Source organism: Canis lupus, chromosome 1 (genome assembly GCF_048164855.1).
Source record: "Canis lupus baileyi chromosome 1, mCanLup2.hap1, whole genome shotgun sequence".
Taxonomy (NCBI): domain Eukaryota; kingdom Metazoa; phylum Chordata; class Mammalia; order Carnivora; family Canidae; genus Canis; species Canis lupus.
The window spans coordinates 122,957,383-123,101,561 of NC_132838.1; the positions used below are offsets into that span (position 1 = coordinate 122,957,383).

The following is a 144,179-nucleotide window of genomic DNA, read 5'->3' on the forward strand; positions in this document are numbered from 1 at the left end:
TATTCCTCAGCCATTAGAAACGACAAATACCCACCATTTGCTTGGAGGTGGATGGACCTGGAGGGTATGATGCTGAGTGAAGTAAGTCAATCAGAGAAGGACAAACGTTATATGGTCTCATTCATTTGGGGAATATAAATAATAGTGAAAGGGAATATAAGGGAAGGGAGAAGAAATGTGTGGGAAATATCAGAAAGGGAGACAGAACATGAAGACTCCTAACTCTGGGAAACAAACTAGGGGTGGTGGAAGGGGAGATGGGCAGGGGGTGGGGGTGACTGGGTGATGGGCAGTGAGGGGGCACTTGACAGGATGAGCACTGGGTGTTATTCTGTATGTTGGCAAATTGAACACCAATAAAAAATAAATTTATAAAAAAAATTTGCAAAGGGACTCCTGGGTGGTTAGAGAACCCATGCCCTAATCCTTCCCAGGCGGTCTTAGTCTTTGTTCTCTCGCATCTCCTCCACGACACCACCTACCATTTGAGGTTGGGGTTCTTAGGATCCTGTGTTACTCTGCCATAATTACGGTCGACCTCATTATCATGTCGTGAGCATCCGCGTGGAAGAACAGGGGGAGTGGTTATCCGTGGTTATTGATCCTTTGCTCCTCTTGGTTGAACTTTAGCTGTGTCCTCGAGACGGCGAGAACGTAGACTTCCTGCAGATGCCCCCTCTGCACCCTGCACCTCAGTGAAGACGTTCGCCATCAATGGGCTTTTTCCAAACATTCTTGGAAACTTGGAAGATTCAATTTCTGGTATCTACGCATGAGCCATTCCCAAGCCCACGTCACCTCCTGGTGAAATAAACCCTCACCCTCACGAGCGCTCTGATGAGTACTTTCATATTTTAATTCCAGAACGCAGGTCAATTCAGCATGTTTCCCTTCTGGTCGACCCTACCCATCAGCTGTTAGCAAATTCCCACTTACTCTGACCTGCAATGGGAGCCTCATAACTGCCGGAAGACGTCTGATCCATTAATCAGAAGTCGTCCCTTTAGGCCAGGAGTTCTTCTCTGGGTGAGACACATGACCCCTCCCTGGCCACGGGGATCTTTTCTTGTCATCATTGTTGTCAAGAAATGCTGCCTTCGATTCTGTTCTTTGTAAGCAAATCGAACTTCTTCCATCGATCATTCCTAAGATGGCAGGGTTGGGGGTTAGGTTCCTTTCCCACCCTGGCCCCCCCTATGTGTATCTGAACTTCCTCCGAAAGGCACCGCCCAGCGTGACAGGGCTTTCTCCTTAGGAAGGTTTGCAGTTTAAAGGAGGGTCTCTGGAAAGGGTAGTTTCCGGGAAGAAGGGGATCCTCGTAACTCCGAATGCTCAGGTCAGGTCCCCCGGGGGAACAGGAGTGTCTCCTTGAAGTCCCTGACCTTATTTCAGGGGGAAGGCATCCTGTCTACCCACAGGTAAGCGGATAGAGGGATCACTGTGCAAGTCGTCTCTGAACGCCGCAATGGCCTCCCCTCCAGGAGTCTATGGACTTGAAATAGGATTGTTCGTCTTTTAACAGGGGAGAGCGACCTGTCTCCTTTTTGATGTTTGCACTCCTTGAAGATTTGGTACATACTTTATAAGTGACAGCGGGCTGGGGTCTGTGAAGGGACCAGGAGGAGACCCTCGGATGCTTTGGGTGATCTTGGGCAGGATTCATTGTCTGAGAACCCCACCCACCCCAAGACCAGTGCTGGCAGTCTCACCGTTAAGGACTGTGTCTTCCGGGATCCCTGGGTGGCGCAGCGGTTTAGCACCTGCCTTTGGCCCAGGGCACAATCCTGGAGACCCGGGATCGAATCCCACGTCGGGCTCCTGGTGCATGGAGCCTGCTTCTCCCTCTGCCTGTGTCTCTGCCTCTCTCTCTCTCTCTTTCTCTCTCTGTGACTATCATAAATAAATAAAAATTAAAAAAAATTTTAAAAAGAAGGACTGTATCTTCCACCGACGATGGGCGACTTTGAACTTGCCCAGTCTCCTTTACTTGTCTGCAAAATGAGGAAGTCTGACTAGATAGGCTCTGTGATACGTCTCTGTTCTGACATTCCTCACTGGTTAGCCATTAATCTAAAGATTCCTATAAAAATCAAAAAAATAAAAAAATAAAAATAAATAAATTAGCCATTCCTTAGTGGAAGGCTTTTAATCTTTCTTTTTTATTAATTTTATTTTTTTATAAATTTTTTATAAATTGGTGTTCCATTTGCCAACATACAGAATAACACCCAGGCTCATCCCATCAAGTGCCCCCCTCAGTGCCCGTCACCCAGTCACCCCCACCCCCGCCCTCCTCCCCTTCCACCACCCCTAGTTCGTTTCCCAGAGTTAGGAGTCTCTCAGGTTCTGTCTCCCTTTCTGATATTTCCCACTCATTTTTTCTCCTTTCCCCTTTATTCCCTTTCACTATTTTTTATATTCCCCCAATGAATGAGACCCTATAACGTTTGTTCTTCTCCGATTGCTGACTTTTAAGCTTTCACCTATTTCTATATACAATTATTTTCAGCTTTCCTCTGTGTGTATTCATATGTCGGTGTGTGGGTATATGTATGTGTGCAATGGTGTGTCGGTGGGTGTGCCTCTGCGTGGTGTGTGGGTGGGTGTGTACATGTGTTTCTATGTGCGGACGCGTGTGTTGTGTGCATATGTATGTTTGTGTCTCTGTGTGCATCTATCCTTCCTGAGCTGGCTTCCCTTTCACTCTGGCCTGTCGGTTACCTCCGTGTTTGGGGAAGAGGCGAGGACCCTGGTAAAGCTACGTTGCTACAGCTCAGTGGGGCCCTGCCGACTGGGATAAGGCATCCAGTCCGCAGAATCCTTGCATCCCAGCACAACTTTTGCCCCTCTGCATGTGCATTGGGTCCCCTGCACTCCCCTGCCTTCGCCTCCTGTCCCCTCTCCTGTCCCCTCCTTCCCCCAGCTTTGACCACTTCCCTCTGCAGCAGCATACCATGAAGGGTGAGCTTGGAAAACCGCGTCTGAAAAAAAGCCTCTTTCTGCTTGCAGAGGAGCTGGGTGCAGGACTGCAAGCACTGGGGAAGCACAAACTAGCTCTAGGATTTCCCTTACCAAGTACAGAAGGTCAGCGATGCCCTGACCCTCCAGAGGCTGGGTGACGCAGCCTACCGCAAGCACCACTGTGCATGAGAGCTGTGCACGCCCCAGCCCGGGGCAGGGCCACATCATGACTTCTGTGGGCCTACAACACTTTTGACTTCATGGACCCTCTCCTCCATAAGAAATTATATAATTATGAATTAAACTTTATGACCGACTCCAGATGAATATAATCCAGGCTACATTCATTATTATATATTTGTTGGTATTACATTCTTTTTTCTTCTGATTTTAAAAGAAAATTAAGATATTCTTGTAGACCTCAACAAGTCTCATGGGCCCTGAGCGTTGTGCCTGCTTACCTAGTGGGGAAGTCAGTCCAACAGGGAGGGTGTTTTCCTCTCTTGCTTCCAATGGTCGTCTGCGCCTGAGGTCTGTTGTGTTTGTGCGTCTTACCCTTTTTCCTGCCTCTTCTCCCTGTCTCCAGGGTGCTTCACATCCAACTCTCATTCCCACTACATGCCTGGCCAGCTCACCTTCATCAACACCCTGAGAGCCGCTCCAGGTGCTTCAGGGCCTGCAGGGATGGAAGTCAAAGCCAAGACAGATGGTTCTTGCTTTTTTTTTTTTTTTTTTTTTTGGTTCTTGCTTTTTATCTAGTTTTTAAATTACCACCATTTATCCCATGGCCCTGGCTTAAGTCCCCTTCCCGTACTCCTGGTTAGGGTTGCAGCACTGTGAAGCCTGGCCTCACTACTCAGGACTGCAAGGTTCTGGGCAAATTCTTCACTCCGTGCCAAGTTTTCTCTTGATAAAATGAGAACAGGTGCAATTCTTTCACGGGGCTTTGTGCAGATTAAATGAGATGATACAGTGCCCAGCGTGCAATAACTGCCAGACTTAGGAAATAAAAATATAGGAGACCAAGTTAAATTTGAAAAATAGCTCTCAAAAAAAAAAAAAGAAAAGAAAAGAAAAATAGCTCTCGCTGATGACTTTTTTGTAATTTATTACAAAAAAGGAAACTGACTATAGATTTTCAGAGCATCTTGACAAAGTCAGGACAGCATGCAGGACAAAAATCATTAACTCCGGCGCCGGGCCTGTAGGTACAGAGTGCCCAGAAACCGTGCAGGCCCTATAATAATGTCGGAAGGAGGAAGGGACGGACCCAGGGATCCAGCTCCAGGAGCCTGACAGCAAGGACATCTGCCCTCATCATCCAGTGACCTGTATTTTTGGGCTAAGGCAGCCATCCTTGTAGGAAAAAGGAGCACTGCAGAAGGAGTCTAGAGAATTGAATTTTAGCTGTGTCCCAGCATAATTTATAATTTCATCACACCCCTCTTGTCCTCCAACTGTTTTCCACTATACACTTGTGTCTAAGTGGCCATGTTTAGTTAACCATCTTAGGTTGTTTTCTGTGTAAAATGTTGTTGCAAATGAGAATCCCCTAAAGGTACTCCGTTCCCCCTACTTTGTGAGGAAGCCAAGGCTCAGACCAGGCGGCTTTGTCCCCACCACCTCCTTGTCCCCACCACCTGTGCCCCACACCACTCCATCCTTGGTGGATTCATTGCATCATCCCAGTTCATATTCCCTCAGGTGCACTGTTTATTTCTATTGGGAACCCTGTGGGGTTTTGTTTCCTGTCAAATGACTTAGCTGCCCTCACCCTTCGTCCCGTAGATAAGACACATGAACTAGGAGGACCTTGGGAGCAGGATCTCCAGGGCTGAGTCTCTTTTTCATTAGGGAGGCCCAGTAATTTTGGAAAGAAGAGCCAAATGATTTTAAAATAAATTACCCCAAAGATACAGATGCAATGAAACGCCGGGACACCTGCACCCCGATGATCACAGCAGCAATGTCCACAATAGCCACACTGTGGAAGGAGCCTCCATGTCCATCGATAGATGATGGATAGAGAAGCTGTGGTCTACGTAGACAGTGGGATATTCCTCAGCCATTAGGAACGACAAATACCCACCATTTGCTTCAACGTGGATGGACCTGGAGGGTATGAAGCTGAGTGAAGTAAGTCAGTCGGAGAAGGACAAACATTATATGTTCTCATTCATGTGGGGAATATAAATAATAGTGAAAGGGAATAAAGGGGAAAGGAGAGAAAATGAGTGGGAAATATCAGAAAGGGAGACGGAACATGAGAGACCCCTAACTCTGGGAAACAAACTAGGGGTAGTGGAAGGGGAGGAGGGCGGGGGGTGGGGGTGACTGGGTGACAGGCACTGAGGGGGGCACTTGACGGGATTAGCACTGGGTGTTATTCTATATGTTGGCAAATTGAACACCAATAAAAAATAAATTTATGAATAGGGGATCCCTGGGTGGCGCAGCGGTTTGGCACCTGCCTTTGGCCCAGGGCGCGATCCTGGAGACCCGGGATCGAATCCCACGTCAGGCTCCCGGTGCATGGAGCCTGCTTCTCCCTCTGCCTGTGTCTCTGCCTCATTCTCTCTCTCTCTCTGTGACTGTCACAAATAAATAAAAATTTAAAAAAAAATAAAAATAAATAAATAAATTTATGAATAAAAAAATAACACACAAAAAATAAAATAATAAAATAAATTGTTTTTGTTTGTGTTGAATAAAAGTGTCAGAGATAAGGAGAAGCAAGATAGAGGACTTCCAATTCTACTTAATATTCCTGTTGGAAAATTGAGAGGACGCCAATTCTTCCCACGGGCGCCGATCTCTTAAATATATCTTGCATTGTGGCTAAACCTGTGGTGGAAATATATGCTCAAGGGCCCTTTTTTTTTTTAAATATAAAAGGTATTTTTCAGACGCAGCCTCAATAATATAGGGTTTGTTTGGAAACTTGAATCATTCAAGGACTATTTATTGTAGATGCAAGTTTTATTTCTGTCTTTTCTCTGGATTCCCTTTTCCCTTTTGCTTTTGTCCCTCCTTCTTGTTTTTAAGAACATCCTCGCAGAGCACCCTGGCCCCGTGTCTTGCCCTGGGAGGACTCGCCTGGGGCACTCAGGTGTGTCCCCTGACTTGGGAGCCAGCCCTGGGCTGGTCTTCACATGGCTCAGCTTTAGGATGCTGAGCTACAGGTCTGGGAGCTTGGGGCACAGCTGCCGCAGCCCGTGGAACAGAAGCCAGCGGGATGAGAAAGACGAGGGGCCAATGAGACCCTCCTACTCTGGAAGAAGAGCCAGTCATTTGCATCTTGCTCGATTCAGACGGAACTGGGGGTTCCCAGGACGTGAGCTGTGGTTCCTCAGCTGTTTCCGGGAGGGAAAGCGGGGCAGGGCGTTAGTCTCTCTGGGCCCTTGAGCTGGGGGACCAGGAAAGACTGGGTGTCGTCCTGAGGGAACCCCTCGTTTCTTCATGAGCCTTTTCCTGAGCCACTTGGGGTTGAGGGGCCGCGGGCAGGAAGGACTGGTGCAGAGGCCTCTGCTGCAGTGTCTCCTCCCGGGAGACGCGGACAAGCCCAAACCCTCGTCACACCAGCCCCGCCTGAACGAAGCGAGGCCTGCGCTGTCCTATCGCATCACGTCAGTGACGTTGGGGCAGTTACGTTGTCTCCCCTGGGATTGGGAGATGGTTTTAGCAGTTCTCTCTGAAGCAACTTCCCTTTCCACACTGTCCAGACTCTCGGTGGTTTTGATCGTCACATGTCTGAGGCTGAGAGTTTAGAAGGTGGAGGGGTGTGTGCACACAAGCCTGCCGGGATGTGTCGGGTTTGTGCTAACAGAGGTCCAGTGATGCAAAGGGAGTCATTGGGTCATAAACTGGCGAGTCCAGAGAGAGCATCTGCTTCAGGTGGGACTAGAAATGGGGCTCCAAGACGTCATAAAAAAATCTGTCTTTTCCCATCTTAACTCTGCTTTTGTCTATTTTGCTTTCGTTCTCAGGCAAACTTCCCCAAGGGGCAGCAAACAAGGCCAGGCTGTATTTTCCAGATTAAAAAAAAAAAAAAAAAGGCTTCTATTTTCCTAACTGTTCTAGCAGAAGTCTTAGGCCCTCACTGGCTCTGATCCAGTCATTTGCCCATAATTGAACCAATTACTGGCCAGGGATATAGAATCCCCTCCTAGACTGGCCAAGCTTTGGTCACAGCCTGGGAGCTGAGAAGGTGCACAAAGCCCCACTCAGCCTGCAAGGACAGAGGCTGAAGGAGAGGTGGATCCCTAGGAGAGTCAGGTGCTGAACAAGAAGGAGGGAAAAATGATGCTCAGTAAGGAAAAATAAGAGCTGCACACTTTAGGTGGACGCTTCCCAAGAAGGGGTGGCACCTGTGTCGTGTCTTGGAGGATGTGTAGCATCATCTAGAATGGAGAGGGCATTCCAGCAGGGGTTCTGATATGAGCAGAGGCATGACAAGGCGAATGTGGGGGCATGTTTGCACCACAGAAGGGACAATGGTTTGCTCAGGGTGGTATGTTTGCAAGACATCGTTCATTGGCAGTTGGATTGATTGGTTGGATCTCGGCCGTGTGAACCCAAGGGGCTTGCTAAAGAGTCTTGAGGAGGAAAGTGACGTGCTGGGGGCTAGTCATTAAGATCAACTTCGCAGGTGTGCTGGGTGTGAGAATGGGAGGTGGGAGTCAAGCCGACTGAGGTGGAGCAGGTGGTGATGACGTGGGAAGAAGAGAGGAAGCCGTATCGGTCAGCTATTGCCACCCTAGGGCCGCGAGACGAGCACCACGGACCCAGGGACTTTAAACGACAATCATTGCTTTTCTTGAACAACAATCATTTATGCTCCACTTGTCTGCAGGTTGACAAGGAATTGGTCATCAATTCCAGGCAACTCTGCGGGTCACTCCCGTTCCTTGAACCAGCGAGCCAGCTGGAGAATGTTCTCAAGGTGAAAGCACAGGCCCAACCGTGAGCCACCTCGGCTGACGTCCCGTGACAGTCAACAGCCTCGCTCGAAGTCCAAAGGAAAGGAAGTGCGTTTGGCACCGAGTGGGAAGAACTGCAGAGTCCTCATGCTGCTTGGATACGGGGAAAACGGCCTGTCGCTGGAGGGGTGACTAATGCCCCGGACCCTGGCAAGGCAGCACTGTCACGACTCTATTGACAATCCTGAGAGGACAGCACGACCTCCGGGAAACAGCGCTGGGTGGACAGGGACAGCCCTGCTCCTTCCCTTTCTCTCCAGCTTCCGCGGAGCCGCCTCACGGCCTCTGTGTCTGTTTGGCCCTCGACGTGTGGCCGGGGGTGACCGTGTGTCCGGCTGTCCAGGGCGTCAGTCTTGTCTTGCGTCATTCTCGGGTCCTGTCCCCCCTTCCCTGCATCTACTTTCCCAGCTGCCTCCTATCCCCACCACAGTCTCTGCTTGGCCTCACGACCTCCGTCATCTCTGCCTTTGGGTTTATTGTGTCGGGGCCTGGATTCGTCCCCAGGGGTGCCGGCCCGAGGTGCCCCGCCAGGGCCCACAGACGCCGGGTGAGGACGGCCCACAGGCCTCTCCAGGCAGTGAGGGACACCTGGGGACAGGGAACCGCGCCCCCCTGCTCTCACCAAGTCCGCACCCAGTAGGTCTCCACACAGAACAAACATTTGTGACCACCTATCTGGAGGCTCCACTGGTTTTGCGGGAAGGCTGAAGAGCCTGGCGGGAAAGCCTCCTTGAGCTGTCCTGAAGGCCCGTGTGATTTAGTGAGCACTGCGGCGGGTGTGCGCGGGCGTTAGACAGAGACGGAGAGAGACGGAGAGACAGAGACAGGGAGGGACGGAGAGAGATGGAGAGAGACGGAGACGGAGAGAGAGAAGGAGAAACAGAGAGAGAGAGAGGGAGAGAGAGATGGAGAGAGAGACAGAGACAGGGAGACAGAGATGGAGACGGAGACAGAGACAGAGACACAGAGAAACAGAGACAGAGAGACAGAGACAGAGAGAGGAAAAGAGAGAGATAGAGACGGAGACAGAGAGAGACAGAGAGATGGATAGAGACAGAGAGAGATAGAGACAGAGACAGAGAGAGATGGAGAGAGACAGAGACAGAGACAGAAAGACAGAGAGACAGAGACAGAGAGAGGGAGAGAGAGATGGAGAGACAGAGAGAGGGAGACAGAGAGAGACACAGAGAGAGACAGAGACAGAGAGACAGAGACAGAGAGATACAGAGAGAGATAGAGAGAGACAGAGACAGAGAGAGATGGAGAGAGACAGAGAGACAGAGAGAAACAGAGATAGAGACAAAGAGAGACAGAGACATAGAGACACAGAGAGAGACAGAGACAGAGACAGAGAGACAGAGAGAGGGAGCACGGTGTCTCCCGCCTCGGAAGGCAGACCATGATTGTGTACAGGGGCGTGTGTGCTAGTACAGGCCTCCCCGGGGGCGTGTGCTGCGCGTGTGTGACTGTGCCCATGTGCGTCTGTTTGAGGGCGTGTGACTCCCTGTCGGGGGAGCGAAAGGCAGCGCGGCAGAGTCCGGTGACTGTCTCGGTGCCAGCGGCGCGGCCACACGGGTGGCGAGTGTGAGCGTCGGGCGGGTGCTTGTTCTGGGTCGAGGCCCGTAACCACTGGCCCGGGCACCTTGGCTCCTGCTGCTAGGCTTCCTCCAGCAGCCCGGGCTGTGGGACGCGGGTGACAAGGGAAGGAGTGACAAGCCACACTGAGTGACCTCTGACCTCCCGCGGGGTTGGGGATGTAATTGTAAACTGCCTTCACCTGAGAGGATCCAATATTTCAGCTCTTCTGTAGCAGCCTTAAGGCCGAGAGTCTGCAAACTGGTGGAGAACTGGGGGCCCCCAGAAGGACGGGCCTGAGGTCCTCTTGCCTGGTCTCCCCCCACACCCACCACCGGAATGTCCGGCTCTGCCACCTCTGCCGCCCGGGACTGCAATCCCTCCGGGGCTGGGTGGTTGCCCTCCAGCAACCTGGGCACGCGGCGTGGGGCTCCGGGGCACTGGGGAGCCCAGGTCTGGTCCAGAGCCGAATGCAGCTTTCATTCCCGTCCCGTCGAGGCTCCGCCAACTGTCCAGGGTGCCCTGGCTCCCCACAACAGCATGTATGACCGGTTGGAGCGGCTTCCCGGCCGCAAGGCCCATCCAGTCGGCAGCAGGGGGGCTGATACCAGGCCCACCACAGAGGCCTCTTGTAGGAGGTGCCGGGACCCGCGTGACCTCACCCCACTCCCGTGCACCATTGCTCACGTCCCCTGCGACCCGTCCGGGGTGGTGGCTGGCCGCGTGTCCGTGTGGAGGCGGCTCCTGGAGGTGGACGCCAGAGTTGTCACAGGTGGAAAGAGAATCCCACTGTAATACTTTGCTGGGCCTTCGTAACAAAGTACCACGAACCGGAGGCTTCAAACATTCCAGAAACCTATTGCCTCACAGTGCGCGGGGGAGAGTCTGTTAGCAGGGCCGCGCGCCCTCGGGGATCTGCGGGGGAACCGCTCCGCTCCTCCCCACCTCCTAGCTTCCAGCGCTTTGCTGAAATCTTTGTGGTCCTCGGGGAGGGCTCACGTTGCATAACTAATCCCTGCCTCCTCCCTCGTCACCTGGCACCCTCCGTCCTCTGACTTCAGGTGGCTGTCTTCTCGCAGGGTCCAATCCCCCAGGCTGGGGGCCAACCCTATTCCAGCGTGACCTCATCCCAGCTAACGGCATCTGCAATGGCCTTACTTCCAAAACAGGCAGCACTGTGAGGTACTGGGAGTTAGGACCTCAAGGTAACCTTTTTTGGGGGCGGGGGGAGGTACAGCTCAATGCATGACGGTAATCATCTCACTCATTATCCCATCATTTGTCAAGGATCCGTGTTTTCAGATAAATCCACAAACCCATTTTGGAGCAGCAGCGGAGCCCTCCTCGGCCCTCATCCCACTTCTCTCTGGTCCACGCTCAGTCTCCAGCAGCAGAACCTCGATGTCCCTAGAGCCTCTGCACAAGGAAGAAAATGAAGTGTTGGGGGACAGAGGAGGACGGGGATCTGTGTCTCAATGGCAGCGTCTGCCCTGCCGCCTGTGCCCCAGAAGCACCGCAAGAGCCCGCGCCAAGCGGGGAGCAGCAGCCACGGCACAAACAAGGAGGTCACCTGAGACCAAAACCAAAAACAGAACAAACCCCACCGTTTCCCGCTCCTTCACGACAAGGCCTGCTCCAATCTCACGCTCCCTGTTTCCTTCCGGGACGTCAGGTGTCTAATCCACAGGTGCTGTTCATCCGTCCTTGTACACTTCCCTTCCTGTCTTTGCCCCAGATTATGGCTCCTCCGGACCCTGGAAGCTGCTGGCACTACTTCAAATTCTTAGTTTTATAATAAAGTGTGTTTCTTTCTCTTTTTTTTATTTTTTTATTTTTTTATTTTATTTTTTTTTCTTCTTCTTTTTTTCTTTCTCTTTTTTTAGGAAGCTTGTATTTGTAAGTAAAACATGGAATTTCAGCTTCCCAGAATTGGAGCCATGGGGGGAGGGGTGTGCGCACGTGTGCACGTAGCTATGCACGTATCTGGGTACATGCATGTGTGTGTACATCTGTGCGTGGTGTGTGCATGAATATTACCCCAGCGCTCCTACCCCCCTCACCCCTCTCTCCGGATCTGAAAGCTGAGAGCTAACGTACCAAAGTCCATCAAGAGCCTGGGCCACCCACGCTTGGGCTGGCAGATGGTAAGTCCTGGAATTCCAGGCAGCCACCAGCTTCCCAGGATGAGGTGGAGGGATTCTTGGCAGCTGGCAGACATAGATTCCAGTCTCAGCATCGTCATTTTGCTCTTCGCTTCAGAAGAAGGAAGAAAGAACATCTCCTGCCCCCGTTTCCCGCTGCACAGTCCCTGAGGCTCACCGACTGGATTGTCGATTCCCACGTCTTGCCCTGAGCCGGTCCCAAGGGCTGGGGGGGGGGGGGGGTTCAGGGTGCAGAAGGTCAGGCTCCTCTTTGGAACTTGGGTGGAGCCCTTTTGATCTGAATGGGTGGGCCGTGGTGGAAGGGCAGCGACTCCTGGGAGATGGGAGACTTCGTCCTCCAGGAGGAAGGCAGAGGTGCCCCGGGGCGTATGGTGGGATCCTCTTTGCCCTGAGATGAAGCTCCAGTGAACCAAGAAGGCAGCTTCTACCATCCTACTCCCCCTACCGCCTCCAGCTTGTTTAGGGACCTGGCGCCTGGTTTGATGGAGGAAAGTTGTTAGGGTTCAAAGCCAACAGCCAAGAAACAATTCTTGAGATGCTGTAGTGCAAAGAAGTGGTTTTATTAAAGCACAGGGACAGGCCTTATGGGCAGAAAGAGCTGCACTAGGGGTCAGGAAGAGGTGCCCGTTATATGCTTTCAAGTTGGGGGGGGGCGGTGTTTAGGGAGAGTGTAAGTCTCTAAGGAATTTTGGAAGCAAGGTTCCCAGGACCTCGAGGGGCTGCCTATTGATGGCAAAGGGTCACTTATTACCATCTAATAAGACCTGAGCCATGAGCCCTTTCAGATGTGGATGGGTGGGCCGTGTGCTTGGAGGGTGATCGCCAACACGCATGTTGGGGGGATAGAGGTGAAGTTTCCAAAGGAGTTTTTATCATTTAAAGTAGACTTACAGAAAAAAAATAAAAAATAATAAAAAATAAATAAATAAATAAATAAATAAATAAATAAATAAGTAGACTTATAGGATCCTGGAGGCTGTAGTAAGACTGCCTCTTGCCCTTAGCACAGTATTAATACCAAAGCAGCTGAGTTTCCTTTTTTTAATTTTTTTATAAATTTATTTTTTATTGGAGTTCAATTTGCCAACATATAGAATAACACCCAGTGCTCATCCCGTCAAGTGCCCCTCTAGTCCAGGGATGGCAAGTGCTGGCTGCCAGCTGAATTTCATCTGCTGAAATGTCCTGAAAGTAGAATTCAGATGTAAATCAGGGGTCCTGCTCTATTTAACGAGCTACAAAGGTCAGCTTGGCCATTACATCACTTGCCTGGCCGTCCGGGCGGTTATTTGTGCAGAGGCTCCCGGCTACCCTTTTCCTTACTTACAGATGAAGAAACGAAGGTCCAAAGGGCAGCATAGGCCATGCAATCGGTTGGTGAGAGAGCCGGGAACACAACCCGGGGCTCGGGTCCCCTGCCGACCCTCTTTTCTTTGTGTCCGGGCTGTAAAGATTTGCTCATGATGTTTCCAAGTTGCAGCCCTTCCACTGGTGGCTGAACCGCAGTGGGGAAGGTCTACAGATGCCAGACACAAAGCACATAATGCAAGAGGAGACCTTCAGGCATCCTGGTTCAGAGGGAAAAACCCTGGCTGGTATCAAGAAACGTAATTCCCTCCCCGTGAGCTGCTTGCCCAAGCCTGGCCTGGCTGTAGCTGTGGGATCCGACCTCACCAACACCTCTTGTTTCTTGTGTTGTTGATTTTAGCCATTCTGACAGATGTCAGGTGACATCTCATTGTGGTTGTGATTTGCACTTCCCTGATGGTGGGTGAGGATGACATCTTCGCATGTGTCTGTTATCTTCTTTGGAGAAATGTCTGTTCATGTCTTTTGCCCATTTTTCATTGGATTATTTGTTTTTTGGGTGTTGAGTTGTATTGGTTCTTTTTTTTAAAAAAAATTGATTTATTTATTCATGAGAGACACAGGCAGAGGGAGAAGCAGGCTCCCTGCAGGGAGCCCGACGTGAACTCGATCCTGGGACCCCAGAGTCACGCCCTGGGCCGAAGGCGATGCTAAACCACTGAGCCACCCTGGGCTGCCCTGTATCAGTTCTTTTTTTTTTTTTTAATTTTTATTTTTTTATTTATGATAGTCACAGAGAGAGAGAGAGGCGCAGAGACACAGGCAGAGGGAGAAGCAGGCTCCATGCACCGGGAGCCCGATGTGGGATTCGATCCCAGGTTTCCAGGATCGCGCCCTGGGCCAAAGGCAGGCGCCAAACCGCTGCGCCACCCAGGGATCCCTGTATCAGTTCTTTATATATTTTGGATACTAACTCCTTATCTGATGTGTCATTTACAAATATCTTCTCCCATTCCGTAGGTTGCCTTTTAGTTTTGTTGATTGTTCCCTTCTCTGTACAGAAGCTTTTTATTTTGATGCAGCCCTAATAGGTTAGTGTTGCTTTTGTTTTCCTTGCCTCAGGAGACATATCTTGAAAGAAGTTGCCATGACTGATGTCAAAGAAGTTACTACTTGTATTCTCTTCTAGGATTTTGATGGTTTTTAGTCTCACATTTAGATCTTTCATCTATTTTGAACTGATTTGTGTATATGGTGTAAGAAAGTGATAAAGTTTCATTCTTCTTCATGTTGCTGTCTGGTTTTCCCAACACCATTTGTTGAGGAGACTGTCTTTTTTTTCCATTAGATGTTCCTTCCTGCTTTATCAAAGACCATATAATTAGGAGTTTATTTTCTATTCTGTCCTATTGATCTAGGTCTCTGTTTTCATGCCAATATCATACTGTTTTGATTACTAGAGCTTTGGAATATGACTTTAAGTCCAGAATTGTGATGACTCCAGCTTTTCTTTCCTTTCCTTTCCTTTCCTTTCCTTTCCTTTCCTTTCCTTTCCTTTCCTTTCCTTTCCTTTCCTTTCCTTTCCTTTTTTCTTTTCTTTTCTTTTCTTTTCTTTTCTTTTCTTTTCTTTTGTTTTTATTTATTTATTCATGAGAGACACATAGAGGCAGAGACACAGGCAGAGGGAGAAGCAGGCTCCCTGGGATTTTGACCTGAACCAAAGGCAGATGCTCAACCACTGAGCCACCCAGGTGCCCTGCTTTTCTTTTTCAAGATCATTTTTGCTATTCAGAGTCTTTTGTGATTCCATACACATTCTAAGGTTGTTTTTTCTATAGCTCTATGAAAAATTCTGTATGTATTTTGATAGGGATTGCATTAAATGTATAGATTGCTTTGGGTAGTATAGACATTTTAACAATATTTGTTCTTCTAGTCCATGAGAATAGAATGTCTTTCCATTTCTTTATGTCATCTACAATTTCTTTCATCAGTGTTTTACAGTTTACAGAGTACGTGCCTTCCACCTCTTTGGTTAGGTTTATTCCTAGGTATCTTATTATTTGGGGTGTATTTTAAATGGGATTGTTTTCTTAACTTTTCTTTCTGTTGATTCATTATTGGTGTATTGATATGCAACAGATTTATGTACATTGATTTTTATATCTTGTGACTTTAATGAATTCATTGATCTGTTCTAGCAGTTTTTTTGGTGGAGTCTTTCGGGTTTTATGTATATGTATCATGTTATTCCTTATCTCTGTGTTAAGGGTCCCAGTCATGTCTTCCAATCTTTCCTTGTGTCCAGTGAGTATATTTATGATCATTGCTTTAAATTCTCTATCAGGCATGTTGTTTCTATCTCTTTCACTTAGACCTCTGGCTGTCGTCTTGTGCTGTTCTTTTATTTGGGATAAATTTCTCTGCTTCCTCATTTGTCTCCTTCTCTGTGTCTGTTTCTCTGTGTTAAGAAAGTCAGTTGTGGAAAAAAAAAAAAGGAGAGTCAGCTGTGATGTTGGTAAGGATGTAGAGAAAGGTGAACACTCCTGCACTGTTGGTGAGACTGCAAACTGGTGCAGTCGCTCTGGGAAACATTATGGGTTTTTGTTTTTTGTTTTTTGTTTTTGTTTTTTTGTTTGTTTTTTCTGGGAAACATCATGAAGATTCCTCGAAAAGCTAAAGATGGAGCTACCCTAGGATCCAGCAATTGCACTACTGGGTATTTACCTAAAGACACAAAAATAGTAATTCAAAGTGATATAGATGCACCACGATGCTTATAGCAGCATTATCTATAATACCCAAATTATGGAGATGGCCCAGTGTGCATCAATTGATGAATGGGTAAACAAGAATATATATATAAGGATAATATAGACATAGATATAATGGAATATTACTCAGCCATAAGAAAGAATTAAATCTTACAATTTGTGATGAGGTAGATGGAGCTAGACAGTATTGTACTAAGTGAAATAAGGCAGTAAAAGACAAATACCATACTGGAATTTGTCTTTGGACAAATTTGGAATTTAAAAAACAAAACAAGTGATCACAGGGAAACCAAAGAGAGAGAGAGGCCAATAAGAAAGAGACTCTTGGGGATCCCTGGGTGGCTCAGCGGTTTGGCGCCTGCCTTTGGCCCAGGGCACAGTCCTGGAGTCCCGGGATCGAGTCCTGCGTTGGGCTCCCTGCATGGAGCCTGCTTCTCCCACTCTACCTGTGTCTCTGCCTCTCTCTCTCTCTCTCTCTCTCTATGTCTATCATGAATAAATAAATTAAATAAATAAAAATAAATAAATATAAAAATAAAAATAATTTTTAAAAAAAGAAAGAGACTCTCAACTATAGAGAAGAAACATGGTTACCAGAGGGCAGGCAGGTGAGGTATGGGTTAAATAGATGATGGTAATTAAGGTACTTGCTTTTTTATGATGATGAACATTGGGTATTGTATGTAAATGTTGAATCACTAAATTGTATACCTGAAATTAATAATAGTTTAACATGTTAATTAACTGGAATTTAGATAAAAACTTAAAACAAAAGGTCAGCTCTGTCTTCTGCTCTTCAATGTAGTGATTTTATGAAGAAGAGGTCTTGGAGTGCCTCGCAGCACAGTGTCTTCTGTTTACCAGGATCTGGCCCTTCAGGACATATCCTAGGTTCCTAGGTTGTTGCTTACATCCTGCTATTTTGTCTGAGTCAATTTTCCTTTCGATTAAGTCAACAGTATGCCTGTCGTAGGCTGTGCTTTCTCTCTATGGTGTTAGTGGGACCCAGCCAGGCCAGCTTTGGGTAGGGCTTCCCCACTGGGGAACTGGGCAGCAGAGCGGCTATGTTAGCAGAATATGTGCTGGGCCACTAGTCCTATGCTAGATCCCTGAAGCCCTGTGGAAGCTGGGCCTGTGCACCTGGATGGCTAGGGGCACAATGCTGGGCACGGAGTGTGACAGTGGCTGATGGCATGGGTGTGGAGTGGCCGTTGGGCTCCAGCTGTGGTAGCTGTTTACCTAGTGGTAGACACAGAGTGCAACACGGCCTGGGGCACCCACCTGAGTGCAGCAGGGTGGATGTGTGCAGGATGGGGTGGCAGCTATGCACAGGTGCTTGGGCAGGGTACCCTCAGGACTTGAATAAAATTTGACCTGAGCTTAAGTCCGAGGCCAGCAGGGTTGGAGTGAGTGAGTCCTCAGGAGAACCTGTGAGCAAGGTGCACTGCTAGCAGGTTAGGTAGCAAGTGTCTGTACAGCCCCACCTCCTGCAGGTGTCCTGTGTTTATCCTGGGAGTGGGAAGGAAAATGGCACATGCTGGTTCTCCAAGAAGTCCCCTAACAGGCTCAGAAGTCAGTGGGAACAGATCTGTCTCCTGTTGGCCGCCGGCATCCTATAAACTGCCGGTTTTATGCTTCCTTTCCTCCAGGCTGCTCTCTCTTTAAGGGAGGCAACCCAGCCCTCACAGGCCTTTTGGCTTCCCAGGGCTGAGTCAGCGACTGTTAAAGCTCCGCTTCCAAGTTCCACTGGTTATAGAAGCTCACAGACTCCAGCCCCTCTGGGGTTTTTTAATATGTAAATTTATTTTTTATTGGTGTTCAATTTGCCAACATATAGAATAACACCCAGTGCTCATCTCGTCAAGTGCTCCCCCCAGTGCCTGTCACCCAGTCACCCCCACTCCCCTCCCATCTCCCCTTCCACCACCCCTAGTTCATTTCCCAGAGTTAGGAATCGCTCATGTTCTGTCTCCCTTTCTGATATTTTTTTTAAAGCCGAATGTGATGGAGATTAGTCTCCCCCGCGGGAGCTTCCTGCTGGGGGTGCCTGATGCTGGGGCTCTCCATGCGCCTCGCACCTTGCTCCTCCCGCAGCCTCCCTCGGCCTCCCTCAGCCTCCCTCGGCCTCTGACCTTCCTAACCTCTCAGATGCGGCTTCTTCTCCTCTGTAGTTGGTTGCAGAGTTAGTTCTGCTAGTCTTTGGCCAGCTGTCTGATTTATTGACTTGGATGTGGCTGAAACCCAGATGAAAATGCAGGATGAAGTGAACTCAGCTTCCTCCTACTCCACCGTCTTCCCAGCTCTTCTCCCCTGTTCCTGTTAATCGATCAAATAAATGCTGCTATTTGTCCCCGTGACATCTGGTCGTTCTCTCTATGCCTGTCCTACCCGCGCTGGTTGTTCCCATGGCCCAGCCCATGTCTGGGCTCCCTTCTGCTGCCTGGGCCTTCCCCCTCCTTATGGAACAGGCCCTGCACACTCCCGTGGGAATGAACACATCAGCTGCTGCCTTCCCCACCTCCCTCGCAGCTGGGGCACAGCCAGCCTGCCAGCAGACGCTCCTACACCCACGAGGGGACCTGGGGCACCCTCTCTGTGGACACTTAGGCAGTTTCAGCAAGAATGGTTCTTAGGGAAGCAACAGTAGCAGTGATGGTGGTGGTGTCCAGTGTCTGTCCAGGGTCAGTGGGTGGGGCAAGCCATTCTGCGGTGTGATTTGGGCAATGTTTAATTTGCCTCCAATCTTAATTCTCCAAATCCTGAACAGTTCAGTGAATTTCCCAACACTCTCCTATATAATTGTTTTTCCGTTTAAATTAGCCCGATGGGTTTCTGTTGCTTGCAACAATGGCACAGCCAACAACATACGGCCGATATACCTACTTGTGATATTTACTCTTTCACGGTATTGGAATTAATGTAGTTATAAATTCTGCACTTTTTTGGTATGTCTTTTATTAGAGTTAGATTTGCCAACACATAGCATAACACCCAGTGCTCATCCCGTCAAGTGCCCCCCTCAGTGCCCATCACCCAGTCACCCCCACCCCCTGCCCACCTCCCTTCCTACCACCCCTTGTTCGTTTCCCAGAGTTAGGAGTCTCTCATGATCTGTCTCCCTCTCTGATATTTATTTAATATTATACCATGTGTATTTTTCAGTTTAGCATAATATTTTATCTTTCTATGATGATGCTATTAGTATACATAATAATATTATAATACATGTTAATTATGTATAACATTATATATAGCTACTACTAGTGCTGCTGCTACTACTAATAATAATTTTAATTCTTCTCCTTCCCTCTGATCGGCAGTGTTACCAGCCTAGTAGGAGTGCTGATTTGCATCTCATCCATTTATGGGGGATCAGGCTTTCCTTTATGACAGATGACTTGCAACAAACACAATGTTGAGTGTAGGGGACAGAGAGAAGGTCATGATGCTAGAGCTAAAAGAGCTTTAGAGAAACTCTAGTCCAAGTTCTTCACTGCTGGTTGAGGAATTTAAGGCTAGCAGAGGGAATTCATTTGATGGGGTAACTCAGAGAACCAGTGTTGGAGGTAGGACCAAACCCAAACCTGCCCGCTCCATGCCAGAGCAGAGCTTTTTTTTCATTAGGGCTGTGTGTTTCCTACAGAACAATGTTAAACTTAGTGCTCTTATCAGGAGCACTCAGGACACTGGGGTCGGGATTGGATGGTATGAGGTAGGCAATATTGGCGCTCAGATTATTATCCAAGACTCTAAGAATAAGGTTTAATCCTTCTTTCTATAAATATTATCCAGGGACCATCACAGCACCGACCACATACCAGGCAACTGATTAATCCATGTTGAGTGAATGAAAGAAGGACAATACTAGGCTACTCAAACCTTGTGGTAATTCTATTTTTTTAAGTATTTATTTATTTATTTATATTTATTTGAGAGACAGAGTGTGTGCATTCATGGGCAGAGGGACAGAAGGGGAGGGAGAAGCAGATTCCTCACTGAGTGGAGAGCCTGATGTGGGCTGGATCCCAGGATCCCGAGATCATGACCTGAACTGAAGGCAGACGCTTAACCGACTGAGCCACCCAGGTGCCCCTACACCTTGTGTTAATTTAAAGATGACTGATATCACATATTGCAATGCATAGTAGTGAGATGTATTAGTAGTAAATAACATGATTAACTTAAAAGCATTAATTTGATTCTCCCGCTAGTATAGTCTTCAGTCAATAGGGTGAGTTCTCTTTGAAGCTCTGTCCATGTTGCAGAGTACCTGGAATGAAAGGTGTTAGCTTAGCCACTCTCTAGTTTTTCAATTCTCTTTTTAAATATAGAGAATCCGTCTATTATGTATATAATGGCTGTGGCATGGGGCTCCAGAAAATACTCCCTTTCAGAAAGCAGGTAGTTGCCATTTCTGTATTTATGTAGCACTGTTTATGTGGTAGGGTTTATGTTAAGGAATTCAGTAGGCAAAATAGACATAGTCTCTGCCTTCATGGAATTTATAGTCTCATGGGGGAGAAAGGAATTAAACAAATCAGATCCTTACCACAAATTATAACTATACATGTTTTGAGAGCTAAAAAAGAAAAAGAAGGGATGCAATGAGAAAGTAGCAAAAGATGCCTATTTTGAGGGGGGGATCAGGGAAGAATTCTTTGAGGATGTTGCTTTCAGAAAGTTGTCTCTGAAATTCAAACCAGAATAAATGAAAGTTTTTGATCATTTTAATTGCACAATTGAGAAATCATCTCAAGGACGTCTTGCATGCAGTCAACACTCAGTACGTATCAGTGATCACTATTGTAAGTACTTCCACATCCATTACCTCACGGTCTTGTCACAATGATACAGACCCATGAGTAGGCTTGTTGAGTATCGTTATTACCATTGTGCAACTGAAGATTCATCTGAGGCTCAAGTGGTTAAGTGAAATGGGTCATTTCACTAGTCAAAGACACGTCTGAGATTGAAACCTAATTTTCCTTACTGACTGCTACATCAGGGCTCTTTTCTCCAAAGCTATTTTGGAATGGAGTCTGCAGCGGTTGGGTTCTATGCATCATCTTTGTGAGCATGCAAATTGCTTTGGGGAGCCTCTCTCACAATTCTGAAAAGCCGTCAAGCCCTTGTACTGAGCTCTGGGGTGCTCCACGTGCACCATGTTAAATTCAAGGACGGTGTGAGCCTTTTGGGAAGCATATGGAGTTGGGCACAAAATGCCTCTTCCCTTTCCCTTCAGACGCTGTCATTTCTTAAAGATTATCATAAAACTAATGACAGGATAAGGCAAGAAATCACATTACACTTTATAATGGGCTAATTAGGTAAATATGTTAAAAACTGTTCCCCATAGTGCCATTTCATGGCTGCACTGTTGGTAATCAGCACTTGTCTTCAAAGTGTCAGAATTTTAAAAGCAAATCTGCCACTTTGCTGGGTTATGTCACATTAATGAAATGAGTTAAGTGGAGTACTGGGAGTGCTCTGCCTCTTTGATCACTCAAGTCCTTTGAAGGAATATTTTGAGGCTAGTACTTTGGTCCTGGCTTATTCTTTGAGCATTTGAGTAAACATAAAATCTTTTTAAGAGATCCCTCCAGGAATGCCTGGGTGGCTCAGTTGGTTAAGTGTCTGACTCTTGGTTTCGGCAAGAAACCAACCACATTAGATTGTGATCTCATGGGTTGTGGGATCGAACCCCTCCAGGCCTCCCCACCCATCAAGCCCCTTGTGGAACCACACGTGGAGCCCCGTGTGGAGCTCTGCACTCAGTGGGGAGTCTTCTTGAAGACTCTCTCCCTCTGCTCCCCTCATTTATGCACTCTCTCAAATAAATCAATCAATCTTTAAAATGAATGAGTATAAATATTTGGGGAAAAAAAAAGCTCCTTCCAGCCCCAGATATAGAGTTTCTGTGCCTAGAAGAGATGTTTATATGCCTGTGTTGGGGAGTTGTGGTTCAGGTGAGATTTTGGAGGTCAAGATGGGCTTTGCTGGCTCTGAATCATCCATATACACCAGGTACATCCATCCATGTACATCATGTTCCTAGACAGATAATGGGCATAATAAGATTAGAAACTAGCGGACCTATTTCCCAGAAAGGGAGCAAAATCTATGACACCGTTTGTCTTCAATATGCTTTAGGTTGCAAACATAAATAGCAAGGATAGTAGATTGTGGGTGACTGGACCATACAAAGGCAAGAGTGGCAATGAGGGAGCACTTAGAACACATCCTAGGCTCAGGATACTTGATGAGCACTCTCAGGCCCACTGTCAGCTCATCCTCATGATCTGCTAGAGTTCCTACTTTGCAAACAACAGAGGGTCACTAATTTGAGCAAAAAGGAACTTAATAGGAAGTATGATGAAGGTTTGGGAATAAGTAGGACTGGAGGAGTTAGAGATGCCCAAAGGGTGAAAGTTGTAGTCTTTGTCATTGGCCAGCAACAACTGAGCCACTGCTACCACTGCAATGGACAACTTGAGTCATTCTGGATTCTAAATATCCCAAATTCTGGGGCACCTGGGTCGCTCCGTGGTTGAGTGTCTGCCTTTGGCTCAGGGCATTATCCCGGGGTATCGAGTCCTGGGATCGAGTCCTGAGTTGGGCTCCCACTGCCTGTGTCTCTGCCTCCCTCTCATGAATGAATAAAAATACAATCTTAAAAAAAATTTAAATAAAATAAAATGATTAGCTCTTACATAACTTTTGCCTAAAGAAGAATTTATTATTTTGTCATAAATGAGATATTGAGCATTCATGGGTGACAGTAATTAATAATCACATATTTTGTAGGGTCAGAGTTTAAAAGATTCCCATGAGCTCTTTTGCTCCTCAAACACTCTTGCAGAATTCAAGGCAGGGAAGAGATTTGAATCTTTAGGCCTGTTCTGGAACTAAGAATACATTTCAAAAAACTTTTCAATTTATTTATTTATTTTTTAAACTTTTCAATTTAAATACAACTGTGGCTCAGGTGTTTAAGTAGCCTGCCCTCTAAACTCACACAACTAGTGCAAAGTAAGACTGGAATTTGAACCCCAGGCTTCTAGCTTCTCATTCAGTGCTCAACCCTAATGTCCTCTTGGTCACTGCAGGCGAATTGCTGCCTGGTTAGGTTCTCTTCGTCCCCATCCTAATGGCACTGGGAAGCCAAATATCACACGATGGGTCCAGGAGAGGGTCAGAGGAGGCTTAAGTATGGAAACAACAGGTCAGGGAGCAGGTGCTTGATAGTAGGAGGAGGCCTCGGGGACGCAGTCAGGGTCTGCTGGGCAGGGCCTTTCTTGACCTCAACCTGTTTACTGGGCCTGATAACTCCTGCTCTAAACGCTTACGAGGTAATTAGTATAAAGTTAAAACTGGATAATAGTAGGAAAGCCCTTTACCAAAGCTCATGCCTATACATAAGGCATGATTGTTACAAGGGGCACTGGGTGGGAGGAAAAATATTTCCATTCCTGGAAATATAATTCAAAATACTATCCTGGGAATGGTGGCTGAGAAAGGACGTCGTGTGGACAATATCTCCGTGTACTGCTTTGTCCAACACGTAGCTGGCGACCTCGGCCCGCGTCTTGACGGTATGTTTCGAGGAGGCAGGGGCTTTGCCATGTGCACATACCCAGCAGGCTCACGTTATCAGGCTAGGCCGCTGGAACACATCCTAAAGGGAATTTATTTAAAGTGGGATGAACATTGCACTCTAAATGCAACCAAAATATTTGTTTGAAACTTTATCTTACGAAATAAATATTGAAAGCAAATTTGTCTTATACAATCTTTGTTGGTTACAGTCACGCACAAAAGAACAAATCCATTTTTCTGAATATCTAACTAATAACTAACTACAGAAAACATCTTAAGGAGATCAAGCTCTGCCAAAAAAGTTTTAAGAGTTATCAATTTCCCTGAGAGCTTCTGAAGACGTCTTTCTCTTTGGTCAAATCATCATTTTGTGGTCTTTTCTTCCGCAGTATCTGCCCTAACTGTGCCTTATCCTCATTCGTCATTGATTTAAGTGGAATTCAAAGCAGTCTCCTTTGTTACTTTCATTGACTTTGTCAGTCTTGCAGAAGATGCAGGATTTCCCAATTGCATTTGGCAATTGATCGGCATTGCATTTGCATCGTATTGGCAGGCACCCGCCACACTGGATCATCCGGGATCTTCTGAAAGATACTCCTGGCTACTGTGACTGGTCTGGAGTATGAGCTTCTTAGTGGGTCAGGAGGTTCTTGTCAGACCAGTTTTTAAAAGTGATCAGGTTATTAAAGAATTCACCATTTGTTTCCGTTTGGAATCTTGTAACCAACTGCATAGACTCCGACAACAAACAGTCAGGAGAGCATATGCTCCTGCACTCTGTCCAGGCTGGGCCAGATGGGGAAGGTGGTGCCAGCATGTCATTAAGAGTGATATTAGGATCAATGCACTCCTGAGTGCTAATTAAAATAATCTATTTTCTCCTGTGACCTTGGGCAAACCATTTCCTCCTCTGGATTTATGTGTAATATATTCGAATTTCAGTACAGCTCTACCCATCTCTGGACAAACACTGGTTCTCAGCTCTCCGGCCTCCTCCCTGCGGGCTTCCAGCTCTGGCCTAGGCCACAGTGCAACCACAGTGCACGTGGTTTAGGAGACTGTGATTTTTGATATATCAGGGGACGTGGAAGAAAATATGAGAAGCTGTGGGACGAGCACCTGGATGTTTGTTTAGGCAAAGCGCCAAGGGGAGCTTCATACACATTTTGTCTGGTGTGGTCTGAACAGGTTACAGTCAGACCAGAGAACTAGATCCAGAGGGTCAATAGGATTCCACGGAGTAGATGTTGGACATTTTTTTTTTATCGTGGTAAAAAATTCATAACAAAATTTGCCATTTTAATTATTTTTCCACTTTTAAGTGTACAGTTCCATGGCATTAGGCACGCTGACACTGTGCAGCCATCGCCACCGCCCTTCTCTAGAACTTTCTCTTCACCCCAAACTGAAACTCTATATTGTTTAAACAACAAATCCTCATTTCCCCTCCCCGGCTCCTGGTAACCACTCTCCTGCTTTCCGTCTTTATGAACTTGATTACGCTACTTACGTTATAGAAGTGAGATCAGGCAGTATCTGTCCTTCAGTGTGACAGCATTTCACTGAGCATAATGTCTTCAGAGGTCATCCAGGTTGTGACATGTGTCAAAATGTCATTCCTTTTTAAGGCTGAAAACTATTCCATTGCATGCTCATATCACAATTTTGCTTATCCATCCATTCAGCAGACACTTGGTCTGTTTCTATCTTTTGGCTTTTGTGAATAATGCTGCTATAAACACGAACTAGGGGTGGTGGAAGGGGAGGAGGGCAGAGGGTGGGAGTGACTGGGTGACGGGCACTGAGGGGGGCACTTGACGGGATGAGCACTGGGTGTTATTCTGTATGTTGGCAAATTGAACACCAATAAAAAATAGATTTATTATTTTAAAAAAATGTGTGTGCAACTACAGGCTTCAGTCTGCTTTCAGTTCTTTTGAGTTAGCTTTGGTTTTGTCAAGCTTAAACCCTAAAATATGTTTGCTTTCTCTCATTTGAAAATATCTTTGAAAAACTGGGTATAGGGGAATCCCTGGGTGGCTCAGTGGTTTAGCGCCTGCCTTTGGCCCAGGGCGCGATCCTGGAGACCCAGGATCAAGTCCCACGTTGGGATCCTTGCATGGAGCCTGCTTCTCCTTCTGCCTGTGTCTCTGCCTCTCCCTCCCTCTCTCTCTCTCTCTCTCTCTCTCTCTCTCTCTATGTCTATCATAAATAAATAAATAAATAAATAAATAAATAAATAAACAAACAAACAAACAAATAAATCTTTAAAAAAAACTGGGTATAGAGTGATATTAATCTGTATGCTGGCAAATTGAACACCAATAAAAAATAAATTTATTATTAAAAAAAATCTTCCTTGAGAGTTAAAGCTCATGAAAGAAAAGACTCGAGGGTTCATGTGAACTTCCTCCATATGTCTTGGGGAAGAAGAAATTAACTTAGAAGTGTTCTCCAGAAGGAAGGGGAACGAGACCTTTCAGGAGCCAGTTTTCAGAGGAGCTTGCTAGGGGTTAGCGTTATCCTACAAGGGCCTGGACAGGCGAGGTAGTGAGTAAACTGTCAGAGCCTGCATGCGGCGTGTGGAAGCTCCATGGTGCTCCCATGACTAGGTGTCTCCAGATATTATCACCCTTCTCCCCAATCCTTTCTCCTTTTTCTGAAATACTTCCTACTCATGATTGTTCATCTTGTACTTGATTTCATATTCTGCTGTGTAGAGCCCTAATCACCTAATGTATGTAAATCTTTGACTTCCAATGTTGGCAAGACTTCCATGCATACGTTTCTTCAAACTCTGTGAGCCCAGTCAATTTATTGAAATGTCATGTGGATGAGAAATTGGAAATGTTATATGAGGGAGAGGGAGAGAGAGATTCTATCCTAATGCTCTTTGAATGGAACAGGAATAGTCTTGTTTCCCTATTTCCTTTCTTTCTTCTTCTTCCAGGTACTTCTGATCTTTTACTATCTTCCATTCTTCTTTCCTCAAGGAAGAAGAACAGATAATTATTCACCTGTGATATCAGGGAATCATTATTAGTCCAAGAAGCTGCCCTCCAATCCTTCAGGGAGTGCTTGTGTTAGGGGAGATTGTGCATATAAAGCTTTCTAAATGATGTGGCTAGAACTCCCCCATGTCTCCCGTTAGCAAGGAGAGGGCTTGTTTTTGGAGAGCTGCCAGTGAAGCATTTCAAAGATAATTGGCAAATGATGTCTTAGAGACAATGCAAAAAAATTCACTGAATTTTCCTAGCCTGCAATTGGAAGCAGTCCCCTCTCTGAGAGGCAGCCCAATGGCTTATAATAATCACCTATGGAAAATTGTATTTTCAAGCCCCAATTAATTTCCTACCCACTGGAGATTACGAAAGGACTGTCAGCCAGGAAATAAAAATAACTTGATGGAGTGTCTTTTTTTTTTTTCCAACAGAAAAATCATGTTGTTTCTTTTGCTGTTTTCAAAACAAAACAAAACCCTGGATATGGGCCCAGATTATGGGCAGGACTGGAGCAGTGGCATAATAATAAGGAGAGAGTGGTCTGCTCATTTATACATTTGATCTATTGACTGATCTGGAGCATAATTAAAGGCTCCCTTCAGGTTGTCTGCTGGAGCATCGCTGAGGCAGGAGATGCATGGCTCTGGTCAGCGGCTGCCAAAATGCTCACCTGCCTCAGGGCCAAGTCTGAGGAGTGGGCATCTCCTGGAGGCAGGTGTTGGCTGCTGGTCCCCATTCTCTGGCTTTTCTCATGAGTTTTATTCTGGTCTCTCTATGCACAGTCTTTGAGACGTCCTCATGGTCTCCTAATTTCAGCTCCTTCACAGGCCGACCCCGAGACAACCGTTTGAATGCAGGTAGCTTCCAAGGAAGAACAACGAGGGAATGAGAGAGCAAGACCAGCAAGAAAAGAAAGACGAAGAGCTACGTCGTGCTCGGGTTACCATTGTGGGCAGCTGGGGCTCACCTCGTTGGGAACTCTGATGACTTTTTGGAATATCCCGCAGAATGTTTCCCCGGGGGGCTGGGGAAGCCCGAGTACCTGTTTATCATTCCTCATGGGTCAACTGGCTGGCGCTTCTGGCTCCCCTTGCATCCAGGGACCAGAGAACATTCTCAGGCAGAGACCCAGAGAGCCACCAACATGAACCGGAACTGTCGGTGAACACCTCCCTGGATAGGTTGAGAGGATGCAAGTGTGGCAACGACAGTTACGGCGCCTTCTCCAGCTTCTCGTCTCCCAATTATCCCGCAAACACAGGCCCAAACAGAGCTCCCCGGTCCCTTCCTACATTGTCGTTTTCCTCTCTCTGGGACATGTCACTACCTTGTGTAGCTTCTGCAGTTGCTCATCTGTAAAATGGGGTGATGACAGCTTCCTGTTGGAGACACATCTTGATTTGTCTGTCCAGCTCTTTATCTTTTCTAGGAAATAACCCATCTCCCCTCCATAGATGGGGAGATGTTGCTCTATCTTCCTTCCAGCCACATGATTTCCCCGCGTGTCCCTACCCCCTGGCTGCAGGGGATTGGTTCATCACAAGCTGGGCCAACTGAATCATTTCCCTAAAAATTCATGCTTGGGGCTGAGAAAGTGCTGGCCCACATCAAGCTTGGGAGTTGTTAGCGGTCGTATTCCGTTAGATGAACTAGGCCCAGGGTGAGCTGCTCTACTGCTGTGAGGCACAGGAGAGGAGGACAGATAGGAGGTGGAGGAACAGCCTGGAGGGGGTGAAAGTGTGCTTCCAGTTCTTCCCAGAGGTCATGCAGCATCCTTGCCCATGGTGTCTACTAGAAAGCTCTCTTTCCTCATCAACATTCTACGTTACACTAACTGAAGTGAATGGGAGGAACAGGGATCCCACTTGAAATAAATATACTCAGTGTTTACGGAACCTTTATAATAGCCCTACGAAATGGAAGTGCTTAGCACAACGCTTGGCATACGACCAGCCCTCAACACACGGCAGGTATTCTTATTTTTAATAATGACTCCTGTATCTCCAGGCCTACCTGACCTCACCTTGACTTTTGGTAGTTTCCTGATAAATGTCTCCAATCCCCCAAACTCAATACAACTGCTTTTCCCATGTGCAATACCACACTCATTTTATATAAATGATCACCACATACCCAGCCTGAGAATGTCCTGCACTCTTTCTTATGCCCCACAGCCAATCAATTGACACATTTAGTGGATTTGCTTCCATAGATATTTCTCAAGTCCATTCATTTCTTTGCACTCATGTAACTACCACTCTGGTCCCTCCCTTATCATTTCTCATCTGAATTACAGCAACCATGTCTAATAAATCTCCCAACCACCAATTTTTCCCCTTTCAATATGATGTTTTTTTCAGGCTTTCTGTTAAGGCAGTGGAGTCCTGTGTTCACATCAAATCTTACAAGAAACTCCAATGTATAAAGCACACAAAATTGAAGCTACTCTGGTTAAAAAGAGGAGAATGGAGGATACTTGAGCCCTTTCTACCCAACCTGCCCCCCATACCTTGGCCCTTGTCCATCTCAGAAGATGACATGGGCAAAGAGAGAAGGAGGAAGAGCATTCAGTCCCAAAGATATCAGGGAGAAGAACATTCCAGACAGAAATAACACTCAGTGCATAGACCCTAAGGAGCTGAGCAAGTTTGAGGAGCAGCTGGGAGGTCAGTGCAGATGGAGCAGCAGTCGGGGAAGGACACGGCCCGGGCATGCAGGATCTTCTTGGACATTGGGAGAACTTCGGCTTTTACACTGAGTGAGATGGGAGCCACTGAAGGACTCTGAGGGCAGCTGTTAATTGTTCGCACTTGTACCCTAAAAGGATCAGGAGGACAAAATAAATAAACAAACCAACAAAAAGCAGAAACAGTCCCACAAATACAGAGAACAAACTTCTTGTTGCCGGGGGTGGGGGGGGGAAGAGGAGGATGGAGGAAGGGGACTGGGAAATACAGGCTTCCCATTACAAAATGAATATGTCATGGGAATAAAAAGCACAACATGGGGAATATAGTCAATGGTATTGTAATGACGTCTGGGGACAGATGGTAGCTACACTTGTGAGCAGAGCGTAACATATACATTTGTTGAGTCACTATGTTGTGCATGTAAAACTAATGTAACATGTGTCCGCTATACTTCAACTTAAAAAATGAAAAGAAAAAGTAAAAAGAGAGGATCACTTGGGTCATCAGGTGGAGAACAGACTGTAGGGAGGTGAGTATGGCAGCAGAGAGATGTGTGAGGAGGACCAACCCAGTGGCAGGGGAGATGGGGCTCCAGATTCTGTGTGTATTTTGGAAGTGGAACCAACAGTATTTGGTAAGGAATTGTTATGTGGAGTGTAAAGGAAAAAGAGGTATTAAGAAAAATGGCACTTTTTTTTTTTTTTTGCCTGAATGAGGCAAAAAAAAAAGGATGAGTTCCCTTTAGTGTGGACAGAGAAGGCTGCAGGTAGAGTGGGCATTAGGGGCCACAGTAGTGACTTTATCACAGGTGAATTTTGCATAATACTCTAGTGACAATACCTCAGACTTCTTTTGCATGAAAGTTTGATACCCAAATATCTGGTTTCAAATATCAAATCTATTAAGAGAAATATTCGCCTTTCAGAAAAATTTAGACTCAAGATTGATTTAAGTAGTGAAACAGTAAACCCTCATAGCATATCTAAAATGTGACTCAATTTGACATAGATTTTTAGAAACACAGTTATTACATAAAGGTCAGTCAAAGTAAGTAAAGATGAGGCTGAGCAGCGTTTGGCGAGAGTGGCGGCCTCACTGCTTCATTACACACTGACCTTGGCAGGTAGCCTCAGGATGTCCTCCTATTCCAGAATGTTCCGCTTTTATCCTCAATAAAATGATGAGCACACACCACAGGTAATGCCATGCAGCAGAGAAGAACCTTCTCAGGGGCTTAGGTAGAGGAGGCTCCTGGCTGTGGCAGCCAGAGTAGGACATTGTACCCTTTGTAGACATTGAATCTACAAATATTCATGTTTTTAATCAACTGTAGAATAGTTGTATTGTTGCATCGACAGCATCACACAGCCAATGTCTGACACATAAGCATAACCATTGTCCCCTGAGAATGAATTAATGAGTGATCATTGCCCTAAAGGCACTCGCAGAGGGGATCGTGATAGCCCACACTGGTCTCACCTGCTTTCCACGCTCAGCCGCCGCCTCATGGTGTTTTCGGATAGGACTGCTGACACTGGGCATCCTTCTCTGTTCACCTTCCCAGCTCTACCTACCGGGCGTGCTTTCAGCAGCAAGTCACGGGAAAACCTAACTAGAGAACCTTAATTGGGAGGTGAACAGCCAAGGGATTGGACAAAAAGGATCCAGGCCCTTCTCCAGCTCTGTTCTGCCATCCTTAGGTTGGATTTCATCCTTTCCATTATCACCTCATGTTTCAAGACAACAGATGCGCTTTCAGAAGTTGCATGCGTATCCCAAGCGGAAGGAAGCGAGAAAAGACAAAAGAAAACAATAACCATATCCATTTCCTTTTATTAGGAAAAAATAAACTTTTTTTTCCCCAGAAACTCTGAAGCAGACGTCCTTTTAGGTTTCTTTAGCCATAACTGCGTTATAAGACTGACTTTCACAAAAAGGAGTCTGGCCAAAAGATTGGTTTTTGGCAGATCATGTTGCTGCTTCAACAAAACCAGGGTTCTGTTAAAATGGGGGAAATAGATATTAGGTAGGCACCTAATAGATGTGTTATACCAAATGGACGTTAAAGTCCTTGGCTCCTGGGTCCATGTTTTCTACTTTGGTCTTTATTGAGAACCGCCAAATACCACAAGAGAGAACGAAGCACTTATTGGCCGGGTGGATTCCAGTGACAGCAAGCCAGGGAGTCTGTCCAAGGCTACAAATCCTGAAAAGTTTGTCCTTTTGATCTCTGGTACTTTCACTAACAACCAGACCTTCACCTTGAGATGAAACCACCGTGCTTCTGCCAAAGAGTGCTGCTTGGCTCGTTAAGGGCTCCCTTTAGCTGCCAAGACTCATCATCAAACTATCCTTGACAAATTTTAATTTTAGTTAGAGTAATTGGCCTAATACAAATCAGACTGACGGCCAGCTCTCAGAACAGCCTCTAATCATTCATAGTATCCATGCTACCCGAGGGATTCAAGATGACATCGCCAAAGATAATTATTAGAGGATGTAGGAGCTAATAATGAGGGCTAATTAAAGGTCTTGTTTCATGTATATTTCCTGCTTAAAGGAAGGAGATAGGGAGCTCTTGAGAGAAGCAATAGGCTTCTGGGGAAGGTAGCTTCCCTTAGAAATTTAAAATGACGTCAAGATTTTAACTACAGCAAGTTTCTGCACAGGGATAACCCTCATGAAGAAGAGAGTATAAATATTTAAACAACTTGGGAAAAACAGATTAATTAAAGGGAAAAGGCTCCCATGAGAAGCAGTGTATCATATTATTAAAAGCATAGGTGTGGCGTAAACGGACCTGGATTCGGATTCTAGCCCTAACACTAGTTTTTGACACCTTAGGCAATTTATTTTATTGTTATTATTTAATTATTATTATTATTTATTATAACCCCTTGTAGTTGGTTTTCTAATCTGGAAATTAATTTAATCTGGTAGGCGATGGCGGTATCTTCACCGAATTGAGGTAAGAGCTGACATGAGATAATAAATGAAAAGCACATAGCCCAGAGCTTGGCAAATGAATGTTCAGGGTAATTCCAAGGGACCAAAAGTGATTCATTTTGACTACAGCCTTGCTGGTCACAAGGGAGAGCATCAGGGGCCGTTGTGGTCATGGCAGGTTGAGATTCACTTACAGAAAGGCCTCCAATGCCGAACTCAGAGGGGCAGGAAAAGGAGCGGATCTGAAGGCAGATTTGTAAAGTGTGGGTGGCCCATTCTGGGGGGTTATGCCCTGCAGGGATCCCGGAGTTACAGAAGCAGAGGCCCCACAGGGAGCATGTCAATTTACCTTTGGAAACAGCTTAGACTAAAGCCTCTCTCTGCTGGTGGAAGTAGTGGTTGTACGTGCCCTGGCACATGGGACTGGTAGCTTTTCTCCTCTTTCAAAGAGCAAAGCTTATGCTTCTATTGTTTTGTTTTGTTGCTTCCTCTCAGTCATCTCCTAATTACCTCTGCACGTCGTGAAAATATCATTGAGTGGCGCATGGGAAGGTTAAGAAGTTCCATCAAATGTCAGAATGTGCCTGCCCTGTCTTCTCCTGCAGACTCCTGCCTCCTGTTTTATGAGGTACACCGGGCACAGACAGCAGTCAAAAATGTGCAGGGAGTTTGAAGCCCAGATTTGCTGCTCCCTGAGTAGTTGATAAATCACACGCTTGTCTCCTCCTCTCTACCAAGAAGATTTTCTTTCAAATGAAGTGCATGACCAGAGTCCAAAAGGGAGCCTCTCAACACAGAACAACTTAATGGAAGATGGTGGCTAATTGGTCAGCCAAGGACTGTCACCCCTAGAACCCCTGTGGCCAGAATAGCCCACCTACCTATTCAGAGCAATAACAGCTGCCCCATTAGCATTCCTTCCACTCCCTCTCCTTCACTTGGACCAAAGCTGGCATCATAAGGCGAGTTATGAACCAATGATTTGGTTCATGAATTTTTTATTTCCTCCTTGCTCTTAGTTTAGAACTATCAGCTACCCCTCCTCTTCCTCTAGGGCTCTATTTTTCTGTGACAGCTCTCCCAGACTAAGGCTTGGAGCCCTGGAAGTGAAGAGACCACCTTGAGAAATGGGACTGTCCTTCACTGCCCTGTGGTTGAGGGGTGACAAGGGAGAAAGCGTCTTTGGCACAATTCAGGGAGGGATGGAGATCAGGGAGGAATGGGAGAACTCACAAGTGGAGTTCATGACCCTCTCTGTGGAGGCTACCCAGTGCTGGGTGCACATCCTCACAAATGACCTCAGATGGTCTCTTTCATGGAGCATGCCCAGAGAGTCCCCTGGTGATTACTAGCTTCCTGCCATAGCTGCTAAAGCCCATTTACCCACTGTTAGTGAGGAATTGCTCACTTCAATTACCTCTTCCCGGCACCAATAAAGTGCATATTGGCAGCTCTGAGCTCAGCCACACACGCCTTTTCATGGAGTAGCTCCAATTTCCATCCACAGTGATTTTATTATGGCAAAATATTTTACTTCTGATTAACCTGAAATGGTTTTTAAGTCTCTTTTTGCATTGAGAGATCTGGGGAAGTCAGTGAATGGGTAGGTGGGCCATTTTGGGCAACAAATACAATCTTGAGATGGGGATTTGATCTAAAGCTCTTTAAATTCCTCTCCCAAGATTAAAATTCCTTCTCACTCAGTCCTTCCTGTTAGTTGAAATTTAACTGTTTCTTCACAAAATATCCCCTTAGGTCTTTATGTCGTAGTACAGCCTTCTAACTGCCTGAGGGTTTTCTCTGGAGGCTAGAATTTACTCTTTAGAAGGCCGAATGAGCAATTTAATGCTCTCCAGGAACAGTAACAATGAAGGATGGCTTGAGTAGCTGTAGAAATACCCTAGTCCCTTTTTCCCTCCAGTAGATAACCCTGAAGGGGGTGATCTACACTGGCTCTTAGGGTTCCCCAGAAAAATCAAGCTCTAGTTCCCTGAAGTAGTAATTAGCTCACTAACTCACCTTTTATTGGTTGCTTCCTACTCTATCTTACTTTTCTACTACCTTCCCTGTTTCCTGGAATTACCTTCTGAATAAAATTCTTGCTCTTGAATCTTTGTCCCAGCATTTGTTTCTGGAAGAGCCAGAGAGAAAAATGTCATCAAGAGGAATGAATATCTAGTCTAGGTCTCGCTACGGTAAGAAAGCTCAGATTGGGGATAAAATTTCTGAATTCTAGAGTAATGCTTTACACCAGACATATAACAGGACTTGATAGAAAATAATTCAAACGTTGGCCTCAAGGTTTAGCAAATTATATGTAAAGTCTTCCTAAAACTCATTATGAAATTACATTAAGATGCAGGGAGATCTTTGGCCTGAAGGTGCCTAACTATTTGACTTTAGACACAATGCTGAAAGGGATGTATCATTCCTTGCAATTCATCAGGTCTGATCATTAAAATAACCAGTGCAGACAGATCATAATGGGAAGTCATATGTCTTGGCAACTCAAGCCGATTGGGTGAGGATCAATTGTTTTTTTTAGTAACTTATTTTATTTAAATGCAATTAGTTAACATATAGTGTATCATTAGTTTCAGATGTACAGTCCAATAAGTCATCAGTTGCATATAACACCCAGTGCTCATCACATCACATGCCCTCCTTAGTGCCCATCACCCAGTTACCCCATCCCTTTACCATCCTCCCCTCCAGCAACCCTTAGTTTGTTTCCTATAGCTAAGAGTCTCTTATGGTTTGTCTCCATCTCTGATTCTGTCTTATTTTATTTTTCCCTCCCTTCCCCTATGATCCTCTGTTTTGTTTCTTCAATTCCACTTATGGGGGATCCCTGGGAGGCTCAGTGGTTTGGCGCCTGCCTTTGGCCCACAGCGCGAACCTGGAGTGCCGGGATTGAGTTCCGCGATTGAGTTCCGCGTCGGGCTCCCTGCATGGAGCCTGCTTCTCCCTCTGCCTGTGTCTCTGGCTCTCTCTCTATATATATGTCTGTCATGAATAAATAAATAAATAAATCTTTAAAAAAAATTCCACATATGTGTGAGTGAGATCATATGATAATTGTATTTCTTTGATTGACTTATTTCGCTCAACCTAATGCTTTCTAGGTCTGTCCATGTCATTGTAAATGGTAAGTATTTAGACTCTATATACACCACATCTTCTTTATCCATTCCTCTGTGGATAGACATCTGGGCTCTTTCTATAGTTTGGCTATTGTGGACATTGCTGCTATAAGCATTGGGGTGCAGGTGCCCCTTTGGATCATTACATTTGTATTTTTCAAAACGTTAAATGTTAATCACTGTAGTTGTGTCATAGACTACAAATATGAAAACATTTCCTTTATTACTTTTTTAGCTTCATCTCTGAATGACAGAATATATAAAATGTTGCTTAGAAATACTGGAAAACAAGAATTAAAGAATATCAGAGTTGGAAGAGCAATGGGAGATTATCTAGTTCTATATTTTTATTTTCCATAGAGAAAATTATGACCCAGAACAAAGAAGTAACATATCCAAAGTCACACAGAGATAGAGAAGGTACAAGACTTTGGGTTTTCGGACTCAGTTTAGTCTTTTCCTTCTCAGAAAATCATAAACCCTTTGGGAACAGTCCTCTATCTCTCCTTTCCCTCTCATCTTCCATAGTCCACACAGTGCATGGACATAGTAGAGCTATAATGCATAGATTAAAGAAGCAGGAACAAATGGTTAATTTTAAATAATTGACTGATTACAGCAACTTCTTGCTAGACACGTCTCCAAAGGCAAGAGAAATAAAAGCAAAAATCAACTATTGGGATTTCATCAAGATAAAAAGCTTCTGCACAGCCAAGGAAATAGTCAACAAAAGTAAAAGGCAACCTATGGAATGGGAGGAGATATTTGCTAATGTTTTACCAGATAAAGGGCTAGTATCCAAAAATCTATAAAGAACTTATCAAACTCAACACCCAAAAAACAAATAATCTAATCAAGAAATGGGCGAGAGACATGAACAGACTTTTCTACAAAGAAGACGTACACATGGCCAATAGACACATGAAAAAATGCTCCACAGCACTCAGCATCAGGGAAATACAAATCAAAACCACAATGAGATCCCCTCACTCCTGTCAGAAAATTAACAAGATAGGAAATAACAAATGTTGGCGAGGATGTGGAGAAGGGGAGCCCTCTTGCACTGCTGGTGGGAACATGAACTGTGCAGCCAGTCTGGAAAACAGTGCGGAAGTTTCTCGAGAAGTTAATAATAGAGCTACCCTATGACCCAGCAATTGCACTATTAGGTATTTAGCAAACACATCCTTGTCTACACTGACATAGATTTAAGGAAGATAAAACATAATTTGACATGTGAAATGACATTGCATTGTTTTAATTTTATGTCTCTATTTTTTTATTTTTTAAAAAATATTTTATTTATTTATTTATTTATGAGAGACACAGAGAGAGTCAGAGACACAGGCAGAGGGAGAAGCAGACTCCTCTCAGGAGCCCAATGCTGGACTCCATCCCGGGACCCCGGGGTCACGCCCTGAGCCGTAGGCAGGGGCCCAACTGCTGAGCCACCCTGGCTGCCCAATTTTATGTCTTTAAATATAAGTGATAGTCACCATGGTTGTTATTTGTTAATTGGTTATTTTATTTCTTGTTTCTTCTGTGAATTCCTTTCCTTTTTGATTAGTAAACACTTTTATGTATTAAGCCTTCTATGTATTCCATGTGTTGCAAATATTATCTTTTGTTTTCCATTCTGATTTTAGTTTTACTTTCTGTCACTCCAAAATTTAAAATTTTAATGTAATCAAGTCTGTCAGGATTTTCCTTCATCGCATTTAGTTTTCATGTCAAAACTGATGTTTTTTTCCTAAGGCAATAAATATACTTACTTGTGTTTTTTCCTATTGCTTTAAGAAAATTCAGCTTTATTGTTTATTTATCTTCTAAGATATTTAAAATGTACGTTATGTAAAATGCTAAGGTATTTAAAGTGTGCATCATGGTGATCTGATATGCCTATCCATCGTGAAGGGATTCCCTACATCTAGTTAATTAACACCCCCATCACCTCACATATTTACCTTTTTTTTTTTTTTTTTGGTAAGAACATTTAAGTTCTACTCTCTTAGAAAGTTTCAATTTATAATTGTTATCAACTATAGTCAACATATATTATATTAGATCCTTAGACCTCATTGATCTTAAAGCTGAAAGTTTGTACGTTCAATTTCTCTTCCCATTTTTTAATTGGATTTTTTTCTTTGGCTGTTGGATTGCAGGAGTCCTTTCTATATTTTGGATGTTAACCCTATAGCAGATATATTTTCTCACATTACTAAGGATGTCTTTTCATTTTGGGGGCACCAGATATGTGCACAAACTCCTTCCAGGGAGATACATACCAGTGACTGAATTGGGCCAGAGGGGGAGTGCAGAGAAAGTATCCACTGGCCTCCCTCATCTCCCTCATCTCTCAGGTGCAGTCAGCTCCTGGATGTGTGATAAACAAGAAGCTTGACTCTGCAGTAACTTCTGAAGTATGCAAATTGGGCTCTTTCAGGGAAAGATTGGGAGGTGGGTCTTGTGGTCTGCCCTTTTGGTCTGAGCCGGGGGTGGGGGGAGTATAGCCACAGTTGACCTTCATGAGCTTCTTAAGAATGGCTTCTTGCTTTGTTATAGTCTTAGGGGTCTCGTGGGCCAAGCCTCTTTGCCTTTCAGAGCTAGGTGTCCTGGGGCCTGTGGCTCCGGTGGAAGATTTCAAAGTTGGGGTTGCTAGATGTTGGATCCAAACCTTTGCTCCTCAAGGAGTAGTAAGGAGTCATGGGTTCCCTCCTCATTTTGTTTCTGTGTGGGGAGTCTTCCATTTAATGTGTAGCAGTTGCCCAGTTAGTTTCTGGATTCCTTTCACAGGGAGTTGCTCCATATGTATCTGTAGAGTTGCTGTGTCCATGAGAGGTGGGGGGTTCAGAAGCCTCCTGGGCTGTCAGGTTGGACCAGAACCTCTTCCTAGTTTTTTAAAATTTTTCTTTTCTTTTATTCTCTTTTCTTTTCTTTTCTTTTCTTTCTTTCTTTCTCTCTTTCTTTCTTTCTTTCTTCCTTTTGCATATAAATATTTCATCAATTAAGAATTTATTTTGGAAAAAATGAATGAGTCATGAATACTTTTAATTATTTCTTTTCTGAATCACTAATCTGATGGCCCAACTCTGTTAATTGAACAATCCAAGTTTCCTCAGTGAATTGAAATATTTAATTACCAGGGCCACTTAGGACTATTTATATACTCTATTTCTTGACAATTTGACTATAATGTGTACAGCTGTAGACTACTTTTTTTTTATTTTTTATTTTTAGCTGTAGACTTCTTTGAGTTTATCCTGTAAGAGTTTATTGAGTTTCACAGATATATAGGGAAAAGGTTTTCATAAAATTTTAGAGGTTTTTGGTCATTATTGTTTTAAATACTCTTGCTATCTTTCTCTCCTCCCCTGTGACTTCTCTTATGCTTACGTTGGTGTGTTTGATGTTGTACTACAGGTTTTTGAAGCTCTTCAATTTTCATCATTTCTTTCCTTTCCGTTCCTCCCTACATTGTTTAGAATCTTTAAGGGTGGCCAATATCCACCTCCTCACCTACCCCTGGAATGTGCTGTTGTTTTAGAGTTACTCTTTCTACTGATGGGGAGACAGTTTCAATGGCTTTCACTTGGTTTTCTTCTTTATAATCTCTCCTATATAAAACATGGAACTCCATTATGGGTGTTGGACTCGCATGGGAGTTAGGCACCCTCTGTATGTGAGCATTCTCTGGGTGGGCTGACCACTGGAAGATGACCTGGACAGCACTTCTGGCATCTGGGACAAAAGGTCCTCTCTTTGAGGGGGATCTATGTGGTGTATTCTTGAATTTGTGTTTGTCACATAATGTGATTTCATTCACTAAAAACTTTTATATACATACCTGAATATAATACACACACACACATATATTTCCAAATATGTAAGAAAGTACTATATTATAAAGCATATTAATTAAGGAATAATTAAAACTACCTGTTTTTGTCTTAGTTTAGGTTCCTACAGAAGCACACTCTAATTCAAAGACTTTAGTTGACATTTTATTTTGGAGATGAATTCAGGAGGCACAAAAGTGAATGACTAGAAAAGTGAGACAGAGGTATGTAAATGAATGAGTTATTAGGGATCCATCTGTCCAAGGGCCCTGTGAGAACCTGTATGGAATATACCTGGACTTGTCCATCAGAAGGCAGGGAAATCAAGGCATTTATTCCTTTCTATCACTATTGGTTGAGGATTATCCCTTGTGCTCTGATGCTTGCAGATCCAGTTTACACCCCCACTTGGTGGAGTTGCTCTGGTGTTGCTGGAGAAAGTCCTCAGGCAGAGAAGAAGAGAGGTGCAAATGCTTGAGACAGGAGGAAATCATCTGTCACACTTTCAGGTGACCTCAAGTGAACTGAGGGAATTGAGCCATCACTGGTATCTGCTATCATCTTGTAAATGATTCTGGAAAGACTAAAGTCTCCAAATATATTGAAATAGGAAAATAATTTATGTAAACTTCCACAAGCGAGCTCTGCATGGTGGCATGGATAATTTGGATTGAAGGTCAGTTTCAGGTCTTGTACTATTCAGATATATGACGTCACCATCCAGAAATATGTGGAAACTTGAGCAGTTGGCCCAGCTATACCATTTTTTCCTCTCAGTAGTCACAGGAATGCTTGGTTAGGTCCAATATGTGACCAGCAGGACCTTGGGTACATCTCTAGTGTTGGGGCTCTTGCCCCTTGGCTTTGGTTTAGAAACATGTCCAGCATCATGTCTTTAGTACCTATTAGTCAAGAATCACTGAATAACTGCCTTTTAAATCACGGATTCCCCCGTTCTATTTTCTATCATGATTGAATTATAATTAGAAAGCTTTCTTGATGAGAGCATCCTTTAGAAAAATTAAGAGAAAGTCTGTTTTTTTTTCAAAAAAAAATTTTATTTGAGAAAGCATGTGAGAGAGGGCATGAGGGGGTGGTTAGGGACACAGACTCCCTGCTGAGCAGAGAGCCAGACTTGGGGCTTGATCCCAGGATCCTAAGATAGGATCTGACCCAAGGCAGATGCTTAACCAACTGAGCCACCCAAGTGTCCCAAAAAAGCCTCGTTTGTGTATGATTTAGTATGAAAGGTAGACCCAATGGCTATGGTAGATAATTCAGGGGGGCTAGAGAGAGAACACAGGTTGCTTTCCTTGTGGTCTATTTTCAATATCTTGGATTTAGGCAGGCTTGCTTCAAACACTTTCCTTGATTTCTAAGTGTTCACATGAGTGCTTACACCTGTGAGTGTGCATCACAGTACCACACTGCCTGGGGGAAGAGCATCAAGCCTCCAGGATGGGTCATGACAGTGCAGGAGCCTTTGTGATGCAACAAAGATGCAGTTGGTAAAGAGTCTAATGAATCTGGCATTTTCAACAAGGAAACTGTGTATATCACATCTCCTATTTCCCACTTACTATATTTCTTTCAACTTCACAAATGGAAAACTTGAGTTGACCTCATTCTAGGGCTCCATCTGTGATCTCTGTCCACAAAAGGATGGGGTTGATTAGGAAGCAGAGAGGAAATGTGGTAAGGGTTAACTGAACGCTAGCTCTTTCCACAGAGTGATAAATTCCCTGAGTGGAGACTTTTTTGAGATTCTGGAACTCTGTGATGCCTTTTTTTTTTTTTTTTTTGTGACGACTTTTTTTTTTTTTAAGATTTTTATTTATTTGAGAGAGAGAGAGAGCGTGCGTGTGCACATGAGCCCGGGGGAGGGGCAGAAGAAGAGGGAGAAGCAGATTCCCAGCTGAGCAGGGAGCCTGACATGGGGCTTAATTTCAGGACCCTGAGATCATGATCTGAACCAAAGGCAGATGCTTGACTGACTGAGCCACCCAGGCGCCCCTCTGTGATGTCTTTTTAATCATGCCACCTTCTTTTCTGGGAAAGGCATGGTGATAATTTGTGTGTGGAGCTCATGACTTAGCCGCTCCCTCAGCAGATCAAGGACATTTGCTCCATATGTTTGCTTTCATTATTAATAGCATGTTCACATTTCAGATGAATATCATGCCAAATTAACCTAATTATGCATGGCAGCTAATTTTCTGAGTGATAGGCAAGTCTTTACGGACTTTTTTTTTTTTTGTTAATTGTGGAGAACATTCAAATTGCATCTGTGAGGTTTTGGTAGAGATAAGTGAGAGAGAGATAACAATCTGGTGGGCTTCCAGGAGGAATCCTCTAAAAGAGGGAAGAGCTGTTGTCCTTTCTTTTTTTTTTTTTTTTTTTTTTTTTTTTATTGGTGTTCAATTTACTAACATACAGAATAACACCCAGTGCCCGTCACCCATTCACTCCCACCCCCCGCCCTCCTCCCCTTCCACCACCCCCAGTTCGTTTCCCAGAGTTAGCAGTCTTTACGTTCTGTCTCCCTTTCTGATATTTCCCACACATTTCTTCCCCCTTCCCTTCTTTTCCCTTTCACTATTATTTATATTCCCCAAATGAATGAGAACATATAATGTTTGTCCTTTCTATTTAAGGAGCTCATCTGGGCATTTAAGGTAACATCCTTTTCCAGACTTACTCCCTATTTTCTTCCCTTTGTATCCTATTTGCTCTGTCTCTGAATCACAACCCAATCAGGTATTTTCCAAATAGGTTTGCCTCGGCTATTAACTGGAAACAATTGCTAATGGTTACCAGGAATCAAACTGAGAAACTCTCTGGGACTGTGTCTCATTTGAGAGGAAACAGCGTGGCCAGTTTATGATGTCTGCTCATATTTGCACACTTTTTCACTGTTCTTGATCTCCGAGGTCTCAGCCCTACTCTTGCCATCATCTTTTCCCATCTGGACAATGCCAATGCAATCCTCATTACGTCCCTGCTAACATGTTTGTCCTACCCCCACTTCCACACAGCTGCCAGATACCTGCTCAATCTTGCTAGGAATACAAGGACTTGGGGGTGCAATTCTTCATTAAGTAGACCTGTCCTGTGTATTGTGGGTGGTTTAGCTCCCTGGACTTCCCTAAATGCCAGTAGTATATACTCAAATCATTGTGGCAATCAAAAATGTCCCTACATGTTTCCAAATGTCTTCTTTCCAAATGTCTAAGGGGTGACCATATTATGACTGTTGAGAATTATTGCCAACATAATATTTTATAAGAAAAAAATCTATCTCATCCTTGGTTAAAATCATTTAATGATAAAAAAAAAAAAACTAACAGTGAATGTTTCTATGACGTTAGCATTTTTCTTAGGATGAATTCCAACTCTTCACCATGACATTTAGACCCTGTTTGTTGATTGTGTTTCAATCACCCTGACCATGTATTCCAGTACCATATCAAACCTGGAAGCCCTGGGGCCTTTTCTCCATATCTGTTTCTATGCTTGGAGCGTCTGTCCCATCCCTTCTCCATAATCCTAATTTTCCCATATGGGCTCCTTCCCTTCCTTCAGGTCTCAGCTTACCTATCATGTCCTCAGACACCTTACCTGATTCTGATCACTTTATATAAGTAGGCACCCCTTAACCTTCTTTTCTTCTGCCACTGCCTCATATTTGTTATTTTTATAGCACTTTCTCAATTTGCAATCCTGCATTCATTTATGTGTTGACTTTATTATTTGTCTTCTGTCACTAGCTCCATAGGGCAGAGATGAAGTCTATTGGATTCATGACTCCATGACCAGGATGATATCCGGAGTTGGCCGGTGACCGTGGAGACATCTAACGGGTTTGAAGGGATCTTCTACAGAAGGGAGTTAATTTCCCAGATGTGTCAGGGGGATACCCAAAGCATTCCTACCCTAATTTGGTGCAGCAAACTTGGCAGTAGGAACAAATGGATGGTACTCTGGTGCCTAGTTACCAAAAAGCCTGAGACAGCCCTCCCTAAGTGGCAAAGAAAAGCACTTTTATATCTAAATTTGGAAATAAAGAGGACTTTTGGGTCTGAAGGAGATGTGTGGATCAGAGTCACTGTGGATCCACTGCCTCCTCCTTACCAAGATTCAATAAGATTCAGTGCCCTATCTTTCACCTCCACTCTGGGATACTTGAGATCTCCTATCCAGAAAAATAAGGTAAGTAGGAGAAAACACTTTTAATCCTGAAATTTTTGCATTTACTTGGCAAAGAATGGGTATATGTGGAAGTAACTAGATTAAGTTTATGCACCAGGCAAAATGGGAACTTAACTAAAAAATTGAGTTCAGTTATAGAAAGTTACATTTTTGCACATTGAGTTTTATGACTGAAAGTTCAAAACACGTGTAATGATAATAAATGTTAATAACGGCAATCCTGATTTATACTTTATAGACCTTTATATAATCATATCTGTTTGGTTCTTACAATGACACATTGAGTTTGTGCTAGAACTGGGCTCTGGGTCCAGGTGTTCTCTTTCTGGCAGCCTCTCTCCTTGTTACCAGGCTCTGTGCTGCACCCTGGAGCTCTCAGGGAAGATTAGAAATTTAGATAAAATAACATGAAGCTTGTTTGTTTCGGAATCCAGAGTTGGGTGCCTGCCTAAATACCCATTGCGTGGATCTGCCTAGAAGAGGTGGGTGGAGATCTGGGATCTGCAATTGACATTTACTGGAGTCTTCTGGGCCACCAGAAGCTTAAGATAACTCAGCGCTTCTCCTTGACTTCACTTAACCAAGCTCCAGAAGCAGGGGTGGCTGGCTGGGTTACTAGCAACCTTTCTGGCAGAAGAGTTTGAGACTGAGAGAGTGCTGTTGGTAGCTATGGGCTGAGACTGTATAGCAAACAACCCCTTGTTGAACTCAGAGACTTGAAGGAGGCTCCTAAACCTCTCAGTACTTGTGTGCCCCACAGGGGCCCAGATGGAGCATTGCTCTGTGTGAGCCTCTCATCAGGCCATGGGCACCCATTAAGCTGCTGGTTCTAGCACCAAATATTACATGTTATTGCCAAGGCTCTCTCAAACTTGGGGTTGAATCTTGAAATTAATACTAATCTTATCACCAAAAAGAACATTTACTGAATACTATATGTCAGGCACCAAACTAAGCCCTTTCCTGTATTAGTTCATTTAATTCTTGTAATAATGCAATATAGGAGATAATCACTATTGCCTTTATTTCACTGATGATGAGACTTTTGGAAATAATATCCAAAGTCACACAGCTGCCCCTTGATCTGTCTGGCTATAGAGTGGTATTCTAAATCACTTGCAATCATAATCATGGCCATCACAGTTGCCACTATATGTCAGTACTGTGAGAAGTGTCTTATGACTAAGGGAAGCTCTACCATTACATTGTGGGTAGGCCGGCAGACTTTCACGGACAACACATTGCTGCTGACAAAGCCCTAGTGTCAATTATTGACACCTGAGCTGGATTCATCAGTATAAGAATCAGAGGTGTGAAGATATCACAAAGGCCTGAGCTGTCCTTCAATTTGTGGCTAGACTTGGGCTTTGGGAAGGGGCTGATAAACCTGTGTTGCTGCTCCTGTGAGCAGAGCAGAAGCTGCATATCCACTTGGCTCTCTGGTTGAGGCGCCTGCAGTCACTGAGAAGTCTATAGGCAGGGTAATCCAGAATTGACTGATTTATCTCTGAAAACTGATTATTTTGCCTACTGGGTATTGCTATCCCCATTTGACAGATGGAGAATGTGAGACCCAGAAAACTTAAGGGAGGTATCTGAAGATGTATAACTAGTAAGTAATAGTCCTGTTTTGATGCTGGTGTAATCTCCATTTCTCTGATCCTTAATTATTGCCAACCTCAAAAATTTCCTCCTTTAATTTTCTTCCCTTCAGTATAACAATAAGACAGACCTAAAGGGCTTGCGTAAAACCATTTGCCCTCCCAACATACACACATATGTCTTCTATGTGATATTCGAATGAGATTTATTTAAATAATATGTCCTTAGGGACTTTACCCTGCTTTCCAAATGTGTCCACAGAGGAATTTGGGTGGCTAAGGTTTCCTGGTACGCCAGTGGTAACAGTTTGCAGCAATGTTTTGCAGATCTGCTGATCATCAGAATTATCTGATGAGTTTTTGAAAAATAGTCATGCCTGAGCCAACCAACTCCAGAGTTTTGGCAGAAATCTGTGTTTTTATTGTTGCCACTCTCTTAAAAATTAAATTATTAAATTCCAACATAGTTAACACACAGTGTTATATTAGTTTCAGGTGTGCAATATAGTTATTCAACAATTCTATACATTACTCAGTGCTCATCATGATAAGTGTACTCTAATTCCCCATCACTTGTTTCACCCATCCCCCCATCCACTTCCCCTCTAGTAACCATTGTTTGTTCTCTATAGATAAGAGTTAAGAGAAATCTGTGCTTTTAACAATCCATACCCTCCATGGGTTTGATAGCTATTGATGAAGAGGACAGAGCCCTGGCCTATGAGCTTGGAGTTCTGGGCTCTTATCAGTGTCTCTCAGTGATTTGCTTCATAATTTTAATTAACTTAATGTTTTCTGTGTCAACCTTTGTTTGACTATCAAATAAGGGGAATTGGAATAAGGGGAATATCAACTATCAAATAAGGGGAATTGGAATAAATCAGGGGTCCCAAACTGGCTTTTGGTAGGATCCATTTCCAGGCCTATGTGTTTTGTTAACCCCTATGGAGAGGTGATCCTAAAAATACCTCACAAGTGTAATGCAAATGCTGATCAAGTCAACCAGACACTGGCCATGGTGCTGAAACAGGATCCTCCAGGTGACCTGTTGTTTATATGTTAACCCTTTAGTCGCTGGATGATGGAGCAGGCTGACATTCTGGGGCAGGCAAAGAGTGCCAGGGTAGTGGTGGGAGTCATTTGGAGGGCCTGCTGTAATGACTGCTTACCAATTTAAATGTAAAGGGACAAACATTATATGGTCTCATTCATTTGGGGAATATAAAAAATAGTGAAAGGGAATAAAGGGGAAAGGAGAAAAAATGAGTGGGAAATATCAGAAAGGGAGACAGAACACGAGCGACCCCTAACTCTGGGAAATGAACTAGGGGTGGTGGAAGGGGAGGAGGGCAGGGGGTGGGGGTGACTGGGTAGTGGGCACTGAGGTGGGCGCTTGATGGGATGAGCACTGGGTGTTATTCTGTATGTTGACAAATTGAACACCGATAAAAATAAATTTATTATTAAAAAATATATAAATATAAAAAAATTTTTTAAAAATGTAAAGGTGTCACTACTTTAACAACCCCTACAGCACAGCAGGTGAGTTCTAGATGACTACTAAATGTGCAGTAATTTTGTTCTTTTTTATTATTATCACTTGGTTTTATTATTGTTAAAATATTAAATTAATTATTAGTACTTAATTAAGTAGACGGGAAATTTTCATTTATAAACCTGGATATACAGCTTCTTTTGAAAAAAAAAAAAAATCTGGCCACACTGGATCTGAACTTCTGCCTGGCAACAATTACTTGTGATTGAAAAGCATTGCTGCCTTGAACCCAGCAGGCATTCTCCAGGTCCTGACAGAGCCTGACCAGCTACTTCATTCATTTATCCTCCCTGCTGGCTACTATAGACATTTGATTTTGTGGTTCCTTGTCTAATAAGGTCCTTTCTAGCCTTAAAGCTTGAGGGCTTTTTTATTCTTTTGCTCTCCAATACTATTCCTGAATGAAGTGAAATGGACAGGCAGATAGGAGATGTACTGAAAACTGGACCCTGTAAGAAGTCAGTGATTTTAAGGTGATATTTGAAGCCTATTAAAGTTGATGACATCTCTTTAAGCTATAAATTGCCCCCTGTCAGGAGCTGGGTGAGGCAGGCATTTGGTGCAGATTAATCCCAAGAATGTTTCATTAAAATCTCTGCATAGCCAGCAGTGGGAGGTGACATGCTGACTTGACTTGTACTTTTTCCTGAGGTGACATGCTTGTCCTTTATGCCACAAACTCTATCTACAGCTTCTCCCACTTTCAGCCTCAATTATAGGAATGGCTTGTCGATTTGACTTTAATTCTGAGTTACCTCCTTGAGACAGTGTGCTGGCTGAGGTCAATGCTTTCTGAAGTCTTGTTAAGTGTCTGTCACAGGGCTGACAACCTTGGAGGCTTTCACACTAGAGAGCGAGTCATCTCTGCCTTTGCAGTCCTGACTCAGACAGAAAAACAGGACAGACGTTACCTCTCATCTGGTAGCCTTTCCTCAAAACCTGATTCCCAAGTCTTTTCTCATTTTCCCTAAGTGAAATACAAAGGTCCCAGAACCTGATTTTGTCCAAGAATCAGATGTATTGCTGAATCTTCTCAGTGAAGGGTGGGCTGTGTATTTTACGTTGAATAACAACATTGACAACATCAACAATAATAACGCTTTCTCTCTTTTTCCCCTCAATTATTGACTGAACACCTATTACCAGACACAGTCATGAATAAGTCATCTATACTCATCATAGGCTTACTGCCCTAGGAAAGAGGCTGTCTTAGTTCAGGCTGCCCCAGAGGCAAATACTGAGACAAAGATCCCAATGTCTATTTGGTAGATGCAGGAAACAGAGGTGGGAAGGGAAGGCAGTCAGTAAAGGGCATCCTCTTAAGTCAGATGCCACAGTCAACAGCACAGTGAAGCTTAAACCTGTAGGAAATTGAGAAAATATGTAAAATACACACCTCAGTATTTTCCCTCCCAAGGGGTAAGACAGTTGGGGTATTTACACACCATCTTTAGAGGATCGTTGGTTGAGGACTTCTGCCAGAGGCTATTAATTTCTTGGCATTTCAGCAGGCTACACAGTAGCCTTTGGTTTCCAAGAAAACCTCTCAAGACCTGAGATACAGAAATTGGCTGAACTCCCTAAAATCACAGAATGCAAGGGATATGGGTGGGGCACTGACAATCTGCTATAGAAACAGACATTAATCAAATATTGTACTCTAAAAACTACAGAACACTTATGAAAGAAATTGAGGAAGACACAAAGAGATGTGAAAGCATTCCATGCTCATGGATTGGAAGACTAAATATTATTAGAATGTCTATGCTACCCAGAGCAATCTATACATTCAATGCAATCCCTATCAAAATACCATCAACATTTTTCAAAGAGCTGAAACAAATAATCTTAAAATTTGTATGGAACCAGAAAAGATCCCAAATAGCCAGAGGAATATTGAAAAAGAAAACCAAAACTGGAGGCATCACGATGCTGGACTTCAAGGTTTATTACAAAGCTGTCAGTCATCATGAAGACAGTGTGGTCCTGGCACAAAAACAGACACATAGATCATTGGAACAGAATAGAGAACCCAGAGATGGACCTTCAGTTCTGTGGTCAATTAATGTTCAACAAAGCAGGAAAGAATATCCAATGGAAAAAGGACAGTCTCTGCAAAAAAAATGGTGCTGGGAAAATTGGCCGGCCACGTTAGAAGAATGCAATTGGACCACTTTCTTACACCAGACACAAAGATAAACTCAAAATGGATAAAAGGCCTAAATGTGAGACATGAATCCATCAAAATCCTAGAGGAGAACATAAGCAGCAACCTCTTGGACCTTGGCCCCAGCGTCTTCTTGCTAGATAAGTCTCCGAAGGCAAGAGAAACAAAAGCAAAAATCAACTATTAGGACTTCACCAAGATAAAAAGCTTTTTGGGAAGCTTGGTTGGCTCATTGGTTGAGCATCTGCCTTTGGCTCAGGGAGTGATCCTGGGCTCCTGGGATCGAGTCCTGCATTGGGCTCCCCGCAGGGAGCCTGCTTCTCCCTCTGCCTCTGTCTCTGCCTCTCTCTGTGTCTCTCATGAATAAATAAATAAAATTGTTTTAAAAAAAGATAAAAAGCTTCTGCACAGCAAAAGAAACAGTCAATAAAACTAAAAGACAACCTACAGAATGGGAGATAATATTTGCAAATGTCTTATTAGATAAAGGACTAGTATCCAAGATGTATAAAGAACTCATCAAACTCAATACCCAAAAAAACAAATAATCTGTCAAAAAGGGGGCAGAAGACGTGAACAGGCCTTTCTGCAAAGAAGAAATACAAACGGCTAACAGACGCATGAAAAAAAAATGCTCCACACGTCTCAGCATCAGCGAAATACAAATCAAACCCACGATGAGATACCACCTCACACCAGCGACGATTAACAAGCCAAGAAACAAAAAATGTTGGTGAGGACATGGAGAAAGGGGAACCTCTTACACTGCTGGTGGGAATGTGACCTGGTGCAGCCACTCTGGAAAACTGTGTGAGGGTCCTCAAGAAGTTAGAAATAGATCTGCCCTACGACCCAGCCATTGCACTGCTGGGGATTTACCCCAAAGATACAGGTGTAGTGATCCAGAAGGGCACCTGCACCCCAATGTTTATAGCAGCGATGTCCACAATAGCCAAACTACAGAAAGAGCCCAGATGTCCACTGATATATGAGTGGATAAAGAATATGTTATATATATATATTGTGTGTGTGTGTGTGTGTGTGTGAGTAATGGAATATTACTCAGCCATCAGAAAGGATGAATACTTACCATTTACATCAGTGTAGTTGGAACTGGAAGGTATTATGCTGAGCAAAATTAGAGGAAAATCAGAGAAAGACACTTATAGGTTTCACTCACATGTGGAATTTAAGAAACAGAGGATCATAGGGGAAGGGAGAGAAAAATAAGATTAAATCAAAGAGAGAGTCAAAGCATAAGAGACTCTTAGCTATAGGAAAGAAACTGAGGGTTGTCGGAGGGGAGACGGTGAAGGGATGGGGTACCTGGTTGATGGGCACTAAGGCACTAAGGTGGGGGCATGTGATGTGATGAGCACTGGGGGTTATATGCAACTGATGAAGTATTGAACTCTACAGCTGAAACTAATGTACTATATGTTGGGTAATTGAATTTAAATTAAAAAAATTAACTCAGGAAAATGCACAAAATGGTTACTGTGATAAGGATTTTAAGGAGAGATGCATTTGTTAGAAACCCGTCCTGGTCAGGTTTATTTGAATAAAAGCTTTATAAAATAAATAAATTAATTAATTAATTAATTAATTAATTAAAAGCTTTATATATGTAACTTATTGGATCTTTTAAAGCTCCATGAGATTGAATAACTTGCCAGTCAGGGGCAGAACCAAGACTGGAACCTCGAAGAGGGAGGAAATCATCCTTTTTCCCTCTGCTTTTTCATGAACTCTTAGAGCAGGTCTCTAACCCTCAAATGCCTCGGGAGCTAATAGAAATATTTGGCCACAATTCCAAGGATTTTTATTTCATGAGCTGGACACAATTTTTCCATGACTAATTATGCACCAGGCTCCAATGTTGTTGTTATATAACCATCTGCAACAAAAATACTCAGTAACAACGCATCCAAAAAATTATAGTGCCAAAGAATTAGGACCAAATGGAATGTCATGTTTCATAGTGAAAACAAATCCCTCTCTGGACATGGACATCTCGGGAGAATAAATATTTGGTTTTGGATGTTACCCAAAACTGGGTAACTTAATGGACATAAAGGAGATACTTATAGATTTTTTTCCTGGATAAACAATGATCAGATAACAGTTCATTAGATGTCTCAGCCCTGGGGGAGGGCAGCTTGAAGAGAACCAAGGTCATTCGTGGCCACTTGTCTATAAACAGACACCAGCTTAGTTGTGTTCCTGTTGCACTGCTGGTTTTAAAATCAGTGGCTAAAAGAAAAATTAAAATAAAATAAAATAAAATAAAATAATAAAATAAAATAAAATCAGTGGCTAATTAGCAAGTGTGTAGAGTGTCTCAGTAGAGTGTCCAAGTTTTTCTTTAAAGTAACATCATTTTCACCCGGGGTGGTACTGAGAACTTTGAAATTAGCATCAAATGCTCTTAATTTGCAATGTTTTTGTTTGAAAATAGCAAGAAATTATGACTAATCTTTGACAAGTTGAATCCTTCATTCAGCTGTTTATATATTTTTAGCAGTGCATGGAATAGGCTTGTTAATGGCTCCCCCATTTGTAGCCTGTATGGATTTCTCACTTCCCCTAAAAGTCTAAAAAGGAGACTTTTTTTAGTCTTAAGTCTTTAGTCCTCTTTTTTTTTTTTTTTAGTCTCCCTAAAAGGGAGACTTCTCTTCTCTTTCTCCTTCTCTGCCTCCCCCATTTCCCTCCCTTCTCTTTTCCTCTACATCCACTGAGCATCTACTATGATCCAGGTACTGGGTCCCAGGAATACAATGACAAATCCTTCCTTTGTTAGAGTTTTCAGTCTGGTGGGGGGGAAGGGGGGAGATAAGTGCACAGATAATGATGTATGATGGGATGAATGCTATGAAAGCAGGACAAGATAGTGCAGGCCTAAGGCTAGGGTAGCATTTTAGGAGGCTCCCTTTGGCTGTGATAGAGAGTATGGACAGCAGAAGGAAAAGGTGAGGGACACCTGGGTGGCTCAGTGGGTTAAGTGTCTATCTTCAGCTCAGCTCATGATCCCAGGGTCCTGGGATTGAGTCTGACATCAGGCTCTCTGCTAAGCAGAGAAGCGAAGCTTCTTTCTCTGCTCTGCCTGCCTCTCCCCTGCATGTGCTCTCTCTCTGACAAATGAATAAATAAAATATTCTAAAAAAAGAAGGAGATGGGATCCCTGGGTGGCTCAGCAGTTTAGCACCTGCCTTTGGCCCAGGGCTTGATCCTGGAGTCTCAGGATCGAGTCCCACGTCAGGCTCCCGGCATGGAGCCTGCTTCTCCCTCTGCTTGTGTCTCTGCCTCTCTCTCTGTGTGTCTCTCATGAATAAATAAATAAAATCTTTAAAAATAAATAAATAAATAAATAAATAAATAAATAAATAAATAAATAAAAAATAATGAGGCTTAGAAAGCCTGATGTGGTGATGCTGGTGTGAATTGATGGCAATGGTAATGGAGATAAAAGAGAGATCAAAGAGAAGTTTAGAAAGCAGAATCAGCCTGTGTGTGTGTCTTAGGGTAAGGAGGGGGATGGGTGCTACGTTTCAACTGAGATCTGGGACCCAGGAGGAAAAGCCGGTATGATTAGAAGGAAAGGTGATGAGTTAGGTCCTGGGAATACATGAGTTCTGACTTTCTTACTAAGCTTCAGGAAAGCCCCTCGATCTCCAGGAACTTTATTTTCCAGATTATCTGTGAAGTAGAAATGGGAATAGAATAGTACCTACATTCTATGAGGATTAGATTTTCACTTTATGTGAGAATGCTACACAAACTGGCATCGTTCTCCAGGTATGGATTGTTCTCCAGGGGTATGGATTGTTCTCCACGTGTATGGATTGTTCTCCAGGGGTATGGATTGTTCTCCAGGGGTATGGACTGTTCTCCAGGGGTATGGACTGTTCTCCAGGGGTATGGATTGCTCTCCAGGGGTATGGACTGTTCTCCAGGGGTATGGATTGTTCTCCAGGGGTATGGACTATTCTCCAGGGGTATGGACTGTTGTCCAGGGGTATGGATTGTTCTCCAGGGGTATGGATTGTTCTCCAGGTGTGGAAGATTACTTTTATTACAGTGTCATCTCCAGCCTGTTCAATGCAGAGAATAAGTCAGGAGACAAGAATGTGAGTCTAGTCTTTGCCTCTTGCTAGTAGTTGTGTATCATTGCAGTAAGACATGGTCCATTGGGGAGATTAATTTATTCCCTTGCCACCACCTTGCCCCCATCTGCATAATGAATGTTCTGGCAATTTATGGCCTGAGTATGGCTTGAGAATATATTACGTTAGAATCACACAGTTTAAAAGAGCAATTTAGTTGGCAACAAAGACCAATTTCACATAAAATCTTTCATCTTGAACCACCATTCCCACGTGCAGTGGTCAGCTGACACTCAGTGGAGGCTGCTCACGGAGGCAGGGTCTCCAAGTGCAGCCTGGGACCCACTATTCCCCTCCATGTCGGGTCCCTGACATTGAATGCTATTGGTCATTTTTCTTTCTTTTTTTTTTTTATTGGTCATTTTTCATTGTACATCTGCTGCTACTCTTTTCACTCCTGACCCTTTTACTGTTCCCATCTTGGCTTTGCGTGTTTTGGGATTTGTGATCCCCTAAATACATGGTCTTGTCTTAAGTCACATCAATCTTTTAAATTCTGCAATTCTGTCTCTAAATATCCTACAGCTGGCTTCCTACAGACTTTGAATCTCTGACAATGGTTCCTATGCCATGTTTCTGGAGTGAATGACTGCTTTTTGATGATGCTCCCTCAAAAGCCACCTGTTCCACTTATCTAGGTGGCTAGATTAAATCATAGAATAAAGAGGAATACACCAGACAGGTGCATCACCTAGATTATCCTTTCTTTTTAAACCAACGAGCTCTAATTCAACCTGGCTTTGGTGGAAGAAGGAATTTATTGAGTTCCATGATGGCCAAAAAGACTAGTCAGTTGAACTCTTGATCCAGAGGCTCAAAAAATGTCACTGATCTCAGTTTCTCTCCATTTCCTGGCCATTCTTTTCCATTTCAGATGCATGATCAAATTCCATTAATGGCAAGATGGCTACGAGGGGCTCAAACCCCTCATTATTTAAGGTTCAAGTCTTGTGGAAAAGAGAGTGTGCTTTTCTTCCTAAAAGGCACACTAAATGCTTATTGTCTCTCTCTGGCCCTGACTGAGCCATGTGTCTGTCCTTCAGCCAGTTGCTGGGGCCAGGGGAATGTGATGCTCTGGCTGGTCAGTCCTATGTCCCATGCCTTCTCCGACAGCCACAAGTGTTGTCAATTCCCTCTGACATTCATGGACTGAGGAAGGGAAGGGGGTATTTCCTACAGAAAATTTTTGGCAGAATTATCCAAAGAAGGGAGAATGAGTGCTATATGGATGTTGTCTATCAAAAACAATATATGTCCTTTCACTGTATATGGGTCTTCTGTCTAGAAAAAAACTGGTCAGAAAGCTCTAAGAACTTAGAAACCACTGTCCTTAAGGGTGAGGGGATCATAGTACTTGAATCACTAACAGTGGAGTAAGTTATTCTTAATGGATAAAAAATTATTAAAAATTTAGTAAGCCATTTTCAAGCAGCACAGCACCACATGAACTGTTTGATATTAGAAAAACTGAGATATTTTTAACGTTTCATTTCTCAGCAGGTTGTTTATAGTAAACAATTTAGGTTTTACAGCCATATACTATCTTTATCACATAGTCTGCTTTTCTCTCAACTACTTAAAAATGTAAAGGCAATTCTTAGCCCTTAGGGCAATACAAAAATAGGCAATGGGCTGGATTTGGTATGCACTCATAGTTACTGGCCACACCTAGATTCTATATGATGTGGATTATTTATTGAACAAAACAGAAAAATGTCTGTTATGAGATCTCAACTCTAGTGTATATTTAATTCTCAGAAAAAAATCTTTACATAGATATCAAATTTACTACAATTTTAGAAATAAGGGGGGAAAAAAACAAGTAACTTGTGTCTGAAATCACAAAGCTAGTTAGAGGAACTGCAAAGCTCGGACTCCAAAGATCATGCTTCTAACCCAGTGTCTTACTCCTGTCGCTTGCTATGCCTTTCTCCAGGATGAACCTGGAACATATGGCTTCAAGTCAATTAATTGAGCAAAGATAATGAAGAAACTATTTGTGTGAGGCATTGTCCTAAGTACGGAGGAATTATGGTGAACAAGACATCTGTGATTCTGCATATGGGTTGTTTGATACCTTGGGAGTGAGAGAAATCCCCAGGAAGTTACTTGAAAAGACAAAGAGCCAGGGCTAAACCCTGAGGAACTTTGATAGGTAAAGCTGTATGGAGGAGATAGGGCACCTAAGAGAAAGGGATTGAGAGAACATATAAAGGCCAGGAGAACACAGTTATGGGACCTAGAAAAATGGCAAAAGTTTCTTCTAAAAGGCCATGTGACTGGGGACTAAAATGTAGCCATTGGATTTAGAAACATGGAAGCAAACAATGCCTTGGTAAGAGCTCTTTGGGTGGGGTTGTGATGATGGGGCCAGCTTGGAGTAGATCGAAGAGAGAATGGGAGCGACAGGAGATGGGGGCGATGGTGTAGATATCTCAAATACTTTTTTTTTTTTTTTTTAAGATGGACAGGAAAGCAAAGGAATAGGACAAATGCTGAAGGGGTAGGTGTAGAGGTTTTTGTTTTTGTTTTTTAAATATGGGAGAGGAAAAATAAATAAATAAATAAATAAATAAATAAATAAATAAATAAAGAAGAGGGTGAGCCTGGGTGGCTCAACAGTTGAGCGTCTGCCTTTGGCTCAGGGCATGATCCAAATTCAGGGATTGAGTCCCACATCAGGCTTCCTGCATGGAGCCTGTTTCTCTCTCTGCCTATGTCTCTGCTTCTCTCTGTGTCTCTCATGAATAAATAAATAAAATCTTTTGAAAACAAATATGGGAGAGACTAAAGCATTTTTGGATATTTATGAGATGTATACAAAAAAAGGGATGACGAAGATGATACAGGACGGGTAGGAAACAATAGAGTCAGTGGGGTACCTTAGAAGGATGAAAGAACTCATGTTCATAGCACAGGTCCAGGAGTGGGCCTTTCATATTTAGGGGGAAGAACTTCTTCCTCAATTGAAAGGGAACAGAAAGAGGAGAGCCACTGAGGCAGCAAGGATTATAGAACTGGTATATGGGAGATGAGAGAATCTCTATCTAGTGACTTCTCTTTTCTCCTGAGAATGACCTATTTCTCTAGAGTCCAGTGTGATTTCTCCTGGGCCCAGAAGTCTGGAAGGACTGTGTTCAGCCTGCACAGGATAAGAGAAGGAGACACTGACTTGAACGCATGCAAATTGTCAACTATTCTTATTCTCTGCTGCAAACAATCCTCCTTATGAGTTTGACAGAAAGAAGCTTTTTTTTTTTAAAGAAAGAAACATGATGTCCAAAGCATGATATGCTCATGTCATAGGCTGACAGCCCTTGGGATGTTTACATTGTTTGTCAGAAGCAGTGAGCCAGGTGTCTAACATCCAAGGTCTTGGCAAAAGAATTCTTAACTGCATGGGTCTCCTTGAGTCAAATCTACAAAATATCTTTAAAGGAATCAAGGTATAGCAAGTACAAAACCTAACCCCCGAGCCAGGCACACGCAGTCTGCCCTGGACGGGTCCACCATGCTGCTCACAGCACAATCGGTCTCTGCCACATGGATCACCTCATTGACAGATGAGAAATGAAATATTCCTGATGAGTTCAAAAGTGACTCCTGCTATTGTTAAGACTGGCCTTAGTCCTTGGAAAGTCAAACACAGAAGATTAGTTCCTTATAGTTTTCAGATCATCTCATCTGAACTGTCATTCTGTTAGATATAAAAACAGAAAAAAATATTAAAATTAGTTTTATGCTCCAGTCTGCATTGTTTCTTGATTTTATGGAAGTGCAGGGTACAAAGGACAAAGCTCTGAGGAATTGAAAGAAAGGCTTTAGCCATGTGGGTCATAAAGTCCTAAAGTTAGAGATGACCTCAGAGATCCTTGATTGAACTTTTTCTTGATACAAGAAAAAATAAGTGAATAAAGGGGAAAGGAGAAAAAGTAAGTGGGAAATATTAGAAAGGGAGACAGAACATGAAAGACTCCTAACTCTGGGAAATGAATTAGGGGGGGTGGATAGGGAGGTGGGCGGGGGGTGGGGGTGACTGTGTGACAGGCACTGAGGGGAGCACTTGATGGGATGAGCACTGGGGGTTATTCTGTATGTTGACAAATTGAACACCAATAAAAAATAAATTTATTTAAAAAAAAAGAATCCCCTCTTGATCAGTCTCAACACAAGGCCAGTCATCCTAGCCTGCGTGTATCGGTGATGGGGCATTCATACTGCTGTGGTCTCTATTTCCAGTTTCAGAGAGTTTTGGTGATGATGGAATTCTTCATGTAGAGTAACTTCAGTTTTCCTGTAACTAATTCTGTGCTGCTAAGTTATGTGGAATAAACTGTATAACCCTGATACAGAATTTATATTCTTATATTGGAAACAAGATATCTTGGCCTTCATGCAGTATAGCATAGCAATTGGGAGCATATGGCTGTGAATCATTCAGAACCTGAGTTTGAATTGCATCACAGCTTTTATGGGTGGCATGACTTTAGGCAATTTATTTCTTCTCTTAGAATATGAATTTCACGCCTATAAAATGGCATAAGTCTACTGCCTGCCTTATAAGGCTGTTGTATGGCTTGAGTTTATAATGAACATAAAGGTCATAATACAGTGCTCTGAAGTCCAACACTCCATCTGCCATAATATATCCACCATTTTTCTGTGGAGTGACCTTGGTGCATCTGCTTCCTGAAGAGATGTGATGCACCTCACGAGGTTGTTGGGAGGTTAGATGTAAACTGCTTAGATCCATGCTTGGCCCATAGTAAGTAATCAATAAATATTTCACATTTGTTGATAATTGATCCACTAATTAGATTGATTATGAGTCAACTAATAATTCATAGTAATTAATGTCATATCATTATTTACAGAATGCTGGTACTTAGTTCTTATGTCTTTGACTAGATATTCAGCAGGTATGATATTTGTATTAATTTCTTATATAGCAATAGATAACTGAATATAGTATCCCAATTGGCCTTCCCATACCTACTCTTGTTGTCCTTTGCACTATAGCCAAAATCTGCTGATTTACTAACATATAAATCTGATTATTGCTTAAACTATTTATTTTTTTAAAGATTTTATTTATTTAGATTTTGTTTATTTATTCATTAGAGACAGAGACAGAGGCAGGGAGAGAAGCAGGCTCCTTGCAGGGAGCCCGATGTGGGACTTGATCCCAGGACCCAGGAATCCCCTCCCAGCCAAAGGCAGACGTTTAACCTCCTGAGCCACCCAGGAGCCCTGCTTAAACTCTTTCCATGACTTTCCATTGCCTCATTATAAAGTCCAGTGTTCCCAACATTTGCTCAAAGAACTCTTCTGATCGACTCTCCAGCCTCATCTCCCACCATTTCTCTCTTTGATCTCTGTGCTCCACCTAGCAATTCTTTTCAGTTCCTTCTGACCCCATGCTCATTCTCACTTCCAGGCTTTTGCACTTATTATGTCTCCTGCTAGAAGCTTCCTTTCTCCTTACCCTTTACCTGGCTACCTTGCAGTCATCCTCTGTGTTTAACTTAATTATCACTCCTTATTCCTCAAAAAGTTAAAAATACAACTGCCCTATGACCCAGCAATTGCATTACTTAGTATTTATCCAAAGATACAAACAGTGATTTGAAGGGGCACCTGCATCCCAATGTTTATAGCAACAATGTCCACAACAGCCAAACTGTGAAAAGAGCCCAGATGTCCATCAACAGATGAATGGATAAAAAAGATGTGATATATATACCATGGCATATTACTCAGCCACCAAAGAGAATGGAATCTTGGATTTGCAACACTGTGGATGGAACTAGAGGGTATTATGCTGAGCAAAATAAGTCAGTCAGAGAAAGACAAATACCATCTGATCTCACTCATATGTGGAATTTAAGAAACAAAACAGATGAAAATAGGGGAAGGGAAGGAAAAATAAAATGAGATAAAAACAGAGAGGAAGACAAACCATAAGACTCTTAACTATAGGAAACAGAGTTGCTGGAGGGGAGGTGGGTGGGGGCGACGGGGTACCCGGGTGATGGTCATTAAGGAGGGCACTTGGTGTTATATGCAACTGATGAAACACTAAATTCTATCCCTGAAACTGATAATACACTAACCTAAACTAGATATTAATAAAAAATTTATAAGAATTATCACTCCTTAAGGAAATCTTTCTTTTCTGACACAATCCTATGAGCTAGGTTAACAGCTGCTCTTCTCACTTTCATAGCACCCTATGATTTCTCTATTATAACACTGATTTTAGTATGAAGATTTTTAAAATTTACCTTTTATTCTTGCTCAGTTGAAGGTCTGTGATGTCTCTCTTGTTTGCTTCTTGCTCTTCTACAGTACCTAGCACAGGGCAGGAACATAGGAGGGACTCATTGGACAGCTGTTGAAAGAGTAAAGGAAAATTCAGCTTCTTCCCAAGGGATAATTGGCTGTTCAAGTAGTTTATGGACACTTCAAACTCAACGTATCCTACACTGATGGAGACCTGAGCCTTCAAGTCTCTGTTGGCCAGGCCCATCTATGACTTCATCTCTTTTAACTACAGGGAGCTGTAGTTTGTAGGTAAAGTAGTATTGGAAACAAGACTGGATAATTTGGATAGAAGAAAAATGGTGCCCTGGGGAGCCTGAGTGGCTCACTTGGTCGAGCAGACGACTCTTGGCCTCAGCTCAGGTTGTGACCTCAGGGTCATGAGATTGAGCCCCATGTCAGGCTCCATACTATGCATGGAGTCTGTTTGTCCCTCTCCTTCCCTTCTGTCCCTCCCCCTCTCCATGGATAAATGGATAATATCTTAATAAAAAAAAAAAAAGGAAAAAAAATGATGCTCCTTTCCTGTGGAGTGTTGGATGTTGTTTGGGGAGAATGTCAGGGACCAGTAATCTTTGTCCATTTTACCACCACCAAGAAGGGACTCTTCATTTCTACAACATTCCAGGCCCATTGAGGCAGAGGATGCCAAAAGAGACTATCTGAACAGAAGTTCAGTTTCAACAAATGCCTTCCTTTCCTCAGAATTTTTGGTTTCATGAGAGGTTGGTCTTAGTCATGGCTTATGTGGAGGACTTGGGAGATATGAAATAGTGTCAGTTCTGAAGTTAATCTGAAGTTAATCTAAAGTTAATCTTCCAACAAAATTCTACAAGCAAGTCATGGAGGCCAGCATTTATAGACCAGAATGAACAATTTCCACAATATGTGACACTTAATGAAGATTGCTAGGGACAGTGCAATTGGGATTTTATATGGAGTGTTAATATTTTATGTACTTACAAGAACAGCTGATAATTAGCATACAAGCAGATCCAAAATTGTGTGTGTTGAGGCTGAACCAGGAGATTGCTTATGTGGGAGGCAGGTCATCCTGTGTTGTGCCCTGAATATTTCCCAAATCCAAATAACCCTCATTGTGCAGATGCACTGGACCTGCCACTTGGCCTTGTCTGCGTCATAAAAGAGCCTATGAAACACATTGAAGAGATGGCACAATGTTGTAGACGTGCTGCATAGGCATGGGCAGGATGAGGGGGAGGGACAGCCACTACTGATCAGGTTATGGAGGAGAGCTGGCCTCTGACATGGTCTACAATTTCTGGTAATTAGAGGATATGTGGAGTGTTGATCAACTTTGTCTTTTTGAGTAAAATCTAGATGTGTGGGCCTCGTGCCCAGAAAATACAGCTGGTCTCAATAAAATATAGAACAGTTTCCTGTTAACATGGACAACCTGCAGTTGAGTATGCAGACATAATCTTAATAATGATAATTTCAGTTTCTATTCCACCCATCTATTATTCATTCATTCATTCAATATTAGATATTTACTAAATATTAAAATAGCACATGATAATTAAACTCAGCCTAGGCTACGTTAATGCTACAGTGAAAAAATGGCCCCTAAAATTTCAGTTCATTTTAAGTTCATGTCCATCATGGGCTGGCTGTAGCTCTCCTGCATCATCTTCGTTTCAGGACCAAGGTAGAAAGAGCAGCTTTTATCCGAGACGTGCTGGCTTCATGCACGATGACACTGCATGCGATGACCCTCCAAGTTCTGTTGGAAGTGGCTCCTGTCGGATCACTAGCCTAAGCAAATCACGATGCCCCAGGTATCAGTGGAGCGAGATGCACAATCCTCCTAGACTTCCCTCTCTGTGGTAGCCGAAGCACGGATATTTTGAACAAACAATAACATTTACATTAGTGTGAGCGGCATGAGCTTGGACAAAGGAGTCCCAATGGCAGAAAGATTAGTTTTGATGAGTGGTTTGGCTTATTTCACAAGGAGACGCCGTGGATTGTGAAGAACTTAAATGAATCTGCAAAGAAGTGCATGTTATCAGACGCATTGCCCTGAATTTTTTTGGCCAAAATAACAGTTACTCCGGGCTCAGACTACTCCCAGCACTGATTTCCAGGGTTTACACAGACTGGGTTTTGTAGAAACACAAATATTCTGAGTTCATTAGTGCACAGCGGCAGATGGGGAGCCAAAAACTTTTGAAAACAACTTTTTTTCTGAGACTTCCAAGTCCGACGCTGAGTTTGCTACTCTCCCAGGATCATATCTTTTGACTTCACTTATGCAAAGTTTTCATACTTGCAAGCAACTCACTACTAAAGGAAGTAAAGCCATGAATTCTTATACTACCGGGTTTAATTAAAGTAGTTCATTGCTGATATCCAGTGTAAAACTGGCCAACTTTATTAGCCATCCTACAGAAAAAGTGATACTGCCCTCTTTTTTAATAGAATGAGTGGGATTTTATTTATACTTCATGTAAAACAAAGTAGCCAGCATAATCAGACAGTAATTTGTTATTTCCAATGTAAACATTTTAGGAGCAGTAGTATCAAAAGTGAGCGCTAATTAGAGAGCTGTTAGAGAAAATATATAAGTGGTAACAGATTGACAAGCTACACCAAACAGCAGGCTATTTATAGCTCCTTGCTGTTTCTAAATTCTATTTTGTTTAACAGTCTTTGGACAACGCATATGAGGGGAAAGCTTCACGACTTGATTTGCAGTTTAATTTCTGTAAATACAACTAAACCTTGCAGACATGATTGCAATGCAGCTAGCTGTGATAATTAAAAAAGTATTATTAACTAGATGACTTTCTGACTGTGTCATTTGAGATTCTAATATCTTTTGTGCCCCGTCTCCCCAAAGAGAGGATAAATCCAAGCATTATTTAATTATGGTTTTTTACAATAAAGGGCACTTTAATCAGCAACCTCTCAGGAGCTCTTGCCTTGTAGTCATTTATTCAAACAATGAAAAAGTCAAGAAATATTTATGTGCGAGAGGAGGGGTGGTGAGTCACAGGCACTCACTTAGACCGCTGTTGACACTGTGGACGCTTGACCTCTAGTTTCATTAGCAAAACTGAAAATGATTTGCTGACAACTATATAGACTTCTGGATTTCTTAGCAAAAATAAGAAAAAAAAATAGCCCCTATTGGGAAAGGAGAGATGACTTATAATGTGTAATAGTTAATCTCCTCTCCCATGGTTATCTCTTATGAAAACAACCGCCAGGATCCATTAAGTGGCGGAGAGAAGTGAATGTGTGTAAAAAGGGAGAAAGTCAGGTTTGCTAATCGCTTTTTTTAAAAATTGAGAAATGTCTGTTCATGTCTTCTGCTCATTTCTTGACTACTTTTTTTTTTTTTTTTTTTGGTGTTGAGTTTGATAAGTTCCCAATAGATTTTGGATACTAGCCTTTTATCTGATGTGCCATTTGCAAATATCTTCTCCTATTCAATAGGTTGTTTTCTAGTTTTGTTTACTGTCTCTTTTGCTGTGCGCAAGTTTTTATCCTGATGAAGTCCCAGTAGTTCATTTTTGCTTTTGTTTCTCTTGCCTTTGGAGACGTGTCTAGCAAGAAGCTGCTGAGCTCAAGGTCAAAGAGATTGCTGCCTATGCTCTCCTCTAGGATTCTGATGGATTTCTGTCTCACATTTAGGTCTTTCATCCATTTATATTTGTGTGTCGTATAATAAAGCCAGCCTACCTTAATTCTCATTCTCTGCATGTGGCTACCCAATTTCCTCAACAGCATTGTTGAAGAGACTGTCTTTTGTCCATTGGATATTTTTTTCTGCTTTGTCGAAGACTAGTTGACCGTAGAGCTAACGGTCCATTTCTGGGTTCTCTATTCTGTTCCATTGGTCAATGTATTTGTTTTTGTGCCAGGACATTACATGTCCATCGACGGATGAATGGATAGAGAAGATGTGGCATATATATATATACAAATATATATATTCGTTGCTGATATCCAGTGTAAAATTGGCAAACTTCATTCACCATCCTATAGAAAAAGTGATGACTGTACATATATATATGTAATATATATATAATATATATATATATATATATATATTACTCAGCCATCAAAAAGAATGAAACCTTACCATTTACAGTGATATGGACGAAACTAGAAGGTATTATGCCAAGCAAAATAAGTCAGTTAGAGAAAGACAGATACCAGATGATTTCACTCATACGTGGAACTTAAGAAACACAATAAATGAACATAGGGGATGGGAAGGAATAATAAAATGAAAACAGAGAAAGAGGCAAACCATAGGAGATTTAAAGACTCTTAACTATAGGAAACAGACTGAGGGTTGCTGGAAGGGAGCGGGTGGGGGGATGGGGTAATTCAGCGATGGTCATTAAGGAGGGATCTTGATGTGATCAGCACCAGGTGTGTTATATGCAACTGAGGAATCACTAAATTCTCCTGAAACTAACAATACAGTTACCCAAATTGAATTTAAATAAAAAATAATTTAAAAATTGAGATAAAATTCACACAACCATTCCACCATTCACCATTGTAATCATTTTTAATTGCAAAATTCAGTGACTATTAGAACATTCACAGTGTTGTGATACTATCACCACTACCTAATTCCAGAATATTTTCATTACTCAAAAAAGAAACCACATCCCCATAGGTAGTGCTCCCCGTTTATCCCTCCTCAAGCTCTGGCAACCACTAATCAGTTTTGTGTCTCTATGGATTTGCCTATTCTAGACATTTCATGTATAAGGAATAATAAATATGTGGCTTTTTATATCTGACTTCTCTCACCTACTGGGTTTTCAAGGATGATCCAAGTTGTGAGATGTATCAGATTTCAATTCCTTGTAATGTTTGAATGGTGTTCCATTGTATGGAAATATCAAAATTTGGTTATCCATCCATCAATTAACAGACATGTGGATTGCTTCCCTATATTAATTTTACATTTTTAATTTTTTAATTACATTTAATTACATTTTTAATTTTTTTAAAGTTGCTATTCAATTCCAGTTAGTTAACGCACAGTGTAATATTAGTTTCAGGTACAATATAGCAATTCAACATTTCCATACAATACCTGGTGCATCAGAAGTGCATTTCTTAATTCTCATTACCTATCTAACCCCATCCTCCTGCCCACCTGCCCACTGGTAACCATTAGTTTGTCTCTATAATTAAGAGCCTGCTTCTTAATTTGCCTCTCTCTTTTCTATCTCTCTTTCCTCATTTGTTTTGTTTCTTCAGTTTCACATAAGGGTGAAATCGTATGGTATTTTTATTTTTCTAACTTGTTTTGCTTGACATAATCCTCTTTAGCTCCATCCATATCATTACAAATGGCGAGAATTATTCTTTTTTATGGATGAGTAATATATTGTGATAAAATATCTCTATCTCTATCTCCATCATCTATATCTATACCCATTCTTCTTTATTCTTTCATCAGTCCATGGACATTTGGGCTCTTTCCATAACTTATCTATTGTGATAGTGCTGCTATAACTGCTGGGGTGCATGCTTTGAATTAGCATTTTTGTATTCTTTAGGTAAATACTAGTAGTGTGATTGCTAGATCTCAAGGTAGTGCTGTTTTTAACTTTTTAAGGCACCTCCATGCTGTTTGCCAGAGTGGCTGCCCCAGTTTGCATTCCTACCAACAGGGCAAGAGGTTCCACTATCTCCACATCCTCTCCCACCCCTGTTGTTTCTTGTGTTGTTGATTTTATCCAGTCTGATAGGTACGAAGTGATATCTCATTGTATTTTCTATTTGCATTTTGCTGATGATGAGTGATGTTGAGCATCTTTTCATGTGTCCTTTGGCCATCTGGATGTCTTCTTTGGAAAAAAATGTCTATTCATGCCTTCTGCCCATTTTTCATTTGGATTCTTTGCCTTTTGAGTATTGAGTTTTATAAGTTTTATAATTTCTTTATATACTTTATATACTTTGGATATTAGCCTTTACCAGATACATTTATAGATATTTACAAATATCTTCTCCCATTCTGTAAGTTGCCTTGTAGTTTTGTTGATTTTTCCCCTTCAATGTACAGAAACTATTTATTTTGATTAAGTCTTATTATTTTTGCTTATGTTTATCTTACCTCAGGAGAAATATCAAAAAAAAAAAAAAAGAAGCTGGTATGTTTGATGTCAAAGAGGTCACTTCAGGTTTCACATTTAGGATGTTCATCCATTTTTAATTGATTGTTGTGTATGGTGTAAGAAAGTGATCCAGTTTCATTCTTCTGCATGTGGTTGCCCAGTTTTCCCACTACCATTTGTTGAAGAGACTGTCTTTTTTCCATTGGATATTCTTTCCTGCTTTGTCAAAGATTAATTGACCATAGAGTTGTGGGTTCATTTCTGGGTTTTCTATTCTGTTCCACTGATCTATGTGTCTGATTTGTGTCAGTGCCATACTATCTTGATGATCACAGCTCTGTAACACAGCTTGAAGTCCCAAATCATGATGCCTCCAGCTTTGTTTTATTTTTTCAGGATTTCTTTGGCTATTCAGGGTCTTTTCTAGTTCCATACAAATTTTGGGATTGTTTGCTCTAGCTCTGTGAAAAATGCTGGTGGTATTTTGATAGGGATGGCATTAAATGTGTAGATTGCTTTGGGTAGTATTGACATTTTAACAATATTTGTTCCTCCAATCCATGAGTCTTTCCATTTCTTTGCATCTTCCTCAATTTACTTCAGAAATGTCTTACAGTTTTCAGAGTACAGATCTCTTACCTCTTTGGTTAGGTGTATTCCTAGGTATCTTACTGTTTTGGTTTCATTGCAAATGGGATCAATTCCTTGATTTCTTTTTCTGTTGCTTCATTATCAATGAACATTAACATTAACAATGGGCAACAGATTTCTGCACATTGATTTCGTATCTGTGACTTTGCTGAATTCTTATATTAGTTCCAGCAATTTTTTTTGGTGGGGTCTTTTGGGTTTTCTACATAGAGTATCCTGTCATCTGCAAATAGTGAAAGTCTGACTTCTTCCTTGCTGATTTTGGATACCTTTTATTTTTTCATAGTCTGGTTGCTGAAGCTAAGGCTTCCAGAACTATGTTAAATAGTAATGGTGAGAGTAGACATTCCTGTCTTGTTCCCAACCATAGGGGAAAGGCTGTCAGATTTTCCCCATTGAGGATATGGGTCTTTCATCTATGGCTTTATAATGTTGAAGTATGTCCCATCTATCCCTACTTTGTTGAGGGTTTTTTTTAATATATATATCAAGAGTGGATGCTGTATTTTGTCAAGTGCTATTTTTGCATCTATTGAGAGGATTATATGGTCCATATCCTTTCTTTTATTAATGAGGTGTATCACATGGATTGATTTGCAAATATTGAACCCCTCCAATAGCCCAGGAATAAGTCCCACTTGATCCTGATGAATAATTCTTTTAATGTACTGTTGGAATTAATTTGCTAGTATCTTGCTGGCAGTTTTGCATTCATGTTCATCAGAGATATTGGTCTATAATTCTGCTTTTTAGTGGGTTCTTTGGCTTTGGAATCAAGGTAATACTGACCTTATAGAATGAGTTTGGAAGTTTTCCTTCCATTTCTATTTTTTGGAACAGTTGGAGAAGAATAGGTATTAACTTTTCTCTAAATGTCTGGTAGAAAACCCCTGGGAAACTGTCTGGCCTGTACTTCTGTTTGTTGGGAGATTTTTTATTACTGATTCAATTTCTTTGCCAGTTATGGGTCTGTTCAAATTTTCTATTTCTTCCTGTTTCTGTTTTGGTAGGTTGCAGGTTTCTAGGAATTTGTCCATTTCTTCCAGGCTGCCCAGTTCATTGGCATCTAATTTTTCATAACATTCTCTTATAATATTTTCCTATATTCTCCATAGTGTTGATTGTAATCTCTCCTCTTTCATTCATGATTTTATTTTTTTGGATTCTTTCTCTCTCTGTTTTTTTTTTTTTTTTTTGATAAGTCTGGCTTGGCATTTATCAACCTTATTTTTTCTCTAAAAGAATCAGCTCTTAGTTTCATTGATCTGTTCAACCGTGTTTTATTTGTTTCAAATCATTTATTTCTGCTCTGCTCTTTACTATTTCCTTTTATTAATTAACTTATTAATTGCTGGCTTTAGGTTTATTTGCTGTTTCTTTTCTAGAACTTTTAGGTATAAGATTTAGTTGTGTATTTGAGACTTTTCTTCCTTCTTGAGGTAGGCCTGTATTGAATATACTTCCCTCTTAAGACTGCCTTTGCTGAATCCCATAGACTGTCATGTTTTCATTTTCATTTACTTCACATATTTTTTAGTTTTTTCTTTAATTTCCTGGTTAACTCATTCCTTATTTAGTAGAAGGTTCTTTAACCTGCATGTATTGTGGTCTTTCCAAAGTTTTTCTCATGCGTGACTTCAAGTTGCATAGCATTGTGGTCTGAGAATATCTTGGAATGATCTTGATCATTTTGTAATTGTTGAGGGCTGATTTGTGACCCAGTATGTGGAATATTCTGGAGAGTGTCCCATGTGCACTCGAAAAGAATGTGTATTCTGCTGCCTTAGGAGGAAATGTTCTAATATATCTGTTAAGTCCAACCCATCCAGGGTGTCATTCAAAGCTATTGTTTCCTTGTTGATTTTCTGCTTAGATGTTCTGTCCATAATGGTAAGTGTTGTGCTGAAGTCTCCTACTATTATTATATTATTATCAATGAGTTTCTTTATGTTGGTTATTGGTTTATATATTTGGGCATTCCCAGTTAGAGGCATACCTATTTACAACTGTTAGATCTTCTTGATGGATAGACCCCTTAATTATGACATAATGCTCTTCTTTGTCTCTTGTTACAGTTTTTCGTTTAAAATCTGGTTTGTCTGATATAAGTACGGCTGCTCCAGCTTTCTTGTCACATTCATTAGCGTGATAGATGGTTCTCCATCCCCTCACTTTCAATCTGCAGGTTTCATTAGGTCTAAAATGAGTCTCTTGTAAGCAGCATATAGATATGTCTTGCTATTTATTCATTCTGGTACCCTATGTCTTTGATTGGAGCATTTGGTCCATTTACATTCAGAGTGATTATTGATATGGTATTGATATGATTATTGATATGCCATTGTGTTACCTATAATGTTGCTGTTTCTGATAATGTTCTCTGGTCCCTTCCAGTCTTTGTTGCTTTTGTTCTGCCTTCCTCAAAAAAAGAGTCCTTCAATATTTCTTGCAGGGCTGGTTTAGTAGTCATGAACTCCTTTAGTTTCTGCTTGTCTGGGAAACTCTCTCTCCTTCTATTCTGAATGACAGCCTTTCTGGATAAAATATTCTGGGCTGCATATTTTTCCCATTCAGCATGTTGAATACATCCTGTTATTCTCTTCTGGCATGTCACATTTCTATGGACATATCTGCTGTGAACCTTATTTGCCTTCCTTTGTGCATTAAGGACTTTTTTTCCCCTTGCTGCTTTCAGGATTTTGTGAATTTGACTATAATATGTCCTGGTGACGGCTAGCTTTTGTTGAACTTAATGGGAGTCTTCTGTGCTTCTTGGATTCCAATGTGTGTTTCCTTCCCTAGATTAGGGAAGTTTTCAGCTATGATTTGCTCAATTAAACCTTCTGCCCCTTTTTCTCTCTCTTCATCATCTGGGATCCTATGATACAAATGTTTTTACACTTTAAGGCATCAGAGTTCCCTAAGTTTACACTCATGAACTAATAACTTTCTTTTCCTCTTCTTTTCAGCTTCATTATTTTCCATAATTGTATCATCTTTATCACTGATTCATTCTTCTGCTTCATCAATCCTTATGATCACTGCATCCATTTGATTTTGCATCTCAGTTGTAGCATTGTTAATTTCAGCCTGACTAGTTTTTTGTTCTTTTATCTCTACAGTAAGGGATTCTCTGGTGTCTTCTTTGCTTTTTTCAAGCCCAGGTAGTATTCTTATGATTATAGTTTTAAATTCTGGTTCAGACATCTTACTTATGTATGTTTGATTAAATCCCTGGCCATCAATTCTTCTTGTTTTTTCTTTTGGAATGAATCCTTGTCATTTTGGAGGTCAAAAAAAAGCATACATTAAAAAAATAGTAAAGGAAACAACAAACAATAAAAATAGATAAAAAATAAAAATAATAATAAAAAGGAAGTTAGAACCTAGGTGTGTTTTGGTCTGCTTGTTAAGAGAAACTTGATCCAAAAAATAAATAATAAAAAGATTTTTAAAAATCAAAAAAAATTTTTAAAAATTGCCTTTCCTGTATCCCTCTCCTTCCTAAATCTAAAGAAAGTAGATTCTGTTTCCACTGGAGCTGAAGCTTTGCATCACTCTATGATCACTAGACTTGGTGTGTGTGAGTGGTTTGTTTCCACCTTCTGCAGGATGGGCCTCTTGCTCTGATTCTCCAGTAGGCTTGCCTGCCCTAGTGGAGCTGCATTGGTAAAGTACAAGGATGGGGCCTTGGTATAACCAGCTCTGGTCTCCACTTGGTGGTGCTGTTTGTCTCACTGAGTAAGGTCAGTGCTAGTGGGTGAGGAATGAAAATGGCTTTTCCCCACTCTCTTGTCTCCAGAGCAGGGACCTCATACCTAGCACTCCTCAGTAGACCTCACAGATGAGCAATCACCCTTCCTGGGATCCAGAATTCTGTAAACCCCTACCTTCATCCTGTCTGTGTCTGAGCTGCCTGCCAGGTGGCCCAGCACTACTGTATTTTATCTCAGACAAGGCTGTGTTTCAAAACTCCAAACTTCAGAGACCTCTACATTATGGACCCATGCTGATCCTCTGGGGTAGGGCCTCACTGAGCTGTGGTTGGTGTCAGCTTTTCCCAGAAAATGGTTGCATGGCCACGCAGTGGTTCAGAGTTTACTATAAATTGCCACACAATCCCCCTGCTAACGTTTGCTGCCCTCAGCCTGTGTCTTTGTTCCTATGCTGGGTAATGAGGCAGGTCAATGTCACTTGCCAGGTCTTTTGCCCCTGGAGATGCTGTATCACCTCTACCCCACACCCCAAACAGGGGGTCTGTTTCTGTCCATGTGACTCAAGAGATCCTCAGAACATGCTTCCTGCTCCTGAGCCTCCACCCTCCTTCCCCACTGGAGCCTGGCTCAGCTTGCCAGGTGCAACTCTGACAAAGGTGCTGACCTGCAGAACTTCAGACTCAGTGCTCTGCTATTTATAAAAAAAAACAAAACAGGGGATCCCTGGGTGGCTCAGCGGTTTAGTGCCTGCCTTTGGCCCAGGGCGCGATCCTGGAGTCCCGGGATCGAGTCCCTCGTCGGGCTCCTGGCATGGAGCCTGCTTCTCCTTCCTCCTGTGTCTCTGCCTCTCTCTCTCTTCCTCTATGTCTATCATAAATAAGTAAATAAATAAATCTTAAAAAAAAAAAAACAAGCAACAAAAAACAAAAAACAAATACTTGTGGTATTTCAACCATCTGCTTTTTCCCAGTCAACTGTTTTGGGTAAGAGTTTTTCTTGTGTAATCCCCTGCACACATTTTTACTCTTTTTTCCTCTTTCTCTCTCCCTTTTTATTTCACTCCTCTCTTTGGGTCCTGGATCCCTCCCTTCCAAACGTCCATGGCCCATCACTCTTTTCTTCCCCAGGCCTACTCTCCACAATTCCTACCTTCTATGAAGTGGTTGTTTTTTCTGCTTGTAGACATGCAGCTTTGTTCTCTCAGTTCTCAGATTGATTTTATGGGTGTTCAGCATGATTTGATATTTATCTAGCTGTGTTTGAGGGAGGAGGCAAGCTTAGAGTAGCCCTACTCCTCCATTATCTTTAACCCTCCTCCAACAGTCATTTTAAATTACCAATTTTTGGTGATTGAATGTTATTTGTATCAAAATAATGTTTCTTACATTAAAAGGTAAATTTTAAAAAGTGAATTAAACTTTTAATTTTAAAAGAAATTATAATTTGTTCTAATTAATGTAGTATAGAAAACTTTCCATGAAAAATAAGAATTTCTGTTTAAATTATGCTATAGATTTTTAATTATATATAACTGAAATTAAGATGCTTTGGGGAATTAATACATTGGCCTAGAAAATCCAGTAACCCAGCACTATCCCAAGCTAGATGTGCAAGATTACTGGATTTTTTTTAAAAAAAGATTTTATTTATTTATTTTCATGAGAGACACGGGGGGGGGGGGCGTGGGCAGAGACACAGGCCGAGGGAGAAGCAGGCTCCATGCAGGGAGCCCGATGCAGGACTCGATCCCAGAACCCCGGGGTCACGCCCTGGGCTGAAGGCAGCACTAAACCGCCGAGCCACCCGGGCTGCCTGATTACTTGATTTTTATTCCTGAAAATTCAATATGCACATTTGTGTTTAATACTTAGGTTCTGAAGCACTGGTAGTCATAAGTTGTCCAATTTTATTTAGACCACTCTTTTCTGAATTTATCTGATCATAGATGGAACTGAAACCTCAACTAAAAATGATTAAAACAATACTGGACTTGTTTTCTTAATGATAAAGTAAACAAAAATAGGGCAGTTACAGAGTTAATTCAGTGGCTCAACAATGATTTCAAGAATGCAGGCTTTTTCATGTTTCTATTATGCCATCCAGAGCATATTGGCTTATTCCATGGGTTTCCACCATCAAGGACACAAAAATGACTGCTGCTGTTCCAGGCATTACCCATAGACACAATACTTTTCAGCTGCAAAAGAGAGATTTTTAAATGTACTTCTTTGTATCAGAAAAGAAAATTTTCCTTAAAAGCAACCTAGCAGACCTCTCACATACTATTGCGAGAACTGGGTCACATGATCCTCCACCATTTATTTGTTTAAGGGTGGGCATGTGACCTAGTTCTAGCCAGTCTCTGAAAAGGTAAATGAAATAATAAAATAATTACAAATGGTTGGTAGAACCACCCTTTGGAGCCATTGAGTTACTTTAGCCCTTCCTTCGGCAGAATCGTTGCTCAACAAAAAGAAACAAAGATGAAATTGCGCTTGGGAGGCAGTCCTCAGCATCTCCCAAATCTGTTCCTTGTCTCCAGGGTTAAGAAAAAGTGAAACAGAAGTTAGGAAACCCAAAATTCCCTCTTTGTTAATAGTACCTTTAAGAACATTTTTTTCCCTCCATCTTTGGCTCAATTACCTAGAATTTGGCCATCAATACTTTAAGCCATTTGCCATTCATCATTTCCTCTTATATCTTTTCCATTTTTACATGGAAATGCAGGAAAGCCCTGATACCCCATTACTGACAGAGCCCATCAGGGTCTGTTTCAATTAGTGATGGGGCCATATGAAACACCCAGGAACCAGGACTCCTTTCTGGGTAAAAATGGAGATTTCTGGACACTAGCTCATGCAAGCTCCTGACATAAGTAAAGAGAAAGGGAAAATCTGGTCAGATTTGCACATTGTGTAAGCAGCAATGTCCCTTGACCTGCTTGCTTAATCAAAATCTTTTCCATCTAGGAGCTACAGAGTACAACGTAAGCGAAATAAATCAGAGAGAGGAAAAATACCATATGATTTTACTCATATGTGGAATTTAAGAAACCAAACAAACAAGTAAAGGGAAAAAATAGAAGACAAAGAGAGATGCAAATCAAGAAATAGACTCTTGGTATGCCTGAATGGCTCCATGGCCTTTGGATCTGCCTTTGGCTCAGGGCGTGACCCCGGGGTCCTGGGATCAAGTCCTGCATTGGGCTTCCCCCAGGGAGCCTACCTACCTCTGCCTGTTTCTCTGTCTCTCTCTGTGTGCCTCTCATGAATAAATAAAATCTTAAAAAAAAAAAAGAGAGAGAGAACAAACTGATGGTTACCAGAGGGGATGTTAGTGGGGGCATGGGTGAAATAGGTGATAGGGATTAAGGACTGTACTTACCATGATGAGTGCAGTGATATGGATTGTTGAATCCAATTGTTGAATCACATTATTATACACTTGAAACTAATATAACATTGTATGTTAAATAATTGGAATTAAAATTAAAACTTAAAATCTCTTCCATCCAGATAGACCTGGAGAATGTCTTCAAATATTCTCTCTCTCTCTCTCTCTCTCTCTCTCTCTCGGAAAATATAGAAATGCAGTTTAATCAGAAAACCCAATCTTATGTCTTCCATGAGGGGTGTAGCCATGGACCTGTCTCCAAATTGGAGTTGAGTGAAGGGAAGGTAAGTGGTAATTGTACAGACACTTCCAGCCTACCCCCACCTTTGGCCCAGAGTCCTGCCTTCTGATGCTCTTCATGCCAGTAGCCACCTGGGACCAGGAAAATGGGGTGGAGCCTTGAGAATTCACATCTGAGGTAACTGGCTTTCTCACTCATGACCCCCAAGCTCTCCAACACCAATATGCCCACATAAATGGGCAATGCTCGGCATCTGGGATTGGGCAAGATATAGCCACCTGGGGCCCTCCTTTGGTGTTCAGGCAGGGACAGGACAGTGGGAAGACTGTTCTCAGAAGCAAAATTTAGGGATGTCTGGGTGGCTCAGCGGTTGAGCATCTGCCTTTGGCTCAGGGTGTGACTCCGGGGTCCTGGGATCGAGTCCCCCATCAGGCTCCCTGCATGGAGCCTGATTCTCCCTCTGCCTGTGTCTCTGCCTCTCTCTCTCTCTCTCATGAATAAATACATAAATTTTAAAAAGCGAAGTTTAGACAGAAGGAAGCTCTCCCTCCACCTCTGTCAGCAGGTGGCCCCATACCAGGACCCTGAAGCCCCAGATCAGACTGCAGGGTCCTGGGGCCTCACCAGCTCTTTCCCAGGATTCTGTAAAAGTGAGAAGCTGAGAAGCATTAGCAGCCTTGGTGTCCCCAGTGTCACGTGGAGCTCCCCATGTACCAGGCATGGTAAGCTAGCCACGGTGGTGAGCTGAGGAAAGACACCGTGCTGGGCTTGGTCAAGTGGGCCAGGAGAACTGGGTAGGGGTAGACAGGGGCTAGTGGAGGAACTCAGCCACACAAGCTCAAATGTTCTCTTGAACACCTATGGGCAGGTGCAGCCTGCTTAACTCATCATGTTCAGAGTCATTTGTGATTGAAGAGTTAGGGTAGGTTCTCTAGGTCTTCACTAAAGACTATCTAACTGGCCCTTCATGGGAAGGATGAGCAGGACTGCCATTTAGTCTTGTTTCCTGGTTGGATTGCAGGTCATTTTTTTCATATGTGCTATAAACACAATTTTGTCTTTTTTTTAAAAATAAACTATTTTATGCATTTCCATTCTCAAAGGTGATGGAAATTCCAGTCAATCAGGGTTTTTGCACTTTCAAGGTGTTGAGTCTAGTTCTGAGGGGCTTCTATAGAGTTAAGGGATAGGGTTCTCACCGTGGCCATTGTCTACTTGGCCTCTTCTGAGCATGTCTTAGCATAGGTTCCCCCTGGAAGCAGACCTGTGTGTGTAGGTTGTTTATTTGGGAGCTGATCCCAACCAATAAACAACATGGGGAAGGATCAGAGAGAATGGTGTATTATTGAGTTGGTCACATTGCAGGCAGTAGAACTCAGTCCCATCAGGGCACTTTGAGGAATAGGAGAAAGGCCTCCCAGAACTATTTAAACACTGACCATTTCTTAAATACTTTCTCTCTCTCTCTCTCTCTCTCTCTACATTGGTTGAGGCTTGTTTTGAGGGTGTGTGCAAGTGCAAGTCTCCTTTCCACTTCTTGGCTGCTCCTTATTCATGCTGCTGGTCCAGGCTATCCTTTTACTAGCCTCCACCCTCCCCTTGCTGGCAGTGTTGGAGGAGTTTGGCACATGAAATGAAGGAAGTGTAGTGTGCACTTGGGCCAAAATGCTGTCAGCCAGAAGTGGGTCAGAGTTGCAGTGAAATCAGAGGTGAAGCCAAGTGGGTATGAGACAGGCACATAGGGTGACCTAGTCAGCATACGTGATCTGCGTGCCTGTCTGGGCCCTGTCTCAGGGTCTTAAGTGTCTTGTGCCAAATACCACACAAGGTAGGAGAAGGCTCTGTTCTGGGCTCTGAGGGTGATGGTTTTGTGTTCACTGGAGCTCTATGAGCCTGCCTGGTAGTCAGGCTGGACATCCCAGACAGATATTATTTCTTTTTTGAGACATCCTGGTTCTCACCAGAGGAAGCAACCTAGGTCACCTTTCTCTTGGAAACCCCCAAATCTCTGGCATTTCTATTTTTCTCTCTACTTGGATCAGCACAAGAATTAAGGAGGCTGTGACAGGGATAGTTCCCTGACACTCTCTCAGCTATCCCAAGGTCCTGGTGTTTCTTTGTTCAACAACAAAGGACCTTTTCTAAATTTCTAAGTTCTCAGGGCAAAAAACTCCCTTCTCTGATTGCTATTACTCCATGCCTGGACTTCTTTGTGGCTTAAACTTTAAGATTCAAAAATGAAGACTTCACTCCTGCCTTGGGCTAGCTTCCTCCGAGATGCAGACTCTGAGACCAGGATTTAAGTGCAAGTGCAGTTGACCCTTGAACAATGCAGGGGTCAGAAGTGCCTCCACCTGCCACCTGCATTTGAAAATCCATCTAAAAAAAAGAAAAAAAAGAAAATCCATCTATACCTTTTGAATTCCCCCAAACTAAATGAAACTCAAGTGCTATTGACCAGAAGCCTTAACGATAACATCAAGTTGATCGATACCTATTCTATATATGTAGTATATACTAGACTTTTATAAATAAGTAAGCGAGAGGAAAGAAATATTATTAAGGAAATCCTAAGGAAGGGGTGCCCGGGTGGCTCAGTTGGTTGGGCATCTGCATTTGGCTCAGGTCATGATCCAAGTCTCCTGGGATGGAGCCCCTCATCAGGCTCCCTGCTTAGTGGAGAGTCTGCTTCTCCTCCCCCTGCTCTTGCGCTCTTCATTGCTCTCTCCCTCTCTCGCTCTCCTTCTCCTTCTCAAATAAATAAAATCTTAAAAAAAGAAAGAAAATCATGAGGAAGATAAAATACATTTACAGTACTATACTGTATTCATATATTTAAAAAAATCCACATATAAGTGGACCCGTGCAGCTCAAGGATCACGCGTAGTTTATATGGGGGTGGATTCCAGGAAGCACCATAGCGTAGTGGGGAAGTGAAACGAGAAGTCAGCAAAGTGTGTTATCAAACCAGGAACCACTGTAGGCACCTGGGGTTTAGTCCTACTGGAGAACACGGGGGCCAAAGGGGAGGCAGCTGTTCATTACTCGGTGGAAAACTGTTACTTCCTCAACACTTTGGGGCTTCCCTGATATTCAGCTCTCAGGTAAAGAAATGCAATTATGGAACCAACAGTGGAAAAGGTGAAGCTCTGAAGGACGGAGATAAGGCACCCACAGCAATCTTGCTCTTTCTCGTTCATCCATCTGTCCTTTCCCTCTGGCAGCTAACAGAAAATGACCTACTTGTTTGGAAGGGTCAAAGGAAGGGGAGACAGTAAAGTTCTGTGGGGAAAATGCTCAGTCAGTATGCTAAAATGTTATCCCAGTAATCTTACTTATTGAGAAAACAAACAGCATCTTTTATGGGCAGAAGCACCATGTTTTCATATTCTATTCTTAGGGTCTGGAAAAGTACAGAGTGATCAAGTGTTCATGGTGCCCGCGGGGGCATGGGGCCGTCAGCCAGTGCATGGGCACGTGTATTCCCAGTTAAAGGCTCGGTGACACGCTCACTTTTCAGGTTTAGGAAGGTGGTTCAGCATTGTGGTTAAGAATGAGGCTCCGGTAAGCTGGGCCTCAGGGCAAGCCCCGGCTCAAGCTATACTTGCTCTGTGAACTAGGGCAAGATGCACAATCTTGTTGGATATAAAGGCTCCAAAGCCTCAATTTCTTTTTCTCTAACATAATATAAAGCACCTTCCTTATAGAGTTGTCTTGAAGATCAAATGAGGTAACACATTTGGATAATGTATTGGCACAGGCAGCATCAGGCCCACGGTGGATCTTCTATCAGTGTCGGATATAAAGGCCCATTTTCAGCTGATAGGGATTGGTTGTTTATAGCCAGTGTCTCTGCAGATTATTGGGGGGGTTTTTGTTTGTTTGTTTGTTTCTTTTTTTTTTGGTTATTGTTATTAATGGGAGTAGAGGTATGTTATTAACTGAAGGTCTGTGTCTCCCCAAAAATTCCTATGTTGAAGTTCTAACGCCCAATGTGACAGTATTAGAGGCGGGGCCTTTGGGAGGTGGTTGGTAGTTAGGTCATGAGGATAGAGCCCTCATGGATGGGATTAGTGCCCTTGTAAGAAAAGATGGGAAAGAGAAGGTATCCAGGAAATAATTATTGAATTAAATGTTCTATGGATAGAGATCAACAGGGGTGATATTTTAAGTTAAAGCATCCTCTCTTCTCGTCTCCACTGGGAATATCTTCCCTCCTTTATCTCTGTAAGTCCGAATCTTACTCATTTTCTTGTGACCAGATCAAACAGCTGAAAATAAGAGCTGGATGGGATCAACTCTAATCCAACTTCCTCATCTAAAAAATGAGGAAACCTAGTCCTGGATCCAGGAAATGATTCGATCAAAGAGCCAGACTCTCATGAGGCATTTCTTTTTATATATATATATATTTTATTTATTTATTCATGAGAGACACAGAGAGAGAGAGAGAGGCAGAGACACAGGCAGAGGGAGAAGCAGGCTCCATGCGGGGAGCCCGACACGGGACTCGATCCCGGGACTCCAAGGTGGCGCCCTGGGCCAAAGGCAGGCGCTAAACCACTGAGCCACCCAGGAATCCCCTCATGAGGCATTTCTGACCCTACTCACCAGCTATATGACCAGGCCTCCCTGGAAATCCTCCCTCTCTCCAGTCTGAACTCTTGAATTTTCCAGTTTACTGGGTGCTTCCTATAATGTGGACATATCCTGAAGAGTTTACATGGATGATAGCATCCCTAAGTGGTAGATGGGGCTATTACCCCCATTTTGTAGATGAGGAAACTGAGGCTTACCGAGTTTAAATTACTTGCCTAACATACATAGTGGGTAATTGGTGGAGCTCTTAACTGTGCTTCAGATTTTCTTTTTTAGTTATAGTCTCCCCTGTGCTGTGACTCCTCTAGACCTTGTGGGTTGGGTATTACTTCAGCATCACCTCTCTCCCCCGTGACTGTCTCTCCACAGTGACAGGCGGACACTTAGTAGGTGCTTCGCAAATGTTTGTTGAGTGAAGGAAAAGACACATGGGAAGGTGGGGTGTGTTCACAGTTCATATTTACTTGGGAAGGTAGGGGGAGGATTGGCAGATATTATGGTTTTGGGTATAAGCTAACAAGAAATTCACAAACACTTACAGTGAAGCTAGGATGCCTGTCCCTAGATAGGAGGGTATTTCTCCACTCCTGGGGCTAAATAGCATCTTTGCAAATTTCCGTGGCTTTCCCCAAATCTTTCCTGAAAATTCTGCTTGGCAGCAAATCTAAGTGCGTTTTCTCTTAGCTTGGGGGGAAGTTTCACCCAGATTTACCATGTAATTCACCCTAAAAGCTCTATCATCTTTATTTGCATCAGAGGGCAAATTTTCCCACCTACTTATCCAGAGCATGTAACCAGAAGCTTGAAGTTTTCCGCATAGTTGCTATAGACTACCTGTTCATCATTTAAGTCGTGTGACAATTTGAGGAAACGCTGCACAGTTCCTGAGCAATGTCACCTCCACTGTGACCTGCCAAACCTATTAATATGTGAATGAGAGCATAATTCAACATCAACAGTAGCTTAATTTCAGTTCTCCTGGAGAAAAGGTCCCTGCAAAACACTACCTCTGGCAACTTTGCTGTAGGCTTTGATTTTATTTAAGTGGATACTCCTTGTTGACAGAGTACATTGAGGAACCCACATCTGCAAGCTAAATCCACAGACATAAAACATCAGCAAACTTTCAGGAGGGAAGCCTTTGAGTCTAGAAAAATTGTCACATTCAGTAGGCAAATGTGCATTAGTTTTTAGTTGCAGGAGATCATCCACATTTTAGCTCAAATGCTCTCAATTTATGCAGGAAAGACTCATTTAAAGACTTGTGTCAATAGCAACATTATGAGCATAGAGGCAGCTTAAAGGAAAGTATGGCCTGTGTACAATACCTGGGGTAATTCTGCATCTTGTAGAAAACTTGAGGGTTTTTTAAAAAAATTTTTAAAAAGCCAAATTAACTGATTTCAGGTTTTCTCTGAATGTAAGTAATACAGACTGTCCTTGCATTCAACGCCAAAGAATCTTAAAAAGTAAAACCCAAATGTTGGTCATGGAATTGCTAATGGAGGTGGTACTACCTGATCTTTCAGTGTAAAATGCTGGCCTTTCCCCTTATAAGTTTATCCTTCCTTCCATCCTCCCATCCATCCTTCCACTCGTCTTCTCATCGAAACCACTTGTTTACTCATCCATCCCCCCACCCATCTGTCCATCTTCCCGTCCATCCCTTTATATGTCCATCCATCCATCCAAGCTGCATGTGTTGCATTGGAGACTCCTTTCATCCAGGCAGTGTTCCAGAAGGTGGGTTGATAAAGACAGATAAAACCCTAATCTCATGAAATTTCATTCTGGGGTATGAAGGTGTAGGGAAGGTGTGGGGTATGAAGGTATGCAGATAATAAATAAATAAATAAATAAATAAATAAATAAATAAATAACTTCAGTGTTAAAAAGGTTATGAATAAAAATTAAACTTGTGTCTTATGAGAAAGTGACCTGTGGGTGGGGTGGCACTTTAAGTGGAATGAATGGAGGAGACTATTTGGAGGATACTGACTTTTACCCAATATCTGAATGATAACAATGATGCATTATTAAAAGTTCTGAGGAAAATGCCTTCCAAGCAGAGGTCAAACCAAGTGCAAACGCCCTGAGATGAGATTGTGCATAGTTTCTTGAAAGAAACTGAGTGATCTAAGAAAAGTTAAAAATGTGGAGTTTAGATATCTCCACATGGACAAAGAGGAGAATCAGGGTGATAGGAATGATTCTCATCCAAGCACTTCCACCCAGAATTTTACTCTTAGAAACAATTTCTTCAGGCTTTGGCTATTTTCCTCATTTGGTCGCCTGATGGCGATGTTGCATCATGTAATTTTGCTAGGTTTCTGGCCCTACTTGGGTTGGAAAGTAGGAGTGAAATTTTGTCTTTCTGAAACTGGGACTAACATGTCTTCCCCAGTTATGCTAGTGGGGAAATTCTTTTCCAATTCTTTTTCAATAGGAATGATTTTATTTGTTTATTAACTTATGCATGCATGCATGCAAGAGAGAGCAAGCACAGAGGAAGAGGGAGAAGCAGAAGCCCCGCTGAACAGAGAGCTTGTTGCAGGGGTGGATCCCATTACGCAGAGATCATGATCTGAGCGGAAGGCAGGCACGTAATCAACAACCAGCTGCGCCATCCAGACGCCTCAGGAAGGATTACTTTCATTCCAAACCTAGAAGAGGGTTGCCATGGCAGGGGCCCCAGACCCTTTGTGATTCTGGAATTCCCAAACATCCTGTTTCAGTGAAGCTGCCAAGTGCCTCACCTTACCCTACAGCAGAGTAGGGCACTCACATTGGTTTCTGGGGAGTGGGAAAGGCTGGGAAGCTCTTTTCTGGAAGAGCAGGCATGATAGCCACAAAATTAGTAAGATACCGACCTTTCCCTCAATAATAAACCCTGAGAACTGGCTGCTATGGGGCTTGGGGAAGATTCCTTCCACTCCCCAGGTTAGATAATTATCAAGTCATCTTCATATCCTATTTAACATTGTGCCATGGAAGGACCTGGATCCTTAGAGCTCTAGAACCAGCATTCCTGGCACAATCTGCTGTGCTTTGAACAGCAGCTTACTCTCTACTCCACCTTGTCCAAACAGAGCCTTACAAGACCCCTCTAGGCTGTGAAGTCTGTGGGCCTGGGCAAATAAGTCCCTGCTAAACCATTTACCAGTTGTGTGAGCCTGGGCCTGTCAAACACCTCTCTGAGCTTTTGATTCTTCCCTTGAACAAAAGAAAATTCCTTTCTCATGGGAGGAGTATAAATAAAGGTGAAGGCACCATGTAATTGCCAATACTATGTTAATAAAAGTATAACTGCCATTATTCTGGATACATTTCCCTATTGTATACTTGCACCTAATTTATAAAAAGAGAGAATAGAAAGCAAAAATGCAACCAGTAACAATAAACTAAGACTTCACTGCACAAGCTTACAAGCCAGAAGACTTGCAGGTGGCAAGGGAGGAAAGGACACACCTGCTATGATGTGTTTGGCATTTGCAGGTATTGTAAAATCGAACTATTTGTTCCTTTATTTTAAAAATTATTTTTTACTGTGATATAATTCACATAACCTAAAAAATTCACCATTTAAAAATGTACATTTTAGTATATACATAGAGATGTTATCTAATTCCAGAACCAAATAAAACCCCATGCACTTGATAGTGTCCCCCACGTCTCTGAGGTTTTGTTTATTTTTCTTCGTTCTTTTTCCTCTCTGGATCTCAGGCTGGATAATTTCAATTGCTCTGTCTTCACATTTGCTTAATTCTTCCTCTGCATGCTCAAATCTGCTGTTGAGCCGCTCTAGTGGATTTCCCTTTCAGTTATTGTGTTTCTCAACTCTATCATTTCTACTTGGTTCCTTTTCATAATGTGTCTGTATTGATATTTTCTATTTGATATAATTCTTATATATATTTTAATTTATTGACCTGATTTCCTTTAGGTTTTTGAATACATTTAAAATTATTTTAAATTATTATTATTTAAATTAAAATTATTATTGATTTAAAATATTTGTCTAGTGAGTCCAGTATTTGCATTTCCCTGGGGACAATTTCTATTGTTTTTTGTTGTTGTTGTTGTTGTTTTAATTTATGGGCCATACTTTCTCATTTCTTTGCATGTTAAGTATTTTGTTGTTGAAAACTAGATATTTTAGGGATCCCTGGGTGGCTCAGTGGTTTAGCGCCTGCCTTCAGCCCAGGGCCTGATCCTGGAGTTCCAGGATGGAGTCCCACATCCGGTTCCCAGCATGGAGCCTGCTTCTCCCTCTGCTTGTGTCTCTGCCTCTCTCTTTCTCTGTATCTCTCATGAATAAATAGATAATCTTTTAAAAAATAAAAAAAATAAAATCCTTTCAATTAAAAAAAGAAAACTAGATATTTTAAATAATATAATACAATGCAGCAATATATGGGATTGCATGGCTGGAAAGGAGGTGGGACTAAGGTAAGTTAAAACGCTATAAAGCTCCCTGTTCTTACTGAGATTCAGCTGTTTTTCTCTTATAAATGCTCCCTGGGTTGCTACAAGCATTGAGCTAGTTTTTAGAGCTCTGAAAAAGTTCATTCTGACAATGTTTGATGATTTTTTCATTGCTTTTATGGAGGAGTGAGGTCTATAACTGTCAGAGGTCTATGCTGTATCATTTTCACTGATGTTCACTTATTCTTTTCCTTTTGATGTTGCTATGAGCCCTATCTGGCCATGTTGGGGACAAGTCCACATAGTACCAGAGATCCTGTCAGTGTAGGCCAGTGGGAGTGATAGAACACTGATTTTGGCTACAAGATGCAGCCACCTACATCTTATTATCTCCTAAAGGTTCAGAAAAATCTCCAAAACAAAATTAACTTTTACCTTATAATCAATTTATAAGGGAGAAATATAACCCTAAATTAAGCCTCAAATAGAGGGTGCTCCAAAGTTATAGTTGCCATAATTACCAATTAAAGGACAGAAATGCCACTCTAGTCCAGTGTTGTCATTGGTTCATTCACTCAGTAAATTTCTGTTGAACACCTGGTATCCATGCTTGGTGATGAGGAAGAAACAGAGCTGGAGAAGATGTAATCACTGCAGTAATCTAGAGAGAGTGAGGGTGGCAACAGGGTGCCATGGGCTGCAGAGGGGTCCAGTGCTTCATCAGAGGAAGGGAAGCACAGTACCCTGGAGGGACCCCCTGAACAAAGTGGCAGCTGGACCGAATGGGTTTGGGCAAAGCCATTTTGGGGGTATTATATTCCTTACTCAAGGCTTTCATCCATGCTCTCCCTTCTTCCTGGAGCATTCTTGCCTCACATACCTGGGTAATTTCTCACTGCAGAGAGGCCTTCCTGATTACCCAATCTAAAACAGCTTCTCCTTCCCCATTACTTCCCCACATTGCTTTTTCATTATCTTCCTAGAACTTCTTAGAACTCTAGATGAAGTCATCTGAAAATGCTGTGTCCACTTCTTATTTATTCTATTCCCCTTGTTCTCTGTCCCTACCTCTATTTGAATATGAATCCCCAAGACCAGGCACCTTGTCTGTCTGTCTTACTCCTTTACCCTCAGGGGTCAGATCAATCCTGAACATAGTTAATGCCAGTAAATAGTTGTTGACTGAATGAATAGACTGATAGAAGAAATACGTTAAGGATTGATTTCCCCTGCTTGGCTTTCTCTGCCTTAATTGTATGCATCCCCCACCCCCACTGCTGACTCTGGGCCTGGCTCCTTTTGATGGAGGAACAGAGGACTAGCTAAGGACAAAGCACACTGACAAGTCCCTGAAACAGGCAGAGGGATATTCCTCTAAGGACTCAACTGCCTCGATGTTAATACTGTGCTAAGGGCAAAAGGCAATCCTAGCCCAACCCCGAGGATCCCGTGAGTCTACTTTAACATACAAAAATTCCTTTAAAAATTTCCTTTATCTCTAAACCCCCAAGATACGTGTTGGCGATCATCCCCCAAGCACATGGCCCACCCCCAGACATCTGAAGGGTCTCATGGCTCAGGTTTTATTAAACAGTAATAAGTGACCCTTTCCCAACAATAGCCAGCCCCCTCAAGGTCCTGGAAACCTTGCCTCCAAAATTGCTTGGAGAGGACACTATCTCAAACCCCTCCCAACTCCCAGGTATATAATCAGCCACCCCTCACAGGCCTGGGGCAGCCGCTGTTCCAGCCCATGCATCCTATTCCCGCGCTTTAATTAAACCACCATTTTGCACCAAAGATGTCTCAAGGATTCTTTCTTAATCATTGGCTCCAGATCGCACCCCACCAAACCTCACTTATATTCCAAAACCTCATCATCTGGTGCCCAACGTGAAGCTTTGAGTCTTTACGTCTGGACTCTATGCTTCGGTGCAAAGTTGGTAAGTACTTTCCTCTTCTCTTCCTTTACTCTCATTCCAGAGGCCCTTCGAGGAGTGCGGTCTTATTGGAACAGTTTCATGCTGATTGCTCAGGCTGTAATCCTTTAGCCTGTCCTACTCTACTGGGAGGAAAAAGCCTGCTTTTTGGCTAGAAGTTCATACCTGGCTGGAATTGTAATGACCCTGAAACTTGATGCCTTCTCTGTATTCCTGTCCTTATACAAAGTTGTCTGTCATGGGCATGGGACAGCCACCTAAGTCACCAGGATGACAGCCAATCTTAAGATTCCCATGTGAGGTTTCCTCCTCATTGATCTAATGTGATCTCCTCCACATCTCTGGTCTAGCCACTTCTGGCTGTGTGACCTCCACTGGGAGCCAGCCAAAACCAGTACCTGATTGAGTTAAACCCAACCGAAGACCATTTCTTAGGGAAGTTGGCTGTAAAGACTACATGTGTTGGAATGCCGCTTAGCCATGATGGATTTCTATCTTTACTGTTTTCTGTTTTTGTCCTCTAATAAATACATAAACTAAAAAATTAGGCAATTCCCTTGTAAAACTTTCCTGGTGTTCCCATGGGTTAAAAATGGCAGGTTTTGCCTTCAAGGCAAGGCAAAATAATGACCTTCATAGCACGACCTTCAAGGCACAGTATTTTGGTCCATATGCCAGAACCCATCCATAGCCTAGGATGTGATGGGGAAGCGGGGCAAGGGCAGGTCTCCCTCCTACAGGGGACTTTAATGGCTGCAGTGATCATTGCAATTTTGTTCAGGGGACGCCTCAGGTCTCTTTGATACCAGGAATCTCTGACATATCCTGAGCATGGAATGTCCCCCGAGAGTTAGGGGGGATTTTCTCTAGTAATGGACCTTCTTTACTCTTCTCTCGGAACATAGGACCTCCTCTCTTCAGTCCCCAAGGACTCTCCCTTGGAGTGCCTTTTTACCCACTAGAGACAGTTAGGATTACAAAATTTAGGAAAGGACTGAGCTCTTCTAACAATGCATGGCCTCGGTAGGGTCTACCCATTAGATCGCCTCTGCAGGAAATAAGGGAAATGGCCCAAATGTGTTGGCTAGTAAACTCCTTCCTGACGTTGGATAATAATTATCTAAATAGGCCTCCTCCAAGTAACCCAGGGTGTTGGAAACACAGGCCATCCCAGATGAAGAGGACTCTGACTCTTACTCTCTCATTCTTCCTCCTAATAGATGTGGGGGCTTCTCCCTCACTCATTTCCCAGGCTAATGGCTATAATTGGAGCCAACTGTGGTTAGTCCGCCTCAGGTCAGAGACATCAAGGAATATTCCCAAGCTGCTGTTGAAACACTCTTTGTTTTGGGGAAATTCCCTATCCTCTCCAGCCTGACATGGACTGCTTCATTTCACTTGTTTGTGGAAGAACATGGCATTTACTCATCTGTCCAAGTGGATGAGCTCTAGAACCAGGAACCCTTTCTCTGCCTCTGGCTTTACTTCACCTCTTCTGACCCCCTCCCCCTCCTGTTTCAGCACCACCTTGGGTGCAGCCTACGAAACTGGCTTCTATACCATCCTTGGTGCCTCTGGCACATTGGCTCCCACCCTCTCTGTCAAGGAGCAAAGAAGAGCACCCCTGGAATTAACACCGCTCACTCCAGATTTCCCCACCAGTGTCTCAGGTAAAAATTGGCAATGGGGGACAAAGTGACTTTTAAGAGTGGGCCCAGGTGACTCATATTCAGTATTTAACAAGTTTGTTGGTTTAAGGTAGACCTGTCTTTAAAGTTATCAGCGTTAAATATGAAACTTCTATTTTATCAAGGTTTGCTAAAGGTCAAATAAGCTCATGTTATCTCTGCTGCAATTTGTTAGGAAAAAAAGATGAAATGATGGTTAATTGTCTGTCTCAAAGTTTTCATAAGCAATTGTTAAGACAGCTTTCAAAGTTTTTGGTAACCTACAACTTTAAAGTTTTGGTTGGATGGTAATTGAGATTCACTTCAGTAGGATAAAGTGCTAGGACATAGGTTTGTGCCTCATTGCAGAGAAACTAAGGATATTTGAGTCTGTTGGTAAATATGTTTTGTGCTTAATAAAACCATAAATTTGCCATCTAAAGAGTTTTGGTATAATAGCTCACAATTGGTTACTACTTAGTTTTCACTGGAGACTAAGGTTTCTAAGACTGGAAAATTCTGCTAAATGTAATTAAGACTGATGAAGAATAAGAGAAACAACTCTGTATGTAGAACAGTTGGAGATATTTAAGAAAGATCTAAGAATGGGAATGTATTTTTGTTAAAGGTAAAAGAAGGTAATTTTGTCCTAAATTAGTCTGGATGTTTGATAAGAAATGGCTTGGAACAAAATCTGCATGCAAAAGAAAGTTGTAGAAGGTCTGTGAAAGGAAGTCTTTGGAGAGGAGTTTTAGATATGGTCAGGACGGACTAGGATTGAGATGAATGGATTTAAAAGTACACAGGTAGAAAATGAAAAGTCTGCTTTCTCTACATTCAAAAAGTTCTCTTGAACTGATTGGATTGGATGATACATTTAAGGAGGCCCAAAATTGTATGACTGTCCTCTAATGTGACCCAATGGCTACGCTACTCTAACTTGTGGCCATGTCTTCAATAGGCCATGGCTGGATAGGCCATTGTACTCTGGGCTTTGCCTGGATGCACAGATGCATCATTACTGATGAAGTTTTGGAATATAAGTGAGGTTTGGTGGGGTGAGGTCTGGAGCCGACGACCAAGAAAAAATTCTTGAGACATCTTTGGTGCAAAATGGCGGTTTAATTAAAGCATGGGGACAGGACCCATGGGCAGGAAGAGCGGCTGCCCCAGGCCTGTGAGGGGTGGCTGATTATATAGCTGGGAGTTGGGAGGGGTTTGAGATAGTGTCCTCTCCAAGCAATTTTGGAGGCAGGTCTCCAGGACCTTGAGGGGGCTGGCTATTGTTGGGAAAGAGTCACTTATTACTGTTTAATAAAACCTGAGCCATGAGACCCTTCAGATGTCTGGGGGTGGGCCATGTGCTTGGGGGATGATCACCAACACGTATCTTGGGGGTTTAGAAATAAAGGAAATTTCTAAAGGAATTTTTGGGTGTTAAAGCAGACTCACAGGATCCTGGGGGTCGGGCTAGGATTGCCTTTTGCCCTTAGCACAGTATTAACATCGAGGCAGTTGAGTCCTTAGAGGAATATCCCTCTGCCTGTTTCAGGGACTTGTCAGTGTGCTTTGTCCTCAGCTAGTCCTCTGTTCCCCCATCACTTTGACTGAGAGAACAGAGCAATTTGTTGATCCCAAGAGCAGCATTGTAGAGCAAAGTAGTGTGTATAGAGGAACCAAGAGGATGTGAGGCCTATTCTCTTTCCTGCAGCTGGAGGCAGACCTTAGGGGTCATTCCTTATGCAGCCTAAGTGATCATTGACATCAGTGAGAAGGCATACTTTTATTATCTTTTTAAATCTAAATTAAATATATATATGTAAGAGCTGCTAGATTGAGAATGACTGGACAAGAGGTGGCTCAGAAGGCATATGACTAAAATAATACAAGTTGCATTGGGAAAGCATAATATTTTCTTACGTACTTGGCTAAAAACAAGTGCCAGAAGGGACAAATATCTCTTATACAGGGACTCACAGGAGGAATGTCATCTTGTCATAAAAATAAAACTTCTCAAGGAGTCCATGAAAGCTGGGTATGTGTTCGTTTCTGTGTGTAAGTGTGTGTGTGGCTTTATGTGGTTGTGTCTGTGTGTTTGAGTGTATGTAATTGCCTGAAGTACTTCTCTGCCCTCATAAGCATGGTTCTGCGTACTTCCCCCATATTTCACACTTCCTCTGTTATTACATGATCCTTTTCTGCATGTTCTGGAATATGGGCCAAAACCATGGGGGTGTATGTGGTTGGAGGATAGACACCATAGAGCTTCTAGATGAGGTCAGAGCGTGTAAGGTGACCTGGGAGGGAACTCCAGGGCTGGTGTGGGCCGCCGTGCATCTCCATCTGAGAGATGAAACCTACTTTGAAGAAGAGGGAAAGGGTAGAGCAAGAGTGGTAGGGGTCATCTGGGACATTCAGCTCCCAGGTGGTACCTCGCTAAGGTCTAGCAGGTGGGAGTGGTACATGGAGGAGGATGGTGACACTTGACAAAGACAAGATCTGAGATTTGATTGGAAATAGAGTGGACCATGGCAGGCTTATGGGTGGCAGATGCTGCAATGTAGCCTGTGTGAGCAGGTGTGGGGAACAAATTATTAATAGATAGATGTCTATCTATGAAAACATGGGGAACAAATTAGCTCCTGGCCACCCCAGTGGACATCATCTGGAAACTTTGACGTCGGCACTCAAAAATCCCCACGGAGATCTGTGTCCAGACACTGAAATGTTAAGGAGGGTAATACTGGCTGCTCTGAGGTAATGGGATGAGTGTTATGAATAAAAGATAATGAGTTTTTCCAACATTCTTTATCATATTCAGATTTTAAACGCCAACCTTCAAGTTTTTTTTTTTTTTTCATTTTCCCCTCTAAGAAGTGTTCTCTAGTGGGACGTTTCAGAGATACGTGCCAAGAGCAAATCTTATCTGCTTTGTCTCTGTTGGTCCCTGGCACGGGCAGGATTTGGGTGATTCTTAGAGCTCCGCCTCAAGGGCTGTGCTCCCTGAAGGCGCATCCTGAGGAAGTCATGATCCCTTGCCCCATCTCAGGGTGGAGCAAATAGGGCAATGAGACAATGATTTCTATGATGTTAAGAGATAGCGGCCACTGAGGATTTGGTGCCAAGGGGCCAGTGTGTTTGGGGCACAAGGAAGTCTCACGAACTTTGCTTTGGGAGAGAATCAGTCCTGAGGCCTTAGATGATGAGCACGTGCAGCATAAGCAATCACCTCTAATTACAAAAGGGGCAATAAGGAAGTTGCTTTCTGTCCAGGGAAGATGGGGCAAAGTCTGTGCCTTTTCCCATATGTGGGGATACTGAATGTCAATGTCCTTATTTCTGCCTTTTCTGTATTCCAATGAATGATGTGGGGTTTTCTCTAATTGGGGGCAGTGTGTGGTCAATGCAACTCCTTATGCCAACCATGAGACCAGCAGTCCCCTGGGTGCCCTTCTCTACTGAGCCAGTGCCACCTCTATCCAACCAGAGTGGGTCAAGGTGTCTTCTGGGCTGTTAAAGCTAGTCTTCAACTAGTGAGTCTTTGTGGGGGTAAAGCAGTGGTCCAAGGGTCTGATGTTACTGCTTAAAACCAGGAGAAAAACTAGCTTTGGGCCAGGTCCGAATAAAAAGCAAAGGAGCTACTCCTAAGATTCTGAGAGAAAAATAAATGACCATGACTCATTTTAAATTACAACCCCCCCCAAAAATAAAAATAAATAAATTATAACCCAGCGTAGTGATGTACTCACGTTGGAAGATTTGACAGCGCCTCTGTGTTCTTGAACGCAGGCATCATTAAAGATGTGCCTGGAGGCGGCATCAATAATTTTAACTGAGAGGATCCACACAGTTATACTGACACGGAAATGGGTATCTATCAATATCCATATAGCTATATAGGTGCACACATACAGATACAGATATCCATGTATCGTCACAAATCGATATCTATAGGCATCCTTTCCCTTGTTCCCTCTCTTCATAGTCCTTGCATCAGCTGAAGAGTAAAAATTCATTTTAAGTTATTCAGCTTCCTGCAGTCCACATATTTATAGTCAGGGTATTTTTTAAATGTCTAAATTTACTCAGCCAAAAAAAAAAAATAAATAAAAGCTTATTTCTTTTTTCTTGTATGTCTTTTTTTTCACCCCTTACAATCCTGAAAACTCAGGAAACTTCATAGGTCACACGGGAAATGACCCTGCCCCTGGCCTTGGTCACTGGCTGAAATTTCTATACCCTTCTCAAGGCCAGGGTCTTCCATTTGCACACGTCTGTAGATGCCTGCTGTGTTTTGACTCTGGGGGCTCAATCAAGGACCCGGTCCAGTTCTGTATTAAGGATTTCACCTTCTGAGATATCTTTTGTGAACTCAGAGAGAGAGAGACAAGGGCTAATGGATTTGTGCATCGTCCACTACATGTGTTTGGCACCCCAGGAGGTAACAGGGCTTCCAATTGCCAAAGGCTGATCCCTGGCAGATCCTGAACTGCGGTAGCCAGGCTGTGGGGTATGTAGTTACTTTTGCATGAACAACTTTGCCTTCAGAGATGCCACTTCACTTGTAATTATAATTATTTCCTTGAAAACCATGGACCTGGGCTTTTATTTTATAACTAATTAGTAATAAAACTAATTAGCCACAACAAATCCTATCTATCCTTAGTTTGCTCAGGACTACGATATTGTATATTAGTTTGCCTCTTGGTAGGAGCTTCTTGGCTGTGGCATGACTTTGCTGCAATTCCCCAGGGCCCCAGGGAAAGGGATGCTGCATACAAGGTAAAAGCCTGCTCTGAGCCCCTGAGTAATCCCAAGCAGAGCTGTTCCCCAGCCTAAGGCTGTCGGGTTTGCACTTTGAAACCAACAGCAGAGTTCTAGGTGCTGCTTTGGACAATGAACAACCATGCTTGATGCACAAGACAGCAGGGCACAAAATAAAGCATAGAGAAGCCATTCAGGGCCACGTTTAAATCCAAGAAAGAGAGAGAATGGGTCTACCAGGGAGGGAGACTTGCCACAGAACTCCTCTTCCTTTACCAGGCTTGCCTTTGGACTCTCTCTGAGTGCATTGGGAAGCAATCACCCCACACAAGTGTAAACTCCTAGGGTGGTTCCTGAGGTTTAGAGAAATGAAGGAATTAAGGTGGCTAATAAAATGGAAGCTGCCATGTAAATTAAAAGCAGAAAGTGCACTTTAATTAGACCTGGCTACTGCTTTCACTCCATTTCCAAAATATTAAAAATTTCCTTTTGCTTGTTGCATGAGTAATCCTGGCCCTGATTAATTGGAAACACTCGGTCCTTGATACTCCCACATATTATCCCTTGAGGGGACTGTGCTTCAGTGACAAATGTTAACAGAATGTGCTACATTATCTTTCTTTGGCACAGCAAATAAAGAGGGGAAATTATTTATTCCTGGCACTGGCAAGCAGCCCTAGGGGATCTCTGGGGCCCGGCTCCGACTCCGACTGAGTGATGGTGGCAGCGTTGCTTTACTTTACCAGCAGAAAGAACTGCTGCCCTCTCGCGCCATTAGCTAAGTCAGAAACATCAAACTTCTGTGGGATCCATTCCAGCTGAAACAACAGACTCCTTTATCATTGTAACAAGAGGACTGGGAATTATTTTTCCTCTGAAAAATTAATATCGTGAATGTGCCAAGTGGATAACTCAGGATGTTCTTTTTTGATGCCAAAACAGTTGAATTTTTACACTGAGGAGAGGGAACGCGGAGTTGGAGAACTCTATTGGTTTCCTGGGATGTTTAACAAATACGTCTCTCTCAGCATGTACTAAATGCTCCGCACTTCTGAGATGCTATGGGTCAGGCACCAGGAAATGCCATTGTCCTACTTTTACTTCTGAAAATGTCTGTCCTTGGAGGTTATTCTCATAAAAATCAATTTCTTACGACCCTTCTTAAGCTTCTACAGACTATTTTCAAAGTCAACAAAAATAACCTGTTGTTTCTTGATGTTAAAGTGAATCCCATAATTATTTTTATCGTATTCAAATAACCATTTGGTTAAAGTTGGGGTGAGATGTATCTAGGTTGCTATAGTTACCAGATCAGTTATGTGTGATAGCCTTCTAGGCTGCATCCCAAAGTGACAGTTACTTGATTACTCCATTCAGTGCTGGTCAAATGGGTCCAAATGTTAGCTTTTAGCCCTTTATGTTATTTGGAATGTGAAAACATCTCTATAGGATTATAAATATTTAATTTAACTCATCGATTCTTAAAACTATAGATTCTATTTTTATCTTCATTGGGAGTAAATGTTTAAAAGGTCTTTTCACTTCTGGCTTTCCATTGAATGACATGAATGCATCCAAGGACAGGGCACAACTGCTCTGGCATTTCTGGGTGAGGTGAACCCCACCGGACAAGAGCAGTTCTCCAAAGAAGAGCCCAGCTGGAAGCAATGGTGCAGTTGAACTGGCCTGATAAAGGAGCGACCCCAGGCTCAACAGCATCTACCAAGCAGGATTTCTGGAAAATTGATGGTCAGTCTCTGGAGCTGGGAAAAAAAAAAAAAAAGGCTTAGTTGATCCTGACACCTTAATCTTCTCATGTCCCAAGATTAGATCTGTTGTCAAGTGTCTTTAGGATCTGCCCTCCCATATAAGACTCTTTGGTGTTTGTATTGAATATTTGTTATACAGGGACTCCTGGTCTCCAAGCCCCTTCTTTTGCAACAATCTCTTGCTTTCCTATTGAGGAATCACTTCTCAGTTGTTGAGGGTGATCTTGATGGGCTTATCACCCTTCCCTGGTGAACCACTGGGCACCGAGTATAAGCACAGACAATCCAATACTCTCCGCAGAGCCTGTAGACAGTCTTGGTGCTTGTCCTTTTCTGATATGGATTTCCAGCTTTCAGTTTTGTGAGCTCCACCATGTCCTTCCAATAGACCTTTTTATTCTGTTTAAATTGGCCACGGTCAATTTCTACTGTTTACCACCTTGTAATCCTGGCTAAATCACTTCTTTCATTTTGATGATTGCTGAGACTTTCTGTGTTGTAACCATAAATTTGGCTGATTTCAAGAGAAGCTTCCTAGAACTTAAATATCCATGGATGTCTTCCTTAAAGGTTTTTATAAATTATAGGATATTGTATAATCTCTTATTGACTCTTATGGCAGAAATTATAGGTGGTCTATCAGTACCTTTATAATTTCCCCATCTTCATTTACACTTTTGTCTAGGTGCTTATTTTTCTCACATGGTAGTTTCATTAAGGAAGGAATTCTTCTGTCAATCTCACAGTCTGAACTTTATTAGTCTAAGGCAATCATGTTAATTCCATTCCTTTAGCTAGCGTCAGGCTTAGGAAAGCATGGGGCATATACACAGACAGTGAGGCATGAAGGAGTTATGGTGGCCTGCAGACATCTAGAAAAGGTTTCTTGGCTCTTAAACGGAGATATATGGAAGAAATATGCCCTTTCCAGACTCTGTACATTGGAAGGTGACAATGTGATGCCTGAAGCAGACACTTGGAGCCATGAAGGGAACAAGCTGAAGTCAAAGCCAATAGGATGAGAATAGCAGAATATTAAGGTGGAAGGAAACTGGGTCTTTGATAATCTGTTGTACATCTGAATTACCCAATTTAGGAACTTCTCTACACCATTCTGCTTGCTACATAAGATAGTATAAAATTCCTTAAACCATGTTGGGTTTTCCCCCAAAGCATTGTAACTAGCATACAACTCTTGCTCCGAATAGATTTTTGTAGTGAGTTTGTGAAGTGTATCATTGCCTACTGGCTGTTTTGGGGCCTTTTATCCATGAAGATAAATATCTATCATTTGAGAGAGGGTTTAATATTAGATAATAGTCAAAATGCTCACAAAGGTTATCTAAACTGCATAATGCTGTGTTTGATTTAACAGAAGGATTGACTGTGGGATAATATTTTGATTTTTATGAGGATGAAAGCTGGTATGTAAGCTGTGTCAAGAGAAGAGGTCCTAAAATGTCATGTACAAAGGCCACACCATTGGAACAAGTGCACAGGTCTTCAGCATAACACTTTTGAAAGACAACATTCATTGACTATTTTACATAGTTGCTAAAACTAAAGACATTAACAGACTTCTATGTCCTATTCCTTAAAGTCTGTCAAAACTGAATTGTGCTGGGGTCTTTGGGACAGTAACTCACATTTAGATCAGCTGCCTATATTCAAGTTATTTCAGTGGGAGTCCTATGGCACAGATGTGTGGCATGGTCAGAAATGTTGGGACTTTATACCAACTTTAACACCTGGTGGCATACTAATTGAGAGCATTAGGTTTTGGAATTGAACAGTAGATGATGCAGTACAGATTGAAACTTAATCTGATTAAGTGACTTTGGGGACCCCCAAAGCCTCATTACTGTCATCTAAAAAAAATGAGATAGTAAGAGACAGTAGTTGGGAGAACTCAATAGGAAATTCATAAAAGCATTTAGAAAGGTGGATTTCATTCAGAAAGCATCAATCATTATTGCAGTTAACCCAGCTCCCTACAAAGCAGGGCTGTCTGGAAAATATGTGTGCTTAGAGAGAGAGCGAAGTGAATAGTCGTTAGAGACCATTTCATCTGCTCTCACTGCCATTGACTTCCATTGCCATAGATACTTCTTCTAAGGAGGCCAAAGTCCATTGATTACTTCAGGAATGGATACTTATAATTTCATAGAATTAATTAATATTTTAACATAGAATATAAACTAGAAGATTTCATTCAATTTTATTTTTTAAGTTTCAGTTAACATACAATGCAATATTGGTTCAATGACTCATTACTTACATACAAGTGCCCTCTTTAATACCCATCTCCCATTTAGCTCATCCCCCACCCAGGTCCCTCCATCAACTCTGTGAGTTCTCTATTGTGAAGAGTCTCTTATGGCTCGTTTCCCTCTCTCTTTTTTTTTCTTTCCCCCTTGAAATAGATGTTCATCTATTTTCTTTCTTCCATTCCACCTATGAGTGAGACCATATGGTATTTGTCTTTCTCTGACTGACATGTTTCACTTAGAATAATACACTCTAGCTCCATTCACATCATTGCAAATGGCAAAATTTCATTTTTGTTGGTTGAGTGATAATCCGAGATATATATATATAACTCACGTCTTCTTTATCCATTCATGAGTTGATGGACATTGGGTTTTCTCCATACGTTGGCTACTGTTGATGATGCTGTTATAAACATTGAGGTGCGTGTACCCCTTCAAATCCATATTTTTGTATCCTTTGGGTAAATACCTACTAGTGCAATTGCTGCATCAGAGGTAGTTATTAAGGAAGCTCCATTCTGTTCTCCAGAGTGGTGCTACCAGTTTGCATTCCTATCAAAAGTGCGAAAGGATTCCCCTTTCTCTCCATCCTCACCAATACCTGTTGCTTCCTGTGTTTTTAATTTCAGCCATTCTTACTGGTGTGAGGTAGTATCTTATCATGGTTTTAATTTGTATTTCTTTCATGATGAGTGATGCTGAGCATCTTTTCATGTGTCTGTTGGCCATCTGGATGTCTTCTTTGGAAAAGTGTCTATTCATGTCTTCTGTCTATATCTTAATTGGATCACTGTTTTTTGCATGTTGAGTTTATAAATTCTTTGCAGATATTTGATACTAACCCTTCATCAGATGTGTCGTTTGCAAATATCTTCTCCCATTCCATAGATTGCTTTTTTTTATTGTTTCCTTTTGTGTAAAGCCTTTTATCTAGATAAAGTCCCTATAGTTAGTTCACTTTTGGTTTTATTTCCTTTGCTTCTGGGGATGTGTCTAGAAAGAAGTTGCTATGGCCAAGGCCAAAGAGGTTGCTGCCTGTGTTCTCCTCTAGGATTTTGCTCAATTCCTGTCTCACATTTACATCTTTCACCCATTTTGAAGTTATTTTTGTGTATAGTGTAAGAAAGTGATCCAGTTTCAGGCAGCCCAGGTGGTTCAGTGGTTTAGTACCTGCCTTCACCCCAGGGCGTGATCCTGGGGTCCTGGGATCGAGTCCCACGTCAGAGTCCCTGCATGGAGCTGGCTTCTCCCTCTGCCTGTGTCTCTGCCTCTGTGTGTGTGTGTATGTGTGTGTGTGTGTGTGTGTGTGTGTATCTCATGAATAAATAAATAAAATCTTTAAAACAAGTGATCCAGTTTCATTCTTCTGCATGTGGCTGTACAGTTTTCCCACCATCATTTGTTGAAGAGACTGTCTTTTTTCCACCGGATAATTTTTCCTGCTTTGTCAAAGATTAATTGACCATAGAGTTGTGGGTTCATTTCTGGGTTCTCTATTCTGTTCCATTGATCCATGTGTCTGTTTTTGTGCCAGTACTATACTATCTTGATGATCACAGCTCTGTAATACAGCTTGAAGTCCCAAATCATGATGCCTCCAGCTTTGCTTTGCTTTTTCAGGATTTCTTTGGCTATTTAGGGTCTTTTCTAGTTCCATAAAAATTTTAGGATTGTTTGTTCTAGCTCTGTGAAAAATGCTCGTGGTATTTTGATAGGGATTGAATTAAATGTGTAGATTGCTTTGGGTAGTATTGACATTTTAACAATATTTGTTCTTCCAATCCATGAGCACGGAATGTATTCCCATTTCTTCGTGTCTTCCTCCATTTATTTCAGTAGTATTTTATAGTTTTCAGAGTAAAGATCGCTTACCTCTTTGGTTAGGTGTATTCCTTAGGTCTCTTACTGTTTTGGTGCCATTGCAAATAGGATCAATTCCTTGATTTCTTTTTCTGTTGCTTCATTATTGGCATATAGAAATGCAGATTTCTGCACATTGATTTTGTATCTGTGACTTTGCTGAATTCTTGTATCAGTTCCAGTAATTTTTTGGGTTTTCTACATAGAGTATCGTATCATCTGCAAATAGTGAAAGTTTGACTTCTTCCTTGCTGATTTTGGATACCTTTTATTTTTTTCATAGTCTGGTTGCTGAGGCTAAGGTTTTCAGTACTATGTTAAATAGTAATGGTGAGAGTAGACATTCTTGTCTTGTTTTCCCTTTCCCCTAAGGGGAAAGGCTCTTGTTTTTCCCCATTGAAGATGATATTAATATGAGTCTTTCGTATATGGCTTATGATGTTGAAGTATGTTCCATCTATCCCTACTTTGTTGAGGTTTTTTTTAAATCAAGAATGGATGCTATATTTTGTCAAGTACTTTTCTTGCATCTTTTGATGGTTCTTATCCATGTTATGGTTCATAAAAACTCTTATGGTTCTTATCCTTACTTTCATTAATGTGGTGTATTACATTGATTTGTGAATACTGAACTATTCCTGCAGCCAAGGAATAAATCCCACCTGATTGTGGTAAATAATTCTTTTAATGTGGTAAATAATTCTTTAATATCCTGTTGAATTGAGTTTGCCGGTGTTTTATTCAGAATATTTGCATCTGTGTTCATCAGTGATATTGGCCTGTAATTTTCTTTTTAACTGGGGTCTTTGTGGTTTTGGAATCAAGGTAATACTGTCTTTATAAAATGAGTCTGGAAGTTTCACCTAAAAACAGTCACATAGATCAATGGGACAGAATGCAGAACCCAGAAATAAACTTACATATATATGGCCAATTATTTTATGATAAAGGAGGCAAGAATATACAGGAAGGAAAAACAGTATCTTCAATAAACGGTGTTGGGAAAACTGGACAGTGACATGCAAAAGAATGAAACTAGACCACTATCTTACACCATATACAAAAAAATAATTCAAAATAGATGAAAACTTTGATGCAAAATCTGAAACCATATAATTCCTAGGAGAAAATGTAGATTGTAAGCTACTGATGTTAACATCAGTCTTGGGGATGAACTTTTGTATTTGACTCCAAAAGCAACAAAAGCAAAAGTAAGTGGGACTACATGAAACTAAAAAGCTTCTGCATATGGAAGAAAAACACCAATGAAATGAAGACAGCCTACTGATGGGGGATAATATTTACAAATCATATCTGTTAAGACACTAACATCCTAAATAAATGAAGGACTCATGAAAGTCAACACTAACAAAACAATCAATTAAAAATGGGCAAAGAAAAGAATCTGAATGAACATTTAACCAATGAAGATATACATATGGCCAACAGATACATGAAAAGATGTTCAACATCACTAGTCATCATGGAAATGCAAATCAAAACTACAAAGAAGTAACACCCCACACCTGTCAAAATCACTTTTATAAAACACACACACACACACACACACACTAAGAAATAAGTGCTGACAAGAATGTGGAGAAAAGGGGTCCTTCTGCACTGTTAGTAGGAATGTTAATATGTGTCCCGCTATGGAAAACAGTATGTAGATTCCTCAAGCAACTAAAAATAAAACTATCATATGACCCAGCAATTCCACTTCTGGGTATTTATCTGAAGCAAACAAAAACAGTAATTTGAAAAGATATATGCACCTCCGTATTCACTGTAGCATTATTTAAAATAGTTGAGTCTACGGCCATACCACCCTGAATGTGCCCAATGTCATCTAAAATAGTCGAGATATAGAAACCATGTAAGGATCTGTTGATAGATGAATGGATAGAAAACGTGTGGTATGTATACATATATAGCAGAAAACTACTCAGTCATAAAAAAGAATTAAATCCTGTTGCTTGTGACAATATGGATTTACCCTGAGGGAATTATGTTAAGCAAAATAAGTCAAACAGAGAAATACAAATATATTATTTCACTTATATGTGTAATCTAAAGAGTAACACAAATGAACAAACAAACAAAAAACAAAATCATAGAACAGAATAGTGATTACCAGAGTGGAAGGAAGCTGGGGAGTGTGTGAAATAGGTAGAGAGGTAACGAGTATCAAAAGGTATGAATTTCAAGTTATAAAATAATACATCATGAGGATATTAAAAAAATACACTTGGGTGCATGTGAGTAGCTCAACCGATTACGTTTCTGACTCTTAATTTCACCTCAGGTCATGATCTCAGGGTTCGGAGATTGAGCCACATGTTGGACTCTGCTCTGGGTCTGGAGCTGCTTAAGATTCTCTCTCTTCCCCTCCCTTTGCTCCTCACTCTCCTCTCTTAAAAAGCAAAATAAAACAACAACAAGACTTGTGGCTTTCATCATTTTTCCAAGGAAGGAGACCATATTCCTAGATAGCTGAAGATCCTCTTTCTCCTGCATTGAAACTAAACTTGGAGTGTCTGCTTGGTGTCTGTGCTTCTAAAGCAAAGTTGGAGTGAGGGGTATTTGCGAGCATCTGTGGTTTTTGCCGGCTTCTTGATTACCTGCAGCTTTCAAACCTGCCTTCCTGACAAGAGGAATAATGCACAAGAAAAGTAACTGAGGAGAAACCTCCAGAGTCTGAATAAACTCTCAATTTTCTCCCTTCCATACGTTCAGACTGGACTAAAGGGGAGTGTTTCTGGCAAATACATAAATCATTGAAACATGATTATGTGACCTTTAAGATTCCCAGCTTGAAGGATGCAGCTCTTCTGGACAGAAAGAAATGGCAGAAGTTTATGAAAGTGCAATAAGATGACAGTACTGATTTTTCCTTCTAATGCCCAAATGGTTATAAAACACGGCTTGATAAAAATACCTCTTTGGTTTGCAGGAGGTTGGAAATGAAATGTAGCAGAGGTAGGGAAGAAAAACCCAAGGCAGCCAGTGCTTGTCATCCTGAAACCCAGAACTGCTGTGATTGGCACCAGCGACCCAGGAGATCTGATTACAAGAGTTGAAAATGGAATAGGTTTCTTCCTGGAATGGACCAGGTTCCCAGGAGGAAACAAGACACTGTTTTATGGGGTCATTATGTGCTCGGAAACAGTCTCCTTCTCGTAGTCATGGCAGAGCACTTCACACTCAGAACTGCTTATGGTTGCCCATATTTTCCTAAGTAGCCACTTGGCATGTCGGCAGAATCTCTGCAACTGCTAAAATAAGAGTGATCTTTCTCCTCCTGGTGAGACTAGAGCCTCAACTTGGATTCCTTTGTCACAGGCACCTTAACTCTGGAGACCCAGTGTGAATCCTCCAAGAACATGCTGTGTTCACATTTTCCATGGACTTTTATTGGTTCCCTTAGATGGAGAGCAAGACGGAAACAAGGTGAGGTGAGTGCTTATGTGGCCCTGTGTCTCGGCCTCCCAGTCTGCCTGTGTCTCGGACTACCAGTCCACCAGTGTCTCAGCCTCCCAGTCGGCCTGTGTCTCGGCCTCCCAGTCTGCCTGTACCTCGGCCTACCAGTCTGCCTGTGTCTCGGCCTACCAGTTGGCCTTAGCTCGGCCTACCAGTCCGCCTGTGTCTCGGCCTCCCAGTCTGCCTGTACCTCGGCCTACCAGTCTGCCTGTGTCTCGGCCTACCAGTTGGCCTGTAGCTCAGCCTACTAGTCAGCCTGAGAAGGATTTGAATACAACTGGTGGAGCAAATTCATAGAGCTCTCTGTGCTTGGCACAGTCTCTGTGCTTAGCACAGTTCTCTTGACATGCAAGGTCTTAGATGATTGGGCCCCACCCTGTATACCATGACTTTTCACAATATGCTGTGTTAGAGAAGACCCCTGATCACCATCACCAACTGGCTTAATCAGAAAGGGCATTTGTTTGCTTATGTAATGGGAAAGTCCTAGGACTGGGGCTCAGGACAACTTATAACATCCCCTCATATCCAAATACATGGACCAAGAGTGGAAAAGGGAGTGCCTGCTTTTAGGAAAGTTTCCAGGGTTTTAATGGAAGCTGTACAGGCAGAAACAGACATTCCAGGTTCCTCCCGGGTGGACTGAGCCCAGCTCTGACTCCCAGGTCTGCTTTCTTAGATACCACACCAACTACCTCTCTAGGCATAGCTCCTGCTTGCTTTTCTTAGCATCTCTCCTAGAAGGTGACTTTGCCCATAGCACAGTTGGCTGTGCATTTAACATTTTGTTTGATCCCTAAAACCATTCTATGAGATATTGGTATTATTCCCATTTGATAGAACAGAAAAACTGACATGTTCCAACGAGTTCCCTCTTTAGGTTTTAGTTTGGCTGTAATGCGAGGGATGGAGGAAGCTGAACTTTGACTTACTTGGAATAGGGCTATTCAAACCTATATATAAATAAGTTAGGAAAATCTGTTCAGAAATTTTGTCCTTAAAAAAAAAAAAAAAGAAATTTTGTCCTTAAATTCTCCCAGTCTGTCCATCCCACTTTTAAATGTATTTATTTTTACTTGTCTATTTATTTACTTAATAAATTAACAAACAGTGCATATTACTTTCAGGTACACAATATAGTGATGTGACAATTTTATTTTTTTAACTTATATAAAGATTTTATTTTATTTTATTTGAGGAGGAGGAGGGAGGGAGAGAAAAAAAGGGGGGGGGATAAGGGGCTAAGAGAGAAAGACACACACTCTGCTGAGCATAGAGCCTGATGCTCAAGACCCTGGGATCACTCCCTGAGCCAAAGGCAGACTCTTAACAGAATGAGCCACCCAGGCACTTTAGTATTATTTTTTAATATAGATACTGTGATTGGGACGCCTGGGTGGCTCAGCAGTTGAGCCTTCAGCTCAGGAGTGATCCCAGGGTCCTGGGATCGAGTTCTGCATCGGACTTCCTGCATGTGGCCTGCTTCTTCCGCTGCCTATGTCTCTGCCTCTTTCTGTCTGTGTCTCTCATGAATAAATAAACAGAATCTTTAAAAAATTATAGAGCTGTGACTTAAGTTTTGATGTCAAGGCTAACATTTTATCTTTTTTTTTTTTGCTAACAATTTATCTTAAGATTAAGCACTCAATACTTTAAAATCTCAATATAAAATAATATCCCAATATTTTTTTCCATCAGATCCCCTCCTTAGTGCCCCTCACCCAGTCATCCCATCCTCCCACCCACCTCCCCTTCAGCAACACTTTGTTTGTTTCTCAGAGTTAAGATTCTCTCATGATTTGTCTCCCTCTCTAATTTTTCCCACTCATTTTCCCTCCTTTCCTGTATAATCCCTTTCACTATTTCTTATATTTTCCATATGAGTGAAACCATATGATTGTCTTCCTCCAATTGTCTGTTCATGTCTTCTACCCACTTCATGACTGAATTGTTTGTTTCTTGGGTGTTGAGTTTGATAAGTTTTTTATAGATCTTGGAAACTAGCCCTTTAGCTGATAGATCATTTGCAAATATCTGCTCCCATTCTGTAGGTTGTCTTTTAGTTTTGTTGATTGTTTCCTTTGCTGTGCAGAAGCTTTTTATTTTAGGGTTATTTGTTCCAACTCTGTGAAGAAAGTCCACGTAATTTGATAGGGATTGCATTGAACGTGTAAATTGCTCCCTGGGGAGCATAGACATTTTCACAATATTAATTCTTCCAATCCATGAGCATGGAATATTTTTCCATCTCTTTGTGTCTTCCTCAATTTCTTTCAGAAGTGTTCTGTAGTTTTTAGGGTATAGATCCTTTACCTCTTTGATTAGGTTTATTCCTAGGTATCTTATGCTTTTGGGTGCAATTGTAAATGGGATTGACTCCTTAATTTCTCTTTCTTCAGTCTCATTGTTAGTGTATAGAAATGCCACTGATATCTGGGCATTGATTTTGTATCCTCCCACATTGCTGAATTGCTATATGAGTTCTAGCAATCTTGGGGTGGAGTCTTTTAGATTTTCTACATACAATATCATGTCATCTGCAAAGAGGGAGAGTTTGACTTCTTCTTTGCCAATTTGAATGCCTTTTATTTATTTTTGTTGCCTGGTTGCTGAGGCTAGGACTTCTAGTACTATGTCGAATAGCAGTGGTGAGAGGGGGCATCCCTGTCGTGTTCCTGACCTTAGGAAAAATGTTCTCGAATTTTCCCCATTGAGAATGATATTCTCTATGGACCTTTCACAAATGGCTTTTATGATACTGAGGAAATTTCCCTCTATCCCTACACTTTTGAAGAGTTATGATCAGGAATGGATGCTGTATTTTGTCAAATGCTTTCTCTGCACCTACTGAGAGGATCATATGGTTCTTGTCTCTTCTTTTATTAATGTCATTTATCACGTTGATTGTTTAATAAATGTTGAACCACCCTTGCATCCCGGGGTTAAATCCCACTTGGCTGTGGTGAATAATCCTCTTAATGTACTGTTGGGTCCTGTTGGGTAGTATCTTGGTGAGAATTTTTGCATTTATGTTGATCAGGGATATTGGTCTGCAATTTTCCTTTTTGATGGGGTCTGGTTTTGGGATTAAGGTCATGCTGGCCTCATAAAACGAGTTTGGAAGTAGTCTCTTCATTTCTATCCTCTGAAACAGCTTTAGTAGAGTAAATATTATTTCTTCTTTAAATATTTGGCAGAATTGCCCCGGGAAGCCATCTGGCCCTGGATTTTTGTTCCTTGCGAGGCTTTGGATGACTGCTTCAATTTCCTCGCTGGTTATTGACCTGTTCAGGTTTTCTATTTCTTCCTTTCCAGTTTTGGTAATTTCAGGTTTCCAGAAATGCATCCATTTCTTCCAGATTGCCTAATTTTTGGTATATAGCTGCTCATAATACATTTTTTAAATAGTTTGTATTTTCCTGGTTTTGGTTGTGAGCTCTCCTCTTTCATTTGTGAATTTATTAATTTGAGTCTTTTCTCCATTAAGTCTGGCTAGGGGTTTTTCTATCTTATTAATTCTTTCAATGAACAAGTTCCTGGTTTTGTTGATCTGTTCTACAGTTCTTCTGATCTCTGTTTCATTAAGTTCTGCTCTAATCTTTATTATCTCTCTTCTTCTGCTTGGTTTAGGCCTTATTTGCTATTCTTTCTCCAGTTCCTTTAGGTGTAAGGTTAACTTATGTGTTTGAGATTTTTTTCATTTTTTTTAAGGGAGATTTGTGTTGTGATGCATTTCCCTCTCATGACTGTCTTTGCTGTATCCCAAAGATTTTGAACAGCTGTATTTTCATTAGTTTCCATGAATTTTTAATATTCTTCTCTAATTTCCTGGTTGTCCCATTCATTTTTTAATAGGATGCTCTTTAACCTCCAAGTATTTGTCTTCTTTCCAAATTTCTTCCTGTGATTGAGTTCTACCTTCAAAGTACTGTGGTTTGAAAATATGCAGGGGATAATCAGGAGTCCTGATTTGTGACCCAGTAGTTGCTCTGTTCTGGAGAAAGCTCCATGTACACTTAAAAAGAATGTGTATTCAGTTGCATTAGAATGTCATACTCTGTATATATCTGTGAAATACATCTGGTCTGGTGTGTCTTTCAAGGCCCTTGTTTCTTTGGTGATTTTCTACTTAGAAGATCTGTCTTTTGCTGAAAGTGCCATTTTGAAGTCTCCTATTATTATTGTATTATTATTTATGTATCTCTTTACTTTGGTTATTAATTGATCAATATACTTGGCTGCTCCCACGTTAGGGGCATAAATATTCATAATTGTTAGGTCTTCCCTCTTCATCTCTTAGTACAGACTTTGGTTTAAAATCTAATTTATCTGAGGATGCCTGGGTGAGTCAGTGGTTGAGCATCTGCCTTTGGGTCATGATCCCAGGGTCCTGGGTTTGAGTCTTGCATCCAGCTCCCCACAGGGAGTCTGCTTCTCCCTCTGCCTATGTCTCTGTCTCTAATGAATAAATAAATAATCTAAAATAATCTAACTTATCTGCAATGAGGATTGCTACCCCAGTTTTCTTTGAGGACCATTTGAATGGTAAATGGTTCTCCACTCCCTCATTGTCAGTCTGGAGGTGGCCTTTGGCCTAAAATGAGTCTCTTGTAGATGGCATATAGATGGCTCTTGCTTTTTTATCCAGTCTGATACCCTGAGTCTTTTGATGGGATCATTTAGCCCATTCACATTCAGAGTAACTATTAAAAGTTATGAATTTAGTGTCATAGTATTACCTTTACAGTCCCTGTTTCTCCAGATTGTTTCTTTGGGCTCCCTCTTTCTCTTATAGGATTCCCCTTAATATTTCTTGCAGAACCAGTTTGGTGGTCACATATTATTTCAGCTTCTGTCTGTCCTGGAAGTTCTTTATCTGTCCCTCTATTCTGAATGACAGCCTTGCTGGATATAGTATTCTTGGCAGCATGTTTTTCTCATTTAGGACCCTGAATATATTATGCCAGCCCTTTCTGGCCCTCCAGGTCTCTGTGGAGAGGTCTGCTGTTAATCTGATATTTTATGCTCTATGGGTTGGGAATCTCTCGTCTCAAGCTACTTTTAGGATTTCTCTTTATCTCTGAAATTTGCAAGTTTCGCTATTATATGTCAGGGTGTTGATTGGTTTTGGCTGATTGGGGGTGTCCTCTCTATCTCTTGGATCTGAATGCCTGTTTCCTTCCCCACATTAGGGAAGTTCTCAGCTATGATTTGTTCAAATATACTTTGTGGCCCTCTCTCTCTCTACATCTTCTGGAATCTCAATAAGATGAATATCATTACTTTTGAAATTAACATTTATTTCCCAGAGCCTTTCCTCATGGGTTCTTAATTGTTTTTCTCTTTTTTCCTCAGTTTCCTTCCTTTCAATCAACTTGTCTTCTATGTCCCTCACTCTTCTACCTCACTAACCCTAGGAGTTTGAGCACCCAGTTTAGACTGCATACCAGTTCAAGTATTTTTCATTTCAGTTTGATTAGATCTCATTTCTGCAGTAAGAGAATCTCTAGAGTACTTTATGCTTTTTTCCAGAGCCACCAATAATTTTTAATTGTACTTCTGAATTTTATCTCTTACATACTACATAAATCCATATCCATTAGGTCTCTGGCAGAGAATACTGCTTCTGGTTCTTTCTTTTGTGGTGAAGTCTTCCTTCTGGTCATTTTGCCCAGTGCAGAATGGCTATACAAGCAAGCAGGATCAAAAATATCAACCACAACCTAAGTGAAATACACCCTAGACAATTCCAGAGAGGTAGGTACCAGAAAATAAAAGAAATAGAAAAGAAGAAGAAGAAGAAAAAGAAGAAGAAGAAGAAGAAGAAGAAGAAGAAGCAACTCCATGAAAGTGAAAAACAAATTAAAAAAATAGTAAAAATAAAAATTAAAAAATGGTGGGGAAGAAGTGGTGTGGGAGAGAGAATATGGTCTTACAAAGTGGACCAAGAGGGTGAGCCTCATTGTGAGTGCATTTTGTTCTGTAGGTTAGAAGGTGCTAAATTCCAAATTTATATAAACCCACAAAACTTATATAGATATGCAATAGCAAGTGTAAAAACAAAAACAATAAAAAAGAAGGGGGCGGAATGGGAAGGAAGAGAGAATATTATCTCACAGAGTGTACCAACATGGTGCTCCACTTGGTTCTGAGTATATTTTGGTCCATATGTCAGAAGATACTAAATTCCACAATTATAAAGCAAAACAAGACAACCCTCCCCCCCCATAACTTACATATCTAAAAAAATAAATGGGATATATTGAAAGGTATCCAAAAATGAAGAATTTATCTATGATATGTAATTGTTAAAATATATGTCAAAAAGGAGAAAAAAAACTTTAAAATGAAGCGTTGATACAATATTGTAGTTAAGGCATGAAAAAAGAAAGAATGTTGGAAATTTTTAACCAGAAAGATAAATGAATCATAAAAACAACAACAACAAACCTCGAGTTCTATATACTATTTTCCCTCCACATTGGAACTTTCCAATGTTGCTTGGTCAGTAAACTTTCTGTTCCCATGTTCTTCCAGCTGTTGTTGAGGAGGGTCCTGCTGTGCTGATTCTCAGGTGTCTGTGCCTGGGTCCAGGTTCCCCACCCCTTGTCAGGTTGCTGGGCTCCCTGTAAAGCTGTTTGTACTGTGAGGCCTTTGTTCCCTGGAGGCCCTGCCTCTCCCAGGTGAAAGGAGGAAGAAAGAAAAAATGGTGGTGGCCAGAACTCCAGCCCCAGAGCCAAGAGCTCCCCACATTTACCAAACTGCAGTCTCTTAGTGCCACTGGCTTAGATCCTCCTGGGGGCAGGCGTAGGGGCACTGATTTGTGCAAATTGAAGGACGCCTAGTGGCAGGAGGTCTTTTGCTGTCTTGTGCCCTCCCTGACTGTGCCTGTCCTGGAGGGAAGGTTGGATAGCCTGCTCTGTCCGCTGCTCTGGGGCAGAGAGAGCTCAATTGTTGGCCTGTGTGTGCGACCCACCTCTCCCAGATGCCCCAGGAGGGTTGCTAGTTCCAGCTCTTTACCACAATCTGACAGCAATTTGCTGTGCTCTTTCTCTGGGATGCTCCTACTCTTACTGTGCCTCTGGGAATATTGAGACTCCACTGCCCCTCCTGTGATGCTGCCCTATATTCCCACTGAGCACTTTTCAGTTAGGAAGACTCTCTCTAGAGCACATTTGTAAAGTTCCTGATTGTCCACGGCTCTACTTTCCTGCAGTGGCTTTCCAAGGATCCCTCCCCAGCTGTTTATCTTCTGAAATAGCCCCTCTGTTCCTCTTCTCTGCCCTCCTACCTTGTTAGAAGTGGTCACCTTTCTCTCTGTAGCATGCCAGCTTTCTCTCTTTACATCTCAGGTTGAATTTGTAGGTGTTCAAGGTGGTTTGAAAGTTATCTAGGGAGAGAGACAAACCATGAGAGACTCCTAACTCTGGGAAATGAGCAACAGGTTACAGAAGTGGAGGTGGGAGGGGGGTTGGGGTAATGGTGATGGGCACTGACGAGGGCACTTGATGGGATGATCACTGACTGTTATATGTGTTGGCAAATCGAACTTCAATAAAAACAAAACAAAAAGTTCTCTAGGTAAGTTTGGGGAACCAGATGAAACAAGGACCCCCTTCCACCATCTTGCCTCCCTCCCTCCATACAATTCTATACATCTCTTAGTGCTCTTAATCCCCTTTATTTACTTTGCCATTCCCCTACCCACCTCCCTTCCAGCAACCATCAGTTTGTTCTCTGTATTTAAGTCTGTTTTTTTCTGGCCTTTTCTCAGTTTGTTTGTTTGTTTCTTAAATTCCATGTATGAGTGAAATCATGTGGTATTTGTGATCTCACTTTGCCCTTGACCTCCTCTAAGAGCAGGGCCTGGTGGTATGATGGTTACCCATGCCCTGCTTCATTCTCCTGATCCCTTCTTCAGGAAATCTGCCTGAGATGGAAACATTGCATCAGGTAGGGCTCATGTTACAGGAAGGGAATGGTATTAATCAGCCTCCCTCACAGAAGGACAGAACACACATTATTTCAGAGGCAAAACTCTTAGGAAGAGGCTGCAGAGCTGAGCTGAGTGCAGCACAAATCTCCAGAAAAGGTCTTGGATGCTCTTCTGTCTAACAATCAAGGAACGACCTCAGAGAGCTCCTGTACCAGGAGGATCTCACTAATAAGCAGGTTTTGGGGCCTTGCTCTGCGCCTTGGACTGGGTGCATGTTGAGTGGGATCCAGACTGGGAGAAAACTCTTTCCCTTCACTCCCAAAGTGCTTGTAGTCACCTACAAACATTCTGGAGACACAGCAGGTAGTGTAGAAATATAACTAAGAGGTGGGACTGACATACACAAGTGGACCACATATGTAGCTGGGCAAAGAAGTCAAGCATAAAGTTTAGGTGACAAAATTTAATTGAAAGAATGTGAGAGCAAGACAGTGAGAGGAAAAAAAAAAACAAAAAAAACAAAAACAGGTCAAATACTCCTGACAATTGTGCCCATGACCTCCAGTGAGCATTTTCCAAGTAAGGAGAGAGTAAGAGTCATGGACCTACTATTTCTCTGCTCAGATTGGTCTCATCCACCTCTAGATATAAGTATCTCACTTCAGTGATTGTGACACTAGTAATTAACACCAATTTTTCATATTGCATGTTTCCTAAAACATAAGCCAACTGAGGAAGCATATCTGTCCCAGTGCTGGGGGAAAGTTAGCTGAATGGATTCACCTGAAAGTACCTCACTCTCCAGCACAGCATCTTTCTAAGAGAGTTTTTTTTATAAGATTTTATTTATTTATTCATGAGAGAGGGAGAGGCAGAGACACAGGCAGAGGGAGAAGCAGGCTCCATGCGGGGAGCCCGATGTGGGACTCGATCCCCGGTCTCCAGGATCACGCCCTGGGCTAAAGGCGGCGTTAAACCGCTGAGCCATTTGGGCTGCCCCCTTTTCTACTGTTTTTAATGTGCTTACTAGAAGATTAAAAATTACACATGTAGACACACAACTATATGGTCAACTAATCTTCAACAAAGTGGGAAGGAATATCCAATAGAAAAAAGACAGTCTCTTCAACAAATGATGTTAGGAAAACTGGACAGCTGCACGCAGAAGAATGAAACTGGACCACTCTCTTACACCATACCCCAAAATAAATTCAAAATGGATGAAAGACCTAAATGTGAGACCTGAAACTATAAAAATCCTGCAGGAGAACATAGGCAGCAATCTTTTTGACTTCAGCTGTAGCAACTTTTTATTAGGAATATTGCAGGAGGCAAGGGAAACAAAAGCAGAAGTGAACTATTGGGACTTCATCAAGATAAAAAGCTTTTGCAGGGCAAAGGAAAGAAACAATGAAAGTAAAAGTCAGCTGATGGAATGGGAGAAGATATTTGCAAATTACATATCAGGTAAAGGGCTAGGATCCAAAATCTGTATAGAACTTATGAAAATCAACACCCCAAAACTAAATAATCTAGTTAAGAAATGGGCAGAAGATATGAATAGACATTTTTCCAGAGAAGATATGTAGAAGGCAAACAGACACATGAGAAGATGCTCGACATCACTTGTCAGGGAAATGCAAGTCAAAACCGCAAGGAGATACCATCTCACACCTGTCAGAATGGCTAAAATTAACAATACAAGAAACAACGGGGGATGCAAGCTGGTACAGCCGCTCTGGAGAACAATATGGAACTTCCTTAGAAAGTTTAGAAATAGAACTACCTGGGACCCCTGGGTGGCTCCGTGGTTAAGCGTTTGCCTTTGGCCCAGGGCATGATCCTGGGGTCCCGGGATCGAGTCCCACATCAGGCTCCCTGCATGGAGCCCGCTTCTCCCTCTGCCTGTGTCTCTGCCTATATCTCTGTCTCTGTGTCTCTCATGAATAAATAAAATATTTTAAAAAAAGAGAGAATTACCCTATGATGCAGCAATTGCACTACTAGGTATTTACCCAAAGATACAAAAATACATATTCAAAGGGGCACATGCACTTTGATGTTTATAACAGCATTATCAACAATAGGCAAGCTATGGGGAGAGCCCAAATGTCCACTGACGGACGCGTGGATAAATAAGATGTAGTATATATACAACGGAGTATTACTCGGCCGTCAAAAATAATGCAATCTTGCCTTTTGCAACAACATGGATGGTACTATAGTTTATTATGTTAAGAGAAATTAGAGAAAGACAAATATCATGTGATTTCACTCATGTGGAATTTAAGAAAACAGATGGGTATATGAGACGGGTGAAAAAAAGAGAGAGGGAAACAAACTGTAAGAGACTCTTAACAACAGAATGAATTGAGGTTTGATGGACAGAGGTTTGATGGGTCAGATGGGTGATGGATATGAAGGACACTTGTTATGATGAGTGCTGGGTGTTGGATGTGAGTGATGAATTACTGATTTCTACTCCAGAAACCAATATCGCATTGTAAGTTAATTAAAAATTTTTAAAAAGATTTTATTTATTTGAGAAAAAGAGAGAAAGCAAGAAGAGGGAGGAGCAGTGGAGGAAGAGAGAGGGTGAGAGAAAGAATCTCAAACAGATTCTGCACTGAGCACTGAACCCCACTCGGAGCTCGATCTCACGACCCTGAGGTCATGACCTAAGCTGAAACCAAGAGTCAGATGCTTAATGGACCGAGCCACTCCAGTTCTTTACCCCTCCCTCTCTCTGTCTGCTCCTCCCCTTCTCTCTCTCTCTAATAAATAAATAAATAAATCTTAAAAAAAAACTGAGCCACGAGGAATCCCTTAACTAATTTGAATTTAAATAAGAATTTGAAGAAAAAAAAGAAGAGGAAAGCAAAACGAAGTACATGTGGTTCACAGTGTGCTTCTATCAAAATGTGCTGCTTTAGGGAGAATGACATCCGTGAAGCCATTGGTTGGGGCCCCTTGGATGCAGCTAAAAAGCAAGACCTGCCCTCAGCCTCGGTTGCCTCCAGGTTCAGGGCCCGGTAACAGGTGGATTGGGTGGCTTGTGTTGCCAACAGCTCTGGAGGGAGTAATGGAAGCCTGGAGAGGTGCTGGGGACAAGCGACTGGCCGCTCCTTGGGATCTGCCCACAGACAGTGCAGTCGTTCGCCCCCGTCCGACCCCAGCAGCTGGAGTGCTGCTTGGCATTCCGCACGGATGCTGTGACGGACACGGCAATTATAGGTTTTTGCATTGTTTCTGCCTCTCCAAGAGCATGGCTGAGTGCTTTGAACCAGCGGCTGGAAGGCGCTTTGCGAGCTTTCATTACAATGTATGATTGTATTTACCCTTCCAGTCCTCCTGGACGATTGGTGCCTTTTGCAGCTTTAACACTATTCATTTTTCTCATAATTAAATCACTGAATGAAAAGAAAAAAAGCGAGAGAAAAACCAAATCATTTTTCTAAACAGCGATCTAACATGGCTTGGGCTCATCAATATAAAAGTACCCAACTTTCTGTCTATACGTTTTTTTCTGTTCTGCTCCAGGGCTTTGCTCCGTCTCGGTGCCCACCAAGAACGGGGCGAGCTTGGCTGGCCTGCCTCCCACTTGCCCTGCCCGACCCTGTCTCTGCAGACCCTAGGGGTGGGGACTTTGCTAGTGAGCTGGGTGCACAGCTGTCAGCGACGCTCCGGGATGCTGGACACATAAGGGGCCCAACCTCCTGCCTGCTTACATGCTCACAGCCCACAAGTGTTCCTTCTCCTCTGGGCACCTTTGCTCAGAGCTAGCTCAGGGGTGTGTGTGTGTGTGTGTGTGTGTGTATATACGGATGATACAAATGTACATGCGTGCCTAAATTAAATAGCTCCTTCCTAGATCTCCTGATTGCACAATCAATGGGAATGGGGCACTCCTCTCACTCTTTCTGCTTCAGAGCCCCTGCCTTGCTGGTGCCTTAGCCCTGGAACACTTGGCTCATCAGAGAACCCGCTACGGGCTGCCTCTGACTAAGGCCAGGCTTGCTCTGTGCCAGGGGGCCGGGCAGACAGAGCTCCCTTAGGAAGCTTCTCTCAGGAACCTAGAGGGCCTTCACCTCTCCTTCAGTCTGAAATGTCTTTGTTTTACCATTATTAGGACCAGCACTTTATTGCAAATTCCTCTAAGAGAATGAATCAGCGTCTTAAATTTATACCATGGAGCAAATGATCAATCAGAACCTCCTCTGAGTAGGCCTTGGACAGTAGCAGAGATTTAATAATAATTTAATAATAATAATAATAATAATAATAATAATAGCAAACTCTTCTACAGCTCTATGTTCCAAATCCTAAGTGTGTAAATATGTTAATGCATATGAAATACCAGCTCTGGGCAATTAAAGCCTGGACAGATAAGTAACAAGGCCAAGATTTTGATTTGCATGTGCCCCTAACCTCTGCATTATGCAGAGCACATAAGAGCACGTGGCAGCTGGAGCTGGGGCTTGGTGCGAGGCAGTGCTGTGGAGTTCCCAAAACCAGCTGCAGAGCTCCCAAAACCAGCTGCAGACCTCAGTGTTGATGGAGGTCTGCTGCTGCGGGAAGGATGGAGGGGTAGGGTGCAAGAAGGCAGGATAAGGCCCTTATTTTCTGGCAGCACTTAGGCCATATTTTTTCCCTTTCTATTGGCAAGTGTTGGGCACTTAGGAAACTGTCCTATAAAGCCGTGTGTTAAAAATCAAACATTTTAATCCAGCTCTTTTAACAGATTACATGGTTGTGATAATTAGACTGCTGGGAGCAGAAGCACAGTGTTTCATTAATGTGCTTTTTCTTAAAAGAGAAATTTAATTGTTAAGGAAAATACAATATGAAACTGAAGCTTGAAAATAGCATAAATTAGCATTACTCCCCTCCCCAAGTAGCTTGCTGTGCTTGATCTTTTTCTTGGTGTTTCCTGGGGGAGTTTAAGTACTGTCAGCCCAGGTAGGAGAATGGAGTCACGTGAGGCTTGCCAGGAGGTAGAATTCTGGTCTGCATGTAGGGATGGGGATGGAGACACTGCAAGGACCTCCCTCCACCTTAGTTCCCAGCTGGGGAAACATATGAGCAGTAGGGCAGGTTCTCAGGTGCTAAGGGTACGACGACATTAAGTGCTCTACTGTCACTAGAAGAAGCAAACAACAAAACACGTGAAATTCCAGAGGGTATGACTATTCCCGCCTGCAGCAGTAGATCAACACCCTCACCCCAGGTTTCCTCTTCTCACCATTCTTGCCCCTTTCTAGTGAGATCTCCAGAATAATGTGTGTCAAACAACCACAGTAGGAACAATGAAATAATCTCTTCAAACTGTGCAAGGGGCTTCCCATTGCCCTCATAAGAATGCAGTTCCTTCATGGAACTTCTAAGGAGCCTTAGGATTTGGCTTTTGAATACCTCTCCCGCCTCGTTCCTCAACACCACTCACACCACATAAGACTCCAGCTCAATCTACTTGTTCAACCTAAAACCTGCGGGTGTTTTTTTAAAATTTATCTTTTATTTTTTTTTTACTTCTACTTTTCTCTCACCAAATTCTGCTGGTATGGCTGGTTCTACCTAGGCAAGAAACACTTTTGTTGTGGTGGTTTTACTAAAATTAGTTTTGTGAAGATGGTGTTAAGTCCATGGTTATTGGTGTTCATCTTTGCTGCTATATGAACTTGCTTTGGGAGAATCCATTACTGAAGAAAGAAGAAACAAGAAATGGAGAGAGAAATATTCCTTGTGACATTGTTTTAGCTTCTGGATTTATGTCTAAAGATTGTATTTTCCTAATTATTATTTTAATTAGAAGAGCTTAAATTAGATATTTGTTACTTTCTTTTTTTTTTTAAAGATTTTATTTATTCATGAGATAGAGAGAGGCAGAGACACAGGCAGAGAGAGAAGCAGGCTCCCTGCAGGGAACCCGATAGGGGACTCGATCCCAGGACCCCAGGATGACACCCTGAGTGGAAGGCAGGCGCTAAATTGCTGAGCCACCCAGGGATCCCCGATATTTGCCATTTTCAACCATAAGAATGCTGATTAATACAACAGAGGTCATATTAAAAGGAAAGGGAAGAACAAAGAGTCATAATTATAGGACTAGAAATTTGTTGGCACATAACAAAGTAAAATGCATCAGTAAACATAATTAGATAATTCAAGGAAAGAGTATTTTAGTGTGACTAGGGTGTAGGGTAATGGGACCAGCTCCAGGGGGAGCTCTTATTATCTTTTGATCCTGGGAGAGAAAAGGAGGGAACAATGAACAGAAGCTTGGAAGGAGTTCTGCAGAGCAGCTCTGCCTGAGAGGAGCAGTGCCTCCACTGAGGAATGCTCAGCCTGAGCTAAGGGGCCCTGGGATTTATATCCGACCTCGGTCTCCTCCTTGCTGTGTTGCTGGTAAGCAGAGCATGTGGGAGCCTGCAGTCCTTCATCAGAAAGCAGAGTGGAGAGGATGATGAGTGAGGAGGAGCCAGTAGAACATGTCTAGCCCACGTGTAAGCCTGCAGAACACCGGCCCTGAGTGTGAAGCTCATTTCACAAAGAAAAGATGGAAATGGTGAAGGGAAAAATCATAAAAAAAAAAAAAAATGTGGAGCTGGTTGATGGACAGTTAGCACACAACATTTGTGGGCATTTTATTGGTTTGTCTGAGTAAAAAAAAAAATCTATTGTACAAATGTTTAGAAATATATTCCTTTTTTGTAAAATTTTTCAAGGTGAGAAATAGGATTATACTTTTACCACTGAAAAAAATGTGAATTTCTTTTTTTTTTAACCTGTCAAGTATGTATGCTGAAATTTGTAGTCTAAAGTAAGGAGAATAAAAAATAAAAAATAATAAAAAATAAAGTAAGGATAATAAATAAGAATAATGGCAATGTTTAACATTTGCTGAGGGCTTCCTATGTGTTGCATGCTCTTTCCTATTCAACCCTCCCAACATAAACAGGTGGGTACTTTTATTTTTCTCTAGTTTGCAAGTGAATAATCTCAGTGGAATTATATAGCTTGACCAAAGTCAGTGGTAAAGATCTATGACCCGGAGCCTGAGCTGCTGACCTCTCTGGCTGGCCAATCTTCTGTGTTTTTATAGAAACCAGTAGTGAATCATTCTGCTCTGACATGGCCACGTACTTGAGAAAGCTGCTAATGGTGGGCTCCAGGAAGGAGATCCCTTTACAATCCATAAAATACAATTATGTCAAGATCATGGCCCATTTTATGATGCCATCTCATGACACCATGCATAACTGTCACTCCAGGAGGAAAGGCCCTCCATAGTGATCCGTGAGAAACTGTTTCTCTCTATTACCTACAATAAAGGGAATCTATACCATAGAGCACTTGAGTTAATAGTACCTTATGACACTGAGTCTTTCAATGAAATGATTATAGATTAAGTGGAACTGCCTGTACCCTTACAGGGAATATATATGTACACCCAACCGGCTTGTTACATCAGTTGTTAGAATCTATTCAAGTGTTACATGAAGAGTGAATACAGAGGAATTAAATGTTTGGAGACACAAAGAGATGAATAGTGAGCACAATACCAGTTCTTCTTGCTCCCACCCCCAGCCCCCAGCCCACGCCTCCCTTCCACTCACTACGAGAAATGCTGTTGAAACATTTTTCTCTTAGAGCACATGGGTGGCTCAGCGGGTTGAGCATCTGCCTTTGGCTCGGGTCATGATCTCAGGGTCCTGGGATGGAGTCCCGCATCCGCTCCCTGTTCAGCAAGGAGCCTGCTTCTCCCTTTCCCTCTACTGTTCCCCCTGCTGTTCTCTCTCTCTCTCTCTCTCTCTCTCTCTCAAACAAATAAATAAAATCCTGAAAAGAAAAGAAAAGAAAAGAAAAAAGAAAAGAAAACACTTTCCTCTTGAAAGTTAATTGAGAGCTGGCTTATCAGCAACATTACCTATAGAATTAAGTGTGGAGCTAGAAGGCAGAGGTAGAAAACCTGCTATTTGGGTTTCTCGGGGTCGGGGGGGATGATCTTATTCTCCTGTCAGATGTTCTGGTTTACATTTAAATGTCTGGGACCATGAATGTTTAGATGTTTGTTGCTGAAGACACAAAAACATTGGCAAGCAAGCATTCCAGAGAGAACATGGGGTAGAATGAAGGAAGCTTTTAACCAGAACAAGGGTCTTCGGAGTCCAGCCACATCTCTGCTCCAGAGCCTGTGACCTGGCCCAGCTGCCTACTGTCAGACCTCAGCTTCTGGTCCGTGAAATGGAGATGATTGTAGCTGTCCTGCTTTCCCACCACACAGGGCTGCAATTGGAGGGGAGGGAGGTAATAATAGAGAAAATAATTTGTGGATGGTGGAACACAAGCTACTATTCTTACTACCCAACCCTTATTTCAGGGAGGAAATTTTTATGCTTGAGGAATGTTTCAGGAAACTGTTGCCAGTCATTGAAGTGGGGGCAGTGAATGGGTGAGGCCTGGACTCTTAGCTGCCTCTGGGATAGTCCTGGCGGAGCTATACATTTTTTAAAATTTTATCTTAATTCCAGTTACCATACAGTGTTACATTCGTTTCAGGTGTACAATATAGTGACTCAACAATTCTATACATAATTCGGTGCTCCTCATGATAAGCACCGAATTCACCTATTTCACCCATCCCCCACCCACCTCCCCTCTAATGACCATCAGTTTGTTCTCTATAGTTAAGAGTCCTGTTTTGTTGTTGTTGCTGTTGTTTGGCTGTTTGGTTGGTTTTTTGGGGTTTTTGTTTGTTTTGTCTTTTTTCTTGGTTCGTTTTTTTTTTTTTTTGTTAAATTCCATGTGTAAGTGAAACCATATTATAATGACAATAAGAGGTAACTTTCATTGGTGTACTTGCCATATATAAGCTTAAAATATGCAAATGATCATCAAGTCACTCAGTCTTGTTCTATTATAGCTCCTGGATTTTATGTCATGCTTTTTCCCAACCTCAAGATTATAAAACATTAAAAATATAGTTTCTTCTATTACTTATATGGTTTTTGTGCATTTATCTCATTAAATTATCTAGGATTCAGTTTCATTTATGGTATCAAGCATATGATCTAAATTTAACTTTTCGCAGTGGATGGCAAATTATTGCATGTATTGAATCTTTTGCCTATCAATTTGAAATGTCATCTTTATCACATGCTAAATTCCCACATAGATCTGCTTCTGGATGGTTAATTATATCCCATTGGTCTCTTTTGATGACTTCAGTATCAGTACCACACAGTAAGAATTATCATAACTGTAATACATTGGATAGGTTCTGTGCCACTATTCTATTTTTCCCCTCTGGATTACTGACATTTTTTATTTTCCAGAGGAAGCAATGGCATTTTCTCTTTTTCCTGGAGCATACATCTCAGAATGCCATTGTCCGTAAAGTTGGTTTGGGTCTTGGGACACCTGGGTGGCTCAGTGGGTTAGCACTGCCTTCAGCCCAGGGCGTGATCCTGGAGACCCAAAATCGAGTCCACATTGGGCTCCCTGCATGGAGCCTGCTTCTCCCTCTGCTTGTGTCTCTGCCTCTCTCTCTCTCTCTCTTTCTCATGAATAAATAAAATCTTTAAAAAAAAAAAAAGTTGGTTTGAGTCTTGCTGTCTGTAAGGTCATTGTAGGATGTATCTCCACAAATGAGTAAACAGGGTTCAATAGTGCTTGTTGAATAGAAAATACTCATTGTAGCAAAAGGCAGCTCCCGTCTCTTGTAATGAGGAATTGTGTCGTGATTCTGGTCAAGTTAACTGTCATGTGCTGGATTTTTACTAATCCTTCATTTTGGAATCCAGCTCTTTTCATGGTGTCACACTGCCTGCCTGGCATCATCTCTCAGGCTAAGTGTTTACAATCTTGAGGCCCTGAGCAAATCCTTGCATCTTGCTGCACACCCTGGTTTTTGCATCTATCTTTGGCTCTGTGTGATACAAAATAGCCAGTATTGGGTTGGTCACAGGTATTTTCAATTTCTATTTAGTGACTTGTTAAGAGGTGTTAAAAAGCTGAAGATTGAGTCTGAATTCTTTCTTCTTGTTTCTTAAAACAACAACAAACCACCACTACCACCACAATAATATATAATTATATGGCTTGACCTGACCACTCCTAACATGATTATTTTTGACAGTCTTTTGTGATAAACTCCCAGGCTGTGAGACAGTGGACAGTGGACAGTGGACAGTGGCTTCATCAGGCTGCACTGAGTATGGACATTTCTGACTGGAAATGGGGATTTCTTTGGCTATTTGATTACAAGTGTTGGTGAGCTAAGTCCTAAAAAGAGTAAGTCCTCTACATCACATCAATTACCTATTTCTCTAAATAGTTTCTTTTACCAGGAAGACTCTAAAGTCAAGGTGACTATAGACCACCTTGGCAGTGTGCGTCTAAATTCTAGTTCTTGAATTATAGTTAGACAGCAGTTGGAAAGTAGACTCAGAACCTGCCAAAGGTGGTATTTTGCTCTCTGTCATTTCCACTAAGTTCAGGTATTTAAAAGATCTGTTCCCACCCCTGGGAGGTAATGTCAACAAAATGGAGATACCAGCCTTCATGTCCCAACAAAACATAGACTTAGAAAGCTATCTGTGAACGAAAGTGACCCCAAGAGAGCTCAAGAATCTAGTTAAGAACATAATGAGAAAACAAGTTGAAGTCTATTCTAATAGGAGTGAGTTAATATCTCATTGCAGTTTTAATTTGCATTTCCTGAATGACTAGTGATGTTGAGCATCTTTTCATGTACCTGTTGGCCTTTCATATATCTTCTTTGGAGAAATGTCTATTTAGGTCTTTTGTCCATTTTCTAATTGGGTTATTTGTTTTGTTTTTGTTGCTGTTGTTATTGGTTTGTATGAGTTCTTTGGATATTAACCTTTTATCAGCTATATGACTTTCAAATATTTTTTCCATATTCTATACATTGTCTTTTCACTTTATTAATGGCTTCTTATGCTGTGCAGAAACTTTTTAGTCTGATATATTCTATTTTTCAGTCTATTCAATTTTTTAAATTTTGTTTTACTTGTGCTTTTGGCTTCAAATCCAAAAAAATCATTGCCAAAACAGATGCCAAGCAGTTTACCCTCTGTGATTTCTTCTGGAAGTTTTATGGGTTCAGGTCTTATGTTTAAGTTTTTAATCCACTTTGGTGTTTTAGAATTCATTTTGAATTAATTTTTGTGAGTAGTATTGGCTATGAATTTAGTTTCACTCTTTTATGTGTGAATATCCAATTATGTCAGAAACATTTATTGAAGACATTGAATATCCTTTCCCCATTGAATATCCTTAGCTCCCTTGTCAAATATTAATTGATGGTATAGCGAATGCTGACATAGATATAGAGACAAGGTAACTTTTGTGCACTGTTGGTGGGATTGTAAATTGATATAGCCTCTATGGAAAACCATATGGAGGATCTTCAAAAATTAAAAATAAAACTATCATATGATCTGGCAATTTTACTTCTGGGAATATATCCAAAGTAAACCAAAACACTGACTCAAAAAGATCTTTACTTCCATGTTCAGAGCAGCATTATTTACAACAACCAGGGTATGGAAACAACCAAAGGTATATATATATATATATTTTTTTAATAAAGTATATATTTTTTTCAGCCATAGAAATATGAGAAAATCCTACCATTTGTGACAATATAGATGGACCTCGAAGGCAGAGACGTTAAGCGAAATAAATCAGAGAAAGACAAATACTGTATAATCTCACCATATGTGAAATATGAAAAAAAAAACACGAAAAACAAACACTGTGACTTGTGTAGAAAAGGAGAAATTGGCTGCAGGTAGTCAAAAAGTACAAAATTCCAGTTATAAGTTAAGTACTAGTGAGGCAATGTCCAACATGATGGCTATAGCTAACACTGCTGTGTAATACATAGGAAAGTTGATAAAAGAATAATTCAAAGAGTTCTGATCACAAGGACAATTTTTCCCCTTTTTCTTTTTATTAGAAGATGAATATTAGCTGAACCTATTGTCATTGTTTCACAACATATGCAAATCAAGCCATCATGCTGTACGTCAAAATTATACAATGATATATTTAATTATTTCTCAATAAAACTTAGAAAAACCTTAAAAATAAAAAAAATAGAACCTACAGCAACAAAATAGAGCAAAAAAGGAGACTAACCACACAGAAAGGATCACTAGGGAGATCATTGTAGTGGAGGTGTCTGAAGATAGCTAGGAGCAAAGATGAGGGGTGGAGGCTATCATCCACATGACAGGTGTCATCATGGTCCCCAGTGGCCTACTCTGCAGAAGACCTCAGTAGCCCTTCTAATAGCCTTAGATTCATGCAGCTTTCACAGCCACAGCAAAAGGACCTGTAGTGGTCACTGGTGTGCATCTCAATGACTGTTCTGCATACACCCTCACTTAAGATCTCAGCTCCAAGGCTGCCTCATGTGCACCTGAGCTCCAGACTCCAGCTCTGTGACTATTCTGCATGCATCTAGACTGTGCACATTTCAGATTCTGACCCCATGGCTGCTCTGCGTGCACCTGTGTATCAGGTACCAGAGCCAACACTGCTGCAGTCTACCTGGCACCGCAGAACTCAGAACCACTGTTGCTCTGCATGTTTCTGTAATTCAGACTTTAGCTTCATGACTGTTAGGCATGCATCTTTGTGTCTCACATGTTATTTCCTCTGTGGGCTAGCCAGAAACCTTAGACTTTGAAGTCACAGTTGCTCCATGAGTGCTTACACTCTAGTTCCTGGCTCTGTAGCTGCTACACAGGCAGTTGTGGATTGATATAAATGCCACCAATGCTGTAAGGATTTTCACAAACTAGATCTGGTGCTAAGAGGAATACCCTTGGCCAAAAAAAATTCCCCATGGGAGAAAAAGAATTCAAGTGGTCCCCAGTCTTTGTCTCTGAAAACTCCAAGCCCTTGCTGCCGCTACAGACACCTGCAGCCCTGACCATTGATGATGCCTGCAAATTTTGCCAATGCTAATATCAGCTGACAGACATGCCACACCACCGGGCCTTCCCTAAAGCTGAAACTGCCAAATCTATGCAGCTAGTGTCCTTGTGCCAACTCACAGGTGACGATCTCATCCTATCAAAACTAGTTTATAGTGTAGGAGTGGGAAGATGGTGGTGTAACAGGAAGACCTTAGGCTCTTCTTATCCCATGAACACAACTAGATAACTAGCAAATTACCCTAAGTATCCCAGAAATCAACCTGAAGACTGACAGAACAAACTCCACAGCTAAAGGGAGAGGAGAGGCCACATCAAGGAAGGTAACGAGTATGGAGATGGGTCTTTGGGGAAAAACGTATCACAGGTGCTATGGAGGGGAGAGAGGGAGTTGTGGTTGTAGAGAAAGGAAAGAGAGAGAGGAGTACATAGGGAAATGCACAAGGAGAATGTTTTGCCAAAGCAATTAGCTTGAAAAATGAGGGGCTGAATTATGTGAATTCTTGCAACCAGTGGGGTTTAAGGCCTGGAGTTTTAATGGGGTAGCTTGGCTGGGGTAGAGGTTGGAGTGAACTGTGCTGCTCCTGGAGAGAAGGCAGGCAAGTAACCCAGGGGCAGACAGTATGGACACAGCAATTTGAAGAACACCTGAAGCACACAGTGGGGAGGTTATTCACTATTCTCTGAGTACATAACTGAGAGGAAGTGTTCACAAATATGCCTCTTTATGAACAAAGACCCTGATAGGTGTCATTTCCCTCCACTCTCTTTCTCCATGAATAGAGTCATCTGTAGAAAACAGCACGCCACCAACACTGATTGCCTAACTTGCTTCCACCCATTTCCACCCCTCACCCCCCAAACATTGTGGCAGGACTGCGCTTCTCAGTCAAGCTTGCCTCAGTCCCAGCATGACAGGCCCCTTTCCCAGAGGACCAACACAAACCATATCTGCTGACACCGTCTCCTGACCAGAGAGTTCTGCAGGACCTCAGTTCTGGTGGAAGTGGTGTTTGGTCTCATTTCACAAACAGAGCAGCACACCTAGTTATGACTAGCTGAATCCAGGCCAGGGACCAAACACTAATCAACACAAGCCTCTTTAGAGGACTGGCCTGAAGAATAGAGCAGCCAAAAACACAATAGCACAGCTCACACAGCACACACCAGGGATACTCCCTGAAACATGAGGCCCTGGGCATTACATGACCTCTTCTTCATAAGGCCATTACTTTCAGAAGCAGGAGACATAATTGGCTTTTCTAACACAGAGAAAAAGATACATATTTAGACCAAAAAAAAAAATGCCAAGATGGAGGAATTTATCCCAAATGAAAGAATAAGATGAGACCACAGCCAAAGATCTGAGCAAAACAGATACAAGCAACATGTCAGATAGAACACTTAAAGCAAAAATCATAAGGATATTGAGATTGAGATTGAGAAATTGAAAAGATTGAGATTGAGAAAAAGAACTAAAGACATTACTGTGACCCTTACCACAGAGATTAAAGAAAAAAAATCAGAGATGAAGAATACAACAAATGAGATTACAAACATCCTTGATGCAATAAAGAACAGGCTGGAAGAAGCAGAGGAACAAATTAGTGATATAGAATACAATATAATGGAAAATAATGAAGCTGCAAAAGAGAGATTTATAGAACATGAGAAAAGACTTAGTAAATTCAGTGACTCCCACAAATGTTATAACATTCATATTACAGTAGTCCCAGAAGAGGAGAAAGGGATGGGGGACAGAAAATTTGTTTTAGGAAATAATAACTGAAAATTCCCCTAATCTGGGAAAGGAAGTGAACATCCATATCCAGCAAACACAGAGAACTTTCATCAAAATCAACAAAAGCAGGACAACAACAAGACATTATAATTAAACATGTAAAATAGAGTGATAAAGAAAAAAATCTTAAAAGCAAAAAGAAAAAGTCCTTAGGTTACAAGGGAAAAACCCATAAGGCTAGCTGGAGATTTTGCAAAAGAAACTTGGCAAGCCAGAAAAGGGTGACATGATATATTCAAAGTCCTGAACGGAGGGACGCCTGGGTGGCTCAGCAGTTTAGCGCCTGCCTTCAGCCTAGGGTGTGATCCTGGAGTCCCCGGATGAAGTCTCACATCAGGTTCCCTGCATGGAGCCTGCTTCTCCCTCTGTGTCTGTCTGTCTGTCTGTCTGTCTCTCTTTCTCCCTCTGTCTCTCATGAACAAATAAATAAAATCTTAAAAAAAAAAAAAAGTCCTGAATGGAAAAAATCTGCAGCCAATAATACTCTATCCAACAAGGATACCATTCTGAATAAAAGGAGAGAGAGTTTCTCAGACAAATACTACAGTTCGTGACTGCTAAACCAGCCCTGCAAGAAATATTAAAGAGGACTCTTTGAGTTGAAAGGAGAGACCAAAAGTGACAAAGACAAGAAAGGATCAGAGAAAATTTCCAGAAAGGAAAAACAAGTAATAAAGTGGTACTAAATAGATATCTATCAGGGATCCCTGGGTGGCGCAGCGGTTTAGCGCCTGCCTTTGGCCCAGGGCGCGATCCTGGAGACCCGGGATCCAATCCCACGTCGGGCTCCCGGTGAATGGAGCCTGCTTCTCCCTCTGCCTATGTCTCTGCCTCTCTCTCTCTCTCTCTGTGTGACTATCATAAATAAATAAAATTTTAAAGATAAATAAATAAATAGATAGATAGATAGATAGATAGATATCAATAATTACTCTGGGGACATCTGGGTGGCTCAGTGATTGAGCATCTGCCTTTGGCTCGGGTCGTGATCCCAGGATCCTGGGATTGAGTCCTGCATCAGGCTTCCTGCAGGGAGCCTGCTTCTCCCTCTCCCTGTGTCTCTGCCTTTCTCTGTGTGTCTCTCAGGAATAAATAAATAAAATCTTTAAAAAATTACTCTGAATGTAAATGGACTAAACACTCCAATCAAAAGACATAGGGCGTCAGAATGGATTAAAAAAAATAAGACCCATCTATATGCTACCTACAGGAGACTACTTTTAGACCTAAAGACACCTGTAGACTGAAAGTGAGGGGCTGGAAGATGCTTGTCATGCAAAGAGATGTCAAAAGAAACTTGAAGTTGTCCTACTTAATATTAAACAAACTAAACTTTAAAGCAAAGACTGTAGCAAGAGATGAAGGCACTATGTCATAATAGATCTTCTAAGAAGAAGATCTAATCATTGTAAATATTTATGCCCCCAACATGGGAACACCCGAATATATAAAATAAGTAATAATAAATATAAAAGAACTAGTTGATAATACTATAATAGTAGGAGGGGACTTTAACCACACTACATCAATGGACAGATCACCTAAACAGAAAAATCAGTAAGTAAACAGTGGTTTTGAATGACACACTGGACCTGATGGACTTAACAGATATATTCAGAACATTCCATCTTAAAACAGAAGAATATGCATTCTTTTCAAGTGCATAGGGGACATTCTCCAGAACAGATCACATAGTAGTAGGTCACAAATCAGACCGCAACAAATACAAAAAGATTGAAGTCATACTATTCATCTTTTCTGACTACAACACTTTGAAACTAGAAGTCAACTGAAGAAAACATTTGGAAAGACCCACAAATACATGGAGGTTAAACACATGCTAACCAGGATATTAGAGAAGAAATTTTTAAAAATATGGATATACAGGAAAATGGAAACACTCAAACAATCTAGCCTTACATCTAAAGGAGCTACAACAAATGAAGCCTAACGCTAGCAGAAGGAAAGAAATAATAAAGCTAAGAGAAGAAATAAAGGATACAGAAACTAAATAATAATAATAGAATAGACCAATGAAACCAGGAGCTGGTTCTTTGGGAAAATATAATAATAAAATTGATAAGCTGCTAGCCAATTGCACCAAAAGGAAAAGAGAGAAAAGGCATAAATATGTAAAGTCACAGATGAGGAGATGTAACAACCAACATCACAAAAACACAAACAATTATAAGATAATATTATGAAAAATTATATGCCAACAAATTGGATGACCCGGGAAAAGTGGATAAATTCTAGAAACATATAAACTACCAACACTGAAATAGGAAGAAAGATAAAAAAATAAAAATAAAAAATAAAAAAAATAAAAAATAAAAACTTGAACAGATTGGTAAACAGCAAAGAAATTGAATCAGTAATTTAAAAATTCCCAACAGATAACAGCTCAGGACTAGATGACTTCACAGACAAAATCTACCAAATATTTTAAAAGAGTTAATACTTATTCTTCCCAACTATTCCAAAAAATAGAAAAGGAAGGAAAACTTCCGAATTCATTCTATGAGTCCCTCATTACCTTGATATCAAAACCCGATAAAGACTCCACTGAGAAAAAGGAGTACAGGCCAATATCCCTGATGAACATAGATGTAAAAGTTCAGAATAAAATACTAGCAAAAATAAATCCAGTGATACATTAGAAGAATCATTTAACAGACACACACACACACACACACACACACACACAAAGAATCATTTACCACAATCAAGTGGGATTTATTTCTGTTTTGCCAGGGTGGTTCCATACTCACAAATAAATCAACATGACACACCACATTAATAAAGGATAAGAACCATGTGATTGTTTCAATAGATGCAGAAAAAGTATTTAACAAAGTACAACATTCATTATAATAACCAAGTGGGGTTTGAGGGCACACACCTCAACATAATAAAGGCCATCTATAAAAAACCCACGGCTAATATTATCCTCAATTGGAAAGAACTAAGAGCTTTTCCCCTATAGTCAGGAATAAGATGGGTATGTCCACTTTCACCACTGTTATTCGACACATTCTAGAAGTCCTAGCCATGTGTCAGACAACAAAAAGAAATAAAAGGCATCTAAATCAGCAAGGAAAATGTAAAACTTTCATTATTTGTAGATGACTCAGTATTCTATATAGAAACTCCAAAATATTCCACCAAAAACCTGCTACAGCTGATAAATTCAATAAAGTCACAGGATAGAAAATCAACATACAGAAAACTGCATTTCTAGATACTAAAAGTGAATCAGCAAAAGAGAAATCAAAGAATCAATCCCATTTACAATTGCACCAAAAACAATAGGAAACCTAGGAATAAACCTAACCAAAGAAGTGAAAGACCTGTACTCTGAGAATTATAAGATGCTGAGGAAAGGAATTAAAGATGACACAAAGAGATGGAAAAACATTCCATGCTCATGAATTGGAAGAACAAATATTTTTTTAAATGGCCATAACTTCAAAAGCAATCTACACATTTAATGCAATCCCCATCAAAATACCAACAACATTTTTCTCAAAGCTAGAATGAACAATCCTAAAATTTGTATGGAATCACAAAAGACCTAGAATGGCCAAAGTAACCTTGAAAGTGAGATAAGTTAATCAGAGATAGACAATTATCATATGATTTCATTCGTATGTGGAATTTAAGAAACAAAACAGAAGATCATAGGGGAAGAGAGGAAAAAAATAAAATGAAATGAAATCAGAGAGGGAGACAAACCTTAAGAGATTCTTAATCATAGGAAACAAACGGAGGGTCACAGAGGGAGGGGCAGGGTAACTGGGTGATGAACATTAGTGAGGGGATGTGATGTGATGTGATGAGCACTGGGTATTATATAAGACTGATGAATCACTGATATCTACCTCCCAAATCAATAATATAGTATATGTTAATTGAATTTAAATAAAATTTAAAAAAATAAATCTATCCTGCTCAAAAAAAAATATATAAAATAAAATAAAATTGATACTGGTGATAGTTGCACAACTCTGAATATATGATAGAGCACTAGACGGTAAACTTTAAGAGGGTGAATTTTATAGCATATTAATTATATTTTAATAAAGCTTTTTCTTAAAGGCAAAAAAAAAAAAGCTGGAGGCATCATAATCCCAAACTTCAAGTTATATTACAAAGCTGTAGTGGTCTTGATTTGTATTTCCCTGATGGCAAGTGTTGCGGAGCATTTTCTCACGTGCTTGTTGGCCATGTCTGTGTCATCTTTGGTGAAATTTCTGTTCATGTCTTTTGCCTATTTCATGATTGGATTGCTTGTTTCTTTGATGTTGAGTTTAAGAAGTTCTTTATAGATCTTGGATACTAGCTCTTTATCTAATGTGTCATTTGCAAATCTCTTCTCCTATCTGTGGGTTGTCTTTTAGTTTTGTTGACTGTTTCTTTTGCTGTGCAGAAGCTTTTTATCTTGATGAAGTCCCAATAGTTCATTTTTGCTTTTGTTTCCCTTCCCTTCATGGATGTATCTTGCAAGGAGTAGCTGTGGCCAACTTCAAAAAGGGTGTTGCCTGTGTTTTCCTTCACTTGCCATCAGGAAAATACAAATCAAAACCACAATGAGACACCACCTCACACCAAAGCAAATGACTAAAGTTAACAAGACAGGAAACAACACATGTTGGAGAGGATATGGAGAAAGGGGAACCCTCTTGCCCTGTTGGTGGGAATGTGAACTGGTGCAGCCACTCTGGAAAACCATGTGGAGGTTCCTCAAAGAGTTAAAAATAGATCTGCCCTACGACCCAGCCATTGCCCTGCTTGGGATTTACCCCAAAGATACAGATGCAGTGAAACGCCAGGACACCTGCACCCCGATGTTTATAGCAGCAATGTCCACAGTAGCCACACTGTGGAAGGAGCCTCGGTGTCCAACAGATGATGGATAGAGAAGCTGTGGTCTATGTATAGAATATTCCATTAGAAACGACAAATACCCACCATTTGCTTGGAGGTGGATGGACCTGGAGGGTATTATGCTGAGTGAAGTAAGTCAATTGGAGAAGGACAATCATCATATAGTTTCACTCATATGGGCAATATAAAAAATAATGAAAGGGATCATAGGGTGAAGGAGAGAAAATGAGTGGGAAAAGTCAGAGAGGGTGACAAAATATGAGAGACTCCTAACTCTGGGAAATGAACAAGGGATAGTGGCGGGGAGGAAGTGGATGGGGGATGGGGTGACTGGGTGACGGGCACTGTGGGGGGCACTTGACGAGATGAGCACTGGGTGCTATACTATATGTTGGCAAATCAAAGTCCAATAAAAAAATATACCAAAAAAAAGTTGTAGTGTCAAAACAGTATGGTACAGGCACAAAAATAGACACATAGATCAATGGAACAGAATAGAAAACCCAGAAGTGAACCCACAACTATATGGTCAATCAATCTTAAACAAAGCAGGAAAGAATATCCAATAGAAAAAAAATGTTGCCTTTTCAACAAAACTTTTGGGAAAACTGGACAGCAATATACAAGGAATGAAACTGCACCACTTTTTAACAAAAATAAATTCAAAATGGATGAAAGACCTAAATGTGAGACCTGAAACCATACAAATCCTAGAGGAGAACATAAGCAACAATCTTTTTTACATCAACCATAGCAACTTCTTCCTAGATATGTCTCCTGAGGCAAGGGAAACAAAGGCAAAAATAAGTTATTGGGACATTATCAAAATAATAATTAAAAAAAAAACTTCCACAGAGTGAAGGAAACATCAACAAAAATGAGAAGGTAACCTACACAATGGGAAAATATATTTCCAAAAGATATATTGGATAAAGGGTTAGTATCCAAAATTCAGAACCTGTAAAAATCAATATCCCCTCAAAACGAATAATCCAATTAAGAAGTTGGCAGAAGGCTGAATAGATATGTTTCCAAAGAAGACATCCAGAAGGGTAACAGACACATGAAAAGATACTCATCAACATGAACAGAAATCTCACAGAGGAAGACATAGACATGGCCAACATGCACATGAGAAAATGCTCTGCATCACTTGCCATCAGGGAAATACAAATCAAAACCACAATGAGATCCCACCTCACCCCAGTGAGAATGGGGAAAAATAACAAATCAGGAAACCACAAATGTTGGAAAGGATGCGGAGAAAAGGGAACCCTCTTACACTGTTGGTGGGAATGTGAACTGGTGCAGCCACTCTGGAAAACTGCGTGGAGGTTCCTCAAACAGTTAAAAATATACCTGCCCTACGACCCAGCAATTGCACTGTTGGGGATTTACCCCAAAGATACAGATGCAATGAAACGCCGGGACACCTGCACCCCGATGTTTATAGTAGCAATGGCCACGATAGCCAAACTGTGGAAGGAGCCTCGGTGTCCAACGAAAGATGAATGGATAAAGAAGATGTGGTTTATGTATACAATGGAATATTCCTCAGCCATTAGAAATGACAAATACCCACCATTTGCTTCAACGTGGATGGAACTGGAGGGTATTATGCTGAGTGAAGTAAGTCAGTCGGAGAAGGACAAACATTATATGTTCTCATTCATTTGGGGAATATAAATAATAGTGAAAGGGAATATAAGGGAGGGGAGAAGAAATGTGTGGGAGATATCAGAAAGGGAGACAGGGGATCCCTGGGTGGCGCAGCGGTTTGGCGCCTGCCTTTGGCCCAGGGCGCGATACTGGAGACCCGGGATCGAATCCCACATCGGGCTCCCGGTGCATGGAGCCTGCTTCTCCCTCTGCCTGTGTCTCTGCCTCTCTCTCTCTCTCTGTGACTATCATGAATAAATAAATAAAATCTTTAAAAAAAAAAAAAAGAAAGGGAGACAGAACGTAAAGACTGCTAACTCTGGGAAACGAACTAGGGGTGGTGGAAGGGGAGGAGGGCGGGGGGTGGGAGTGAATGGGTGACGGGCACTGGGGGTTATTCTGTATGTTAGTAAATTGAACACCAATAAAAAATAAATTAAAAAAAAAGATACTCATCATCACTCATTTTCAGGGAAGTACAAATCAAAACTATGAGATATTATGTCACACCTGTGAAAATGGCTAAAATCAACAACACAAGAAAGAAAAGGTGTTGGGTAGGATGTGGAGAAAGAGGAACCCTAGTGCACTGTTGTTAATGCAAACTGGTGCAACCCCTCTGGAAAGCAATATGGAAGTTCCTCAAACAGTTAAAAATAGAACTACTCTGCGATTCAGCAATTGCACTACCAGGTATTTATCCAAAGGATACATTTTTTGCTTTTGTTTCCCTTGCCTTCATGGGTGTATCTTGCAAGAAGTTGTGAGAGACACCAAATTCTGGGAAATGAACACTTGAGTATATGTTAATGAAGTGTCTTTTGGAAAGTGTCTAAGTATGGGGGCTAGTTGTCAAAAGAAACATCCATGTGATTGATTGGAGGGTTAGAACATTCAGTCCACCCCTGACCTCCAGGGAGTAGGGAGTAGCTAGAGACTGAGTTTGATCACTAAAGACTAATGATTTAATCAATCTTAACTATGTAATGAAACCTCCATAAAAACCCAAAAGGATGGGGTTTGGAGAGCTTCCAGAGTAGTAAACCTGAATGTATCCATGTTTTGCCATGATAGGCCCCAAACTCCATGGTGACAGAAGCTCCTTTGTTCAGGATCTTGCCCTAATGCTCACTTGGTATGGCTGTTGATTTTTATCCTTTAATATTCTTTGTAATAAGTCCATAAGTTAATCATTTTCTGGGTTCTGTGAGTCATTCTAACAAATTAATTAAGTCCACAGAGGGGGTCATTGGAACCTCCACTCTATAGTTGGTCAGTCATAAGTGCAGGTGACAATCTGGGTTTGTGATTGGTATCTGATAACTGGGGGGCAGGGCAATCTTATAGGACTGAGCCCTTAACCTGTAGGAATGGTATTCTATCTATCAATTATCTATCTATCTATCTATCTATCTATCTATCTATCATCTATCTGTCTCACATTTTCTTTATCCATTTATCTGCTAATGGACACAGGTTGTTTCCATGTGTTGGCTATTGTAAATAATGTCATATTAACATCCTAATTTCAAACTACATTATAAAACTATAGTTATGAAAATATCATGCTATTGGGAAAAAAAACCAGACACATAGACCAATGAAACAGAATAGACAGCTCAGAAATGGACCCACATCTACATGGTCAGCTAATGATTGACAATAGTACCAAGACTATAAAATGGGAAAAGATAGTCACTTCAATAAATAGTGTTGGGAAAATGGGTATACATATGCAAAAGAATGGAGCTGAACCCTATCTTATGCTACTTACAAAAATTAATTCAAAACAGATTAGTTTCATAACCTGGAACCATAAAACTAGAAGAAAACATAAGGAAAAACTACTTGATATTGGTACTGACAATATTTTTAGATATAACACTAAAATCACTGGCAACAAAAGCAAAAATAAATAGGATTACATCACACTAAAACACTTCTGTACAGTAAAGAAAACAAGTAACTAAAGAAAAAGGCAACCTACAGAATAGGAGAAAATATTTTCAAGCCATATATAAGATTAAGCGTAATAGCCAATATATAAAAGGAACTCATACGATTAAATAGTAAAAAAATCCAGTTTAAAAGTAGGCAAAGAATCTGAAAAGACATTTTTTCCAAAGAAGAAATAGAAATGTCCAATAGCTGTATAAAAAGGTGTTCAACATCACTAATCATCAGGGAAATAAAAACTGGAACACAATGAGAGATATCATCTTACACCTGTTAATATGACTTTTATCAAAAAGATAAGAGATAGTATGTGGTGGTGAGAATGTAGAGAAGAGGAAACACTTGTGCAGTGCTGATGGGGATGTTCATTGGCACAGCCATTATGGAAAATGGTATGGAGGTTCTTCAAAATATTAAAAACAGAACTACCACATGATCCAGCAATTCTACTTCTGAAAATATATCTGAAGGAAGCAAAATCAGTATTCTATGTTATTTGCACTTCCATGTTAATTACAGTATTCACAATAGCTAAGATATGGAAACAATGTGGTGTCCATCAATGGGTAAATGGATAAAGAATATGGGATATTTGTATGCAACAAAATATTATTCATCCTTAAAAGGAAGGAAATCCTCCCATTTGTAACAACATGGATAGACCTGGGAGACATTATCCTAAGTAAAATGAGCCAAAATAGAGAAAGACAAATATTGTATCTCTTAAATGTATAATCTAAAACAAGAACAAAAATAAACAAAAAATTGAACTCATATAAACAGAGTAGAATTGTGATTGCCAGTGACTAGAGGATACGGGAAATGGAGAGATATTTGTCAAAAAGTACAAACTTTTAGTTATAAGAAGAATAAGTGCTGATGAGCTAATGCACAGCATGGTAATTACAGTTAATAATATTGTAATCTGCACTTGAAAGTGCTGAGAGAGTAGATCCTAAGTGTTCTTAACAAAACAATAAAAGGTAATTATGTGAGGTGATAGATGTATTGATTTGATCTTGGTATTCATTTCATGATGTATATAAAATCATCACATTGTAAATTTTAAATATATACAACTTTATTTGTCAATTATACCTCAATTAACAAAAATGCTCCCAATTGCTTATGGTCCTGGATTTCTGAGATTGGAGTATTTGGATGCTGATGTCCTAGAATATTATCTTTTATCTCATTACTGCCCTTTTGCTTGATAATTTCTTAAAAAGAACTTAAGCCTATTATTTGCTCCCATGAAAACAAATACGATGGAATCATCATAATTGGCTATGTGAAAGTGTGTATGATGAAAAGTATACTCTCAAAAATGATGCACTTTTTTTTTTAAAGATTTTATTTATTCATGATAGTCACAGAGAGAGAGAGAGAGAGACAGAGACACAGGCAGAGGGAGAAGCAGGCTCCATGCACCGGGAGCCCGACGTGGGATTCGATCCCGGGTCTCCAGGATCGCGCCCTGGGCCAAAGGCAGGCGCCAAACCGCTGCGCCACCCAGGGATCCCAATGATGCACTTTTATTAACCTTCCATCAACATAATAATGTTCAAGAAAAAAAAATCCTCCATATCCTTCTCATTTCCCTCTTCTTTTCCTTCCTCCATTTCTCCTCTTTCTTTTCCCTAATTCCTCTGTATACAGATTTCAGGAGCAAATCCTCCCAGTTAGAAAATAGGTCTTGCTACTGAAAGTATTCTTTTTTCGAAGGGCTCAGAGAAGATTTAAGTGGATGATACATCTGAACATCTCCTGTAGAACTGTAGAAGTTTGATTCGGTGAAGTAGTTGGGTAAAGTAGATCTCTCCATAGAGGGTCAAAGCAAATGGAAATAGAAAATACTGAAAATACTTCAGTCAGAGCTGAGAGGAAAGCAGTTTTTCTGGGAAGCCCAAGTAGGTATGGTGATGATAGTAGTAGTAGTGGTGGTGGTGGTGGTGATGAGGATGATGAGGATGATGGTGATGATGTGGGGGGGATTTGATGAAACTCTGAAATTGTAGTGACTATGGTTACCATGATGTTAAGACATATTTAAAATTTACTCCTTTTTTTTTTTGGAATATTTTATTTATTTATTCGTGAGAGACACAGAGAGAGAGGGAGAAGCAGGCTCCATGCAGGGACCCCGATGTGGGACTCGATCCTGGGAACTCCAGGATCATGCCCTGGGCTGAAGGCAGGCAGTAAACTGTTGAGCCACCCAGGGATCCCTAAAATTTACTCCTCAAGTACCTATAATGCTGGGCACTTTTACAAATACATGGAAGATGTGGTCTCTGCCCCCAGGAGGTAAGTTAGACACTATTATCAGCTCACTGTGCCAAGTGGTGTCTAGCAAAGTGGTCAGTGATCTTTGCAGGGGCAGTTATTATACGTCCTGTGAGCCAGAAAGGCTTCTGGAGGAAAGAAGGGCACTGAGACAGACTGGAGGTGTGGGGGTGATATCTGTGGACTCGGGTATCTCCTGAGGAGAAGGGAAAGCTATTTGGAAAGGACAGGCAGAGGAATGTTGGCATCCTGTCCCTGGGATACACAGGCTTCTTCACCCTCTAGATGCTCTGAAGTACCTCTTCAGTCTCCTTATCTGGTTAAAGCCGTCTGAAGGGTAGTGGTAACTTCCTAGGTGCTTCTGCAACTAGGAAAGGGTAGAAGGGGGCATTTTCAGGGGCACTGGAAGAGAGGAGGAGAAGCTGGTTAAACCAAAGTTATAAAAATTGTCTAAGTCTTTTAGAGGCCCCCCCAAACAGATGTTTTCTGGCAATGACAGCCTTTTATGGAGATTGTTTAGCTTCCAGGAGCTAGGACTGGCACTCTACAGGAAAAGGTAACTTTGTACTAAAGGGCCTTTTCTCATTTGCCCACCCTACCCGTAGGCTGCTGCGTTGTGATTAGATCCTAATTCTCATTTTACTCTTGTAACTTACTATATTTCTGCACCCTTGAGTCCCTGTGATTACGGTTCAAAGCCTTTGTCACATGCTGGGGACACAGTAGAACTATGCTTTTGGAAAAGAAAAGAAAAACGTACTGCCAATACTTATGTGTCATGCAATGTGCAGAGCAATTTACACACGCCGCCTCCTTTCATCCTCAGAAAGCAATTCTGAAAGGCAGATTCTGCTCTCTCCACTTTATAAGAAAGGGGACTTCGTGATTAGCGCCGTGTTCGTGGGGTCTTACAGACTCCTTGGGGATGCCTAAGCTCCTATTCCCCATGTATCTATTTCAGCAGCCACAAAAGAAAGGAAGAAAACGTGAGTAGTGCCATAGAGGACTTTATCCAGAAGAATTCTTACGATTTCAGGTGCATATTTAAATCCAGGCTGATTTAAGCAATATGGAGAATTCACTGGCTTGTGTAATTGAAAAATACAGAGCTAATCTTACTTCAGGGATAGTTTGATCCAACCTCAGACACTATGCTCAGGACTTACTCTTCTCTTTCTTGGCTCAAATTCATTGCTGATGGCTCCATTCTCATGGAGGCTTTCCTCATAGATGCCACCATTTCACAGGTGATAGTCTTCTTCTGCATATTTAGTAGAAAAGAGAGAGTGGAAAAGGAATTTTAAGGTTGATCTTCATTGGTCCAATTTAGGTCTAGTGCCCATCCAAGAACTAATCACTATGGTCAAGAAAATGGGATATGCTGTTTGGCTAAAGTCCATCAGTGTCCTCCTCTGGGGTTGGGGGATAGATAAATCCCTCTTGATTGACATGGAGTGAAAGTGAGGGAAGGGTGGTTACCTGAGGGTCACTGAGACTATTTTATCAAAAAGAGGATGGGAGGATGATGGGAAGCCAGAACGACTTATGTTGACTACAGGGATGGGGAAAATGAGAGCTGTTGTTCTCACCAAACTGCTGATCAGGTCTTTGGGACTTGATCAAGACAGAAGACTTTTTATTGGAGGATGTATCTACCTTTCTCCACCCAAATTGTTGGCCAAGTCTGGTTCTTCTAATTTTCACAGTGAACAGATTAATTTGATGTATTACATGACTTTTAATTGTATTTTTCAATTTCCATATATATTGTTCTGTGTTTTTCCTCCACACAAACCTTTAGAGTGGAAAAGACTGAGATTGTCACTCCTATTTTGCTGATGACAAACCCCATGCTCAGAAGATTAGTGGTGGGATGGTTGCCATTTGCTCAGCCACTCATCCATATTACACCATGATTTTATAAACATATTCTGAGGTCTGGTCATTGTGGTAGGTACAGTTGAGAAAACATTACATTATGCTCTGAACAGAGTGCATTTGGCTTACTCAGTTCTGGGCTCCAGGCTCTAAAAATGTCATTGGTTATCAGGAAGATATTTTGAGAAGCGTGGCCAGGATAGAGAAGAGATGCAATGCCATGCCTTCCAAGTAATGAAGAAGGTTTCTGGAATGGAGAAGTGAAAACGACGAGGTGATAAGGTTTCTGTCTTCACGTACCTGAAGGACTTACGCGGGGAAGGGGAAGCCATGCTGAGTTCAGTGGAAAGTGACTCTCAGCTCAGAATACAGCAGAAACTCCTAGTAATGAAATTTGTCCACCAAGGAACAGTCTATCTTTTTGCGGTATTATTCAAGCAAAAATTAAATGATAACAGATAAGAGATGTTGGATTTGGTGGAAGACTAGACTGGATTCAATTACATTACCGTGCGGTGCCCCTCACACTGAAGTATTCCAAGGACGCTGCTTTCAAGCAACTCACCCCCTGGGATGTAAGGCAGGTGCACAAGAGACACCGATGTCAAAAAAGGTAGAATGTGTTCCGGTAGTAGAGACGTGTCTGCTAGAATTTGTCTGCCTGGGCTTGAATCTTGGCTTGATCATTTGCCTGCTTCAATTCATTGAGCCTCAGTTTCTTTATTTGTAAAGCAGGGTTGTAGTGATAGCAACCACATAGTCATTCAGCAGAGAGCTTGGCATACAGGGCTGGGGATTAATATTGTTATACAGGAGGAAAAAGGGGATCCCTGGGTGGCGCAGCGGTTTGGCGTCTGCCTTTGGCCCAGGGCGCGATCCTGGAGACCCGGGATCGAGTCCCACGTCGGGCTCCCGGTGCATGGAGCCTGCTTCTCCCTCTGCCTGTGTCTCTGCCTCTCTCTCTCTCTCTCTCTCTGTGTGACTATCATAAATAAAAAAAATAAAATAAAATAAATAAAATAAGGAGGAAAAAAATGCAGTAAGTGGGGCTTCGGGTTTCTGTTCCCAAGTAGTCTGGCTGGGAATGGAGAGTGGGGAGGAAGCAGGAAAGACTTCAGGTAGCAGAGCCCTGAAAAGGACGGGCTCCTCTCATGGTCTGTTTAGTGCTTCCTTCCAATTCCGAGTCTAGGCTAGATTTATTTGTAGACTTCTTTCTCATCCCAAACAAATTCTCCTAAGGCCAAGTTAATGCAAACAGCATGTGAAAGGCCTCTTGGGCTTTGGCTGTTCAGTGGGGCGAAGTGCTGAGATGTGTGAATGGCAGCATATCCAGCCCTTAGGGAATACTTTCCTGGAGGGAGCAAGGAACAAGGGGAAATGCCAGGGAAACCAGCACAGGATACAGATGGGGCGCAGGTGCCACATGCTGCATCCAGTCAGCTTGTCTGGCCCCAGGATGTGAGGGCTGAGATGGTGAATCTTACTGAAATTTAAGATTCTCTCCTCATATCAGGTTTCTTTCCTGCATACTTACCTGTGCTCTGCAACTTCTTTCTCACCACTTCAGAAAACATTAATGAAAAATGGTCTTAATTTCTATACTTCAGAGCTTAATTCTTTCAGCTCAGACATCAGTAGCACTCTTAAATTTCTTTCACTCCGGGCTCTTAAAGTGCTTTCCTGGAACTGAGGTCTGTTCCGAGTGAACAGATTCTGGTGGGTTTTGACATCACAATAAAAAACATTTATATGAATAACAGCATTAACTACACTTAGCATGTTGCCAAGCACTGTCCTAGGCACTTTAGACAGAAGAATCTAATTCTCTGATTCTGAATTCTCCTAACAGTTTTGTGAGATGGACAGTGTTGTGAGCAAATGGAGGTGTGGAGTGATAAGGCAACCTGTTCAAGGTCACCCAGTAAGCCCTGGAGCGAGCATGTGAACCCCGTAGCGTCATTCACATCATCCCACTATAGCAGAGGCATCAGTGTCTCAGCTGGATCCCTGCACACTGACTCACCTTGAGGACTTCCTACTGCAAATTCTTCCCCTGAGGGCTTTGTTGACCATTAACATGCTTGGGTTACAAACTGATCAAAATTGTTTGGGAGTTTTCCTCTGGAACATCCCTAAATTAATTACAGATAGAAAGTGGGGATAAATAGTCCAGTGCTTTTACCCACCAGGTTGGAGAATGCTAAGGCATGTTCTCTGCATCATCCCTCAGAGGTATCCAACAGGACGGAGACCCAGTTGCTAATCATAATAACCTGCTCACTAACACACTTTTCCCCTTTCCCTTCCTTCCCTTCCTTACTTCCCTATAGGCATCATCAGGGATTTCTTCCCAGATAAACTCCTGGCACACAAATCCTTGTCTCAGTCTGTTTTGTGGGAAACCCAGCCCAAGATATAGACTCTGCCAATCCTTTCTATCTCTCTCTTTGAATATTTTTTTTTGACACTTCATATTTCAGTTTTCTGACTCTCTGAATCCATAGAAAGTGATTTGAGAATTTCCTGTGGCAAACTGCAAAACCGGCCACAAATTATGCAACTCCTTCGCCATATAATTTACTTTGGCCAATGGGATATTGGCCAAAAAGTGATACAACCTGAGACTTGAAAAGCGACTGCGCATTACAACTTCTTCTCTTGCTGTTGTTAGAATCCTGAGGCTACCATGTGAATAAGCCTGAGCTAGCTTGCTGGAGGATAAGGGGCCACATGGAGGGGAACTCAAGTCCCTGGCCTCTGGTCTGTCAGCAATCTGAATGAGGCCATCCTAGACCATCAACAGATGAGAGAGCCCGGAAGGAATCAGCCAAGCTAATGTAGACCAGAAGAACTACCCAGTCAACCATGGGTTTGATGAGAACTGATGGGAACTGATAAACATTTGTTGCTTCAAGCCAATAAACTTTGGGATAGTTTATTATATGCCAAAAACTAGCAGATATATTTCCACTGATGTCATTAGGAAGTGCTGAGTTGTGCCTGTCTGTTTCCCTACTGCTATGGCCTGCCAAGATCTGTGATCTATCTGCATACGTGGATAGAATGAAGATGTTCTGGAGGAAAGAAATTTATAACCAAGCTCTGACAAATGTCTTTTTCTGCTTTTCTTTGAGACATAATACACCACCATAATGTATACCTTATTAATATTTTCAAATACAGTTTTTGTAGTTCAGTTCCCAGAGATAGCTAGATGATTTTCATGCCTGAAATAATGGTTTGGGGTCCTGATCCCACCCCCAAAATTGCTGTGAGAAGCAGAGAATTGGATAACATGACAAACAGTTACAAGTCTCATCCCTTTTGAACTTCATAGTCTCTCCAGTCTCCATTCCTACAGCATCTGGAAAAATCCAATAGATTTCGTATCTGTAAATTCTAGCAAGGCTTGGAATATATGCTTTGAAAGGAAGATTTCATTACTGGTAGTGCCAGAAATGTGGGTTTGTTTTCACTGTCAGCAAATGTAATTTAAATCATTAGGACTTTGAGATTCATGGCCTAAGTCCCTCTGGCAACATATCAGCCTTCCAGATTTTGATGAAGTGTTTATAAAAGGTGTTAGGAATCAGTAGGATTTGTGTGGCCCATGGTAGAGTAAGGAAGGAAAAACACAATGGAAAGGAAAGGGACTGGGAGACAGAGAGAGTGAAGGAATGCTATCAAGAGGCCTCTTCCATTTGGAAGCCTTTTTCAGATTAGGAAAATAAGATCAGGACTCCCTCTGAAGTCGCTCTTGCATTTGTTTAGTCTTTAATCCTACTGAGACTACATATGCAGAAGAGAAGAGTCTCAGTATCTCCATCCTCTAGTGCATTTCTCTGTCCCTCTGTTGCATTATCTTCACCTTGCACCTGGGAAGACCCATATTTCACTTCTGGAAGATGGGCTGAAAGTAACTGCTAAATAGTGAAATTGTTTTGTTTTTAAAGATTTAATTTACTCATGAGAGACACACAGGGAGAAGCAGAGACACAGGCAGAGAGAGAAGCAGACTCCCTGCAGGGAGCCTGATGTGGGACTCGATCCCAGGACCCCAGGATCATGCCCTGAGCAAAAGGCAGATGTTCAACCATTTACCACCCAGGTGCCCCAATAGTGAAATTGTAATAGTGGTGAACCACATCATGCACTTGGATACAAACTGTAGGACATCAAAGCTGAGAGTGAAAAAGGGGACTTGGCTTAAGACAAGCCAGATTGATGAAAAAACGAGCTAGAAATCATTTCTCCCTCTCCCAATCTTTCCTGGTTCTTTCTGTCCCTAACCTCCGACTAGAAGTTGTGTGTTTGTGAATGTCCCTTAAATTCTGAGTTGGTGCAAACTTTGTGATTTCTGCTCCAGCAGAAACATGCACTTCCCCCAGGAAAGTGACATAGTGATGAAAAAGGACAGTAGGGGCAGCATTTCACCTTTTAAGAATACGTCCTTTCCCAATTTGATTGACTCATACAACATTGTCAGGTTTTCTGTTTACAATAGAGAGAATTAGGAAACAAAAATATGTCACTTTTCCTTTTTTTCTTTACAGTAGGACAAGTGTAATGATAAATGTTAATTGACACTGGATAATTGATACTGGAAGACAGTTGGATGTGGAGGGTTCAGGGTCACCTGAAGGGGTGCCCACCACTCATGTCTAGCAATTTGTAGTCAAGAAAGAACATGGACCCAGTGTTCAAGAAGAAGAAGAAGAAGAGGAGGAGGAGGGGGAAGAGGACGAGGCGGGAGGAGGAGGAGGAGGAGGAGGAGGAGGAAGAGAAGAAGAAGAAGAAGAAGAAGAAGAAGAAGAAGAAGAAGAAGAAGAAGAAGAAGAAGGAGGAGGAGGAGGAGGAGGAGGAGGAGGAGGAGGAGGAGGAGGAGAAGGGGAGGAGGAGGAGGAGGAGGAGAAGGAGAAGAAGGAGAAGAAGGAGAAGGAGAAGAAGGAGAAGAAGGAGAAGAAGAAGAAAGGCGGCAGATATCTGGATTTTTCTATGAAAAATATTTTATTTATTTACTTATTTAACCAGGAAGATCCTGAGTTTTAAGAATTCACATGTACCAGACCAGGGCATCTCAAATGACTTAGAAGGACAGCTGATGCCCATGGAGCATACGTGCTGTTCATCCTATTCTCAGGGCCAACTGCTTTTGGTTCAGGCAAGAGCCTTCCTAGGCTTATGGGAAGTAACAAAAAACAGGAAGAAAAACACATTCAGATTTTATTTATAACATGCATTAGCTTTATTTCAGAACATAAATAATTCCTTCCAAATACTGAGGTGGAAAATCCATTTCAGCTTATCTGCTGAGCTCAAGGAGAGTGACCTGTGCAGGGAAGGCTTATTTATACAATTTTACTTTCCCTCAAAGCATTTCCTGTATGTGGAGAGTTAATTGTTCCACTGAGTTTCCCTTTGACTGTATTTCATCTGCAGACAACCACGGAGAGCAAAGAAGTCGGCAGGGTCACAAGCCAAGTAAAATGGTGTTTGGGCCTGTCAGTATGACGATGACTCTATATCAGAAGGAGAAATAATTGTCCTTCATCTTTCCTTCTGGGTGATCTGTTGCTGAGGGGACTTGCTCTTAGAGAGGATACGTGCTTCATAAACATGCCTGTTTGGTGAACACAGTCATGAAAGGGGTGGATTGGGCTGACTCTGTAGGAGCTTTTCCACTAATGCCTAAGCCACTCTGGAGACAGAGTAAATGCTCTCATGTCGGACACTGAAGTGAGAGTATTTCCAGGAATTCTGGGTTCTATTCTGCGCACAGTTGGAAAAAAAAAAATGGAACATTGTGGTCAAGTTCAAGTGGGAAGTGGGATCATTCTGTACTCTGTGTTTGGTTCTACCGTGTCTGAGTTAGGGATCACAGAAGTGGAGAGTTTCAGTTGGATCCCAAAGGGAACAATCTAACTCTATTTGTAAATTCTGACCAACACTAAAGTTATCATTGGAGACTTGTCACTGAGTGTGCAGGTTCAAAGAGCCCATCTGTTGACACGAAAGGGACTAACATTTTCACCTTCTTTATAATATAACCATATACCAATTTGCACCATCAACACCCAGTTTGACATCTCATTTCTGATTATGATTTCTTATTACTAATTTCCTTTGTAGATTTAAGCTTGGCTCTAGTGTGCTGCTGGGTTCATTCTGGCACAACAGTAGCCAGGTTACATTAGGCAATGAGATTTGATTCATTCCTCTAGGATTTTGAATCCTCTTTATATTTGGCCTATTTGCAACGAGTAATTAAATTAACATGCAAACACCCATATTCTTAATGTTGCGCTGTTGGTGAGAGAGATCCAAGCTTACAGTTTATCCATCATTGCTGTGAACACAATACAGCATCAACTACATTTACAAAGTCAGATTCTCTTTAATAGTGATTGTCTGCCCGAATAATTATTGTGGATTTGTTTTAACATGCATTCTAGAAGAGCCACACATTTTTATTCTGAACAGCCGTTCTGTATATGTCTTGGTTGATTGGCTTTAGATTAGCCATTTAATGAAAATAAAATGTATTTGGAGAGCTTCGATGCCACTGTCAGTTTATCAAGAGCTCTTCAGACATAAAAATGAAATCATTTGGTGGGTTCCTCTCCCTTAATGGGAAAGTCATGCTACAGGCAACTCCTTGGGATAATGAAGGGAGCTGAGTGTAAAATGTAAACATGCAATTAGGGAGGCCTGGCTGTTTGGTGTGTTTATCTACTGCATAATTCTCTGAACTAATTAATTTTATGCTAAAATGTTTGAAATCTAGATAATTCAGGCCTGATTTGATTGCCTATCTATTAAAAAAGATAATACCTCATATCAAACGTTCATCCTTTGGTAAGCAGGTTGCTCCTGGGTGTTGGGAAACTTAAGTGTTTGGTCTCGGACTAGATTGAAGTGGGAGGAAGACCTGCCATGCTAACAAGGTGTTTGTGAAATATCTTTGCATATCATTCCATTTCAGTCTAGAATTAATACACTGAAGCCTCCTGGGTGGTCAGAAGGGTTTTATGAATCTCAGGTATGTAAGAAAGAAAGGTAAACTCTCTTCTCTAACTTTTCACCTCTGCATTCTGAAAAGCTGATTTGTCTAAGACATTTGGAGAGGGTAGGTCCTCTGCATGTCTCAGGCCCAACCCTTGGAGAGATGTTGTATCTGAGATTAATTTTATCTGAAAATTGGTGGTCCCTGAATGTTGTGATTAATGGGCATTGAATAGTATTCTAGATCTTAAATTATTGACAAACTGATATTTGAGAGTCCTCAACTTGCAATTTATTTCTTTGCATTTATTGCCTCCTTCTAAGCAAGATCTCATATAGGCTTCAAATGCTCCTGGGAGGGCCTTTCCTCTCATTTCTAGGACCTGTTCTGATATTGCATTTGATTGAATTTTGGAAGTGGCTTGGGTGATTTCCAGGCTGGCTTGGAGTTAGGAGTTTGGAGTTAGAGGGTGTCAGTGAAAAATCACCAAGAAGACAGTACATATCCTCCATGGTAAAGACAAGCCAGAGGGTCCTGATTTACTCAAGTTTGTATTTCACCTTTGTCATAATTGTTCTAATGACACTATAACAAGAAGCAGATGGCCTTCCTTACAGGAACCCTCCAGAAACCATATGGCATGAACATCTGAGACAAGCAGGGGGCTGTTAGCAAGGGGAACATTAACAGAGAGAAGGACCATAGACTCTGACCCGTTAAAAGCTCTGAGGCTCATGCTGAGCCACACACCCATTTTGGGGGCCTGTTCAGCCAGAAATGACCACCGCAGCCTCTGGTCAGTGGGGTATCTCTAAAAAACCTGCCTCTTGGGCTAGAAACAGAGATCTTCCTCTTGGTCTCACTCCTTACGGCTTTCTGTATCATACTGAAGATGATGGTTTGCAAGGGCATAATCAGCTGTGAAAGGTGTGGATGTGGCATGGCTGCCAGGAGTGGCTCCAATATGACAGATATAAGGCAATCACATTTGAATTGTTTGTAGCCCAGAAAAATGGTTAAAAGAATAAAAATGTGTATTAAATATGTGTGATAAAAGTATTCATAGAGCAACATTTAAGCTTTGAACATAAATAATAGTAAGTATTGAACTAAACTGCTGACTGTTGAATTCCTTTGGGTTAGGTCTCAAGCATGTTTCTTCGTTATCTTCTTTTCTACCCTTTTAGTAGTTTATACTGTTCATTCTTGTGGTGTTTGACACCTTCTGGTCACCACTGATGCTTCCACATTGCCAGGCTGGAAGCGTCTTCTGAGCAACAAAAAACACATATCTACCTACTTGCCATGTCTGCCTGGAGACATCTGAAAGTCAATATGTGCAAAATGAAGACTTTGACTCCTCCCAGACTTGTTTTCCCACATTTCCTATCTCAGTAAATGTCACCGCCCTCCACTTAATTATTTAAGCCAGGAAATTGTCTTTGTTTTCTCCTTTTCCACCTCCCTTCATACTCAAGTAATTATCAAGCCCAAATATATGGTGAACTTGTCCTTTTCCCTCCAAGCTCAATGCCACCATGCTTATCAAAACCACTGCCACTGCTTTTTTGATTCACAATCACAACCTGCCAAATCTCTCTGCTCTGCCTATTTCCAGTCCTTTTGCCATATAATAGTCGCCATTATTTCTTATAAATATGAATCAGATGACATCTCTCCCCTGCTTAAAACCTTCCAGTGATGTCCTAGAAGGTGCTGCCTCTTTCTGTGATTTTACCTCAAATCATAGCCCCACATTCATCCCACTCCTCCGAGTCCTCTCTCCTCCCCAATGTCACTCCATGTGGCCCTGAAACTAGCATATTGCCCAGTTATCTTGGCTTAAACATCAGTTCCTCACAGGCTGCCTTGTCCACCTGTCTATTTAGTCCCCTTATCCTTGCTATTCTCTGCAAGCACCAC

The 144,179-nt window shown here is 41.9% G+C and overlaps 1 long non-coding RNA gene across 2 annotated transcripts; it reads left to right on the forward strand.

Annotated features, from left to right (window-relative positions):
* Positions 1-40,519: 40,519 nt before the first annotated feature.
* LOC140608341 (uncharacterized) lies at positions 40,520-85,813 on the forward strand. 2 transcript variants are annotated; one of them, XR_012010360.1, is made up of 5 exons: positions 40,520-40,667; positions 42,740-43,181; positions 73,057-73,148; positions 84,113-84,246; positions 85,591-85,813. It is a non-coding gene; the product is annotated as an uncharacterized lncRNA (long non-coding RNA). The 2 variants fall into 2 exon arrangements; XR_012010357.1 differs by lacking the exon at positions 85,591-85,813 and having other exon boundaries at positions 84,113-84,795.
* The last annotated feature ends 58,366 nt before the right edge of the window (positions 85,814-144,179 follow it).